Source organism: Camarhynchus parvulus, chromosome 1 (assembly GCF_901933205.1).
Source record: "Camarhynchus parvulus chromosome 1, STF_HiC, whole genome shotgun sequence".
In the NCBI taxonomy this organism is placed as follows: Eukaryota; Metazoa; Chordata; class Aves; order Passeriformes; family Thraupidae; genus Camarhynchus; species Camarhynchus parvulus.
The window spans coordinates 69823077-69954146 of NC_044571.1; the positions used below are offsets into that span (position 1 = coordinate 69823077).

A 131070-nucleotide genomic window follows, 5' to 3' on the forward strand; every position below is an offset into this window, starting at 1 on the left:
GTGAACTAAGACTCCAGACTCTAATAGCTGCACTGCAGCAAAATGTCTCCAAGGCAGGTCTGGAAACATTATGGTGTCTATATATCACACCCAACTGATTTCAACTTGTCTGTGAGCATGGTGATATCCCATTTTAAAAAATCAACCCTGGTACATGACACTCAGGCTTGAAAATCTTGGATTTTGCTATCAGTAATCACAAAACAATGCTCATTTCTACAGCATATGACAAGAAATAGTTGCTGTCTTTGGTACATACTGAACAAAGACTGGCTTTTAAATGGAGACTACAGCAGCTGTGGATGTTTGTTTAGCTGAAGCCACCTTCATTTACCTGCCTTTTGAGAAGACAGTATTGTCACAACAGTTGTGTCATGTCATAAACTCAACTTCAAAACAACAACAATTGTAATCCATGGGAAGCACCTGATACTTTCAGGAAAACACAAAATTGTGTCAAAGCACATCAAAGTAAAGTATGCTGTACAACAAGAAAGATGTCAAAGTAATATCAATATAGACAACTAAGAAGGTGAAAGATTAAATGCAGCAAACATTATTGCCAGCTTTTGGAAATAACTGCAGAATATCCAGGTGACTGAAAAAAATTAATTGGGACACTGGGAAAAGAACAAATTAGCTCACCAGGTATGAGCAAGGGAACTAACTAAAGCTAACAAGACTGAATAATACAGCTTGAAGGTGTACTTCATAGAATTTATACAACAGAGCTGATTTTGGGATATCTTCAGGTAGACCATTATCCAGTCTATATCTTAAAGAACATCCTTTATTTCCTTGATTTTTCCCACAGGTTTGTCCCCACCTCTGATGCTAAAGATTCTTTTATCATGAGCTCTGAATCAACTACTTAAGCCTCTAAAGAGCTCCACTCAGACCAGAGCCTGAAAAAAAACTATAGTACCTTAGCAGTACCAATGGCAAAGCTCCTCCAAAATCACAGAGCTATTTGTATTTCCTCATCTCTTAAGCTGTCAGTGAATGGGATACTTGCACTAAAAATTATGAAGCAGAATTCTCAGTTAAGACTTTAACAGGTAAGCTACTTCCCTAAACCTTTGTTTTTGTGGTTATAACTTGAAAATAAATATGTTCCAAAGCTCTAGAAAGGCTTTTTAGTGGCTATGAAGACAATAAAGTGATACCTGCAGTTGGCATACTGAGGAGAAAAAGGAATGCCTTCACTGAGTGAAACAGCCCCATGCCACCTGCACAAGCCACCTACACCCCACAAGCAGCAGCATTGCACAGGATGCTCCTGAAGGGCATCTTTGATTTCGTTAAATTTGAAGGGAATTCAACCTGTGTGCTCCAAGACCAATTTTTGATGTGAACCAAAGCATGCTAAAGGGGCAATTGCACTAAAATATCACTGGCATATTGCCTGTGGGCACCAGCCTGCTCCGCTGGGTTCAGGAGATGAGCAGCAAGTTAATGCTTCTGGCAGGACTTGAAAACAGGTTTAGTAAGGCTCTTTGGGATTTCTAATGTAAGTTCAATACCCAGAGGGAAAGATCAGGCCTTCAGGTGTTTTACTGTAGCGAGCTGCTGTTGAGTTCTGAGTGCCAAGGTAGTCACAGAAGACTTCAGCAATATCTTTGAAACTAGAAATCAGTCCCCTTCAAGTTTTCTACAGAGACTGAAAGTTTCATAAATTATCTGAGGTGAAAAATTTCAAAAAATTAAGATGGAGACAAGATTGTGAGATTGAAGCACATAGGCATACAAAATATCATGAAAACTGAGGAAACCATTGCAAGGGCTCACTTTCTCACTATAAAATGCAGTAGAACTTGGAGGACTGAAATCTTTGGCTGAAGGATACATACACAGTGAAGACCAGAGGTGCAAAAAACCATGAGTGACCTGGCTTGAACTTTGAATCTCAAAAAGGAAATCAGCAATACAGAACAGAAACGTCTCCAGTAACAGTAGGTCTGACAATCTTCTCAGCCCACATCTGTTTCCTGCTGTTTTGCTGTTTCTGTTTTGGCACTGAAGCATTCCAACTGCCCAAACAATTGTTTTGTGCAGGTACAATCTAGACACAAACAGGGTTATAAACATTTTGGGGTTTTGTCATTTGGTTGCTTCTAAGAATGAAGATTTGCAAAGACTAGTCCATGTCCAAACAGGTAGCACATAGAGCACAAAAGACAGCAAGTTACACACAGAGCAATATCACATCAGTCCCTCTTGTCTGCCTTGTCCTGTACAGTTTCCTGTACCAGGACCGATACCCCACATGCTCCCTGTGCAGCAGGATCAGACCAGTACATTTATGCAGTGGTTACCAGCAGAGATTCTGAGAGCTGTCCATCTGTCCTGTGAGGAGGAGAGACCCATCCATCAGTTCAGAACCATTGAGCAGGGGACAATCATGCTGGCCCCAGGCTTGCTTATCCTCTTCTCTCCTCTGGGCAGCACATGGTCTTGGTCAGTAAGACTCTCCCACTGCTAGAAAACAAGAAAACAAGATGACCTGATAGAGGGAAAGTTAGCGTCATTTGAAAACTGATAATTAATTGGCAATTATGATTTTAATCACCATTTTATCGACACTTTTCCTTTGAGTCTTTGAGTCTGCAGTTCTCTGAGACACTGTGTTTTCAGCACATGTTTTCAGATACAAACATCACTCTCCTACCATGGCTAACTTGAATGTACCTTAGCAACATGGCCAAAAATGAGAAGCCCCAGGCACAGAGACAAGTTACCAGGCAGTGACAAGTCACTTTATGTCAGCTACCCTGCAATGGCTATCTGCACTGATGCTATTCAATGTCTGCAAGGAAAGACTTGTGGCTGTGATTTGCTTCTGCCACAGACTGTGTGCACAGTTGCAGCACATCAGCTGATAGGAGGTCATTTCTTTCCCACTTTCATCCTGCCTGTGCTGCCTGTAGTATTTTGGTGGCTGATTTGACAGGCCTGTGCAGACACAGGCTGTGGATGGCTGGAAGCTTGTTTCTATAATTTCCCACTTCGCTCCTGTTTGAAGGACAGCCTGGCAGAGTGTATACACAGGCATGGGTCTGGCAGAGGGCCCAGGGAAGCACCATGGAGTGGGAAGAAAACACTGGCTATGAATTAGCGGTTGGGCAGAGGTAGGGAAGAAGAGGGCATAGAGAGAAATTATGCAGATGCTGTGGAGCAAGGAAAACGAGGGTTCAGAGAGGATGGAAGATAACAGCTGATAGTGTGATTGTGGTTCTGAGGGCATTTACTCAAAAAAAAGGAAAAAGGTGTCATGCCAAGCTGGATCCTCACCTCACTCCCTACAAAAGCATAAAGATATTAGGAAGAGAGAAAAACAAAACCTCTTTGTTCTCTTTCTGTTTTCTTCTTTTTCTCTGAAGGCTGGTACAGTACAATAGGAAATTTAGAAGCACACTGAAAAGAGATTTCAGCAAAGTGCCTTCTCTGAGAGCAACCTGTGAACTAACTTCAAGACTGAATTTCAAAAATATTTTACCGCTATACCTCTTTTTACACCAAAGGCATCCTACAACTACTCAGAGTTTCAAATCAGCTTATTTCAAAGCTTACAGTATTACCTTTTTACAGTTCCCATTTGAGCCTAGTTAATGTTTGCAATAATAAGAAAATAAATTGTTTCAGCGAGAAAATAGCTACTGCAGATATTTGCTTGCATTGTAAAAATGATTGGGTCAAAGAACAACTTCCCCAGAGGAAAAAAAATAAAGAGATCCAAATAAAACCAGAGACGTAAACAGAAACATGCATCACATCTCTATCCTGGCAACCAGCAGGAGGGTTCAACAAATCTGCACCAAATGACATCCAGCTCAAGGTCCAGCATTTTGCCTTTATTATTTAGCTTTTTTGATTAAAGCATCGGAGTTTTTTCACTGCCATGTTTTCAGTGCTTGAGACATACCTTTCACAAATTAAAATGTCCTTTATTCTTAAAAATGCTGGGGTTTGATTGCTGGCAGGCCACATGTATTTCAACAGAAAAACTGGCACTCTTTTCTCACTCAAGTTGAGTATATAAAACAGCATAGATCAAACCAAGCAAAGTCCCATGGGAACAATAGACAGGGAAACACACACGCTCCAGAATTTCCTGGATTATTTATAAATTATGATGACTTTAAATAGGTGGTTTTCTGTAGCAGCTCATGGATCCTCTGTATACCTGAGATTCATGTTGTTTTCTTTTTTTTCTCCCATTTTATCTCCTGGGTTTCTTAAAATATAAATCAGATATTTCTGCTTGTTTGCATTCCCTCCCCAAACACCAACAAAATTTCTGGAATTGGCACTAGGACTCTGGATGCATAAAGAAGCAACTTTTCAAATTAAACCATGCACAATTTAATTTCTCTTGGGGTCTTCATAACCACAATATCTTTCAAACATAAGGTACAAAGCTTAATTTCAAAAAAAGAAGAAAAAAGGCTTCAATTTGTACACGTCTACCTTATTCCCCTGCTAAAGACAAGATCTCAAATTCTCAAAGCAACAAAGGTAGAGGCAGCTATTTAGTCATCTGAATTTGTTTATCATCATTGTTTACTATTTATATCCCAGTGGCATTGTATTGTACACAGTGCAGTATAGATGAAGACAGTCCTCTGCATCACACAGCTTACAGAGACAACAGTAGCTAATAAGAAAAAGGAAGAGCAGGATGGTCTCAATCTCTCAGCCTTTGGTGTTCATCACCTTTAAAAGAATGGCATTTGTGCTCAGAATTCTTGGTCATATGTCTACCATGGGAAAAAAGTGATAGTAAAATATTTAAGTAGCTAGACACATTTACAGACTTCAATGGAGACATAATTTCAGCATTTCTAGCTTCCCTGTTGTATGTGGAAAACACAGAGCATTAGTTACCAATGTGGGCTGCAAGTTTGTGGGAATCCTAAAGGCTGAAAGACAGCAGAAAAATAAGCCAACCACAATTTATTACTAAATAAACTAGAAAGTACCTTGTATTATGAAGGCTGTTCTCACAAACTTTAGATGTACAAGTCATGATTTCAAATATTTGAGGTTGCAGGCTTTGCCCCTGCATTTGTTACTGCTGCCTGTGAGTAGAGCAGCAGTCTCATCATTAGCACCGTTTTATGTTATTCTGCAAGATGTCAAGAGCTGTATTCTTAAAACCTGCAGATCTGAAAGTATGAATCAGCAAAATTCTCACCTTTTTCTTTTACTGTTAGAGAATGGCTAAACAAACCACAAGTGTAATCCAAAAAAAAAGAGACTATAAACATTCAGTTGAACTGGTTGGTTTCTGCTTTATGGGCTCTTACGTTCTGCCCCCAGCAGCGGGAAGATCAGATATGGTATAGATAAAAAAATTTATTTGCAAAAATAATTCACAGTTCATTTTTGGAGGGAATAATTTGTTTCTTACCCCTCAGGAAGTTTCACTTGGTTGCTTAAACAAAAGAGGAACAATTCTGCTGGATATAGGAGAAGGATCTTATGTTTTTTCATAAACCCCTTTTCTGATCCCTTTTCCCTTTTTACCTTTGCTATGTATCACTCTGTCTTGTGGGCTGCTATTTAGTTAAGAGAAGATAGATATACTTTCCTGCAGAACGCATTACTATGAGGAAAAGTCACATAAACACTAACTGTGTGGAAGAGAGGACTGAAGAAAAGCAACTCAGAGTCAAGCTGTGTAATGAATCTCCATGGGAAACACATGTAATTAATTAAACATTGAAAGAGAAGACTAAAAGCTGCCAGCTGTGTCATCAAGTAACAATAAAAAAACAATAAAAGAATAAAAAAAGATCCAAGAGGCCAACTCACCAACTCGGTGAGTGAGGGCAGCTTCTCTGTTGTTCAGCTAAACCAGAGATTACTTTCACTGCTACCCTAATACATCTCAAGAATTTGCAGGATAAAATCTGCTCAAAAGCTTAATTCCCCCTCCTGTCAGGACTTTCTCAGATTCTGCCTTTCATATGTGAACTGGTTCCTCCCTCACCAAGCCATTGTGGCCTTAAATGCCTCCAGACTCCGCTCTCTTATGTATTCTAGATGAGCATACCTAGTAAACAGATACATGAGCCAAACTAATGATCAGGTTTATAAAAACCTGCTGCACTGTCATCTCCCCCCTTCTCACACATACCACCTGTTCTCCAGCTTATCTGGTTTGGAGTGTTTTTTCCCCCATCCATCTGTTATACCTTCCACTGTCTTCACTGCTAAGCCCTGTGCTGCATCATTTTATAGTAAGCGGCACAAAATTATATTTGCCAGCACTGAGCTATTAATTAAGTTAGCAGTAGTGGGATAATAACAAGACCTTGGCTCAGTACAATTTTCACCTGAACCAGCTGAACACATTTACCTAAAGGAAAAACAGGCCACTCTTCAAGCATTTTATGTATTCACAACCTTTATTCATGGTACAATTAACCATTTCTACCATTACAGACAGTGCTGGACAGAAATGGTTAATTTTATTTCAACAGCACTCTGTCTTTTCTGAAATGAGCAGTAATGCACTGTCCTCTTAGTAGGGAACAGCAGACAGGCTTACTTTTGCTCTGTAGTGGCAACAGCTCGCTGCAATGCTGCAATAAGCATGCTGTGACAACCAGTAATGACACCAGCCAGAAGACATCTGAAAAATACTGCAGTAATGTTGAAGTGAACTCTGCAATTTATTTAACTCTGCAATTTCTTTACAGAGAACCTGGCATTGAACCCAGGCTGGCTGCTGGCTAAGAGCAGGACCCTGTGCAGCTGCACAGGGCTGGACTGGGACAGTGACCACTTGGGTGTGCAAAGAATTGTGTGGAAAGACTGGAGGTTTTGGTTCCTTCTCTAGAAAGCAGAAGACTGTCCCTTGCACACCACACATGATATATGCTTGCACAGATATGTACTAAAATATGTATGCATAAAGTAACCTGCCTTACTCCATCTCTCCCAGTCAAGAGAGATGGAGAATATGTGTTCATCACACAGCCAAGGTACCAAGTAAGCAAGTGGAGTTTTTGTAACCCTCCTCTTTTACCTAAAAATGCTTAAGCTATGCATATCTTCTTTGTTTTATACCTCCATGCTACATTTGCAGGGAGGAATTTCTCCTTCCCTGTGTCTGGACATCTTGATTTATGGAGGAACTAACCATTTTTCTTAACTCTGACCTTAATTCTAAAGCAATCTGACTGTTTGAACAGGGGTTGGAAAAGGCTAACAAGGAAAACACAGCAGCTTTATAGAATCTGTGTCCATCCAAACATTTCACTCAGCACTGGCTGTTGTCACAGCCAAGTAAATCCCAGTTACCTACTCCCTTACCAGCTCAAGAATGCATCCTACAAAAGATGTATAATCAGGAAAATAACAAACTCCCCATCCATGCACTCTGTACATACCCATCCAAGGCACTGAATCCCAACAACCTTAAAGTTAAAAAACTACTTCTTGATTTCTGGGTTTGATATCTCAGGCTTCTTCATCAGGAACCTGCTCAAATTATATAAACAGAGAGAATAAAACAAAGGGCCTCCAGACTCCAAAGACTGGTTGAATTCTCCCTTATAGCAATTTTGTGATCCATGTTTACATTTTTCATACAGAGCTACTGGCATTTTTGGAAGTTCAGTTTATATCTTGACAGCTCCAGCTGTCAGGTCAATGCTACAGACCAAGAGAATCTGAGAGGGTCAGGGCCTTGTCTCAAAGTCTTGGTTGTTTCAAAAAGTCTGTAGCCAGTTATACAGAAATAGAATTCTCCCTTCATGAAACACAGCAGTACAGACCATTTCCTCTTAATTAGTGAGGACATACAGATTTTTGACACTTTCTTTCTCACATATTCCATCCTGTTTGTATCAGAGATTTCTGTTACTTTTCACAGGGCTCTCACTCTAGCTTTTCAGACTTCTTTCATCTTTCATTCTCATTGTAGAGACAGAAGAGCAGATTGCTCCATAGGAAAATGCACGTGAAATAAAATGTGCTTTCCCTGAGGCACACAGCCTGCTCCATGGCGAAAAAAGCTAAATGCCTCTGCACTGCCAATAGGTGCCTAATACAAAAGAAGGTATGCAAAAGAAAAGTAACCTGCTCTACAAACTACTGGCACAGATGCAAGTACTACTCTGTGCAGGTATCCAAAGTGCAACACTAGAGTCAAATACATATCTGCCTGCAGCTCTGCCAGAGTTACAACAGCAATGCTTTTGTCTCCTCTGCTTTCCTTAATTAGTGTCACATCCATTACTGAGCTGCAGCAAAACTGACATTTCGGGAAACAATGTCTGGCTCTTGCTAATCAGAAGGAGAGCTGTAAATCTCACAAGGAGAGTGGTTTTAATTTGTGCCTATGGGATTCTGATATTGAAATACTGGCCTTAAATATCTGCTCCGTGGGGAGTTACTGCTGCACATTAATTCTGAACTTACCAGTTGCTGAGCTGCAATAAGAACAAAAAAAGAGTGATGAGTGACATAACACTAAGTGACATAGCACCAGCAATGCTGTAGCAAATGCAGGAGTGCACTCACCCATGAAGCACACCACACCAATATTCACCCCTACACACAGCCCGTACTATCCACTTGGGGAAGGAACCAGCTTCAGACAGCCCAGCTTCACCAGACATCCACTCCTACATACACAGAGAGATAGTTACATGGAACAGCAACACAGCCCATCAGAGACACCTGGGATGTCACCATCCAAAGTGCCACTTCATGCCTTATTTTCTTTCTTTGCCTATAATGACTCATACTGGGACATTTCATTGAGTCATCTTCCATGCAGCCTGTTACAAAAAAAAAACCAAAAACAAAGGTCACATTAACTTAGGAAAGTTTTCTGAAGTGCCTCTCTCCAGCTTAACACATTTTTTGATTATGCAGCTTCCTATTGTTTTTGTGAGGTGACATGAGATCATCATGATTCATTCAAGTTCTCCATGTTTCACTACATTTACTGCTGGAAATGGCACTCCAGAATGCAGATGCTCTTCAAATTCCACAGTCAATAGAAAAACTTCTGCACCATATTTAGAAAGTCTCAAATCTCTCTTTGCTGTGGCCCTTCATGGAGGAATTTTTCCCAGGGATGGCTGTAAAATGGATTGCTGCTTATTTTTTAAGGTGCAGTAAGACAGTTTAAGGGTCTCTCAATTCTTTAGAAATCTTGGTAATATACATACCATTACATTTTTGCTTTTAAATAACCCTGTAAAAATATGTAAAAATTCAGATTTCCCATATTTTATATGCAAAATCTTTCTAATACCAAGTGGTAGCAAAAATATATTTGGTAAATGCAAAACTAAAAGGAAGTGCCAATCGGATGGAGACAGAAGCTCTCTTTTTTGCATTAGATAAATATTTATATTCATATAAGCTTCAATTATGATTCATAAATATCTCAGAATTATTAGCATCCTTGTGGCAGCTTCCTGAGGCTTGGTAATGCTGCCATGTCTGCTTCAGAGAGGAGAAGCTGAAACACTGAGGTTCATCTCATAGAACTTCTAGTTTCTTAATCTGAATTATTAACCTGAGTTCCTCTCATCACAAAGCAAAAGAGAAGCAATCACTTTCAGAGTGACTGGTCCTTCCTAAAGTAAGCCAATCGAAATTACACTCAGACAATATCTCACCCTAAACTATATACATGGAGAAACTGGAGGGCTAGAGGATACAAGACACTAATTCTGTTCCTGTGCATAGGGACTTTGTTAACAAAGAAATCATGCAGCAAAACATTCTTTTGACTTCATATTTCTCAAAAGTCAAGCCCACATCTTAACTATTGAGTAACATAAAATAGTGGACAAGACAATAAAATAAGCATTTTCTAAAATTCTTCTTTGATGGATTTGATGCAATAAGGAAATTACAAGATTAGTTTAACCTATCAATAATTCTATAATACAGCTATTACAGATGCAGACCAAAGTAGCTTGTTAGAAAATTCTTTATAGGTACAATGATATATGAAAAAAAAAGTATGTATGAGAATGGTAAATCTAGTGACAGGGCTGAATACTACAAACAACTCAAAATTGCATGCAACAAGTCATCAAACACATAGATGGATCATGCAGTTGTTTTTTCTTTTGAATCCACTAGAACAGGAAATTAAGCAGTGAGGTCAAAAACCAGTCTGGATTTCTGGACTAAACTGTACCAACTAATCAACTAAAAATACAGATTTAAGGAACCATCTTGTTCATTTGTCAAACATAATTTTATTTGTTTTTCTTTACTTTGTTTCTATTTCCTTGAAATATTACTTGTCACAAACCTTTCCTGGAGCTTTGGCATGAAATATGTCAGCTTTCAAGTAATACAAGGGCAGGAGAAATGAGCTAGCATCCAAATAGAAAGGAGAATGAAGCCACAAGAGCATAGTTGAGTTTTAAGTGTGTTACAGTCATCTTATAAAATTCTCATCAGTTTGGCTAGTTGCACTGTAGTTTTTTCCCAAGATTTCTTTTCCAGAAGAAATGAAGTGTGATACTGTGGGTTGTGTTCAAAGTCAACTGCTATCGCTGATTTCAGTAGAACTGTTTGGAGTGTAAAGCTAAGTGCAGAATTGTAGTCCATCTTGTACAGCTAAATGAAAACAAGTGTTTAGAGCAGACAGAAAAAGGGTGGCCAAACCATAGGTCTATTCAAACTAGTATTAAATGTATTCCACATTTTGGAAGCTGAGCCACAGCCAAAGTGTTTTGGGTTTTACATAGTGAGTGATTCTATTTATTTCACTTTTACAATTATTTGACAATAACCAAGGTAATCAATTATGAATTTCAGGCAAAGTTCTGGTTTCTGCTGGACTTGTTTTTGTATGCTGTGGTACAGCTGAGAAACACAATGAGGAATACGCCTTTTTCTTTACCAAACCTGGCTGGTTTTCAACATTTGTATTAATTCTGAAACCGATTCAGATTGACTCACTTCTAATGAGCCTGCTCCTATGTCTACAATTTTAAAGAGGAACCAAAATTCTTTAAAATAAATGTATTCCAAACCTTGCTTACTCTGGTGACCAGGGTTTATATAGTGCACAGGCAAGGAAATGTCAAAGCACTGAAATAAAAGACCAAAGAAGTCAGTCTGTAGAACGGATGCACAACTACAACATAGCAGCTACAGAATCATAAAAAAGAGGGGAAAAAGGCATTGCAGAGTGTTCCTATGGTTTAGACAAGCTGTTCCAGGCAGCTTGTCAATACACTGGCTGTAATATCTTGTGCGCTCTTTCTACGTGATGGAAAGGCACACATGAATATTTAGGTCAAATAAATAATACATATCTCAGAAATAGTACAAACCAGTGGGTGTGTCCTTGGAGGTTTCAGTGGACAACATTTGTATCTTGAAAACAGATGCAAGTGTGCTTTGACCTTTTATATCAATATGTGCTGGTTTGGGCCTGGGGTAGAGGTAATTACCTCCACAGTAGCTGGTGCTGGGCTGTATTTTGGATTTGTGCTGTAATAACATGTGGATGTTTTGGTTGCTGCTGAGCAGGGCTTACACAGGGTCAAGGCCTTTTCTGCCTCTCATCCCACCCCACCAGTGACTGGGCTGAGGATGCACATGGAGCTGGGAGGGGACACAGCAGGGACAGCTGACGCCAGCTGACCAACGGGATATCTCAGCATACAAACCAGAGGGAAAGTTAGCTGGAAAGGAGGCTGCTGCTCAGGGACTGTCTGGGCACTGGTCATTGTTTTTTATTTGCATCACTTATCTCTCCAGGATTTTATTAATCTCTTTTTTATTATCTTCTTTTTCATTACATGTTATCAATATTAATATTATTATTTGATTTTATTTCAATTATTAAGCCATTCTTATCTCAGTCCAGATGTTTTCTCACTTTTCAATTCTCCTCCCCACCATCCTTCTGGCAAGGGTGGGGATTGAGGGACCAGCTGTGTGGTGCTTACTTGCCAGCTGGGGTTAAACAACAACACAAGAGCACTGGTGATTTATATAATGTTCCTATTTTTTTTAAATATATCCATATCCAGAAGGAGCAAAACAAAACAAAACCAAAATAAACAAAACAACAACAACAAAAAAAAAAAAACTAACCAAAAAAAAACTGAAAAAAAAATTTAAAAAGAGAAAAAAAAAACAAACAGGAAAATAAAAATCAAGGAAACACATTCCAGGCATAAATGAAAATATACTGGGTCAGTTACTGGTCACTAGATAGTTTTGTCTCATAAATAGGTCTCTTACCTACTCTTGTCTAGATACTGAGTAGTCCAGAATTTTCCTCTTTCACTGGCCACAGGTTTGAATTCTGAAATATAGACTAACATTAGGACTATAAGATTAATCACTTATAGAAGGGTACACAAAAGCATGACAAATTAGAAATCAAAATGCAGACAGAGAGGTGAAACTCTCCAGCAGTCTGAGACTAACAACTGTGCATTCCAGCTTCTATTATAATCTGTATTTATTTTTTCTTTACATCATATCACACATTTTCCTATTCATTATCCACCAGCTACTATCAGGGATGACCATGTGTTCTCTAACTCACTGCTTTGCTTAATAATGCACTTGCTATGTCTTCTTGTCTTACTTACTACACTTGTCACATTTCCAAACACCCATTTCAAGCAGCTAATTACAGTCATAATTGGGGCACTTTCAGACCAGCATACATGCCTCGTGTTTGCCAGATGGTGGATCCAGATCTCCCTGTCTTGTGTGTACTCAGCAAACAGATATAACCACAACCCAACATTTTGGAAATCTGTTTTAGATCAATGTTGCATCAGTATGTCACTGAGAACTGACTTGGCCTATATCTATAGAAGGTAGTTCTGCTTAACCTGTTTCATACTGAATTTCCCCAAGAGCTGCTCTGAAACTAAAAGACTTTTAACAAAATATTACAAAGATTCTAACCCCCAAATGGTGTCATCTCCTGCAGCTTGCCTATCTGAATTTTAAGAGTGCTACGACAATCAAGGGCAAAAACGACTTCAAGGTCCTGTCATTGGATGCACCACTCAGGATCTAACACATCTTCAGCTCAGAGTATCACAGCTTTTGTACTCGCAGCTTGTCCTGCTCAGCACACAATAATAATGCAATGACAAGCTAATATCAAGCTGACAACCAATAGCCATAGAATTAATTAAAAACATCTAAGAAGAAGAAATATTTAAGCTAGAATGCTTACAGTTCATGGCTTGGAGCATTTCTGCCACAGGAACTTTCCAGTTGCAAGGATGTAAGCACAGGTATATTTACTTTTTCCTACAATAGCCACCACACAAGAATTTAGAAACTTCTCATGTTACAGTTGGTCAGCATTTTACTCCTTCATCTGGCCACTTAGCTGCCTTCTGTCCTGTTCTGTGCGCTATAAACCATCCCTGTGCCACAGAGCTTTAGGAAGAAAGATGGAAAGAAGAAATGTACCAGTCACTTTACCCATAAATAAGGACAGAGTATTGTTATAGCTTCTGGTCAGGCCATTTCTGCAGTGGTTATTGTCCTCCTGGAAACAGCTGAAACGAGAAGGATTACAGCAGCCTTTGTGGCAAGACTGTTAAAAATAGAGCTAAACAAAGCAATAAAGATACAAATAGCAAGGCTAGATTCTTCAGTGCTGGGAATGAGTTTGCTACAGTGTTAAGCTATGACTATGCACTAATTTTACACAAAGGCACTGGAACAGCATTACTTTAGATTCAGAAGTGGTGCTTTCCTCAGGGAAGGCTCCCAGGAGAACCACTTCCAATGATTTTTGTCCCACCCCCCTTTCCTCTCAACCCTGTGAAGAAGTGCTGTATTTCCACCCCTGCCAGAGAGAGAAAAATGAGAGAAAAATCATTCTACCAGGCTTGAAATCCCCAAATGCTTTTAGTGGTTGTAATTTCCCCAGTGAGCAATTTTTAGCAGAATGAGCAGATAAAATTACACTGCAAACCATCAGACTGAAGGATAGAATCTTCATCATAATCAGGCATCATTCTAGCAACCGTTTCATCTCAGGAATTCCTTGCATATTCATCCCTCTTAAAGGCAAGGGGACAGAGGTCTCTGAATAGATGCTGTACTCAGGAGTTCCTCCTACATTTTATTGCAATAGAAACAGTGGTTGTATTTACAGGGCCTGTATTTGCTGTTCCAGGAGGGTAATCCAAGGCAGCCCAGTGTTCCCAGTGTACAGTAGCTGTACAGTTGCACTGTTTGCACCATCACTGCACCAGCCCTGGGTTCCTGACCAGGACTGTGGGATTATTAAATACCAGTCAGGCACTGAACCCAAATATGTACAGGTGACATCGAGCAGTTACAGATTTTCAATCATGTAAATGAAATCATGATGAACCACCAGCTCTGTCCATCACACTTTTCCTCCTGGCCCTCAATCTGTCCTTCAAGTACCTTTTTTTAATTTCATACAACTGTTGTGAAAAATGATGGCTCTTATAAATCTTCACAGGTTCAGATACTTAATCACACGCTCCTGCATCTATGACCAGGGTAGCAGCCCTATAGCAGACCTGGATTTATAACGCCACATTTCAGTTATCAGCTCTATGGTCACTTATTTTACCATTCCTCTTTCCTTCACAGTTTCTAAATGTCAGATGTATAAAATATTTGACATTTGGGGAAATACCAGCATTATAACAAATATGACAATATGCTAATTTTCAGACAATACATGCTAGTAAGCATGTAGTTTCCAAGACTTAATTTCAACCCTAGTATGCATATTTTAAAATTACCAATTTTAAAATTTAAATTAGAACAATTGCTAATATAAAAATTAATTATAAGCATGATCACTGAACCAAAAATAGGAGTGAGTTATAATTAGCATGCCAGCATATAAATGCCACAGTAGGAACTGATACTGGTTACAAATAATTGATTTGTGAATAGATATGTTCTTTGTGAACTTGAGAAATCTGTAACTCAGAATTATTCTCATTACAGAAACTGGTCATCTTAGGTGAAAGTACTTCTATGGATGAATGATCCATGAAGATCAATCACTTTTATGGCCACAGAAAGAAGTTGTTCCGGGTCATTGTCCAGATAGTAAAATATTAGAAGCCTGTGATCCAGTTTATAATTCATGATAGGCTATAGTTAGGCCTACAGATATTAAAAAACCCTTTCTTCTCCTGAAACAGAAATTGTTCTAGAGACCTCTGCAGTTTTCAGAGTTTAAACACCCAGTTCAATGATTCTGTTAATATGTGTCTATAAATTACAAAATTTTTTAAGAAATTGTTTATTCATATTTCAGATGGGTATCCCAAAAGAAAACAAACCTAACTCTTAAAATTTCAGTATTGCTGTATTGTCCAAAAAGTACAATAGTAACTTTATTCTGTCACTATTTGTTTAACAGAAGAGTGGGAGTGAATGTAAGATGAGTTAATAGGAAGCACAGGCTCTAATTTTTACCACAGCTTTGTTTAGAAAGGGAATTCTGAAAGTAATCAAAAAGAAGCCCATGTGCTGATGTTTTATTATCTGTCACTGGGATCATGGCCTGCTGTCTAATATCCAGCACCAGCAATAATAGTAATAATAGTTTTTTTCTATGTATGAATTTGGTCTGTATTAGTCAAATGGGAAGATGCTGCCTAGACAGAGCAGTAGCAAAAGCAGTCAAAGGAGCAGGAGGATTCTGAAGAGGCTATTTCTTTAGATAGCAAATAAATTAATTGAAAAATACAGAAAAGGCTCATTAAATACCTGTTTTATACAAAATAAGAACACTTTTAGAAACAAGATACACAGAAGTAAAATGTAACAAGTATACCCAGCTACTTACATGACACAGAGCACGCACAGCACAAAGATCAAATAAAACTCAGAAATCATTGAGATTCCGAACATTTAGGACCAAAGTGTATCTTTGAATCAACAAGTCTGACCTCCCTAAGAGCACATCTAATAATTTTTACATTTGAATTAATCACTCAACAGCTTAAACAGTCATTTGAAAGGGGATAATGAGGTGGTGACAAAGATGTTTTACAGGACACACATGCCAAGTGTCAAAGGAAGTGATCAATAGCTAGCAGAGGATGGCTCTAGAAGCTCATTACAGGTGGTGAACACATCTCAATACTAAATTTAATGTTTCTTGAAGGGCATTGGAAGTATATACTTGAATATACTTGAATATATATTTGAATATAACTTCATATTTGAAGTTTGAGAGGCCACAGTCAATGGAAAGTTGTTAAGAGAGGATTAAATTGTTAAAAGCGCTGCTCTAGGTAAGTGACTTCTGCAAGCAGCATGTTGGATAGATATCAGCTGGAGAAGGCTCCATTTGTTGAGGTTGGATAGAATAATGATGAGGGACTGGACAAGACTTATCACCATGCAGGGGGTCAAGAAAGGCAGTGTCATAAACTAAAGGACATAGCTTGAGTCTGAATGCAAAGAGACAGGGCTGAGTTGGAGAATAACCTAAGAAAAATAAGTAGGGTGGTGACCACTGACCAAGGGGCAGGAAATTACTTGGAAAGTCAGGTAAAGAGGTGAGACAAGCCATGCCACTCTAGGGAACTTCCATAACATGACTAAATGTGTTCCCTTTCAATAAAGCGGGGTGAATAGCTTCCACTCCTGTCCGGAATGCTTTCTTTCACTCATTAAGGAATACACACACACACACACACACACACGTATTTCCTTTTTCTGAAGATGACTGGATGAAAGAAACCCAATTTTTAACTTGTCTTTGTTGTGATGTCTTGATAGAAAACTTAGAAGCAGTTCTGCTACTGCTGCTCTATAGACATGGTCATATGTGGTACCCATTGTTAATATTTAAGATTTGAGAGGTCTGGCTAAGAAGTTTATAGTAACTAAAAGAATATTCCTTTCAAGTAAAAACTAACAGTGATGGTTTCCAGCTCCCCACTTTTTCACATCATTAACTATGATCACAGATAATTAAACTTCTGTCTGACCTGTCCTAAATTGCACTTGCGTTACTACACACTTGGATTCTCCAGATGTCGGACACTGGTATTTACAAACAAACAATTCAGAAAGGTGCTGTCATTCAGAGTGGAACTGCAAGCCTTTTCTTTTGGTGTTCAACCTAACTTTTAATTGATTACACAGATTGGAGTGAAGCATCATGTCTATGGAGGTGATAATTCTGTGAAAGACATGTTGGATCTACAAAGAATTTCTGACATTTTCTGCTTTGACACAGAAGAGGAAGTCAAACTCTTCCATTCAGTGGATTTTGCCACCAGCCAAGCTCACAGCTAAACCCCTCTCACTGAACATCCCACATAGTACAAAGCAATAATCAGACAATGAAGCTAATGTTTCTGCAGGAGGAATGCATGTTGCTGGACATGTAGGGGTCTACATCCAGCCTCCTCACACAGCTAACATTTCCCATGTCATGCACAGTAACACATCTGGCTTTAATAATTTTTAATGACATTTGTGAGCTTGATAACATATCTTTAAGCCTTATTACCACAGTTTCCACCAAGGTGCAAGCATGAACATTCAAATAATCATTTATATGTCTCAACAATATTGTCACTTACCCTTCAGAGAACTATCTATTATAACTGGAAAGGCTTTTCAGAATACTCCCAGAAATACTCTCCGTGCTTTTAAGAGCCATGATGCCCATTATCTCCTTATAAAATAAGCAGAATAATCAACATGCCTCAAATAATTTTCCACTTTGGGATACTACTTTGCTGGCCAACAGAGCAACCAAATATAGCTGCAAGCCAGCCTTTCTATTTAAGCATGGTCAATATAGGGGGTTTTAGCACTAACTTTTTCCAGGACAACATATACCTTTTAATATCTCTAATATGCTGCCTTGTTTTCTCTTCCCTGATGTCCTCTGTGGTCTTTTGAAGAACTCCAAGTACTCTGTGGGGCTCTAAAGAAGCTCAGTGCTTCTCACTCATTCATCTCATGCTTTATGCCCAGTGAGTAAATGAAGACAGTAATGAAAACCTTTTTTGTCCATGTAATAAAAAACTAGCAAAAAGCAGCTTATAAAAGTGCACTTTCTTCAGTTCCAGAATAATCTACCCATGATAAATCACCACACCTCCCCCACCGCCCCCCCAAAAAAAAAAAAAAAAGAGAGAAGGAAGTTATTTAAAGTATGTAAGAGAAGGAGAAAAACAGTTTGTTGTGTTAAAGGGAGCAGGAAAGAGACATTAGATACCAAGAAAAACATGAGATATATTTGCAGGGAAACATGCCCCCAAGACAGACAATTCTTTGGACCGTAAATACTCAGCCATTTATCAGACATGGGCAAAGAGCCCATCAGGACAGGACAACTCCTCAGAGCAGCCCAGGCTACTGAGAACCCAAGGGAAAAGGGTTTGTTTTCAAACATCTCAGACCATTAGAGTACAATGTTCTTTCATCTGAAGAGAACAAACGGTGAGTTATAAGAAATTTCTCCTTGCTATAATGGCCCACAAAAAGGAAAAAAATGAAATTACTACTAATTCACTCTCATTTCTCAGTACTTTTCAAAACACACTGGCCTGGGCTGCACAAAGTTTTCAAATATTGATTTTATCAGTTCCCTGTCCAGAAGAAATAATTATTCCCCTGCTTCTGATCATGATTCTCCTTTTAACACAGCAGCCCTCTGTCACAGCTCTGCATAGGGAACTTTTCTACAACCATCTACTTCCCATTCATAGTCAAAGCTGTCCCATACTTGGTACTCTATTATGTAGGAATGACTAAATCATTTTTTTTTCTTAGAAATACAGTTATGTTTATAGCTGTATATATTAAAAAATAAATTGCCTGAACAAGCTGTGTGACAAGCTCCCCCCTCACCCCGAATCCTCTGCTGTCTTCTTCGTTTACCACGATGTCCACCTGTCTTTATAACCTGTCCATTCTTTCCCTGTTCTGTGGGTTATGGAGTAAGTGCAAGTCTGGCACAGGCTCTGTTGGAAGCTGGTGTTTTTTAAGAGGTTGTAAGAAAACAGGTATTAATATCCTTCACAAGAATTTTAATGAAAATTGGCACTTCTGTTATAATGGCATATGATAAGACAAGTGCCTTTCAAAAATCTGTTGCATCTGTGGATGAACAAAATATGTCTTCCCATTGTAATAATATCTGTGTGACAAGACTTATTTTCTTTTAAATTGATATAAATTGGCAAGTATTATTTTATGCTCCACTCTCTTTCTTTCCTTTGGAAATGGGCAAAGACTGATTTAGAATAAACTCAAAATATTCTCTATATAACCCCTACTTTAGTTATGCTCCTAATTGTTCCCAACTTACCAGCAATTCAGAAAAATAAGTGAAGATTTCAACACTTGATTCACTTGGGAGGGAAAAAAAGAGAAAGTTAAAATAAAAAAACAAAGGTTAAATGGGCTGTGTGGTGCCCAGGGTATGCTGGTTCAAAGATTGTGAAAAATCAGTAATAACTGCACAGTTCTGTGCATGGGAAGAATTTGGTTCATTACATGGTCTGAGTGTCTAAATGACATTCATGTAACACTAAAGATTAAATCAATGTGAAGATGAAGTCTCCTGAAAGGAAATTCTAACAAAAGCCATTTCTACAATGCATACAGGCTGCTCTCATATATTTAGGGTTTTCACACTTCTTTTGTACAGCAAACCATCACTATCTGCAAGAGTTGCAACCAGAATATAAACTTCCTTTTCTTAATTTTATTCAAGTTCCTGTAAGACTACAAATGGGGAAAAATAAAATCCAAAGGAAAAATAATTCCAGGTAATGAGGACTCACACTTGAGTAGGTGCTCCTTCAGGGTGGTTTTGATTATATGGATGAAAGACTAGGAGTCAAAACACAGAGATTAAGAATAGAGAGAGGGTGCTTAGGAAGGAATAAGGGAGGCATAGGACCCTGTTGGATTTCCTGAAAGGAGGCCTGCTAGATGGTAGAGACACAGATGAAAAATATGTCAATGTGTTATTTCAGGGTGATTTTTCTATTTGAATTGTACTGTTTCATTTCTGTGGATAACTTTATAATTTATTGGCTGGTAACTCAGGATGCATACCAAAGCTTGATGCTCCTACTGTTCAGACCAGGAAGGCAATGGAGCAGACGGCATTTTTCATCCCTCAGCTGTATGAAGTGGCTCCCCATCCATGGCACATGGGGTCCTGGAAGCAGACCTGCCCCTCAGGACATGGCTGGGCCATGACCCTGGAGAGGAGATTGCCATGTATTGCCAGTCACAGATACCTGAAGGAAAGAAGGGCATGTCCCTGAATTCACACCCAAACCTCCTGGACACAGCAGGTCACTGCCTGCCTGAAGAGTGAGAAACTTCCAGACTGTGACCAAGACAGAAAAGAGCACGAGACTCCACAGGTATATTACCCCACAGAGGCATATATATTCCTCAGGATATGCCATTATTATGCAAAGTCTTGTTGTGTTACCTGAGCTGGGCCAGAGTATCTTTGTACGTCACCATGGCAGTCACAGCGTCAGACACAGATCCCAGGATCCTGGGTCCAAAGCCAGCACAGCCCGACCTCTGCTTCCAGTTCCAGCACCAGGCTGTTCTGTGCCAGCTTGAGGGTCAGCAAACATCCCTATCAGCAGGTTCATGGGAGACAGAAATAAACAGCAAGGTAGTGGTACAAAAGCTCTTTAGCTATGACCTATCGCTAATTTTTGCATCTGGTAATCTTCATATTGCTGAAAGAGAGATTTTTCACTAAGTGACAAGTGTTCTGTTTCACTGGGTGAAATCCATGCCAATGCCATTTGCCCTAATGACAACAGTCCGACATCTCAGGAAAAAGTGACAAACTGGCAATATCCTGCAATACAGGATACAAACATTAGCTTGTTTATAATGTGTTATAATTGGAATGGAAATCATTCACAAATTAAATAAGTGAATAAACACAGCTCTCCAAAGTCCTAAATTAAAATACTCAATTGAAACACTTGTCTTTGCCATTTGTGAAACAAATGTTAAAACATTTGAAGAAAAGCTTCTGCATTTTTATTGCAACTGCTCTAAATGGAAGAGTGACAGATGATGAAACACACCAAACATACTCAGTCCAGATCACAGGAAAGTATTTGTCACACTGTCACATAAGAAATCACTGCATAAAACAAGAAGACAATGATCAGCAGCAAGGTGATATCCATTTTTAGTCCTTGTTATAAAGCAAGAGGGGCACCAGAAATATGAATGAATCATCTTGAGTCATCCAGCAAAGTTTCACAAGGCTTAGCACAGTGACTGAAGTTGATCTGAATGAAGGATGGCACCATGCAGACTTGCTGAGTCCATAACTCAACATGGGAGAAGGAAATCTTCTGTCCAGCTTCCAATCATTCCCCAGGGCCTGATTTTCTGGAGGGTTTTAGGTGTATAGTGGTGTAAATGAGGACAAAGTATGTTTTCCTAAAATTTCCCAGGCTCCTCTGTAGACCAACTTATCCCACTGTTTTGACATGCCCCGGAGGACACACTTCTCTCCACTAGCTGTACAGAGGACCTTGGGAGACTATTTTCTGTGCAGAAACCATCCTTATCTGACATTTAAAGCTGTTCGGTGTGGCTCCTCTGACCTAGTGGCCTATATCCAAGTTTAGTTCCAACTTACTCCAAGTCCCACTGGCCTGCCTGCACTTCTCAATACCTAACACCTAACACCATATTTACCTAACGCATGTAAATATGCCTATGTATGCCTAATGTCACCATCCAAAGATGGCAGGCAACCCCATGCCCATGCTACCCCAGCAGACTCCCTGTACAGGCAGAAGCTCCTGCTCTAGACCAGACACTGTGCATCACTCTTTTAAATCTTCTAAACCATACTTTCATTTTCATGTGGTTGTAGACCACAGAATCAAAGAAATGGTTGAGGCCCCAGGGTGCCTCTGGGGGTGCTCTGGTCCAGCCCCACTTCTCAAAGTAGGATCAGTTAGAGGAGGTCATTCAGGACCTATTGGAAAGGGGGTCATTGCCAGGTGGGGGTCGGCCTCTTCTCCCAGGTGACAAGGATGAGAGGACATAGTCTTAACCTGTGCCGGGGGAGGCTTAGGTTGGACATGAAAAGGAATTTCTTCAGATAAAGAGTGATTTAACATTGGAATGGGCTGCCCAGGGAGGCGGCAGCATCACCATCCCTGGTGCGGTTTAAGGAAAGACTGCCTGTGGCACTCAGTGCCATGGTCTGGTTGACATGGTGGTGTCATGGGTTGAACTCAATGATCTCAGAGGTTTTTCCAACCTAATTGATTCTAGCATTCTATGATTCATTTTCAAATGGTTGTAGAGCAGAGGATCACAGCAAGGTTAGGCTCCAGGGGGCCTCTGGAGATGGTCTGCTCCAGCCCCACTGCTCAAAGCACCGCCAATTAGAACAGGTCATTCAGGACTGCAGAATCAGAACTCTAAAATGGGTTGGGCTGGAAGGAACTTTAAAGATCATCTAGTTTCAAATGTCCTGCCATGGGAAGGGGCGCCACCCACAAGATCAGGTCACCCAGGACCCTACCCAGCCTCGAACACTACCAGGGATGGCGATGTCATCAGCTTTCGAGTTACCTCCAGAGGCGGGGACACCACAACCTCTCTAGGCAAACCCGTGCCGCCGGCACTTGACCAGCCCCACAGTACGGGGATAATTTTCATTTAAATCATTTCAGGCGGCTCCTGCGGCAAGGGAAAAGCCGTGGGTGGCCAGGGGCCGCAGGGCCGGGCGCGGCGGTCCCTCGAGGGCGGAGGAGGAGCGGGCCGGGGGCGTCCGCCCCCTTTTCCCCCCATCACCGCCTCCCACGCGCGCACCTGCGCAGGCGCGCGGGCACGAGGCGCGCCCCCGCCCCCTCACTCCCTCACTCGCAGCCAGGCGCACGCACACGCCCTGCGCGCGCGCGCGCGGGGGGCGCACCTGCGCTGCGCCCTCAGCTCCCCCCTCCCCGTCCCCCCCCCCGCCGCGCGCGGCGCCGGCCCCGCTGGCGCCTGGAAGGGACCGCGGCGACCCCTCCGTGCCTCCTCCTCCTCCTCCTTCCTTCATCCATCCTTCCTCCGAGCCGCCGGGGGACAGCCCAGGTGATCCGCCGCTGGGGGTGCGTGGGGGATCTGTCTGTCTGTGTGTGTGTGTGGTGTCCGCGTCGAGTTTGTAAGTTCTGGAGGATATCGCCCTGCTCTCCCCCCAGCCCAGGCGGGGTTTCCTCACTGGGGGTCGGTGAAAGATATTCCGCCTGCCCTGCTCCTTCCCCATCCTGTCCGCTCCCTCCGTGCCCGATAGAGCCCGCGCTGGAATCATCAGCGGCTGCAGGCTGGCGGGGTTTGCACCTCCCGCAGCCCCCACCCCGAATTGCGGCGCTTAGAGCGGGCTTTGCCTGCTCTATGGGTTGCCTCCCGTGCCTCCCTCCCTGTGCAGGTTGCCCTAAGGAGCCCTCAACCTCCCTGCTTCGGTACCTTGGAGGATAATCTCGGGCAGTTTTAAATAGCCTCCCCCCTCCCCCGCTTTTTTTGTTTTTATTTTCTATTGTCACATTTATGTAACAAGTGCCTGCCCGCACATCAGGCTGGTGTTGCTGTCTAGGGCGTTGCATGCTCCGGGGCGGGGGGCGATGTATCCAGTGCTGTGGCTGAACATTAAAAACAATGTCTTTCTGTTGAAGAAGACAGGGGTTAAAATGAATGAAGATCTGAAGGTTAATTTGAGCTGGCTGCCTCAGGATCATGTAGAAGCCAGCTCTACAGAGAATGCCTCAGCTGCAGGCTCCTCCCTGGTTCCTGCCGTAGACCCTGAGCCAGAGCTTTTGGTAAACCCCTGGGACATTGTCTTGTGTACTTCAGGGACCCTTATCTCCTGCGAAAATGCCATTGTGGTTCTGATCATTTTCCATAATCCCAGTCTTCGCGCCCCCATGTTCCTCCTGATAGGCAGCCTGGCGCTGGCAGATCTCTTAGCAGGCATTGGATTGATCATCAATTTTGTTTTTGCCTACCTTCTGCAGTCAGAAGCTACGAAACTGGTTACGATTGGACTGATTGTTGCCTCTTTCTCAGCATCTGTTGGCAGCTTGCTGGCTATCACTGTTGATCGTTACCTCTCCCTGTATTATGCTCTGACTTACAATTCAGAGAGGACTGTCACTTTTACCTATGTCATGCTCATATTGCTCTGGGGAGCATCTATCTGTATTGGACTGCTGCCTGTGATGGGCTGGAACTGCCTCAGAGATGAATCCACCTGCAGTGTTATCAGACCACTCACTAAAAATAATGCAGCTGTCCTTTCGGTCTCTTTCTTGCTTATGTTTGCCCTCATGCTGCAGCTCTACATTCAGATCTGTAAAATCGTGATGCGCCATGCCCATCAGATTGCCTTGCAACACCATTTCCTGGCCACTTCCCACTATGTGACCACCCGAAAAGGAGTGTCTACTTTGGCCATTATTTTGGGGACCTTTGCAGCTTGCTGGATGCCTTTTACGCTCTATTCTTTAATAGCAGATTACACCTATCCTTCTATATACACCTATGCCACCCTCCTGCCAGCCACCTACAATTCCATCATCAATCCTGTAATATATGCTTTTAGAAACCAGGAGATACAGAAAGCACTTTGGCTCGTCTGTTGTGGCTGTATTCCTTCTAACCTGTCTCAGAGGGCAAGATCACCCAGTGATGTCTGATTGGCAGCCACGAGGACGCTCCTTAACATGTTACTTTCCAGACATTCTGTCTTTGGTTTAGATGCATTCATTAAATGGTGTGTGATGGGTTCACATAGAAACCGCAGGATGGACTGACCTTTTTGTAAACAGAAAACCCCAGCGACCGAAATCAATCGAGTGGTTTAAGGAAGATTTCCAAAATCAAAATAATCAGTGTTCTTAACAGATTTATAATGTTGCTCAGGGTCTTTTTGTCATATTACCCAGACTTTGCGATGTTTGCCATGATTTTACATTAAGTTTTCTAATTAAAATTAGATTGAAACAACATACTTTAAAATTGTTTATGTGATTGAGTTTAGTCATACTGCATGTTACAATCTGTTGTTTGGGTATTTTTTTCCTCTTTAATTTTTTTAAAACAGAAAAAATAACCCCAAACCAAGTCCTGTTAACCCCATCTGTATAACATCAGAATACTCTTCAAAATAATGGCCAATTGTACTGATTTATATGGAATTTATTGTAATAATATCAGTGAAACGAATCGAAGTGAGAAAGTACTTGTGCTGCTTTTTATTTTACATCTCAGCATGAACTAGGTTGACAGTTGTTTTCAAGAGTTACCTGTTCTCTCATGTGTTCTGGCTGGATGTTAAAGCAAGAGATATGTGTTGATTTCCTTTTCAAAAATCAGACATACGTTTTTACTTGCATGTGGGACATCGGAGCTATGCTGTTGATTTTAAAACTGACGAGGGTATCTTTGAAATTGATGAAACAATATGGCCTCTTTCAGCTATGCATTTGTAATAGATTGAAAACTAGGTTTCTCAGACAAGTTTATCTTTTCAGAACAGTATGAGAAATGTTTCATAAAACAATCTATAGATTGCTCACAGCACTTACTTAGCACAAATGGTTCCCCTACATTTTTTACCAAGTCAATACTATTACCATTTGTTTTCGCTGTTCTCCAATGTAATTTTAAATACCAACATTTATAAATTCTCAAAGCATATCTGGTTCATAATTGTATGCAAACAGGACTGCAAGATGAAACAGTGTTTTCTCCTTTTCTGGCAGTTTCATTCTTTGCACTGTACACATGTCAGGTCATTTCATTATAGAACTTCATTATAGTTCTGGTCTAGAAAGCAGAGCTTCCTCTCGTGGATGGTTAAATTTCAAACTGCTTCTAACCTTCCACTGAAGCCACATTAAAATGCACTAGAAATAAAGCATTGTTTTCTGATTTGAAGACTACTTGATTGTCAGAGAGAAAATCTTCCTGGCACTTGTCTTCATGAAACTTACAGTGTACCCTTATGTCAGCGCATGGGAGTTTAGAGTACCGCTCCCATTAGTGTTGGTGGGAGCTCAAAGTGTTCATGCCCTGGCATCAGCAGGAGGTTATGCTCCCTCAAATGTCAAAGTCAGCATATTGTATTGTTGCTTCAGTACCTTCCATTTAAAACCAAAAAAAAAAATCCAAAACTCAGTTGTAAAAATAGCAATATTTACAGTTCGATGAAAAAATATACCTGTGTAGTAGAGTTAGTAGAGACAACTGCGCTGCTGGTCTGGACTTTTCCAAATGGAATCTGTCCTTTCCACATGGACGTTTGGATGACTGTAGCTTTTTGTGGCAAAGTTTCTGTGATGTTAAGAATCATATGCTATACACAAAGCTGAATCTCAAATGTGAGTAGTCTGTAAACAAGGCTCTGTAGAGATTTTTATGAGCAATAATTAATTTTAGTTGCAATGCTGGGTTTAAATTCCATTATTTATTTGGTTCAACCTTCATGATATTTGGTTCTTACTTGGTAATCTGATTAGTTTAATAATAATTGCATGGCATGACCCAGTAGAGCTGTGAATTTGAAGCTCCCCTGGCTTCCCTGTGATTTACAGATGCTCAGCAAGTTAAGACTATGACCTCTGCTCAGTGTAGGGTATCGGTATTCTTTATCTACTTATGAATGTTACTGAAACTCTAGTCATTGAATTTTCTTACAATTTTTGTATAAGAAATACTCATTTCATAAATATCCATGATACATACGTGTGCAGTTTTGCAAGTATGCAAACTATGGGGAAATAATGGCAGTAAAAGTCATGAGATGAATAATGTAGAGAGGCTGAATATGTAGGATGGCACTTTAAAAAAAAAAAGTTAAAGTCATGCAAACTTTGCTCCCCCTGCTTTTTCCCTTGTTTGTTCTTCTGTATCAAATTGCTAAAAGTGTGATGAAGATGAGCAGCTACAACTGTGACCAAAATTCAGTCCTGAGGGCAACTGTTGTTTTCCTTATGCAGATGTGTTCTCATGCTCTTGGATAACCTCATAGGCATTAGTGCTTTTCTCTAGGCAACACCTGTGTGGTAGGGAAGCCAGAGAAAAACAGCACAGAGGGAGATAATGTCATTCCCTCTTCTCATGTGGTTTCACCTCATGTCCTTGTCATCTTCCTCACTCCATAGACTGCTCAATTCTGCAGAGGCTCTCCAGTGTGCCGGGGGAGCCGACCTCTTCCTTGTGCCAGAGCAGAGAGAGTTGTAATTGGAAGCTTCTCTCCTGAGGAGCAGCACAAGTCAAACAGAGGAAAGAAGGATTAATTATAGCAATCCCACAAAGCTGGCTCATAGGGATGTGATTTGCCCTCGTTTGATGAGTTGTGCATGGTTACCTTCCACCACAAACAGATGAGAAATGATTCTGCCTCCAAAGATACTGCTGTGACCTCCAGTAAAGATTTTGCCTCTTCCAGAAATATGTTCCAAAACTGAGGCTGTGCAGCATAGGCCAGAAAATCCTACTGAGCACAGGTTTGCCTGCAGCTGTCAGGCCAAACTTTCCTATAGTCTGCAGCACCGGGATGGGTGCTACATAACCCACCTCTGAATGAGCTCTGGGAAATGGGGGCAGAGCTGTGGGTGCATAGCTGCCTACCTCACACACACAGAATTGTTTGACAGACAGCCGCCTTTCTTCAGACCCTGCAGAGCTAAGCAGCTCTCTGCTGTCCCCTCAGAATGACAGTGGAGGCCCCTGTGCTGTGTGGTGAGGTGCCAGTATCCATCCAAGGTCCTCCTGGAACTGGCAGAAATCCAGCCCACTTGCAATTTCTGATATTTTGTTGTCTTATCAAACAACAACAGTGCATAAGACTAGGGGGGTTAGGTTCACCATTCTGTGTACAGTGAAATACCTTTCGTATCTCCATTGTAATGATAAAAGGTGGTTTTTTCCTTAAGATATAATTTAGTTTAAAGAATTGAAGTCCATATTTATTTATTAACACACTTGACCCAAAGTTAGTAACAGGCTGTATCCTGATGGGAAAAATTTATTGTGGTCAGTTTTTTCCATACATTCGCCCTCAAAGCTTAGGAGAAGATTTTTTATATAGTCTTCTTTTTTTTTCTTTTTTATTCCTCTTTTTCCTAACCATTTCCCCCAATAGTAGTATTTCAGCAATAAGGAGAAATATGTTTTTAGCACAAGAGCAATAAAATCCTCCATCATGTGGATACTATAAACTGCTGAGTAAACTCAGAGCAATAGAGAGGAAGCAATATATACTTTAGACAAAAAAAGTAACTTGCATAAGGACTTTTAGTAAGCATAAGTCTTCCTTTGTTAAGCAGATCCTATCAGACCAATGTAAGACATTATTTCTGGTTGATTTGTTTTATAATCATTGAATTCCTGAATAGAATTACATAGCAATAACATTTTACCTAAATTCTTGGATCCTGAATTTGTGCTATTTGCTGGAAGAATTATGTACTGCATTGGGGAGTTTTATTCTTTTCATTGTTTGGCGTTTAGTTGTACAGCATTCTGTGGATAAATTAATAGTGTTCAAGATTTCCAGTTGTAACTTGATCCCAAAAATACCTGAATTGGTCATGCTCATCAGGGTGACTGAGAAGTGGTGCTAGCCTGTTCTGCAGACAGCTTGATTATGATACCAGTGAAGAAAACCCCTGCGAATACCCTCTCTTTGGAAGCAAGCTCTAAGGACTGATATTGCTTCCATATCTTCCTACCATGGACACTCAGTGACATAAGCAGTTGCATCCATCCTTTAGTGTTCAGGGACCAGCCTTGAGGCATCTTGGAGTCGCTGAAACTCCTCCATGGACAGCAGTGAACTTTGGCAGAGACCAGTGCTCCTGCTGTCCCCAAAGAGCTATTATTCCCTTGCCTTGTTTTCTTAGGGATTTTTTAGCTTTTAAAAATAAAATAGATGTGACTTCATTTCCCCAAGGTGATAAGCAACCTTATAAGCAAGTGTGCCTGGAAGTTGGGATAAAATAGCATTGCTACAAATCAAGCCCATGAAGCATAACTACACACTCATTACTTAAAAAGAAAAAAGTGATTCTGTAACATTCAGAACAATGTTTCCAAAATGTTGGCCCTGACTTTTATGACGATAAACTATGTAGGGTCTGCTTTTTCTATGTATAATAAATAAATAAAAATAAGAATTGGACAGAGCAGTTGCTATTTAAAAACCCAGCAGCAATCCTGTCACTTTATCTGAGGTACTGAATGGTTCTAGATTGGCTTAGTGGTAGTCCAGAGATGTTCTCTGGAGAAAAAATAAGATCTCTCAGTCTCTGAAAGGAAGGAACTATAAGGGAGTGGTGTAATTTATATCTCATGAATAAGCAATAGGTCAGGAAAGATAAATTAGGCACATGTATCTCCCTCATCTGTCAGTAAAAGAATGATGGTACTCCCAATAAACTTGAAAGGTCTCCTGACTGGAAATACTTTTTTGGTGCAAGAGGAAATTACCCCTTAAAACTTGGTGCTGCTGTCTTCTTCAGTTCAAGAAAATGCAGTTCCTTATAATGGATCAGAAATCTGAATGAACTGCTAGGATACCTACTTTCATATTAAGTGGATGATGAAAGATGAGAGATGGAAGTCTTTATAGCTTGGTGAATCAGCCAGAATCAATCATTCGGCGCTTGAGCTTGGCTGGGAAGGATGCTTGAATAAATGCACCCCCTGTAGGAAGGGTGTTTAGAACTGTCCATTTGGAACCTTACCCCAGGAACACAGAGCCCCCAGGAGGGCCCCTGGGGCTGTGGTGCAGCAGTCCTGTGTCCCTGTGGCTGGCAGTATGGCTGCCCCTAGTGAGTGCTGTTCAGACAGCAGAGAGGAGATATGATCAGAAGTGAGGTATCCCTTCCTTGAAAATGTTGCCCCATATTTTATTCTGATTATTAGTTGTCTTGTTGGCACAGTCTTGGGTGGCCCCACTTGAAATCAGAAGAGGGTTTTGTGGAAAAATATTGAAAATTCAAAGTAGGACCACCAGAAGATTATTTTACAGTAAGTCATTATGTATTTCTCTTCCTTTTGGGGAGCAGCTAAGCCTTTAACTTTGTAGTAAATGTTTCTTTGAAAACAGCACGCCTTTGCTCTAAAAAAGTCCATGCTGTGGTTTATTCACAAAATTGTTGTGATCTTTTAAGCCCCACAAGAAGAAAGAGTTGCACATTTCACTGTTGTACAAACTTCTTATACAAGGGAAGGGAAAAATCCAAACTTGAATGTAGGTTAGATGAAACCATATTGCAGTTAATTAGTGTGTCACTGCTGTGATGCAGGCTAATTCAGTGCTCCTTGGAAAGGATTGGGGAGATTTTTTTTTTTTTTTTTTTTTTTTTTTACTATTTTAACTGATGGCCATAGGATTACAGGTTGGGTTACTTTTCTTTTTCTCCTTCACCTCCACACCACCCCAGCCCCCAGCAGTAAGATGTCTGGTAGTCCTTTTTGTTTCAAGGCAAACATTGGTTGCAGTTGGACTTAATGATCCTAAAGGTTTTTTTCAACCTAAATGATTCTGTGATTCCAAATACCTGCCTCTCATAAGTACAGTGGTGCATTCCTAGGTAAAAACTGATTTACAAAGTTTTTAATAGTTTGTTATAACCCTTTCAAACATATCAGCAGCCCTTCTTCATTGAACCACTTCAGTGAGCATTTCCCTTACACAGGAAGTGTCTGATTCACCTGTGGGGAGGGAAAGCAAGTGTACTGGTATTGGTAATACTCTTTTTGCTCTAACCACTTGATCCCAACCATATGATCTACCATGATGCCTGAGCCCAGGCCTAGTCCCAGTTTCTCAAGGAAAAAATAAGCCAATACCAACTGTACATGCTGAAGACTGCATCCTGCAATGATTTACCTTAGAAAATGGAAGGGGCTTTCCCTTTTAATAAATAGATGCCAACAAAACAGATTGTTTTTAAAATTTTTTCTTTTAAGTGTAAACTCATTCTTAAAAGGAAATACCTATGTTGAAGTTGAACATACTAGTTATATTACATGCTGAATAGAGAACCAGTTTCTTAAGAGTATTTCACTGTGCCATTAACTTGATTAAGTATGATGAGCTATCATTTTTAAATAGCATAATTACATACCTAAATATTATATATATATATATACATAATTATTACAATTATTTAATTTAGATCCTATATGTATGACATGCCATATATCATGCTCTATACCTTCACTGTGGACTTCTTTGCTCAGCAGTTTCTTATGATCAAAGAAAAATATTGCCCAATTTGTATGAGTCTTGCAAATACTGAAAAATTCAGCAGTAATTGATATATCAGCAAACAAACACAGGCAAGAGGTTTTGGAAGGGAAGAAAATTCTCATGTCTTTAATTTGGACAAATCCCACTGCCATCTTTGAGATTACAAGAATGTTTTCCATGACCACAGATGGTACAGAATGCAGGAAGGGTACTTGCATGAGCCTATGGTACTCACAAGCAAGGGCCTGTAAAGCAGTTATAACTCTTTCCACACACTGTTCCCTTTTCTCTCTTGCTCTTTTTCTGTCTTCCATAGGTGCTTTGGTAACAGGACTGCACAAATCCTGATTCCACACAGTCGTGGGACGCAGATGGACATTTTGCACTGGCTGATGTTAACCTAGGGAATGTTATAATACCTAAAAGAATTTATGCATTCATTTTTAAAGTGAACATAAAATACATATATGCTTCAGGGGTTTTCTGGGAAAAGGCCTAGGACCTCTAAGATTTAGAGCCAAGGTACAGAGTTCTAATGCATTGATTACTTATGGTCACCATAGAATTTTCCTCTTAGACTTCAGTGTTCACTAAGATTAAACCAATCAAAATAATGAGGAATTTGGCTTCCCCTGCTTTCAGGGGAGAGATATTTTATAGTATGCAAATAAAAGCAGCATGACCCGGCCCTTTCAAAATTGAAATACCCACATCCAGAAAAGGACAAAAGGGTTGTGTCCCCATGGAGTGTGGGCAGTTGTGTCCCATCCGTGGGTTTTTGTGTTGCCAGTCTTTGGTTGCCCTCTGACAATGTAGTCCCTCAATAAATGCTCAACACTCAGTCCACCTTGTGGTGCCTCTGCCTCAGAGGGCCCAGGAGAAAAGAGCACAGAGGTGAGGCTTTTCTGATGGGTTTGGAAGGGAGCTCTGCTCTCAGCACAGAGCTTTCTTAAGACGTGATAGAAAACAGGGAGCCTTCTCCTATCACATTCCAGCCAAATCTTTCCTTTTGTATAGCCCTCTCAATGTAAGCAGAGACTTTCCCTGGTCCAGGAGGAGGAGGGAGAGTGGTTGCTGGGAGTTAGCACGCTCCAGCACACAGCTTATTACACAGCAGCTCTCCCAGAGCTGAGCAGCTGAAGGTACAGTAATCTGGTGCTGAACTGAGGCTGGTCCCTCTAGGAGGAAAATGCACTTTTCCAGAATGCAGGAACAGTGTGTGTGATTTGTGCCAAAAGTGTGGAATGAGTATTGCAGCTGAAGAGGCAGGTAAATTGCCTGGATTACACAAACAGCAAAATAGTCAGGCAGTCTCTAGGCTTACTTGCATGTGCTCAAATATATTTTTTGTTGAAGCTGATAGCAGTCCCATATACGTATGGAGAAGAAGAATATGGACTTTCCTGTTGGGCCTCAGCCAGAGGCAACCAAAGGAAATGGGCGTTCTTGGTTTTGTCATTGTTTCCGGAGAGAGACACCTCTGTCCATTTTGATGTCTATAGCTTTTTACTCTCTGGGGCTAAAGCCCTCCTTTGGTTGGTCTGAGCTTTACTGTCATAGCCAAAATCTACAAAAGTTGATGGTAAATGTGTTTACAAATGGAATTTCATAGGATAAGTGCTATAAGTGTGCCTCTGAAGTAAAGCTGTAAACTCTGTCTTTAATTTCAGGCCATGAAATTTGGAATTCCTGGGCTAGTAGTAAATCTAAAAAATTACAAGTGGTTCTAACTAGACCCCCACATTTTTTGTTGCCAAATGCAATTAAAAATAACCTGTAGTTTACCATGTTCATGTCATCGAATCCTCAGAGAGAACTTTTCCTAGGAAACATTGTACATTCCAGGTAGACACCTGATACTACTGACTGCAGTGTAGTTCCATGCTGAATTCTAAAAGCTTTAGCAAAAACCTCTGCATGGAGGATAGTTCTCATGCTGTACATCTCACTAGGAGCCAGGTGGATTGAAATCCTGCATGTTGTGCTTTTCATATGAGAACCAGTTACTGGTTTCATACATAAAGGCCTGTGGTAATTTTTGATACTAATTTAGGTTTTTGTTGTTTTTTTTTTAAATTTAACTGTGGTTGAAGTTTGAACCATGGCTTGACAGTGTATGAAGTGATTTTTAAAGGAAGTGAAACATCTTTGCCTCAGTTTCCCTTAAGCTTAAAGCTTTGAATTGCAACTACAGAGCTTCTTGTTGTATACAAGATAGTCATTTAATGCACTTTATTTAAAAAAGGCACAAATTATTTTCTTTATAAAATGTTACAATTGCACTATGCTGTAAGAATTGGTTATTAAATATAAACTGTACAGTTTTGTAGTCAACATTGTGTTTAGTCATAAATGATTGAAACAATTACATGTTTCAGTTAAATGTTAATTTTATATGTGGTGTGTGTAGCCATAAATAAATTTTCCTTTTTAAAAAAAGAATGGTTGTTCGTTTCATTTCTTTGAATTCCCATTCTGTTTCAAATAACAAAATTATATCCTTCTATAAGCAAAAGGATGACAGATGACACTGACTAAACTTGGGGGATTAAATTCAGATGTGCAAACTTTAGTTGAATTTCTGTAGATCCCTTGCATTTACAACACTGCAGAAGAACATACCAGGCACTACAGACAAAAACTCGGAGCTGACAGGAGTTCTTGAACGTAGAGTTTCAAGAAGCCAGAATAACCTTCCATGGCTATCTTTCTGATTCAAGTTAATTTGTCTATACTGTGCTCTCTTCTGACACACTGCCTTTTATTATCACTGTACACACTCTGTTTTGGGGAACAAAATGCACTATGGATTATAAGAGGGTCTACATTTGGTCGTGCTAAATGGGTCTAAATATTTGTGTTAGCAGTCGCTAACTGGAGAGGAGAGGTAAAAGTTACTATGGAAGTAAGAAACTGTGTTAACCTAGATTTTTTTTTAGAAGTTTGGTCCTAATCCTTGAATTAACTGAAAAATCAGATGCATGATCACAGTTCTGTATTTCCAATTTGACTGTTTTAGACAGGCTAAAACAAAATGGTGGACTGTCTCCTCTTCCAAATTAATTTTTTATATAAAATGTACAACTTAATTCCTCTGAATAGTTCTCTTGCACACCCATCTTATTTCCCAGGCACATAAATTGATGGAATGAGTTACATCTCTAACCATAGGAGTGACTGTTGTACACCATAGCCATTGAAATGTGGCTTCTGAAGGAAATAGGACAGCGACTGACAGATATCCAGGAGGAGATCTTGGGGGTGTTTACTTCTGCCAGATACAGCTGTCCTCTCCACCTCTTACATCAGCATTAGGCACCACCTGTTTTGTTCAGAGAAGAAGAAACTGCTATCATGGTGCAGGAATAGAGACCCAGTTTGTTTCTCTGAGGTTAAACTATATCCAAAAGGACTGCAGCACAGTGGATACCAGGATGTATTTCATAAAGGTAACGGAATTATGAATAATGGGTATGCAACTTATGTGGCCAGTAATAAATGGCCACTCTACTTATAAGGATGAAACAGTTGAAAGCTGTCAAGACATGGAATAATTTCCATGCTACAGTAAGCAAAACAAAGTTTCGTTGTTCCTTCGTTGTATGAGGCCCACAAGTGGAAATTAAGAAGTGTAGTTTCTGTGTTCTTTAGTTGAGGGATCCTTGAGTGCATCATTCCAGGTGTGCATTCCTGTTCTTAGGCTCATTTAAGTGTCTGTAAGTCACACCAGAGAAGAGCTGCTGAGTTGGATGGACTTTTGGACACGGTGCAGCACATCTTACCTTCTTACTAAATTCTTATGAATTGTCTTAGTTACAGCAGGATGTCAGAGAGTGTCTACTAGCTCACCACTGTCCTATACCATGAATCTTTGATATCCATGCAAAGCGTGAGGCCAGTGCAGTTAATGGAGATTTTACATTTATTGCTGAAAATGTAATAGGAGAAATCATCAATCTGGCATGTATGACAAAGACAACTCCATTTGCAGATATTTTAAAAATCCTCCATTTTAAAGTTATTTTGAAATTATCTATAATCATACACATCCAAGTATTTTTTTCTCTAAAATTGCTTTTAAAATTAGCAGCTCAAATCTAATTTTTCTTTTCAGTTTTTTTTTAATTGAAATGTCATCCTCATAACAAAAATACTCCATGGGGTTGGTACTAGTTTGCATTCCTCTAATGTGGATGTGAGCTGAGCAACCTCACTGCTGTACAGCACATTACAGCCAACATTTGGTTGCTGTATGCAGATCAGCTCTTACCTGAGCACATTCTGCTTGTGAATTTTATTGGGATTTTCTTTCATATCTGTAAAAGCCTTTCATCCCCGTATTTTGCACTAATTGTGAAGCTGGTGGCCCTCCAATGCAGACATTCTTTATCTGACAACAAAAGATATTTTAATGTAACCAGGACACTGCCTTCCCACCAGTGGCCTAGCAGAGTTGTTTTCACCTTCATTTTTATCATGATGTATGGCATTTAAATGGTGCTTGACTGAAAGCCTATATAAACACATTTTCTAAGATACATTGAGTTTGCTATCATCATCATTTTGAGCTGTCAAGCTCAAAAACACACAATTTCCAGAACAAGGATCAACACATTCCAAATCATTCAGCTTACAAGGGGAATACAGAGGATATGGCAAACTAAAGTGGGAGAGAGCCCTCAGAACTCCAGTTTCAGGCATTAGACAGGTCTAAATGGCAGCAGAAGATTCCAAAATCTCAAACTAACCTCAAGATTTCCTTCACTCCCCTGGCTATTACTACTTTTTCACCTTTGCATGAGGGATGACAAAGAGGGGGCTGGTTCTTGCTCCCCCTACCCCTGCCCCTCACATGGCATCAGTTGCTGCAGCCTCCAGTTCCACTTTTGTTTTTTCCAAGAGCTGTAATTCCTTAGTGGTGCCACTGGTGATGCAGCGCAAGGACTGACATGGAAATTACTGTTAACATGGCAAACCATGAATCTGCAAGGGCATGAGGCTGGAGAAGGAAGTATTTGCTATTTGCCCGTTTAGCCCAACCAAAAAACCACTCCCTGACATCCAGGCAGGTCAGACAGCCCCACTGCTTTCAGTGCTTTTCCCACTGGCCCTGGCCTAGAGGCAGGGCCTGTTGGGGTGGAGGGGCTGGTCCTTGCCCAGCCTGCAGACACTCCCTTTGCTCTACTGCTCTGCAGATTCCCTGCCTGGCAAAGTAGGATATGTTACACTGAGCTAGGGCCACATGGCAGCAGCTCCCTTGGTGCTTTGGATCTTTCTGCGGCTTTGTTTCTTGCTCAGATGGGCTCCAGGAGTTATTGTCAATGCTGGATTCCTGATGCCTTCACAGCTTTTTGTGGGAACTAATAAAACAGATCTGGTTTTTGTTGTTTAATTAACCAGCCTATATTAGTGTCCCTGGAGCTCTCTGTGTTGAGGTTGGTTTTGGTTTGGGTTTTTATCCTCTCCTAGGAAGATGTCACAGAAAAATGGGGGGGTTTCTTAATATTCAGTCCATTTCGTTCATCACGCTTTTTCTGGAAAATGTTTGTTTGCCTTCCACCCAGGCACAGCTTGTGCACAGCCTTTACAAAAACACACTCAGCCTTGCCAATAGATGAGTGTGGTGTTAGATCTGCAGAGCCCTGTGTCTGCCATCACAGGGTCGTTCAGGCTGGCTCCCCTTCAGCAGCTGCGTGTCAGCTGCGGAATCGCGCTCAGAAGCCACCCCCTTCCCCAGGAGCAGCAGCAGCGACCTGCCTTTGCTAAAATCAGGCGTTTCTGCTGGCAGAAGGGGCAGCCAAGAGAGTGTTCCTTGGTGTGCTGTTTGCTGCTGCTGTGGTCACCGCATCCCTGGGGTCTGGGGAGGGTGGGTGTGAGGGACAGACAGCACCAGGCAGTGCTCAGGGAGGCTGATTTCCTTCCCTGGGGATCCCAGGTTGTGAGCAGGTGTATGAACAGACACTTACCCGTCCAGGGTATGTTTGCTGCTCAGCCATCCATGGTGCATGTTCCCTCCAAGATTCACCTGGCTGGCTGGGTGCTGATAGACACCAGCCCTGCCCTGTGGACATGCAGTGAGGCTGTGCTGTAGGAGTGTGTGCACTGCAGACCCACAACAGCTTGTTGGCTTCCCGCTCCTATCAGTTCAATGTATTTCCTTGCCTTACCAAGGAATGTTATATTCTTCTTCAGAGATGAGATAACGCATTCCTCAGAGCTCAGTAGTTTCCCTTCAGTGTTTTTCTGCTTCTCCGTGATTCTATTAGAGGCTGTTTTAGTGAGCAGTCGTTGATCACACACATCTGTCTCCAGAGATCTAAACAGCAGAATCTCCCTAATTTCCTCTGCTTCACAAAATGATGCAATGTTCTATTAAAGACAAGTTAAAAACAGAACAAAATGCTGCTCTATGTCCCTTTCAATCACCTCACCTTCAGCAGTCATTTGCAAAAAGACTGTTCCTTTTTTCCTCTGCTTAGAAGTTATTTTTTATACCATTTAAATGACAGCTTAATCATATGATAAAAGGACTTCCCCGAGCACAGGTCTTCCCCTTGTGTCAAAATATCAGTGGATTCCATATTTAACAACAGACACAGCTGCATTGCAGCCGTAGGTAAAGTTTCTCCTGTGAATAGCTTGCCTGATATTACGTCGCTGTGGAGAGTGCTTCCTGTTGGAAAGCTGTTCAGAGACAAAAGTCAGCAGGGCTCCAGCCCCCATAGTGGAAATCAGCAGCAAAAATCCTGAGCAGCACCTAAGTGTAAAGATGTCAGTGTTCCTGGAAAGGTGGGCCATGTATAGATTAATTGAGACCTTTTATGATAAAGTAGCAATATTGTTTTGAAAGATACAGAAGGCTTGACAAACGCCCATAAAGTGCCTCACAACAGATGGCAACTTGAGCACAAAGAGGTCATATCAAGCATGTGGCAAACACAAATATCTGCTGCTCTTCCTTCTTGCTTCCCTAAGTGTTTGCTGTGAGAATGTGGCAGATAAGACTAGTGCTCTCTGTCACTGTGCATTTGTGGGATTAATGTCTCAAAGAAATATTACTGTGAATTTAACATTTACTTTAAAGTTCTGAACAATTTCCACTCCTCAACTAGGCTACATCACATTACATCACCTGTATGACTCCCTCTCAGTAGCTGATATCATCTGGAAGAGTGCACCACCACACAGCAGTTGTAAAGCTTAACATAATATTGCCTTGTTTCAGGCTTAGAGTGTAAAACAGGCTGGCATCAGCCTTCTGCTGATGCAGAAGCAAATAGCAGTGGAAAAAAGAGATGGCAATTTGAAAGGCTTCCAGTAATGGGGCAAGGGAGAGATAGGGATGCTTCACAGATTCTGTAGAGCTTTGGACACTGTGCCTCCCCTTGCATACTGCAGACATGCCTCCAGTCAGCCAGGGAAAACCCAAGGGGAGAGACAGCAACTGAGAGTTTCTGGGCAGTGCATCAGGTTAGAACCTATGAGGCCTAAGGTTTATTTGACCCATTAAAAGTTACTAAAAGCCTCGCTTCCAAGAGGGTTTTACCAGATGCTTTTCTTTCCTGGTGAAGCTGGAGCCCTAGAGATATTTTGCAACCAGCATCCATTGGTTCAGCTGCAGCAGACGTACAATTTCCTGCAGAAAGGTCACAGGCCATTTGCAGCTTTCCGAGTCAAAAGTAGTCCTTGAAACTCCATCTAAAAACCACCTGGCAGCAGTTGTCAAGCACTGTAATTGCCCCTGTGTTGTAGCAGCGGACTGTGAGAACCAGAACTCGAAACAAAATCCTGCCCAGGAGAGATTATGGGTTTGTTACTGATGGTAAAAGCAGAGCAAATGTGTGAGTGGAAGAGCAGGATGTTGCTTTTGAGTGCACAGCATCACGGCTGGGATACGGTGTTCCAGAAATAAGTGGGGTAATGAGCTGGTGCTATGTGAGAGCTCATCTTATCTACAGTAAGCATTGTAAAAGAATTCAGGAAGCAATGCAGAAACTTCTTGATAGCTCTGCTTACCCTCTGTTTCAGCATCAGGAGAAAGAGAGGTCTGGGTAGCTGGTGAGGTATAGAGATGGTATTTCAGATCACTGCGAGACAAAAAAAGGTTGGAAGCCAGCAGGGTAACTGAGAGGGATGCAGCTTGGACCAGTCTGGAGGAAAGGATTTTAATGTTGATGCCTGAGTTTTGATATGAAATCAAATTTAGTAGATGAAATCACTAGAGAGGACCTGATGGGAAGCTCTGACATTTATGTAAAACATACAGACATCTGTCCTTTAACCTACAAAGGCTTTATAATACCTAAATTGTCATCAAGATAACAGAGGTCAGACTGCTCAACAAATTGACATCATCTTGTGCTGCATTTGGGTGTTAAAACGTTTGTTTTATAAACAGACACCCCTACAGGTAAGTCAGAGGTAGCACAACAGCCTGTGAGGAGACGCTGGGGGAGCTTGGCCTGTTCAGCCTGGAGAAGATCTGGCTTCACAAGCACCCAGAAAAGCTTGTGGGGGTATTATCAAGGCAACAGATTTCGGATCTTCACATCATGCATGCTGAGAAGTGAAACAGTGAGGAGGAGACTGGACATAAAGAGAAACTATTTCCCCATCCTGACAGGAGGCAGTGGCACAGGTTGGCCAGAGAGGTGGTGCAACTCTCTTGGAGATTTTCAAGACTCCACTGGATAAAACTTTGTGCAACCTGGTCTGACCCTGCTTTGAGACAGAGGTTGGACCAGAGACCTCCTGAGGTTCCTGCCAACCTGAACTATCCTGTGGTTCTCATGGACAGTGACTGTCCATACCATGATCTGGAAGGCTTGGACCTTGACCATTATCATAGAATCCTAGAATGTTAAGGGTTGGAATGGACCTTAAAGATGATCCAGTCCCAACTTCTTGCCATGGGCAGAGACACCTCCCACCAGACCAGGCTGCTCAAGGCCTTATCCAGCCTGGCCTTGAACACTGCCAGGATTGGGACATTCACAGCTTCTCTGGGCAACCTGTTCCAGTGTCTCACCACCCCCACAGTGAAAAATTTCTCCCTAATATCTAACCTAAATTTCCCATCTTTCAATTTGTACCTGTCACTCCTTGTCTTATTTTTAGGTCATAACAAGGAGGCAGATAGAGATCAAGCCTCGGAAGATACTCCCTAGGAAATGGGGGATCTCCATCTGCTGAAATGCAGATCAGCTACCGAAATGGCTTGAGCCAAGCACAAACTACTGGATGTAGTATAAGAATAAATGACTGACAAATTAAAAGAGCCTACCAAATACTGGTGGTCTGGCTCAAAGATCTAGTTGACATTCCTGGAGTTAAACAACAGGAATCAATGACCATGGCCCCAGCAGAGGCATTGACACAGCCTCCACAAGTTACATATTGGATCTTTCTCCTCTGCCTCTTGGTATCTGATGCCTTGAACAGTAACAAACATCTTTGGTGCCTTCCAAAGGGGATGGGCAGAGAAAGAGCGGGCCTCCAGCCATTTTTTTTTCACTTTTGACACTATGCCCTTCATAATTTTAAGGATTTCCCCTATTATTCATAACATTGAGTGCTCACAGAAGGTAACATATTTTAAAATTTCAGACATTACAAAAATCTGCCTTGGGGCATGAGCACTTGGAAATAAAATTAATTAAAATTATACCAAGATCTTCATTGGCCCACAGTGGGTTTATGTTATATCAGAGACAGTATTTAAAAGAAAAAGTTAACACTTGTGTGTCAGTCTACTCAACAGTTAAACCAGAACAACAGAAAGATCAGAGTTACAGCATGAGGCAGCATTAGCATTTGGATTCTGAGTGGGAAAAATTTCCTAATACCATTAAAAGCATGTTCTTTGTCAAACCAAAGAGCTCACAGTCACTCAACTCCAGCCCAAGTTGTAGGCACAATTCAAGTTTGCAGGGCCATATCATCTGGAAGAGTTAAAGCAGAACCTTCTCTCTGCAAGGTACCTGGCACAACATACCTTGGTCTTCACCTTAGAATCACAAATAACCTGTGTTTAGTGCACATAAAAAAATACAACTATCAATCACAATTATGAGTTCACTATGATTTATTTATCTACTTGAAATAATTTGAGGGTATCAGTCTAGTTGGTGGTGACTGATCCATTATTTCTTTGATGTTTGACTCTTATTTACAGACTGGAAAAGGACCAAGAGCACAAAAGTAACTTAAAGATGTCCTGTCCTCCATAGGACTGAGGTACAAGAAAAACCTTGCACAATTTCTGGATGGAGTGAGCCTTCCAGTCACCAGGACTACCAATGCTGAAGTCACAAGGGGAAAAAAAAGGAAGGAAAAAAATCCTACCTCTGCCAGCATTACTAATAAAGTACTAATGGTTATGACATGAACATTTTCTCTGGTAGCTGGTGCATTGGTAAATTAATATATATTCCTTAATACTATTTTCCATATGATTATGTCTGGCATTATCTCTCTAGATATAATACAATCTTGCTGCTATAACAGAATAAAGTACTACACATCCACAGTTTATAGAACTACCTGTTCCCTGCTCTGTCTTTACAGTGGCCCAAACCACCTGAGTAAGTGAAGTAACAGCTCATTTGTCAGTGTCCCAACCGCCTGTAAAAACCCCTTGCTAGGAATCCTGGTCAGGCTGCTTTTAGGCTTTGGTCATGTTGAAAAGATTCATTGAAAGTCTTGAATCTGCAACAGGAACTTTTTCCTGACTCATATTGCATGAATGTCTCCATATCAGCCATCTGGAGCAATTACAATGGGCCCACCACCATCCTGCTCACCTGGCAGCTTCCATCTCCATCAGCCACAGAGAGAAACACGTCCCCAGTTCATTTGTAGTTGGTCAAGTACTAACTCCTGAGTGGCATTCAGGGAGCCCACCCTGAAACAGAGCAGAAGGTGCGCTACAAATCCTCAGCAGCTCAGCCTTGGAGGGTGTGAGGCTGCCAGGGAGAGTCATCACTTAGCCTGAGGATGAGGGAAGATGGGGAAAGGCTTGTCTTTAGGAGAATGTGGGTTATAAACTGTGCCAGGTTTCACCCTAAAAGAAAAACATTATTTCCTAACTTTTCATATACGGGGGAAAAAACATACCCACGCAGAACAGGCTAAAAAAAATGTCCCTCCTTGCCATTGAAACCTGGTCTCGCTGGCCTGGTTTACTCTACTGACCACCAAAGGCCACCAAACCTCATTGCTTTGGGTGGGAGGGAAGTTCTCAGGAAGGTGTAGAAGAAAGTGAGACTTGGGGGACACATGCTTGCATCATTCCCTGAACACTTGTGGAAATGAGGGTGTGTGACAATCCCTTCCACATGGAGTGTATTCTGCAATGGAGACTAACAAGAGAGAGATCATGAAGCTCCAGATGTACCAAAAATAATAATGTCACACATTTACACCCATCCTTAAGGCAAAGCCTGTCCATTACCACTCTGCTCCCTGACAGGAGAAGGAGCAGCTGAGTAGAGTTCCTGGGGGAACCTGCTTGGCATTGTTGTTTTCCCAAGTGGGGTCTGAGCAACAAAATGAAGTGGAGCTTACACAGCCCAGCAGAGCTGCACACCAGCAGTGCAGGGGACCTGCCCCCCACCTCTGCTACAGCACAAAATCGTGCCTGAGCCCTGCCAAAAAGCTGATCTGAGGTGCACCAGAGCACATTCTCACTTGAAAGACAAAGAAACTGAAATAAACAAAGGAAGAAGTTTTGTCTTTATGAGTACAACTCCCAGGGCAGCAGGGCTTTCCCTCAGCTCTATATAACCAATAAAATGGAATTACAGAAACCACATTACTAAAATTTTCTTAGGCCCATGCATATTCCTGCAAGCATTAGGAGCAGGTTAAAACCAGAGCAGCTAGCAACAGTGCTATCTCATCCAAAAGATTTGCCTACCAATGAGAGACTGCTTGTGTAATGCTCTGCCAAGGAGAAGCCAAGCCCCAGGAGCTGAAGGATCCCAAAACTGCTGCAGGGCAGCCCTGGGGTGAGCAGCAGGGCAGAGGGGCCTGGCCAAAGCCCAGGGGGATGTGCAGGACAAGCTGCAGTGCCACCTCCCTTTTGATCCTGTTATTTTTTTCCCTGCCCCATTCTAGCAGGTATTCTCTTCTCCCTTTCTGCTTCCTTTCTGCCTCCTGCCAAAGTAGTTCAGGAATTAGCAGGGGATGCTCTTTGGCCTCCTTGTCATTACATTTAATTAGAAGACACCCTCATTTGCTTTGCTTTTGCTCTCCTACCTGGCAGAGTAATTTGCATTTCACAGGCCATTCTTGAGTCTTGTTCTTCCTCTGCCTGAAGTGAGCAGCACAGAGGGTCACACTGAGAGGCTTAGCAGCAGCAGCTGTGGCACAGCCAGAGCCGACAGCTGAAAGAACACCTGGGATGCCTACAGGACTGGTTAAAAATTAATGAAAAGGAGAAAATGCTGAACATGCAGCAGGCCTGGGGTGTCTAAGGTCAGTGCAGACACAGAGAGCATCACAACTAGTTGGCACACAGAGAGCAAATTGAGCCCTAAGCACCTCTCCAACACAGAGTGATAAGAAATTCATAGCAGTTGTATGATCTATGCCCTCTGCATGTGCCTGGAATATCTGGGCAGCCAATATAGCTCTGGAATGCCCATCTCCTCTTTGAATGGCTCCACAGGGAGGCAGCAGTTCTGTTTCCAGGCCCCTTTGTTGTCAAGCTGTGCCAGAGTGCCAGAGCTGCTACCAAGAGCAGTAACTCACACCACATCCAGTGCTGAGTCACTTTTTTGGCTTCATTGCATAATTTGCATCAGCAGTATCATAACAAACCATCTGCTTTCAGAGCCCAGACATCTTTGCAACACCATGCCCCACACCATAAGTTAGTAATACAGCAACTCTTATGGGTGCCCAGATGAAGATAAACACTTCCATAATGTATGAAATAAATCTGATCTTTCAGGAACAGTCACCTTCTCAGTGGATGCTAAGAGCTTTTCAGATCTCTGCTATAACAGTACGGATTACACTGAACCATTGCAGATTGCTCTTGACTTTGCTTTTGTTCCAGCTGTGCTTCCATGGCTGAAGCTTCCAGCCTTCAATCCTTACAAGTGAAATTTGAAACTTTGGATGTGCATAAGCTTTTCCTCAGGTCCACTCTTAAACTGGCCTGGAATTATTAAAAATACTTGTGGGCCAGGAAAAATATGTATGCTGCTACATCAAATCCTAAAAGAGATTCACTGCTGAGGAGGCAATCTAGGAAGAGAATGATGAGAAGAATCCTGTCTGCTCTATTTCTTGCCACCTGTTCACATGAGGCTTTTTTAGTCTGGTTCACTTAAAGAAACAGCAGTCATCTGGCAGAGCTGAAATGCAAACAGAAATCAAAATGCCAGCCCTGGAATTTGTTTTGCCTAGAGATCTACAGAAATAGGAAAATGTGATAACTGTACAATTCACAAATTCTAGGCATTTCAATAGAATTATCTATAAGCCACGTTAATTACCTTGAAAGAAATAATTCAGAATCTGCTCTCTTTCCTAGAAAACATCAATAGGTTTAAAAAACTTGCAGTATCTAAAGTTTTCCTCAATATTTTTTGCCTAGATAGGGCACAACCAAAGAAATCAAATTAATCCCTCATGACAGCATGGGAAATAAGAAATTCATAGTAGATACAGGCTTTAAATGCTGCAGTAGAGACGCAGTTTTACAGAGGAAAAATTATCTGTCTGTACATGGTTTTGCTGTACACACAAAAGCAGCTGCATTTCAGAAGGTTAATAATCAAATAGGCTCTGCACTTTAATTTCTTATCCCCAAGAAATTCTGAGAATACCTCAGTCTGAAGAAGTCACAGTTTTGGTAAACTACTTAGAAGTCATTACATGTTCTCTGGAAAAGCTAATTTTTCAAGCTATTAAATCAGCCCATCTGAAAAGCCACCTATTTTCCTCCCACACCCACAATTTTGTTATCCTCCTCTCCCTACTTCAGTCCTTGTGCATCTGCTGGTTCTTCTTGCACCTTGGTAAGCACAGAAAAATTAAGACAGACCTAACTTGGTTGTGCAAGCTGATTAAAACCAGAGGAGAAGAGGTGATGTAAAGAACCTGAATAAAGTTAATCTTGGACTAATGGTTGTATTCATCATACAGAAGAAGAGAGAGCATTTGCAGGGGGAGGTGAAGGGGGTGAAAGAAAAATAGTACAACTTGGAGAAGCTGCAGAGAAACAGCCAGGGATTATCAATACTCCAGCACATCATGTTCACTGTGCTCTGCTACTGTGAATTACAACACAAGGTTTTATGTACCAACCATGGCCATTCAGTCAATTTAAATTGTATTTCCTGTTGTGACATGCCTTTGAAAAAAGACATTGTTCTGACTGAAATGTTTACTTTCACTCTCATTTCTCCCATCTACTCACAGCCAAAGCAAATCACAGCAAAATAGAGCCTTCAGAATGGCTGAGGCAGATTGTTATATGGCTCCAGTCAGCTCAAAGGAAAGAACAAAAAAATATCAAGTGGCAGCAATGCCTTTCCAAGACACAGCAGAGATGGATGCTGGACTGGCAATCACGCCATTGCTGTAGGAATGCACTGGCAACACGTTCTTTGCAGAAAAGGCTGGGGTTAATCTGAATCCACTCCCTGCTTGATATCAGTGCAGTGTTAAACTGAGTACAGCTTGGTCCATAGCAAATGGGTGGGCTTTGAATCAGGAAAAAGTCAGGGTTCCTGTTCAGATAATGTGGCTGCCCACCAACTACCCCTCAAATTCAGGTTAGACAGCAGGGACCACCTTTTCTTTCTGTGTTTATACACCACCTGTATTGCAAGCTTCTGGCCATAACCTCAAACAGTAACACAATGGCAAAGACTGCAACACATTTCTCATTCTGAAAGAACAAAAACCCCATCTGGAAACAGCAGATATATAAAATTTATTAAGAGAGGATAAAATGATAAAACCTTTTATGCTATTAGTACTATTGACTTGTAATCTCTTGATGCAGTTTAGATATTATGGAATTTCAGACTTAATATTCTACCCAGAGGATGATATAAAAGCCATTATTGATTTCCACTCCCTGTAAGCAGACTTCATCTCTATGTAAATTAAAGATTGTATAATATATTTCACAATATGTCATTCAAGGGTTGATCAATTCTCATACCAGCAGGCAAGTTCCAGGTAATAACCAGTGAACACCCAGTTCTTTCTTCTTTCTAACATCCAGTGAAATCTGGTTAGGCCTTTGCCCATTAACACTCACATCTACAGGCACATCATCAAACACCATAAGGAAATTTGGGATGAATTTCTTGTGAGAGGAGTGGTGTACACAGCAGTGCTGCAAAAAGCATCGCTCACCATCATTGTCCTGAGGGAATAATTACCCCTTTTCTATTCACCTGAGGAGGACAGGGGAAGATAGCAATGTCTTCCACCTACCAACTACTCAAATCCTTCAGATATTTGGAGAACTTCCAGAAGAGGGAAAGTAAAGCAGCAGCATCCACATGGTAAGGTCTCCCACCCAGCACCCCAGCCAGCTTCTCCCCTAACACACACTGGGAGCAGGGAACACAAGCCAAAAGCTCTCCCAGTACCACAGCAAGGTGTTTCCTATGTGCTTGTCCCTTAGTGACCAGGAAGCATTTCTTTTCTCCTCCTCAGAGCAATTGAGACTGTGATCTCAATCATTTGGCAGCAGAAAGCTTAACCCCACCATGAATGTCCTTGGCATACACTGGGAGGAAAAAAAATGTTATTGTAGGCATTGGGGGCCACATCAAACATGGAGCAGCTTGGTTTGACCCTGTTGCAGGCAGGATGCTGCACAGGAGAGCTCCTGAGGCATCGTCCTGCCTGACCTACCCTGTGATCCTATGAAAGAGCACTGGAAAGGCTTTCTACGAAGAGTGGCTTCCACCACACAAAGCAGCAGCACTGGAGTCTAAGGAAACAGCAGTAGCTCTTGTTGCTGAACATACTTCCCTTCCTGCTAGGGGATGGGTTTCAAATCACCTCCCCATCCAAACCTGTGCTTGCACACAACAGAATGTGGGGAAACTTAAGTCTGCCAAAACCCCGTTCTGACCCTCCAGTCCTTTTCTAAAAGGCAGCCACAAAACTCTCACTTCCTTGAAAAACAAATTAGCAAGACCCCCAGATTATTTCTCATTAGGCTGCAGATAAGGCTTTAGAAAACCTTGCTGGGTGGTGAAATTCAAAGCACATCACCCAGCAAAGCTGGAGAATAATCAAGGTTTTCTAGTTTTGTATTAGGCTCAGCTCCAGCCATTGGAAGTCTGATGATGAAACTTGCTGTGCAACTAATTTTTTCTTTAGTGATTTCTATTACCTTGTCACTCAGAAGCTGAACAGCACATCCACTTCTAATCACATATCATTTTCCCTGTAAAAAGAGAGACTCATGATTTTTAACTCGAGCATTGCATTTACAGCAACACAGTTGCTGAGCTGATGGGGAGCTGAGCATTGATGGGCAGCGTCTGTGGGCTCAAGCACACAGCTGAAAGCAATGGGCACAAAAGGACACACAAGAGGATCCCTCTGAACATCCCTCTTTCACTGTGACCCTGACTGGGCACTAGCACAGCTTACCCAGAGATGCTGTGGAGTCTCACTCCTCGGAGACAATCCAAAGCCATCTGGCCATGGTCCTGGGCAAACAGCTCTAGGTCATCCTGCTTCAGCAGGAGGCTGGAGCACGTGACCTCCAGAGATTCCTTCTCACCTCAACCCCCCTGTGATTCTGGGAATGAAAAGTTTAAAACATCCAGCATAAAGCAATTCATATCCCTCTCCCAAGTTCCTTGGAGGCCTCCTCTTCATCACCTCACAACCAGGGCAGGCTCAGGAGACTTGTGAAGACATTTACAGGTGGGAGCTCAGCCAAGGTGCAGTAAGGTCCTCAGCTGTCAGACCTTGTCACTTCAGTGCTTTTAGCTCCATGGCAGTTTTACATTTCAGAGCACTTTGTTCCAAGTTTGTCAAGGACTGAGACTCTGAGTCTCCAGCTTTCAGCACAGTTGCACATGCACAGAGATTTTGCTGTACCTCCACTTTTACCACACTACCACTCAATAACTGGGAGAGGAACGTCTCTCTCTCTCTCTCTCTCTCTAACTCGAACTTCTTCATCTTCTTTCTGTCTTCATACGGCTAGATTTTAATTGGAACAAACTCTTATGATTGCCCCGTTTGTCCACTGGAGGTCAGTCTCTTGCTACAGAAAGACTGTCCCTCTTACCTGGTGGGTCTGCAGGGCACAGAAATCTTGCAGCAGCACCTTTTCCCGTCACTGGATTTTAAGCCTTGTGGTACAAGATGAGGAGGGAAGCCTAGTGCAGTCCATAATGGAAGGTTGCTCCTGGCATGGCCTTTCCTAGTCAAAGTGACACAAAGAATTGCAGGAAGCTCAAACGTAGTGTTTTCCCAGCTATTGAGTAGGTTCAATCCAAAAGCTGCAAGTGTCCTCCTGCAATTCCCCCGCCACCACTGCAGCATTGCAGGAGCCAAGTGCCAGACTCCTCCCTTGGGTAAAAAAGCATCTCGTTGGGCAGGGAATTTGTAACTGATGAATGAGCAGCTTGAAACATTTTCACGCTTTCTGCATTACCTGGCTTTGTATGTAAATCAAACACTAAAGTGTAATTACCAGCCAACAGATTTGTACTATCTAGTAAATCCTCCTTGGCTCGTGTGCCAGGATGAGCTCCAGAGAAGGCGGCTGTTTCGGCTGCTGCTCAGGCTGCGTGGGAGAGGTGCTGCACCACGCTGCTTTCAGCAACACCCGCTCATTAGCAAGGCTTCCTCAGCTACTGCCAACACTTTGCCAGACACTCAGCACAAAGACAGGGGTGTTTGCCTCTCCCAGGCTGAGCAACAGATGATGTTGAAGGATGGCAACAGCAGCGACCGGGAGCCAGGGAGTGTGGCAAGGAAGGGTGAACAGCCACTAGAACGGGGCTGTTTGGCAATCACACACGGAGCACAGGCACTGGGTCCATACCAGTACTTTAGCTTGGATCAGAAGCACTTGGGAAGCAAATCTGCTCACTCCACCTCTCCATGCTGTAATTCCCATCATGGAACAGCACGTGAATTCGATTCCTGCCTGATGCAGGCAGGCACAATACCTGCTCTCTCTACAGCCCCAGGCATTTAGCTTGCATGAAGCAGAACTGAAGGCCAGCGCCTGCCGTGCCCTGGTCTGTAGACTGGCTCCCTTTGAGCCCCACTCTGAGTCACCTGGACATGATCTCACTGGCCAGCTGGCATCAGGGCTGTCTAGGCTGCAGTTTCAGGCATTAAGACTGATGAGATGAGACAGTCCCCATGCTGTGGATTGCAAGACCTGGAACTTTCAAGCTCTACTTTATTTTCTTTAATGCCATGCTAAGAAATTAATGGTGCCTGCTGTATCTTCAGTTCTGTCCTGCCAAGATCGCTGATGTTCTCAGAGGAAAATTTTGTTCTTTCCATCCCACTAGCTCTCCATTTCATTCCATACATGCTTCCTAAGGCAACAACATTTTTCTGCACCCTTTCTATAGCACTGATACCCCTGTTAGCATTCAAGCAGCTGGGTGAGAATAAATGGTTGCTGTCCAAACCCTGAAAGAAGCAATACCTGCAGCAGGCTGGTAATTGCAGCACTTGTGCAAAGCTCACATCTGGAAGCCTTAAAACAGAGCAGCACTTTAGAGTTGTGCTTTATCCACACATTCTTTTTATATATCCTACCACCCTGAGTATAGTATGTTTTGCTTTCTGAGCAGAACACATTACCAGTTCACTAGACTACTTGAGCAATTTTTGTATTCATGAATTTTAAAAAAGACCTATTTACTATTTAAAATGTCAGCTTAAGTCTATTCATCCTAATCAGGTACCGAGGCCAGCAGCACTGCCAGTGCCATTTGTACCCTCATGTCTCATCTGATCAGTGAAGGAAATAAAAGCTGAGGCAGGCAGATGGCTGAATCGAAGAGAAAGGTCATTGCATACTGCAGCTGATAAGGTGAAGAGAATAAAATGGGGAAGGTGATCTTCAGGGAAAAGGTTAAAATGTAGCCTCACCATTTGGAGGCTTCTGTATGGAGATAAAACAAATACAAAGAGAAGTATCATCAATTTCACCAAAGCACTTTCTCCTATTGTTTAGAATAGAAAAAAATTCCGGACCTTTTTCTTCTTCCCCACCTCTGTCATAAAAATCTTTATTTTTCTACCTCCCATTTAAGAGACAGAAGAATGCCACAGATCTGTGCTGTTATTCTTCCCATGTAAGTGAGGTGTCCATGCTTAGATGCTTTTTTACTTGGCTAAAACAGTAAATAAGCAGCAATGTTATAGACAACTCCCACATCTCTTCTCAAATTATTCTAGCTGTTGGCAGCTGCCTCACCATTTGGTGTATTTTAACTAGGTTTGAAAATCCCTAAAGTAAGGATTTACTATCTCTTTCAGTAAAGTATGAAGTAAATCTATCAAGCCATAAAAATTATTCACATAAATTCTAGAAGCATAGCAAATAATATATGACAGGAGGAGCACCACAGGAGAGGGATGGAGCATCCTTTACTTAAAAGCCTGTGGTAGACCTAAATTCAGTTTTCTAAGCAGACCATGTCAACTTATAAAGATGGCTCTTGAAAAACTTTAAAAGCATTGGTTGTCATGATAGTCACTGGGGGTTTTGAAGAGAGTACAGGAGATGATCAAAAATGGGATACTCTTTAAGGAAAGCACTTGGCTGATGGCAGTTGGTTGGGTACTGATGCCTTAAGTTTTAGCTTTCATACTCTCCAAATTCTGTACTGCATTAGTACATAACTCTGAACTTCATATAAAGTGTTAGCAAGTTCTCCTCACAGTTTAGTCAAACAAAACAATCCTTTTCCAGCTCAAGAACCAAGGACACCATTGCAGCTTCAGGCCCAAAAAGTATAAACAACAGTGAATTGAGGAGAGCAATCTGGGAGGATGGGACTTCATAACCTGAAGCTGTAATTGGACAATTAACCCAAATATGTAAATGGACCAAAACTTACAAAAGTGTGAAGATTCATGACTGGTCATCCATCTTGGGTCCATTGTGGTTGCAGCCACGGCCAGGCTCTTGTACTGTCCAAGGGGCATCCTTTGAAGGCCTTTTAATAAATAGCTACTTTATTCCTTTAACACTGTCTAGCCTATGTTCCATGTCAGCCTCTCAAGGCATCAGTAAAAGGCAGCAATCTTGCTTATCCTTCTGTAAACATTTGTGAAATGTCACAGTGGTGCTTTGCATCGCTTATGCCAAATCAGTGACTGGTACTGGGAGGAGCAGTGAGCCAGCAGGATCCAGGTATTTTAATGCCCAATGCCCCAAGGAACTGCAGACATTTATAACTAATCAAGCTCACATTGCAGCACAGCACTGCACACATCATAGATCTTAACAGTCTCTATACATCTTAACAGTCTCAACACAGTCAGATTAAATATTCTGATGAACCTATACAAAAGTTCTTTACAGCAATACAAAAACTTTACCATCTGCTGCAAGCAAAGCTTCTAAACCTTTGTTACAGCAAAATGTGCCATAAATACAAATTACGTAGAAATAAATTTGTGGGGAAACTTTAACAGCCATCCTTGAAAGCATTACTTTGGTTGTCATTCTGAGCATAAGAAGCAAACATCATTCTTCCTCAAAGACAGAAATAATGATTACAACATAATGGCAACCACAAGCAGTGTACCCAGCTGTGTGAAGGCAGCCTAAGAGCTTTAGGAAGCATACTAAATTGGAATGAAACACAAACAGAAGAGATAAACAAACCACTGCCTGTGATGCCTTGTGAAGGCTGACCTAGAACTGAGGCTAGATGGAGTTAAGCATAAAGTAGGTATTTATTAAAAGGCCTCAATGCATACAGCATGGGCAGTAGGAGAGCCCAGCCAAGATGAACCCAAAACAGTCACAAAATGGACAACTGGTCACGGGATCTCTCACTTTTGTAAGTTCTGGTCCATTAGCAAATTGTCCAATTATAACTTTAGGTTATGAAGTCCCACCCTTCTTGTTTTTCTTTCTTCAGTCCACATTGTTTATGGTTTTGAGCCTGAGATTTGGATCAGTTGTCCTTGGTCTCAAGGTAGGAATGGAATTGTTTTGTCTACCTACTCTGTGAAGAGAGCTTACCATCCCCTAATATGAAGCACATAACTACACACTAAAGCAGTAAAGAATATGAAAAATATAAAAGCTAAAATCTAAGGCATCACAGGTGCCTGAAAACACTTCAAAACCAGACCAGAGAAAATAAATAAGCATGAGTGCCTCAAGTGAGGCTAAGGTGAGGCCTCACATGGTTGGGATAAGCAGCAACTTTAGAAATGCTTAGCTTAGTGATAAAGTGACTCTGTGATAAACAATGCTACTACCATCATCCTCCTCTGTGAAGAGGAAAAGTGCCCTGAAGCAGCACCCCTTTTAACACCCACTTGTACCAGCACACTCACAGAACAAGGATCCACCCAAGGGAAAGACACCATGGCCAACCAACCAAACCCCAGGTCCTGGTGAAACAGGGAAAGGGAATATCCTTGGCTGGTACTGTGCAAACCATCTACTGAAAAGCAGGAGGACAAGACTCACAAGCAGAGGAGGCAGAGGGACAGGCTGCAGGTGACAGCCCATGCTGGCCTGTGGAGTTCAGGAGAGCAAGGGCACTGCCACCATGGCTGGTGACTGCATCCAGTTTGTGAAGTGACAGGCCATGGTGGGCATGGGCTGTTCAGAAAGTAGAGAAGGTGACTGCTAAGGGACTAGAAAGTTAAACTAAGTAGAGAAATCAAACATTAACAGCAGGATGACTCGGGAAAACTTGACTAAAAATTTATCAGCACTGGCAGATACCAAGAGAGCACCTGATTTCCAGGAGGAGAGGAAAGAGATGAGTTCTGCAACCCCCCTCACTGTAGTTGGCAGGACTTCTGTTTAGAGTTGCTGCCCCAGACACAGAGGACAGGCTGTCCAGTATTAACTGGCATTAGGGTAACTCAGGCAGATTCCTAGGCCCCTCTTCCCTCCTCTACCCTACACCTGACTGGCAACAAGTGACTGCTGAACAAAGCAGTTTTCACGTGGTGCCACAGCACAGAGTGATTGAAATGCCAAGTGACTCAGAAAGGTAACAGCTTAAGACAAGCTGCTGAGGCATCTCAGAACAGCGGCCCTCAGCTCTGATCTCCAAATCATTCTGCACATAACCCCTTGACAAGAGGAAAGCACAGAACTCCACCCTACTCTGGCTAATCAGATAAGAAGTTCTCTATTTATCTGCAGCAGAAGGAATAATCTCCAAGAGACTACTATATTTAGCTAAGATTCTTAGGGACAACTTGTCTTCTTATGTAGCTCAAAAGCTCAGCCCAGCACAAATCTGAAAGTACTTTCCTGTTGTAGGAGTGCACATCTATATCACCCACAGATGAGAACACATTGCTCCAGAGAAACCTACACAGACTTGACAGCACATGAAAAGAGATTGTTTCCCTGTTAGTAGAGAAAGTGAGATTTGAAATTCCATCTCCCTGCTTTATACCTAAAGGACTTCTTTTTCTCAGGGTTCTTGTTCTTCCTCTTCATCTTTTTAACAAAAGATGGGCAATTGGGAACCCACAGTCCTCCTGGAGTAGCCTAACTTCTTTTAAAATCCAAGGAAACTAGGAAGGGTGTTCAGCGATAAGCTCAAATCTCTCATGACTGTTCTGGAGCAGACACCAGGACCTGAGGGATTCTAGCAGGGATCATAATTTATTTTTATTCCCTATGTATCACCCTCAGTGTTTTAGTACCTGAATGCAGATCTGCCTCAATATGCTAAAAATCCTTGTACTTGAGTTCATGTATGTATGGACTCACTCTTAGCAGGAATGCTTCAGACTCAGAAGCAAAAATCCACACCCCCACAGGGCAAGCACTTTTTCCCAAAGCAGACTATAGCAGGCTGAATTTCTGTGTAGTTTTTTGGAAGGATAAAATGTGTAATATCACCTTAAAGAAAATTCACTGTAAAAATCAGTCTCTGGATAAGCTGTTCTAATATTTATTTTTCTTGGCTAGGAAGTAATACCTCAGCTCAAAATTTAATTTGTACAACTTCAGCTTCCAGCCATAGGATTCTAATGAAGTCTTCATTATTATCAGGTTTACACTCAGTTCAGTTCACAGTGAGATTTTAAGCATTTTTAGAAATCACATCTTTGCTGTACCCTTAGGTATGTTGTTTCAAGGGGAAAAGAACACTTCATTATTAAAACAGTGTCCAGCACAGGAGAACAGCTGAAAAATACATCAAGCACCAATTTCCTAAGGAGACATTTCCCTTCCTCCCAACTCCATCTGCATACTGCAAATGAGCTCAATTTGGAGCTTGTTCTCAACACCACGCACCCCCTATTACAATAAAGGTGTTTTTCTTCTCCATTCATCTTGCTAAAGAGAAATCTCAAATACCCAAAAATCCAGTTCAGTTTAGTTCCATGAAAGTTCTTTAAAATTCAAAGAGCAACCACAAAAGCTGTAGAAGCAGCATACTGAGTGACCATCAGTCCTAACTCCAACCAAGCTACAACAAAAGTTGTACAGTTATAAATGCTTTACTAAGAGAACCTTTGAACCAAAAAATTTCAAGCTTGCATATTCAGTTTCTATTTGGCGTCTAAGAATTCTGGTCTAAATTATTTGAATTAAGTTAAAATCAAAAAGTGGGAAATTTGAGAGAAGAAAGAACTGAGAGCCAGAGGGACTGGGGTTTTCAGTTGAACAGAATAAAGATTAATTTATTTTCCCAAGAAACAACCGTGTCTAAGATGCATAAACAAACCTGTTTAATTTACAATTAACCTACTAAATTACACAATTGGTTTATATAAGTTCTTCCCAGTAGGATGAAAAGCCTCTCCTGGCTTTAATCTGATTACAATTAAAAGATTAAAGTATTTTTCTAGAAGGCCTACTTGGGTTTATATTTTAAAGTATTGTGCTGGGTGCCACAAACCTACAAAGACAACTTCTTACTAAAAAAGTGGGCAAGAAGATTTGCTGATGTAACTTGTATTTTCTGCCTTGTTCCTTCTGGAAGCAAAGCTGGCATTTAACACATTTCACTGGAAAAAAAATCCCTAAAGCTACCTGTAGGGAAATTCATACCTGCTTAGACCAGCCAGGAACTTGGAGCTTGAATCAAGGCTGCAAAAGAACCAAGTATGGATGTTAGCAGGAGCAGCAGTACCTCAAGGGAATCTGTTTTGTAGACTCCATCCTTCATCCCAGGAACATCATGCCCTGGGACCAGAGACAGCATTTGGAAGTCTTAGGTTTTCACTTCTATTATCGCTAAGTTAAAATAAAGATTAACAGCAAAATCTTACTAATCTAAGGAAAGAAACACAGGCTCAAAAGTGAGATTTTATTCATATTTGTTACTTATGCACAACCCAAAGTATGATAAAACTGATAAAAACAGCCTAGAATAGTGTTTACATCACTAAATTCAATTCACATTTCATCCATAAAATACCAAAAGGAAAATTGACAACATTGCAGGTTCAGAAAAACAGGTTGGCTACTATGACTGAAAAATCTACACTACCTTCACTGGTCACAACTGATTGCTTGTTTAATGCTTATTATTTAAAATAAGCAAAAATTACAAAATTTCAGACACACCCAAATTCTGTGCTCATAAAATATATCTTCTGTCATATCAAATTTCAATAGATTGGAAAGAATTTTCTGCTGAGACATTTCATTTCAGCATGTATCAAAAGAACGTCAAGAGTGCTCTCACCACCTATGCAGTGATGTAACACTGAGGTCCCAGTTGCACCTTCAAGCTACCTCTCCAAAGAATCATTTTGCAGGCCACTGTGCAAGCACACCATGGTAAGAACAAGCCATGTCCCACACGGTGATGAAAGCCACCATCAGGCTACAGCCTAAAGTCTGTCCTCCCCTGGTAGACACACAGACCTCAGACTCCAGGACACAAAATAAAGCACACTTCAGCTCTGCATTTTAAGGCAAGGACAAAACCAGCTCCAACTGGGACAGAGATCAGCAAGTACCTTCAGCTGCCCCTGGTTACCAAGAGCTGTGGTTGCTCACCACTATGCAGAGATTGGTCATACTGTGTCATACTTGGTGTGATAAATTTTAACACCAGCCCTGAGGCAGCATGTTATCCCTCTACCATAAAGGCAGCCACCATGGATGGCAATATCATATGCAGATTATACAGCAATGCAGTAGCCAACAGTTTGCATGCAAACATCGTGTTAGACTGTTACATTCTCAGGACTAAAACTGTTAATGGTGTAAACACAGGTTAGATAATCACCTTCAATTTCTCTTTTTATTTTACATACTTCTTTTAAGAACAGATGGGGGTGCCTCACAGGACAAAGGAGGTTTACCAAATGTTAGACCTGGAATTACAGAGACTTCTGTTACAAAGATTAAAACTGTAATCTGGTAAGGAAAGAAATCTTCCCCTGCTATGAATAAAATTTAAAAGCCTCATTAGGCAGAGCAGCAGCCTGACTCTTGGTCCAGAAAAAAAACAAACAACCAAAAAAAAACCCAAACAAAACAAACCATTTTAATACCATATGGCTGACAAAAAAGAAAAACAAGGAAAACACAGACAGTCAAAGCAGGCTTTATGGCAGCAACTATGCCTAGGAAAGGACCAAGAAAGTGAGTGTATATGTATATATGGCATAGTACCTCAACAGCCATCAAAACTGCCCTAACTGCCCTTGTTTTATCCATGGGATGGACTGGGAAAGAAATACATTCAAAGTAAGAGTTCTGAGTCAATGTGCTACACAACTACACATGTACAAATCAACAACAACAGAACTTATTTACACACATTTATACCTACAGGCATAAAGACCAAGTTTAATACTTGTGAAATAGATCTGATTGCTAGATCCAGACTCTTCCAATCTTTAGCAATAACAGTAGCATTTCTGCACTGCAACAGCCACAGGGTTTCCATCAGGACTATCCTGCATCCAATTGATCTTATATTAAGGCTGAAAAGCTCCACAGGTATTTTCATTTCCATTTATAACACAGACATGCATCTGCTACCCAGCAGAGACCCTCCCAACACTCTTCCCAACAAGCAGCCAGCAACTTAGAGCTGGTACTGTTACAGACATATCTGTCTGCTCACCAAATGTTCTTTTTTGATCATGTTGGGTCATTCTTCAAAGTATACATTTCATCATCTGCTACATTTTTAGATAAAAAGGAAGATAATATAAAATCAATTCTGTATGCATAAAAACTTAAGCCCAGATGTGGTTAAAAATAGACTAAGGTGGGCATAATTAGTACCTAATAAAAAAGCTAAAAGTCATATTTATGGAACTCAACACTTCACTCAGCCATACAGTTAGCTGCCCTCAAAGACTAACAACCAGACCAATTCACAAGTATCTAAGTTGCTTACATAATTAAAAGAATAAGATGTAAAGTCAAAAAAATATATTTTATCCCTTCAAGAACAGGAAAGTAAAATAAAATGCTGGTTCTGTAACAGTGCAACAACTGCATCATATTTTGCACGCAGCACAAGAGTTGCTACATTTAGTGGCACTTAAGTAGTATGCAGTAAATACTGAAAGTAAGACAAGTTTCTGATCTGCATAAGCATAATCACATCATTATTACCAGAGTTGCTAAGCTACAGCATTCTGAATAATACCAATTCAATTTTAGCACTTCCCTCACTAGCCTTAATACATGTCAACGTCCTGCTTTACATCTTGCTAACAAAGCAATCACTGAAGCCAAGTATTTAATGCAGTTGCCAGCAGGCTTGGGCCACATTCAGTCTGACCAGTCGTTCTCATCAAACTCGGAGTCGTCGTCGGAGTCACTGTACTCCACGGCGCTGCGCCGCGACAGGATGGTGGCCACGTCATTGCCAACGGGCTCGCGCTTCGCCTCCTGCTCACGCTGCTCCTGCACCTTCTTCAGCTGAATTCCTGCAGAGACAATCATGCTCAGATAAAGCTTTCCAGGCAAGAGATTTCCTATTTGACACTTTTGTGGGTGAGCTTGTCATAGTCTTAGAAAATACTCAGGAAAAAAAGAAAGCAAGCATTGAGAGAAGAGAGCCTCCTTGAGCAAGGAAGAGGGAAAGACAAAAAGAGCAGATTGGAAACAACTCTAAGAGACTGAATGCTTCTGGACTTCTAAAACTGTCAACAATATGTTGAAGCTAAATATTCAAGACTGTACAGGTCATTTTGATCTGAAGAGGAAAGTTTTCAAAACTGTATTTGGAAATACTGTTAGACCTACAGTTCTATTATAAGTGAGGTCAGGAAGAGCTGTAAGTCACTGGTTAAAAAAATCAGTGGGCCGAAGCCTGGTGTTGGGCAATTCAGTTCTTCTAAACAGAAGCAAAAATCCATGTACAGGTACTGGCGCTTCACATAATAAACACAAGTGCTGCGTTCATTAGATTATGTCCACACAAACACTAGAACACGCTTGACAAAGCTGTGCAGCTTTAGGTGCTAGAAAATGATCCAACCTCATGGCTGACAAATGTCGGAACAGGTGTGTGGTACCTGTGGTTAATGAAATCTTCCCAGCTGGGAAAAGAAGCCATAAACTCATTTCAGTGGAAAACACTGTGCTCCCACTGAAAAGAAGGAATACCTAAAACCCAGTGTGCACTTACCCATCCTGATGGCAGCCAGCAGATCGCTCCGTGCATCGCTCATTGGTGCCTGCTTCGCCTCCGACGCCGGAGGAGCGTGCATGGGGGAGGAAGACAGGGATGCACCTGCAGCAGGAGGGCCTGGAGGGGGAGGAGGTGGGCCGGGAGGAGGAGGAGCAGTGACAACAAGCCCACCAGCAGGAGGAGGATGAGTAGCTGCATATGTAGAGCCAGTCACCAGTCCGGAATGGGAAGGTGCCACGGGAAGCTGAAGAGGACTGACAAATGCAGTTTGTGCTGAAGGAATCATAGGAGGGGGAGGAGGAGGGGGAGGACCTGTAGGATTGTAATAATCCACCATCTGAGCTGGGAGCATCCTATATAAAACAGAACAAAAACATTTAATGCATTCAAAGTTAGAACTTACAAAATTATTGCCGCTTAAACTGCACTCATCCAACCTCAGGTAAAACAAAAACCAAAAGCATTTTAAACTGGTAATTTAAATATGCAAGTGATTATACATGTAAGAATTGCCAAATATTGCTAATATATTGAGATTTAAGACAAATATTGAAGTTAAAAGCAATGTCCTTTCAGCACTCTACAAAGCAAGCTTCTTTATCTTAATTTTCCTGCCCAGTTAAGTATGAAGCTGCACTTCTTATTAAACATCTACTCTGTGGGACTGCAAAGTGCAAAGTCCTTGAAGAAGAAGTGACCAAGAAAACTGCAGACTACACCCTTCAATTCCATAGAAGGTCAAGAGGTAACAGAGGACACAGACATGGAGAAAAATGGAAAGTATGAAAGGAAAGATTTACCCAAAGGTATCTCATGTGCTTCTTCTGTCAAATTTATCCGTTTAAATACCATTTAATTAAACTGATACATTTGATTGATTCTTTAAATAGGAGGCAAAGGGAAGAGCTCATTTCTTTGTTAAAATGCCATTGAAAGAAATCTTAATCAGAAAAAAAAGAGATTTTATAAGAGTTATGAAGTAGGTAAAGAACTAGATACAGGAGACAGGAGCTGAAGCAAAGAGACTGATGACATTGAGTGACACATGCCAGTGTATGACAACTGCAACAGCCCAACAATGGTCATGGACCTGAGGGCTAAGCACAGGGATGTCTCACACACTGGAAACAACAGAGAAAGGGCAGTCTGGAGCAGTCCCTCCTAACTGAGTCATCTGCAGCACGATAGCCATGAATCAGGCAAAGGCTATCCCAGGATGCATCAAGCAAGGATGACAAACCTTGGCTTGCATAGTAAAAAACAACACAGGCAAGAATGACTATAACTTTCCTGGGGTTACAACTTGAAAGCTTAAGCTATTTACACAAAAGAACAGACAGAGACACAGACTTATTAGAAAACAGATGTTTTCTTGCTACAGGAGAACAAGAACTCTGGAGCAAGCCTTCCTCCAGAATGCATTCAGGCAAAATATCAGGCATTTGATAAATCTCTGTCTTGAATTAAAAAGTGGCATTCCTCCTGTGGCAGGATGGAATTTGTGTCTGAGGAGGCCCCATCAAATTCTGTCCAAGCTTCTCTAAAAAGGCCTTTCAGGGATTTCAGGGGTGCAGCAAACACTGGTAGATGAATCACAATCAAAAATGCTCTTTCTGCACATTTCCTGAAGTTTAAAATGTTATCCAAAATAACCTGAAACTACTTTCAAATTTAAAGGAAAATTATCCCTTCTTCAATATTGTATTAGGCACCCTTAATATTTTACAATCATACTGACTTCACCAATACACACTTCATTTAATACAAGTCTGGTTATTTCTGCTTTCACTATTTCTTCACTTAAATTCAGTTCATACATAGAAATGATACCAATTTTCTTCTGTCCTCCCCAAGGAGGTAACTAATGTATTTGGGGTCTTTTTCTTTGATGCATCGCACGTTATGATGGTTACAAAAAACACGCATTCCTCTGTTTTTGCCAAGAATCCACTAGAATAAATCAGACTTACCCATATTCTGCTGGTACCACAGGTACTGAGCTGTGCTGGCCATCTGAAGGCTGGGGTGGAGGTGGAGGTGGTTGCTGAGGTCTGTTTAAAGTGGCGTGTCGTACCGTGGTGGAGGGCGGTCTGTACTCATGCTCGTGGCTTTGGGATGCTGCCATGTACTGTGGACCATCTCCTGCTCCATAGGAAGGCATTGCTATCTGCTGATGGAGGGAATGATTCAGAGTAGCAGGATAAGAATAATCTGTAACATCGGATGCATGGGACCTACAATTAAAGTAAATTGATGCAGAAGAACAGATTATGTGAGTGTAACAGGGCATTACCTAAATAACTGACAAAACAAGCAAAAAGGAACACAATCAGCATTATTTCTCTTGCAAGAGGATTCCTCGATTTATCAGTTATCACTCCCTTTTAAGTCCAGAGAAAGCACAAGAATTTTAGTAGCCATAATGAAGCTTATGGTTTTTGCCAATGATTTTGACAGTCCATTGTTTGAAATGGCAATACTTACCAGCCTGCCTCAAGTTAACAGTGGCAGCAGAAAAAGAAAAGCAACACTACAAGCACTTGCAATTATGTAGAAGAACATATTTTACCAATGCAGAGAAAACCAATTTTGAAAGTTAGAAAATGCTTTTTGTTTGCACAATTAATTTCGTTGGAAAGGCTTAAAGAAACTGGGAAATGTAAGTATTAGTTGAGCAGAGAGTTCATAAAGATACAAAGTCTAGGATGTTCTGTCAAATAAGCCCAAGAGAGGGAGCAAAAGGATCTTTTCATCCCATTACTGTGAAGACTTGTTTTAGTAATGAACAATGGTGCAGCCTGGCTTTTAGTGAACACAGTGAACTGATGCACTTATCTGTGAGACTGGAAGCAAGGTAAGCAACAAAAAGCCAGGGCTTTGAGCAAAACAAAATAACAAACCCTTTGGGCATTTTGTCCTCTTTCATGCTTCCTGCCTGTTCCATTTTCTTTGCGTCACTCATGAACTCAATGCCCATTTTCCTTCTCTCCCACTCTTCTTTTCTTGTTCTTACTTTTCTCACATTAATTTGCTGGTTTCTGTTTGGATTCAGCTTATGTTTCTCCCTCTAAAGTACAATAAGTATAACAACAAATATATTGTAAATTGCCACAGTCCAAACACCAGGATGTCAACATTTAATGCTTAAGTCTTAAAAGTAGCAAACGAGAAGATATGCGACCAATTTTTTTTTTATTTTAGGACTAGAAAAAAAAAGACAGCATAACCAAGTACACTTATTTGGGATCTGACTTACAGAACCCTGCTCATGCAGTGGCTGGCAGCATGAAAATGTCTCTCAAACCAGTACATATTTCTATATGTATGGGTTTTTTAGTGCTTAAGACAAGGTAAAAAAATAGAAAGCCCTCTCTCCACCTCACATTCTCAGAATTAATGCTTCATGGACGTAAAACATATTTCAGGATTCAATCTCAGATATTTGATTCACTGAAATGTGAAATCCTCCATAATTTATAAAATATAAAAGGCATATGTAAGTACAAGGTATCTATCACACAAACAACATCAAAACAGATGCATCCTACAATTTTTGCTTAGAAAAATACCACAGATTGCAAATACCACATATCTGCAAACAACCAAATACATGTTGACATTGCTGGGAGATAAAAACAAATCACTTCAATACGATAATTTAAACTCAGGAATCCTGGAAGCAAGGTGATAAATCTGAAAAAAAAAGACTCAAAAAGTGTGAAACAGAACTCCTGATGAAAAAATCCACAGCTTTTGCTAGATCAACCTATGTAAAGCTTTGTCAGTCTCCAGTGTTTCATTAAGACTAATAGGAGAAAGTTTTGCATTAGAAACTGAAAAATAAAACTAAACAAACAACAGCTTCTAGACAGTGAGGGAGTCTGAATACATTACTGAAAGACCAATAGCAATATCAAATACTATGTTTCAATTAAAAGTTCATTACTTTGCACAAAGACCACAACATTGCAACGTTCTGAGCAGATTTTTTTTCATTTAAATTAATCTCCACTGTACAGTGGACTAAAGGTATCATTTTACACTCTTGCAGTGGTAGCTGCTTCCTCAACCTAACCATTCAACAATTTAAACACTTTTTCCAGTGGACCCTCTTTATTTCTACACTTATTGCTAGTACTTAATCACAACAGACAAAGGAAACAAAGTAAGTGGCAAAATGCTCTGGTGAGACCAGCTTAGTGCAAAAACTAAGACTTCAATGCACATCAGGTAGCTCCCACTGAGCTCAAAGGGAATCTCAGTCTCAATGAAGATGAATTCTGCTGCATTATCTCTAAGTAGACATTTTTGTTATTTCAAGCAGTAACATCTCATCTGGTTTTGTAGCTTGGTTTTTTACTAATACAACATCAAGAAGCTGAACTTTTCTCCCCCGAAGTATTCCTTACAGGCAAAAGTATTCTTGACTGAGTAGATCACAGAAAAATATTTATTAAGCTACCAGCAGGGCACCAAACAACAGACTAGACACTAAGGAAAAGCTACTGATATTATCTAGTAGAGGCTTAAATGCTTTGTAACTACAGCTACTGAAGATGAAATACAAAGCATGCAGCAAACACTTCTTTCTCTGCAGCACATAACATTAAGACGACAAAATGCTCATGTGAAGCTGAGGAAGAAAAAAATCATTACAGAATCTATTATTTCATTTACGCTTAAAAATAAATTTGAAAAGAATGTTTTAAACATGCATTGGACGTTTTGTCTAACTATTCCCATCCTGCAAAAACACCTAATTCTACTCAGAATTGCTGAACATACAACTGTGGTATAACAAACAGCTTTGCTGTAAACAGACCTAGTATCTGGGGACAGTGATCCCTCGGATGATGCTCCATGGTATACACTTTGAGACAACCTGTTGTCAGGTCTAAGCTCTTTGTCATATGCCATCATATTCCACTCCTGGCGTCTGTTCCTGGCTTTTCTAACCTTTTTCACCTCACGGGTGGTGCCATCTATACGCTTTTGCTCCTAATGTCCAAACAAAAGAAATAAAGCATGCAAAGAGAGAGAGAAAAGGAAAGGAAAAAAGCTGGTTAAAATGCAGTTAGAGTGCATGAAAATAAGACCAGACTTACAGATGAAGCCAAGTCTTCATAAAATTTCTCTGCACTAAAATAACCTCATTAGTAGCAGGACTTTTGATCTGCCTTTGTTCTGTAAGGATGCATGTGCTACTGTGATGCCAATCTCCTGGTTTTCCTAATACAGAAATGGGCCCAATTTTAAAAGCCAGAAAGTTGAACCCCTTCTGACATCATGTCTTTTATTTAGACCACCCTGAAACAATTGTAATTTTCATCTCCTGAAAATCAAACTTCTGGGAATGTTAAATAAGCTCAGGGCTATTCTAGTTATTCATTATGGTCACAATCAAATGGGCCATGGGAAGTATGGAGAAATTGGACACACTTTCCTATTCCATAGTCTACGTGAAATTATTTTTGTTTGCTTTAACTTCCTCTCCCTTCTTAGATCTAATTACCTACTGAAATTCCTCCTAGTTTCTCCTCATCATTCATATAAAAATGAATTACATTAATTCTCTCTGCAGTGAGTCAGCAATACTCAGGCCAGCAGTATATTACAGCTTGATAGGTTCATGACAAACTTGGCTGCTTTTATCTTTCAATAAATACAACATCAGGCTCAACCAATGTCAGTATTTATCATACCTATTTATCTTTACCTCACTGATAGCAAGATGTCCTAATATTGGGACCCAATGCTTTCACACCTTGGAAATGTTGTACTCACCTACTTCTGATTACTCAGTATGAATATAAAACTCATACTGGTGCTTCTGCACAAAAAAATGAACAAGATTGCTCAATTCAGACTGAGAAGGGTCTGCTACTCCTTTTCTCAGTATTCATGAGAGCATAGGGGTATTTTTTCAATCAGCTCTAGATCCTACACCTTAGAATACATGTCTGATCTATTAGTAGGTTGGTGTTAGGCTTTTGGCTGCTAGAAAAATAGTTTCTCAGAAAATAATTATATTGCTATTCTGAGAATGCAGTCAGTGAATTGTACTGAGAGAAAAGCTTGGTCAAATTCTGGTAGGCAAGCCTTTTACTGGGGAATTTAGACCCATAAAATAAGGGATAATAGTTGGAAAGCCAGTTTAACAAAAAACCCATCACAGATGAACACAGGTTTTTATTCCAACTGTCAAACAGCACTGAGTAAATAATTCTGAAATAATGTGTTTGGCATTACATATCTAACAAAAAACTAACAAATGGCTTCCTTGTCCTTTTTTTTGGATCTCTCGCTCATTTATGCATATTTGCATGAAGGACCTGCTGACCCTCTTAACATTTAGAATGTCAGAAAAGACTTCTTGAAGTTCAACACCCAAATGTTTTGACAGCTCTTGCTTATTTCTACAGTAAACAGATTTTTGGTCTAATTTATGTTTAATAACAATGACCATCTCGGTTCTTAATCAGTTCTCCCAAAATATTTTTCCTCCAAAAACCTTTTTTAGAATCACACCCTTTTTATGTCTGATAATCACTTTTTCACATCAAATTTTGCCAACAGAGGATTTGGAGCAGAAAGGACTCAGATTTGGTCATGCTTTATTTTAAATATATATAGCTTTGCTAATTGCCATGGTTGAATATATGCTTGTTAAAAGCTTCTCATCTGTCTTTTTCAATTACTTGCTGCAAATATTTTGGGTTTTTTAAAATTTTCGACTTTTATCCTGATTCCTGAGTCATGTTATATTTCAAAAGAAAGCTCAAGTAAGCATTTTCACTGAAAACACTTCATTTTGTCTTCTTTCAGAACAACAATTTTGTCATCTGGGGGTCACAACTATGTATTTCTTGCAAGATTCTAAGTAAAATAAATATTCACCTTTTGACAAATACATGATGCTACCAGGAAGACAATCATTTTGATACAATTCCTGTACAATCGTGACTGCTTACATGACTGCTTACAGTTACTGCTTATTATTTAGAAGTTTAGTTTTAAAGAGATCAGCTTTTTTTATATAAAAAAAGTTTATAAAAAGTTTTCAAAATTTTAAAAAGTTTAAAAATGTTTATACATGTGGATGTATAAACAACAAAAAATAAGCACAAAGTTTAGCTGCCTTTAATTGGATCAGATTTCAGCTGGACAGGTTGTTCCAGATCAGCATCTGTAAGCATGCTAATGAATAAATACACTTGAATCCTTTCTACTCAAGCAGTACTAAACCCTACTGGTAGTGATATTTTGATTAAATATTATATCAATACATCTCTAAAACATTAAATGTCTTCCAAAACAGTGGGGCAGCCCTATTCCTAGCAGTTGACAAAGCTACATGTACCGCTAAGAGTAGTTTTAAGCTGTTTCAGTAGCAGTTTCATTCCCTTGACAATGGTGACAGCTCTAGCTTTACGACACAGGGCAAAGATGACAGAGTTGTAGGGGAGCTAAAGCCTTTCTAGATAATTACAGCTGGAAATATTTCTCAGAAAATTAAAGCAATATTAAAAGGAGTTACTTTTTCAAACTAACTGTAATAGAAGCTGTGGCAGACAAGTGGGTGGTGTAGATTAAGCCAGAAAACAAGTCATTCATGTTGGCAGGAAATTATTTCAGCGAACACAAAACATATTAGAGCCTTCAAACAGGGTTGAGTTAATTGTAAGTTTGATATTTGCATCAAGAACTGGCAAACGATATTTCAAGCACCTTAATAAATAATTAAGAGCTAGTAATAAAAAGCAGCTTCAGCAAGTATTTGTAATACTTTCAAAAAACTGGAAGCATGAGCCTAGAGTATTTTCCTGACCACAAATTTATAAAATCCTATCAAAACACAAGTCATCAAGAATGATTTCTGAAACATAAGCTTTCCAATATTAGAAATTTTTACTTGCTTGAATAGCTAATTATTCCCAGATAAAAAGCCAGCACAATAAAGAGCAAATGGGAACAGTTTAATCACAACTGCCCTACCTACAGCCATTCAATTTAGAATACTACTGGTACATACCAAGTCAAAACTACACTGAACTCTCAGACACCGATCTACAGAAAGTTAAAAATAGACTACACAGATTTTAAACTTAAAGAATTAAAATTACATTTTTCTTTGGAAAAAGATTGCCTGAAAGAGTCAAATCAGAGGGAGCCTGTCAGATATTCTCAATTAAACTGTATAAAGAAACAAAAAGCATTATATTTAAGGCAAGAAAATTAAGCAGCTCATAAACCTCCTGCTGCAACAGCTCAAGCACTTAGGGCAAATTATCAAAATAATACTGGAAAATTGATTCTCTGGTGCAGGGACTACTCTCAGATTTCACTGAGCACCTAAAAATTGAGGCTAAAAACTAGCTGTACTTGCTCAGCTGACTAGGATGGCATTTGGGTGTCTACCTTGTACTTTGTTAAACAATACACATTTATTTCATCTGCACAGTTTCTCAACTATCAAGTTTTGTGCTTCTGTAGACCACAAACCAAGTAAAGAATTCTCATTTAATAAATAGAAAATTTAAGTTCAGCTATCAAATTGTCAATAAATGCTCTGGATTCATTCCTGGTTACTGCTACCATAAGGACAAGAATAAAAGAAAAAGAACATTTGGTTCAGCAACCTGTGGAACAAAGTGTGCCTGGGACACATCTCACCCAAACCATCCTGCTCTCCAAAGGACACGGATCATGAAATGCATGAAAATCATCTTCTGGAAAGCTAAACCTGAGATTTCTTCCCATCACAAAGTCAACTTCATCCATGGAAACTCAAGTCTATGCTGCTTTCTTCTTAGTTGGACTTGGCATATATTTAATCAAATCAAATAGTACTTCAGTAGAATTTATCAAGTGGTAATTCTGTGATGTATGGCTATAATACTACGTGACTGGAATTGAGCATATTTGCATTTGCAGACTGTAATAAGACAATTAAAATCTACAGAAAATATACCACGGATGGAAATAAGCAGGATGTGTTGCCTAAGTTGAAGTCTAAAAGTAACTTATATATATAAAGTAGTTTTGTAGAAATTGTTCTAAAGGAATAAAGAATGCTCAAGTGATTTTTCAAATTCTTATAAAGGCATCTGTATTTTTTCCTTTAAAATCAGAATGGAAAGAATGGGACACTGGAATGGAAAAAACTCAAATTCCAACTCCTTTCCTCTCTCATTACAGTGTCTTTTTCTGGAGCATAACAGGGCCATTTTTCTGGGTACCAATAAACAGATACTGGCAAAGGATTCAAAACAGCATCTTGGAAGATAACCACAGCCCTCCTAAAATTCAATTTGCTGCCTTCTTAAAATAGACAAGATAAGCCATAAAAATGGAATGTACTGAATCTAAGCCACACAAGAAGAACAATCTTTCCATGCATACAAACTAAGTATGACCTGGAAATTTTTATGCCTGGACAAATGCACATAAAAACATAATAGCACAAATGTGCTATTATGTTTCTGTTTTTACCTTTTGTCTCCTCTTTTCTTTTCGCTTATCTTCAGTATCCTGTAACATTTTTTCTTTCCAAAGATCAAAAAAATAGGAAGGATCGGTATAGAACTTCAATCCATCTTTCTTATCATCCCTGGAAAAGCAGCAGAAGAAAAGCTAAAAATATGAACTAGTGTGTTTTAAATCAAAAAAAATTTACCTTTGATGATCATCCGAGCCTCAAGTTGATCAATAACAACCCTTACTAACTGGAGGTCCATAAACAAATACCACCACTGTCTGTAGTAGCAGCAAAAACACATCCCTTGGTCATAAATCCTACACATTCACCTGCCAGTTAAAAATTCTTATTCTTAAAAAAATACACTGCAAATACTGTGCTATACCATTCTTAAAAAAAAATTATTTATTGCAGATTGAGTTTTATCAATCTTGAAAAATCAAATCTCAATAATCAATTTAGCTTTTCCCCTCTGCTGTAATTATTCTCTGCATACTATTAGGAAATAAAGGGTAAAGTGTAAGAAGGTAAACAATCAATATTTCCCTACCTATAAGGTGAAAGAATATTTAGAGGTGGTGGTTTGTCACTTTGATTATAAATATCAGCCACCGGGTTCGGAATGCTGTTCTTTGAAACTACCTGCTGGTCTTGAACTGTTGAGCTCTTGAATGCTTTTTTCATGTTGATGTCCTGTAAAGACACTGTCAGAAACAGAAATACATTTATCATAGGCCTGAAAGGAATGAAAGTGCATACACAACATGCTTTTTTCACTAATTATATGAAATATCTTCAGCATGTTAACAGGAAGACAGGTTTTTCCTCAGTGGATAATCCTCTAACTAGGCACAAAGGCATGTAAGAATTACCATAATAAAACAGATTTAAGTCTCACTTGGTCCAGAACCTCACTTAAAATAATGGGGCCATGGACGGTATCTTGGAAAATGATGCAAGAATGCTGTCATGTGCAGATGTCCAACCATTTCCCCTTTTTATAAGATTTATCCTAGAGTTCTAACAGCAGAAAGACTGGCTTCAAGACTGAAACACAAGGTATGGTATTGCTCTGACACAGTGTGTTTTATAATTGCACATGGTATCTATACACATATTCCAGCCCATTCTAAGTATAATTAAATTACAGCTGCAACAACCTCCTCTGAGAGACAGAGTTCCTCTTATTTTACTCTCTTTCAACTCCTATGTCTTTCCATATAACTAAACACTCCTTGCTCTTATGTTTTGCTTATGTCTCTACAGAGAGAAATACTTGCACTCTTGTACTTTCATTTTATCTTTTCACATACACAGCTCTGGGGAAAATGACACCAGGCTTTTCATTCTTTCTTTTCAAATGAAAGTTTGAAGTTGGTTTTAATTGTTCCTGTCACTTTTATCAAGGCTTTCTTTCACTCTTAATACAAGTTTTCATGAAAAGCAGCAATCATTGTTAAAGAAGATCCAGTTAAAGGCCAATCACAATTTAAAAGTGACAGTAAGCTCTTGATATCATCTTTCACCCCTAAGCACCCTGAAATACAGGTTTAAGACTGAAGTTGAAGAGGATGTTGAAGTCTTCACTAGGTTGTCTGCAATGACACTGACCACTTCTGGATTCAATCCAAGTGTTTTATAAGAGGGTAAGCTGTAGGACTTGTGCAAACAAAATGCACCAGCTTAGTCTCCTTTTATTCCCATTGGTATTTCTTCTAATACTTCTTGCCCATTCATCCAATTTACTGAGTCTCAAGGACAAACTGTGAGAAAATTCACAAGGCAAATGAACAGTAATGGCCAAAAATGTAGTATACTGATGACCTGAAAAAAGACAAAGGGATGAAATTTTACACTGTTATTGTTTGTCATGATGGACACCAAATCGCACTCAGACTTCTCTGCCCAACTATTTTTGTTATCTGTGTTGAGGTCTTGCTTCTCACTCCAAGAATAACTTAGTTTCTTCTGTAACTTCTACAACAGCAAAAAAATTAAAAATTTATACAATGCAAATGTATAGCATTTGCAAATAGCAAAAAATTAAAAATAGAACATTTAATGTCTAATACTCATTCCCCCATTCACATTATCTGACGTATCAAAACATCATTTCTGAAAGTACTTTCTATTTAAATCTGCCTCTAAGTAAAAGGTATTTCAGACAGATTTTTTAGATGTATATATCTAAATTGTTTCATTCTTGTTTGATGGAAGACATTCAAAAAACCAAAAAAAACCCCACTATTTTTCTGGAAATTTTTAGAATAACTTATTTATATATTTTTGAAAACTTTACTGCAATTATTTTAAAATGTTTTTTCAACTGTAGATTTTTATATAAAAACATATTTTTATATACACTGTATTGGTTATAGCTAAGACTATAAGAAATCACTGATGCAATCAAATCTGAAGGGCTTTTTAAAACAACCTTGCAATTGACATTTCACTTAAATGCCGAAGCTATCCAGAAACATACTATTTCTGACAGTACAATGAATTATTATAAAGACTTCAACTTCTACAGTGAAACAGCTAATAAAATTTACTACTGACACTAAGGTGACAGCAGTTTGTATATACAGCTTATTAATATGAAGCATGATTAGCAATGCAAGAGTAAAAACTGCTGTCAATTTAAAATAAACAGTGATTAAATTCTCAGTCCATACACTAGTTTCCCCTTCCAAGACTGTTTTTAATTATCTTCCAAACTCTGAAAACTAGCTGGGTGCTACTGCATAACACTAATGAGACATTAATGAAGCATTAAAAAAAAAAGGAAAAAAAAAAAACAAAACCAACAAAACCAAGACAAGAATTGCCATTTCCAAAAGTTCAGTCTATTAATATCATCTGGTTTGCTCATACTACCAACACAATATGCCTCAAAAACTAAGCTGAATAGTGACCCCATAGGAGGTTAGTTTATGCTCCCACATAGCTCTTGACTCCTAAGACAGAAAAATGCAGTTGCTTGTACCAAAAAATCACAGGGGTTTGGTTTGGAGGGGTTCTTAAAGATTATCTCATTCCAATCTCCCTACCATGGACAAGGACACGTTTCACTCAACCAGGTCTTTTTGGAGATAGGGCATCTACAGTTTCTTTGGGCAACTGTGATAGTCTAAAAGTTGATATGTTCTAAAACCATAAAATGACAACACATAATGATTTCCAGACAGTAACCAGCTAAAAAAGGAAGGCTAAATATTACACCATTACACTGTTAAATATCAACACTAAAATTTAATATTGGCACTAATAATTGGCACTATAAATATATAAACTACAAAAATCTGGATGGCACATGAAATATATAAGCCATATAAATAGCACTATTAAATATATCACAAGTAGCATTAACTGAGTCAATATTACATTAGTGTACTGACATAAAAAGCTTTTTACATTTTAGTAAATGTCAGGAATCATCTAAACAGGAAGTACAGGCATTAGCTGGCTCAGACATGTATCATGGAGGCCAAGATGCACGTTAACAGCTTTTAAAGCTACACAAAGAAATGCTTTATCTACCCAAATAAGTGCTTTCAAATGATGTTACTTAAATCCTTTGTTTTTACAGTGTATTTATGAAGTGAATGACCAAGCTCATAAGCGGGAAATATTTTTAAAGGAAATACAGTTTCTAGTGAGTAGAATCCCCTAAAGATTTTCACCTGGTTGATCCAAACACAGTGCCTTGTTTAGAGACAGAGTATTATAAGATCTTTGATGACCACAGAACAGACTAGTGTACTAATGTAGTTTGTGATTACCCTACTCTAAAATTGATTGAGATACCCAGTCCAAACTTTTTCCAATATTCTGACTTACTCCTAGTAAGGGCCATACTTATTCATTTATGATTTACTACACTCAAAATCCCAAAGTTTTCTGCGTGAAAAAGGCAGCTTAATGGCTCCATTTCTACACGGGCTTCTTGACTCAAGAATACTTTCACTCGCTATGCTAAAGTGATTATTCCCAGCTTGCCTTACTGAGACAACAAGATGAAATATCGTTACAGGATTACTTTGAAAAGACAGAGGTTATTGTGCAATTAAATACTGTGCTCTTGTCAACATCACTTCTGGCTCAATGCTTTCAGGCAATTACCTACCCTCTTCCACTGTTGAATCCAGCTGGGTGACTTTGACAGCAAGGCGATCAATTCTGTCTTGGAGGGAATTTGCTCTGATGTAGAAGCTGTTGGCCTCATTAAACAATTCACCAAATATGTCTTCAGCATGTTTGCCTGTGTAAGAAAATAGACAAGGAAATCCCTTTGCTAGTGGCTTACAAAACACAACACAAATGGCTTCAATATCATGAAGTATAATAAAGCACAGTAGCTGTAGGATTAGAACAGCACAGTTTGTCATTCAGCAAAATTCAGGGCAACAGATTTGCACAAAAAAGTCAAAATATACCATAAATTCTGCCTGAAGTCTATTCTCCTGGACATCCTGGTTAGCAGTCTTCTTAAAAACACAGGGAGACTTACAAATTATAATCCTTATGTAGCTGAGCTAGTGCCAACTGACAGACAACTGAGGATTTAAACCTGCCTCTGTGATGAAAAGGCCTGAAGTTACTGCAGCCAATAAAAGCTTCTGAAGTAGATTTTGAAACTAAAATCTTGCAATTCATAGTAGCACAGGCCAACATCAAAATTAAAATGGCATTAAACAGATAAGAACAGCAGCCCACTTACCTCTACAAATGCCAACTGCAAACGCTGCTGTCCCTGGAGTCATTTGAGAGAGGGTCAGAGGCCACTGACCACATTTACCCATGGCCACACTGGACTTGGTGCATGACCTTTTCAGCCTCCTTTCCACCTGCTCTATGTTCTCAATCACTCTGACAGTGGACAATGCAGTGCAGATCACCAAATCACTGAATCAATTCAGTTGGAAAAGACCTCTGAGATCACTGAGTCCAACCTATGTTCAAACACCATCATGTCAACTAGACCATGACACCAAGTGCTACATCCAGTCTTTCCTTAAACACCTCCAGGGGATGGTGACTCCATAATCTCCTGGGCAGCCTATTCCAATTTCTAATCACACTTTCTGTGAAGAAATTCCTCCTCATGTCCAGCCTAAATCTCTCCTGAAGCAGCTTAAGACTTTGTCCTGTCATCCTGTCACTTGTCACCTGGGAGAAGAGGCCAACCCCCACCTGCCTACACTCTCCTTTCAGGCACTTGTAGGGAGCAGTAAGGTCCCCCCAAGCCTCTTTTTCTCAAGGCAAAACACCCCCAGCTACCACAGCTGCTCCTAAGACTTGTGCTTCAGATCCTTAACCAGCTTTGTTGTTCTTCCCTGAATCCACTCCAGCATCTCAATCTCCTTCCTGAACTGAGGGGCCCAGAACTGGACACCACACTCAAAGTGTGGTCTTACCAGTGCCTAGTACAGATTTGCAGCCTCAAGCCCTTCCCTGAGAGTGCTACAGTGGACAGAAGGTGCCACATGATAAACCAAATCCCTCCTTGATGCATAGATCATTGTGCATGGCCATTCCTCTCCTAGTCCTCTCACAGGACTAGGCATACTCATCCACAGTTTGACTCTCTTTTTGCCCCACTCCACAATTCTCATCCACTCCAGATCAGTGGTTACAGATCCCCAGTTTAATAGTTTGCCTGCCCCAGAACTTCCCCTACAAATTTCAGATTCCACCCAAACTCATTGCTCCCACTCACTGAACTGATGGTCCCTCCTACCCAGGTACTGCTATTTCATTTAAGGTGTCTCCCTCTACAATTTCTGCAGCCCAAACCCCTCAAGAAATCCTTGTAGGAAGAAAAGTCCTGCCTCCTGCACTTAACCTTGCTTTTCAAACAAAAACAAACTTGAAAACCCTAGTTCTGAATTAAGCTCATCTTGTTACTACCTGCATCAAGAAGAGTCTGAAGAGCAAAAATGGAAGGGGGCAAAGTAAAACTATCTAATTAGTTGGAAGAATATGGAATATGCATTAATCACCTAAATGACAGGGACTTCCAAAACAGCCATTATTGACATTTTAAGTTGGTCCAATAACCAACCTCAATACTTCACAAAGAAAAGTAAAAATAGAATGAAAATTCCAGTTAAGATCCCATTCTGTGAACATCTGGAGATAACCCTGTATAAAAAAATGGCCACACTTAGGAAGTCAACAGGACAATCTGGCCTTTTCTTGGTCACTTACCTGGGGGGCAGGAAACAACAAGTAGACTCACACATTATCTGAAAACACTGTGAAAAAACGTGATTGCCACTGAATGAAGGGCTTTACCAGTAATAGTTTTTACTTGTACGTGTACGATCTGCCAATAACTAACCCAAAATGTTAAGATATGTCAGGGTATGCAAGCTGTGCTTAATGTATATATGTGGAAGGTGAATAAGAAAGGTATGCTATCTACCTGCTCCTAATCTCCTCCCCCTCCAAAACAGAAGTCACACACAAGCACAGAATAACTGAAGTTCAAAATCATCTGGTCCAATTCCAGGCTCAGAGCACAATGAGACAGGACTCTGACCAGCTGGGTTTTGAACACTTGCAAGGATGGCGGCTCCACAACTCCTCTGGGCTACTCGTGCCAGGGTTCAACTGTCAGCACACTAGAAGTGTTCTCTAAGTGTTCCCAGCAGCTAGTTGAAATTTACTTATAATCCCCACTTGATTTAGTTGCTCCAAATGAAGATGTTATTCCAAGCTATGGAAAAAATAAGCTTTTCAACTCTTCAGCTAAATAAAGCAGTTATTACATTCTTCAGCCACCAGTATTCAGAGCTCAATGAATTTTTATGGATGTTAGTTTATGTTAATATAGTGAAATCAGCCTGCTGAGAGAGGACTACCACATCCTAGGATTAACCATATTACCCCTAGAGAAGTCAAGGAGATGGATGTTTGTCAGTTATCTTTCAGAAGGCAAAGTGGGAGCATACTTCTTTTAATACTTGATTTTTTCTCAACACTTGCTAGCCCAGAACATGTGAAAGACAGATTGTCAATCTCCTGTCTGTGAAAACAGTGACATTGCAAAGCAGTATTGGACATGCTGTTGTGATTAACATGATGCAGTAAGTTTTAGAAATAAAATAATATTTCATGTGTTTTCTACATTGCCACTGTTTAAATTAGATCTTTAATAAAACAGAAACAAACTGGAAAAAAGCACATGTCTTTAAATTTGAGACCTGACTTTGGTACTGTAAGACAATAATTTAAAAATAATAGGTGATGCCCAACATGTGGCCAACCTATACATTAATTCAAAAACCCATCTAAGAAATTATGCAGTCTTTCCTTTTAATGTTCCCTTACCGAAGATAGTGATTCCACCCACCCATTTGTAACTGCATTGACTAGAAACATTAGAATCATACTTTACCCTCCTCTTTTTTTAAAGATGCAAAAGTGGTAGGCTGTTACTGACTAGGTCTTGATTCCCATCTCCTTTCTTACAGTACCTCTAGCATGATACTTAATGGCAAAAAACCAGCCTTTCCAACTCAGCCTGGTTCAACAGTACTACAGAGAGATGTAGTGTGCTCAGGCCTGCACAAAAAGTAGTGAAACTGAGCCAATGGCCAACCTACCCAAGAAAATACTAGGAGGCAAGTTGGGGAATGTTGTTCTCTGCATGAAAAAAATGGTCTTCCAAGTATCCACAGATTACACTTCCTCCATGCTCCTTAGAGGTACAGGCTGCAAATGCTCCCTGTCCTCCCCCTCCAGAAGATTCTCTCCTCCCAAGTGGCCGTGAACCCCCTAGACAAGATTCTGCCTTACATAAAAGTGCACAGTTTCATAGAGAATGCTGCTCACTCTGCCTGTGCACTGAGCCAGCTGGCTGGAAATGAACCCAAATCTGAAAACATAATACAGAAAAAGCTCTCCTGAGAGCACATTCCCTTTGGATAGGAACTTGTTCACATCTCCCAAAAAGAGCAGAGGCAGAAGCAAGCCAAGTTTGCACACAACAGTACAGACCTGCCAGTTTTTAAAATCCACACTGAATTCACAGTGCAACACTAAAAAAACAGTGTGACTGCAAGATACACCTGAACTTGCTTGCTCTATGCCTCAAGCTGTGAGAACACCAAACAGCTCTGATGCAGTCAGCAGGACATACTACTTCAGCTCCAGCACAGCATTTTTCTGTGATCATTTCCTTGCTCCCAGTTGGCTCAAAAGACAGGCAAAGCAAATGCTGTCTGCAGAAAAAAACCCTCAGCAAACATGACATATTTCACACCGTGCATGAGAATGGTGGTACATTTCACTTGTTAAATACCACATATTCATCTGTTAAGACTAAGGACACATCATTATTTGCATAGATCTTTAACTTGACACTAACAGAACTTTAGGGGCTGTCTACAAAGACTTCAGATGACCCTAGAAATTCACTAAGGGAAAACTGCTGGATATGAAGATAAGCAGCCAGTTCCTCAGCAACAGTCATAAGAGGATCTAAATACACTGTGTAACAGATTGGCCCCAAGACCAAATCTGGATAAATGAAAGCTGTACACATTCCTAGCAAGTAAGACAAGTAAAAAGTGTATTATCCACACTTGAACAATCATAGCACAACACCAAAATGAGGTCTTATCATTCAAAATGAGGTCTCCTTCAGTATAATTAGAACATTAGCCATTCTCACTTTTCTGAAACTTAAGGATGGCACTACTGAGCAACTGTCTGAGAAAATAGAAGATGAAACTCAATGACAATGCAAACACAAAGTAACTCTAAATAACATTAGACATTAAATAGTCAGCTGTTCAAGAAAGATAGAGGATCACTTGCAAGCTTATCTGAAAATAATAATTAAATGCTCAGCAAGACTCAAAATTCTACAAATTCCCAGGGCAATAATGATAAAACAGAAGTCTGTTTTGAATACAATCTGAAGTCCTTAACACTCCACCTTAAAAAAATCACAACATACCCTAACTTACATATCCTAAGCAGAAATAACAGTGATCAGAAATACATAATGGTTTCTATTCAAAAAGATCACTTACAGATCAGGACACTTCAACCTGGGAAAGATATCGTCAGGAGAACAGGATGAAGACTTAACAAAATCAGAAATTATTATGGAAATGCACAAGATGAAAGCACCTTTCATTATTTTTCATCAGACTGAAATGAGAAGGTATCAAAAGGAAGAAACAGGTCAACTTCTATTGTGGGACATTCTGCCAAAGGTCATTGGTCAAGAAGAAGGTGTAATCCCTATTTCAACAGATCTAAGCAATACCACAGATGATAGTTTTACAAATGCTCATTGCATAGGATGATTCAGATGGACCTCCAGCTCCGAAAAATCCCTAAATCCCTGACAATTGAAAAGAGGAAATGCTGTGTCTCTTGTCCTCTTTCTCTAAGCAAAGGCTTTTTCCTGTCATCATGAACTGCACAGCAGTGGGCCCCATAGTCTGAGCTCCATACAGACTCTCAGTTTGAAAACCACGTCCATTTACAAAGAGAAGCAACTGATGAAGCAGTAATTTCTTTTCTAGGAGCAGCGTTATCAGCACAAACAACAGCTGCTGATTGTTAAAGACTGTCTGAAAAACATCTCTTATCCCTTTCATCAAAAATATTGTTCATCTTGCAAACACTCCAGTCATGCTTCTAGAATTGCTAGTGGTGGTGTCACCTGACAGGTGTGGTGTGTAGGCTATTCTGTACAGAGCTGATGTTAGCCTGCTTCAACAGTAGCCTGCTCAGCAAATGACATCCTTTCAATGTGCTTAATTTCATTCATATGAATTGAGCACACATATATATAAGAGAGAAGGCTTAAGAAATACTAGCACACTACGAAAAACTAAAATTTCAGTCAAATGTGTCATTTGATGCCAAGAGGCAGAAGAGTTTGCTGGCTCAGTCCTGTAGAACTCAAGTGCTGGTCTTGTTTCTTGCACTAATTTCTCTCACCTTAGAAAAATTTCTGGTCTATGCTCTGGTCTTTTGGTTGGGGCTTTTCTTGGTAGTGGTTTTTTTTCCTGCTTGATTGGTTTTTTTTGTTCATTTGGTTTTTGGAGTGGGTTTGGGGGTGGGGGGAGGGTTGGGTTTTTAATAAACTTCAAAATAAAGAAGAGCATAAAGGCAATTATTATTACAGCATATTATTACAATACATAAATGGTAATGTCCCATACCATACTTTTGCTGTTTAAAACAATCCATCTCAAAGCTTTTCATCATGAATCAAATACTTGCAGGAAGTTACAGATACTTACTTAAGCTGCTTAGCTGGCGTATGATAGCAGCAAGGGTGCTATTTGTTACACATTCCAGTTCACTTGTAATTCCCTCTGGCAGAGCTCCTCGGCAGAGATGCCGTGGTTCAATGTTCCTTTTCACCAAAGGCATGGCTCACAATCTGGAATTTACAAACAAATACATATGACATTTACAAAAATGAAATTAAGAGCTCTTAATCAGTGTAGCACACATTCAGGCTTTTTTTCTCCAAAAAGTACTTCACCTTTCTTCTTTTAAAGCCTTGCTTCAGCCTTCCCACTGTAAGATACTGTACAATTCCTACCAGGGTAATGGAGTTGTCCACTCCTGCCAGAATATGACAAGAGCATGCAGAGCAGCAGAGAGTAAAGGCAATATAGGTGATGTAGGCTTTTTGCCTTAGATTTGGTGTAAGATTTACTGTATGCACAGACTTGTGCTGCAGTTCCAGAATCACTGGACTTGAGTGCACATTTGCATTTAGAAAAAACTGGCAGTCCCCACAGGAATGGCAGGAAAGGTCACTGTCTGGAGCAGGCTGGCATCCAGCCTTGGCAAGCTGGCCACCAACAGACCGAGCAAGCACTACAGCCCCCAATGACATCAGACACCGACCTACCCCAGCCCTGACAGTTTTCAGTAAAAATGATAAATTCATCTGACACCTAAGGGCAAGTGCCTCTCAGAATTAAGCTGCATGAGGAAGAAGATGGTTTTCCACAGGGTGAGCTGTATGGCATTCTGAATGGGATAAGGGCATTCACCGAACAGCTTTTGAGAACATGCCAGATGCAGGAAGACATTTATCTGAGAAAACTAAGGTTGTCAGACCTGGTTTTCTTGGAAAAATGAAATAAATGAGGATGGTGTCTTGGTTCCAGCCCAGACCAAGGGGAGGGTCCAAGACATTGCACTATTTGATACCATCTCACATGATTGCCAGGGGCAGAGAAAAGGGATTCCTCTCTCATTTCCAAGAAACAGTGCATTCCTCTACAGCCAGGAACAACCTGGCTTCTGTCAAGTCAGGCTCTGCTTTTTTTGAGCATTTTTGCACATGAATCATTCCCTCTTTTTATATACTTATTAATATCGTTGCTGCTAGTTTGTTTTCAGATCTCATTGCTGTTTCCAGTGAATTGTTCTTATCTCAGGCTGTGATCTTTGCCTTTTGTGCATCCAGTTCTCCTCTCTGGCCACCCTGGGGCAGAAGAGGGGGAGAAGCGGAGCAAGAGAGTGAGTCTGGTTTGGAAAGTCTCGGTGGGAGAGCTAAAGTGTGGAGTACCATTCCTAAACCACAACAGATGGGGAAAACAAACACAAAAAAGAGATCTCGAAGCATCACAAAAGGGCACAATGGCATAGAAAACACTGTCCTGCAGAGAGCAGCTTTGAGAGCAAGGATGCCCAAGTGAGACAGAATTCTCCCAAGAGGGAAGTGATATAAGACAAAAACATCTAAAGCAGTTTTCTTTAAAACTATAGTCAATTCAATGTCCACGTACTACTCATGAATAATATTCTGTTTAAAACAATGTGGCATGGAAATTTTCTGGAACAAGAAGTTACATTATTACCAAGGACATAGTTCATTGGGAAAGACTTAGCTGAAAATTTCTTTTTTACTGTACTAAAGCAATTAAAATAGCCTTTCCATTTCTCTAATTAAAATCACATTAGTAAATTAAAAAATCCTTTTGCCTTTCAAATGTTGCACAATAATTTCTGTAATTACTTCCGCCTGAAAATTTGAAATATTTTATTCCCAAGAACATTTCTAAAAGCTTAACAGCCTTAATGAACAAAAAGAAACTATTTAACTGTAAGACTATTTCATAACAAGTCAGGAAGGAACAAACTCATGACTTGTAAGCAGCAGTCTTGAATTATATTGTACGTCTTTCTTAATATGAGACAATTTGAATATGTCAGAATTTTAGCTGAGTTTGCTAAATTTTACACAGCACATCAGAGGTAACAGAGGAACAATTTCTGTATTTGATAAAAAAACCTTCCTGTTTCTGTTCTATGTTTTTGTATTCCGCTACAAACATATATATTTCAAAATACTACTTCATACCCATTGCAGACACTTTGCTGAACTTGATCAAAAATAAGTCAAAACTGGAAATTCACTATTACTGAAGAGCAACATCTAGCACCAACACTCTGCAAACAGGCTAGTGCATTGGAGCTACAAAATAGGAATAATTATGAGGAATTCTTCCACTCTAATGTAAATGCTACAGTGAAAATGCATTTCATATAAACATAATTTGTAAGAAATAAATCAAAAAGGAGCACAAATTAGTGCTAAATTAATTATATGATGAGGCCTGTTTTTCCCATGGCTTTCTGTCTAGCACTCTCAGAGCTGCCCCCTGCCCTTACCTTTTGCAGTTCACCCACCTCCCTCACTAGCCCACACAGCACTCTGGGCCCAGCTGGGAGCTGGCTGAGCACTGCCCAGCTAATCGTCTCCACCTCTTGAAACACCTACCATATGAGCACAATCAGAATGCCTTCCACCAGGAGCTCTTATTTAAGTCCCTTCTCCACAAAATGTTCTTTTTTGCCTGTAAAAGCTAATTTAAAGAAAACATACAACTGCAGTTTGAGCTTTTTGTTTTCTTGTCACTTACTGATGAAACGGTCCAGTGTGTTCAAGAGCTACCAGGAGAGTGACAGACCAACACAAGAAATCCCATTTCTCTAAAGAGCAGGCTAAAGCACACACCAGGGCTGAGGGTAGGGGAAAATAAACAACTTTCATATTTGAATGCATGATTTAAATTATTATGTAGCAATCTCATTTCAGTTTGAAGTTTAATTCCAAAAGATAAACTGAACACCAATGAGTAAATATATGCAACAAATTAAGCAATACGCTACCTGCTCTTAATCAGAGGGAAAAAAAAAAAACTCTGCAACTGCAATAAATTTCTTCTAACTTAAACCGTTTACCTAACTGAATTAAACACTACAGACCTATTTAGATATTAACCCATTACTAAGTAAAAAGCTTGTGTCCTTACTACTAAAGCACAACCACCTTTTTCTTCACCACACACAATTCAGATTAACTTAATCCTTTTTAAGGAAAATGCATGAGAAGTGAGGCTAAATTCATTTCAAAATCTATGCAGCAAGAAGTCAGACGAGGAATCAAGACAAAACAGGCCTCTGAATTGCAGGGTCTTCATGAGATACAACCAGACTGAAGGGAATGTGTTACCAGGAGCAGAAACCAAGAATTTGCAATGGCAATTCCACTGCCTTCCACATTCATCTTCCACCTGTTTTGAGTCACACTCAGTCCCAGTTTCTTTCTAGACAAGAAATACACTGTGATGCCACTATATTAAATGCACTGGAATTTAGAAATCATATTCAATTTTGCAGAACAGAGGTTTAATAACTTCCCTTCTGCCATGGTTTAACCCTAGCAAGAGCCAAGCCCCCCAGAGAGTTGCTCTCTCTGTCCCTCACCAGCTGGATTAGGGAGAGAATCAAGAGAAAAGATAGAAAACTCATAGGCTGAGATAAAGACAGTTTAATAGGGACAGCAAAAGCTGCCCACACAAGAAAAGCACACCAAGGAATTAATTCACTGCTTCCCACAGGCAGGCAGGTGTTCAGCCATCTCCAGAAGAGCAGGGCTCCATCACACAATGGTGACTTGGGAAGTCAAAGTACTGCACCATAACCTCAAACATCCCCCCTTCTTCTCCTCACTTTATACACTGAGCATGATGTCACACGGTCTGGAATACTCCCATGGTCATTTTGGGTCACCTGTCCCAGCTGTGTCTCTTCCCAAATCTCCCAAACACCACAGTATTCTCCTTGACAATGTCAAAGTACAATAAGCAGAAAAGGCTGTGGCTCTGTGTAAGCCCTGCTGAGCAACAGCACCTCTAATTTAACAACCCTGGGTTCAGCACAAATCTGACACACAGCTCCCTACTAGCCCCCGTGACAAAAAGTAACTCTACCCCAGCCAAAACGAGAACACCTTCCATCCACAAATAACTGAAAAATCTAATGCAAATAAACTAATATTTTCAAAAATTATGTCAGTGCAGTAGATTGGCCCCCATGCTAAATCGGTAATTTTTTTCCTCATTTTACCTCATTTTCATTTTACATTGAAACCATTTTACATTCATTTACCTCATTTTCATTTTACAATGAAACCAAAGACTTATAATTTGGATAAAGGGGTTCATCTCCACTGTGAAGCCACCTACACCCAACAGCTGCCTTTAAGCCATCAGCTGCATCAAGCACAAGAGAGGAAGACTCTAGAAAGATGCTATATTGCACATATACAACTGGCTGAAGTGGAAATGTATGACACATTAGTGTCAGACCAGAAAAATCTGAGTAGTCAAAAGAGGAGAGAAGAAAACTAAGAGGGTGAGAGGTCGCTTAACATCTCATTAAACCCATGAGTGCCTCACTGGACATGGATCAGATTCGACATCTGGCTGGACTGAACTCTGACTGCAGTACAAACGGACACTGCTCTCCAAACCCTCCAGGCATCAGCAACTCGATTTCCACACACATTCTGAAAGGACAGGACATCAAAAGCTTGAATTAGCTTAGATCAACCCTTTAAAATTCAGATTTTGCATGCTTCCTCGGTATTCTCACCTCCCTTTCTCTTCTTTCTCTCTTCCCCTCCCATAAAAACTTGCATAACAACTCCGCAACAACTTGCCTTTTGTCTTAAAATTAGAAGGCACTTATCCCAGTACTCATTGCTGTAGAGGCAAGTGTGCTATGGAAAGACTTAATCAAAGCATTTTTGCTTTTCTTTGCATGCTTCCCCCGCAGCCACAGAAGTACCACTCCAGGTCAACTCAGACTGCCTTCCCCTGGACAGCAGCTGCTAAACTGCTTGCAATAGGTCTGACACTGCCTTGGCAAGTCAGATTCTTAAAAAATCATGTAGAGAGCAGATGTACAGTAACAAACTTGAAAGATGACAAACACCATGTGCAATCTTTCCAAACAACAGCAGAGCACAGCTATTACAAGAAACAAGATGAATTTTTCAAATATTTGAGCTGCTGGCAAAAACCTGAAGTACCAGCTGTTCCCCAAACCTGCCTTTTGTCCTTTCACATTCCCAAAAAGGCACTGCAATTTACATGAGTGCTAAGAATAATGTACCTGAATTCCATAGTTCTTTATTTTAAGTTCTTTACATATTCACTAATGCCACAAAACAAATTCCAATTCTTTAAACAGCCTCCCTGCTTGTGAATGTTTACTTATTACATTTTCTCAAAGACACTGTTCAATCCCTTTCTTAAACTCTTCAGAGATTTCTTCTTATATCCTCTAGTAAAATATGACAAAGCTGAACATTTTACATGAAAAAGAGCTTACTATACATCAATTCCAAATTCTCCCTGAATATAGTCTATTTTTTTCAGAGAGCTTTGGAGCTTTCCATTGATCAATCTCCCAGCTCTCTATACATACCATAATTCTCTTTCTACGGAGAAGAAAACTGAGACAGACTGAATACACAGCTTGCCATGAGTAATGTACCAGATGGGATTCCATTCAGAATTAAGCACCTAAATTTGTATGACTACATATATATGAGCTCAGCAGAAGCCCAGAGAGCAACCAAATCCCTGCATCTCTTGACTCATACAAGAATGGCATGGTGTGCTCAAACACCTCATGTGTAAGCTCTGATAGACACTCACCTAAATTTCAGTGTCTAAATCCACAACTGCATTTCACCTCATCAAAACCAGAGAAATACTGTTGGATTTCTCACATCAAGCCATACAATCAAGTATGTAATATTAATCACAGTCTCCACGCCTAGGACATTTCAACATTTAGAACCTTTACAGTTAAGTTTTCCCATATCTGATGTCCTAACAGTCAATTCAACACACACTTTCCATCTGCCCATTTTCCTGTTCAAGTTTGTAATTCTAGATAGCCTGCCATCACCCACCTTCAAGATTCATGTTTGTGCTAAACTGGAATTAGAAGAGAAAGCAGAAAGGTGAAATACCCCAAGCACCAGCTTTCAAGATGCTCTCCCATGTCCATTTTTCCCCCCCATGGAGGTGCCATTATCACAGATCTCCATGTCCTCCAAAGGCTCTTCATCCTTCACGAGATGAAAGAAAATGGCTACATGGAGAAAAAGCACTGCTATTCCTCCTATCCTAATGGAAGGAAAGGAATAAATATGTCTTAAATGCATGCTCCTTTCTGGTTTTTCTTTATCCTAAGTGACCGAGAACCTGATGTTTGTGAACCTTTCCTACTTGTCATCTCTGAATGTCATTTACTACCTGAACACTAATGACAAGTTAAAAACAAATCATAACTAGCATATATTCTGGAAATTATTGAATTCAAGATTCATCTGATGTCCTTCTTCTGTACAGTTAAAAGTTTTGTGCTTTTTTTCCTTTTTTTTTAAACTGGCTTCATTCTAACAAGAATGTGAATCCATATTTTGTATACTGCAAAATAATACAGAATATTTAGCCATCAGTTATTGTCTCACAGTGCTCTGTAATAGCACAGAATTATTTTTTATCAAAAGGCATCCAAACAAGACAAATTTTTAATAGTCTCTTCTAGCTATTCGAATTCTATCAAGTATGCAATTCCTCTCCCAGCCACATTACCATGTAATTAGTATCAAAACAAAATATTGTTTTATTAAACCACAATCATGCTTTAAGTACCAAGTACTTTACTTTTATTAGAGCTAACCCAATGTAAGGGAAATTGTACTTTTTAGTTAATATATATATTTTTTCACATAATTTTTAATGCAACTCTCTTGATTTTGATAGGAGTTTGGAGATGTAAGGGCAGACTTTTGATATAACTATGCACAAAATCTAATAGAATTCTATTTCCTAAGGATAATTAAAAATCAAGAACATTTCTTATCCACAACAAACCACATCTTTCAACAATAAAGTGAAATGCCTAGAAAATGTCCTCCTCGCTAGAAGTTAATATATAGCCATTCTGTCACCATTGCTTCCACAGATCTTCCTCCTGATTGCCAGGTCTGAGTGAAAGGGATGAGAGTCAAGGCTGGAATGAAAGCAGGTTTTTCCTCTCCGTATCAGACAACCGCGTCTCATCTTCCTCTCACATCATACCAATCTAAGTACTAGCAATGATGAAAAGGGCAAAGGAATTCCTAAAGCTATTTTGTTTCTTTAATAGAGCTCTTCAATGTCTGTTGCAATGAACTGTTTCTGAAGGTTCACCAACTTGGACGGTTGTTTTGTCTTCTTTTTTTTATTTGTCAGAGTTTTTATCTGTGCTGAGATCTTCAGGGCAGATTTTATGGTCCAGTGATATTATGAAGGAAATCAAGGCATTAAGTAATGACAAGAGAAAGGACAACAGGAGAAGGGATGGTAATTAGTTTTGCTTATCTGCAATCTAAAATTGTATGGATGTACATTTTCTTAGTCATCCCTTCATATCTCCAAAAGACTAGTAAGAAGGAGAACAATAGCTACCTCTATTAACAGAGTGGGCCTGGAACACAAAAGTTTGCAGAACCGTTAAAAGGTGAACACTTTAATTCAGGAATTTCCATTAATTAAAAAGTTGGGAGAGAAAAAAGTGAATAGGTCTTCACAGTAGTGAACATTTATGGTACTTTACATTTAGTTCTCAATATTCCAGATTGACTATAAACATGCATAGAAAAGATAACATTCACAAATGCAGGAAAAGAGGCCCTGAGGATGATTCACCCTAAAATTAAGTAGCTGTTCTTTCCTTGACACTATAGACTGTAATACAAAAGGCTTTAAAATAATATCAACAACTATGATGTCAGAAATTTACTTATTTTCTCTACAGCTTTCAGGATGAGTATTTTGGGGTCTTCTCCCCTTTGTTCTACAGCCCCATGTTTGCATTACCTGCCCACTGTAGCTCAAGATGATTTTTGGGCACCTGCCATTCTTTGATAGTGTCAAAAGTCTCATCAACTTATGCTTAAATACTTGTGTCTACAGTTTACTGCCAAGAGTCCCCCAGTGAAGAAAAGAAGACTGAGGGACCACTTCAAAGTTATTGCACTAACTTTTTCCTCTCAATAGAACTGTAATATTTCAAAGCCACAATCCCAAGAATAATTTTTCCCATTCACAATACTTTTCACAGCAGTTTCTAAGAAAATAAAAAGCTTATCATCAGGAAGTACAGTCAGATTATGATGAAGTTCCATCTCCTGCTCAAAAATAAGGGATCACATACATCTCAACCAATTAAATGGCTTCATCGTTGTTCAAGGAAGAAATAAAGGTATTTCTCACTCTCTGCTAATGAAGCCACTTAACTAAAGGTTAACACTGGTTTATCTCAATTTCCAAGTAGGCAACTTTTCAAGCCCAACTGCAACATACCTATACAGGAATACAGAATGTATCTCCTGTATTAAGTTCTCACTGTTCAAATTAATGGACTTTGTCATTTATATTCACAGCATTTTTTTCCACTGCCCAATATGCAAAAATCTTTGCCAGTAAATTGTATTAGATTTTTTAACTCCTGTTCCCTAAATCTTTATACTTTTTAAACATATCTTATCATTTTCATAAAAATACAGGAAAAGCATATACACAGTATATTTGTCATGCTGAAGTATTTTTTTAACACTAATATTTACTTAATTCCATCACCCCATTTCTATTTCTTCACAGAATAAGCTTTCCCCAGAACATCTATGTATATCCCTTAACTAGTTTTACGCTCTCTTATTTTCTCATGCTTATCTTTACCCTGAAAATGGAGATCTGAAACCTGATATCTTGAATTGTGTCCCTTTCTTCTGATTATCTTCTCCCTTTAGAACAGCTTATGGCACTGCAGTAGTAGTTTCAGACTTTAAGCACCTAGTTTTCAAATAACCTTTCTGAATCTGATTTCAAATTTCCATTCCTTAAAATTCTTTTCTTTGAAGGAAACACAAAACTATGCAAGAAATACACTGTGGTACCACTGAACTTTTGTGTTAAGCTTTGAAATCCAATTTCTCCTTTACTAACACATTTTAGTCTTCCTTGACACCCAGTGCTACTCAGATTTCTATTCAGAAACAGATTTGCTTACCTGAAATCTAACAGAAGTTCAAAGAGTGCATAATACAATAGCTTGCTGTGCACTGAATCCAATCACTCTGCCAGCATCAGATCCACCCACCCTTTTCTACTCATTCTGTTTCAGAATGCAGATGATCCAGGGCACCTTCACACATGACTAAAGTCCTTCTCTTCTAAACCACAAGCTGTCCTTTCTCCAACCAAAATTTTGTTCATTAAGCCAGAACACGCATGCTTTATCTCAAAAGATGTAAGGCTAAAGGGTACTAAAGAAATCCAACTGAGTAAACTGAAAGATATCCAAAAATGGTATACTTGTTTCTACAAAAAAGAAAAAATTCAGGGTAAAAAAAATAAAGTTAATTAAGAGCATGAACTGAAAAAACATGCACAGAAGTTTCTTCCCAAGCAAGTGAATGTGAATCTGTTTTAACAGAATGCTATTCCCTGACACTGTGCTTAATGGTAAAAGGTGGCCAGCCACATCAATACAGCTGAATGGGAAAAAAGTTGGTTTCTGCCTGTATGGGTCTAAGTCCAGCCTGACTACCCATTAAATTTATTAATTGTTCTATATAAATCACATTTTCTCTTCTGCCTTCTTTCCATAGCCACGTGAATGATCTTAGCACACAGGGAGTCATGAGACATCCCATTGTTTCTTTCTGCTGAACAAACAGTGACCAGTTTAAAGTATCAACAAAAGATGCCGACATGTTAATCTTGTTCTTAGCGTGATGGCTGCTCATCCTGCTCCTAGTCCCTTCCAGATGGCTCCGTGTGAAAGAGATGGTGGGATGGGGAACAAGGAATATTCCATGCTGTTCTGAACATCTGTTCCACTGCATTCATACATTTAAAAAAAACAATAAAAACCTTACCGCCACTATCAATTTTACAATTTCAATCTAACACTGCTAGACTAACACCAAATACAGTGTAAATGTTATGCATGCACTTAAGAAAGGAAAAAACCTCTTTTCAAATCACGTAAGAGCATTTGTTTCGTTTTTGCTGTCTTAAGAACAGACTTGTTTCAATCACAAAGTACTTATGCTGCACTGAAAACATGGTTTTCTTTCATATGGCCTTTCTGTATTATACCCCAAGAATTTATTATCATCCCTTCTCCTACTCAAGCAAACAGAATTGAACTGAGTCACCATTTGTTTCCCTTTGGTTTTATTATTTGTCTTTACAGTAAAGATGCACACTATGCATTTGTTGGAGCTTGTTTAAATTTCATTTGTCCAGTTTGGTACAGCACCTAAAAAATACTTTGCTTGTGCATATAAAGAAATAGTGATAGCCTTTTGTTTTTTAAGCATGGTTGAAAGAAATGAAAATATAAATACCTTACTACACTATACTGTCTACCTCTCAAGTGGCATTTACCCTTTAAAAATACCACCTCTCTTCAGAAGAAGCACCCAGACAGAGCTAGGAGAAACTCAGAACAGAAAGAGGAGGAAGCAGTGCTTTGTCCTACAGCACAGGAAAGAAGACTTAGATTGATCATCCCCCCCTTTTGTATCATCTTGACATGTGCGAGCCATACGGCTGCTGAATTATTCAGCTCTTTGTACTTGGAATACCTAATGATTACATGTATGAAAATTTAGAAGTACTGAAACACTGACTGGAAGAGCAGCAGATTGTAAAATCTAATTTTGTTTTGACCTTTAGTACCCTACATGGTAACATTCAGTAAGAAGTGTAAACCAGATGAAGTCAAAAGGAAAATCACAAAGCAGCAGAGAGCTGGTTATACCACCAAGCTAATTAGGTCAGGAACAGCCCTCCACTAGCAGGTCGAAATGCTTCCAGATGTCATCTGGAAACAGGCTTGGATCTTAATCAGATGTGAACAGAGTTTGCTATGCAGACAGAGCCACACAGTTCTCACTTTCCACAGCAAAACTCAGCAGCCCAGACAGCTGAGAAAATGTCTACAGGCCACTGTCTCAAAACTCAGAAGTATTCCCATGAACCAGCTAAGATTAATTAAGCCTTAAAAGTAAATCATGGTGCAAGTAACTTGCTGTGTACTCCAACACAAGTCATTCCCACCTGTTTAGTACCTGTCAATTTTTCTAGCATAGTAATACCATAAAGCAATTATAATAATTTTTTAAAAATTAAAATATGACAAAACCAAGAGAACTGCTATTGAATAAACATTAGTATGTAATTAACAATTAACCATACCAGGATATTTTCCACCTGAAGGAAATTTTTTTGTTCTCTACCCACCTACTGCAGTCCAAAAAGCATCATTACAAGTACATTCCTTCTTCAGCCATCTGACAATTAAAATAAGACAAAGCACAGCTTTTCATGTCCCAATTTAGGATACACCACTGAGAAGTTACTGCAAGTATGACTCTTTCAATAGTCTCTTGAATGATGGCATTAAACACCTTGCAGTGCTTACTTTAAGCCTGTTTTGGTTATCTGATGCACATTCTTTTAAGAGTTTAGTTATATACAGTTGCATTCTATCTACACTACAGAAATGGAAAAATTCTGTGACAAGAACCATTATCCTATAATTTCTTTACACTGTTTCAGACCATTTGATGCTGGAAGAACTCAGAATATTGAAACAACTGTAAACAAGCCTTTTCTTAGTGTTTCAGACTACAATAATGTACAAATAACTCCTGCAGACCATTTAAAGTACATTTGTCCCAGCCTTCCTCCTTCATAAATAGCAAGGGTTATCAGAAGCAAATGCCTTGATTATATAAAGAAAACCTAAGTTGCAGCTAGGCTGGCTGACTTACATTGATCCCATTTAACAGAGCCTTACTGGATTTAAAGTGCTCGAAATAACTGTCTGGGTCACAGCCCATGTGATAAAGGCCACCTGGTGAGGCCTCAGGAGCCCTCCTGCAGGGACAACATGCCATTCAGATCCTCCAATGACCTCAAGCTAAACCAGAAGCACATTCAGTAATTTGTTTCTCAGAACTCCAATTAACCTTAAATTGGAAGGGAAAGTAAAAAAGGGATCAAGGATTGAATTTTTTGTCAAATAATATCAATTTTATGGCAATACACAGCGTTCCCCATTTCCCATATCTAATACACACCATGAAAAACCTTTTAAAACAGGATCTTTCTGGGAAAAAAAAAATCTGTTCTTAAACTGTTTTTACTCCCAGCAGTTGATCTAAAATGTCACATGGAAGTGTTACATTTTCACATAATTCAGTTAATCCAAAATTTAAAATGTCACAGAGAAGTGTTAAATTTTATCACAATTCTTTTCTGTACAAGAAACCCTCTGGATGTCATACATGTATATACACACGAGCACACTTTGTGTACATTTATGTTCTATATATACACACGCAATTTATACACATTTATTATAAATATGACACACAGAGAAGATGGAAGACACCAATAATGTAGGTCAAACAGCAAAAGAAAAAGCACTTAAGATTAATGTTGAATTGCCACGATACTTTCTCCACCTCTACTCCCAGTTCTCACCAGGCAGGAAAGAGACTTTACCACTGGGAAACACCAGCAGTGATACTTTTTCTATGGCATCACACTATGATCACAATCCTTAAAATACTTTGCAGTTAAAGCAACTTCAATATCCATCTGAAGAGCCACACAACAGCAGCACAAATTTCCTAGTATGTGTCAGGAAACACATGGACAGCCCATGAAGATTTAAAGTATTACAAAATAAAGCAACATCCCTGGAGCTCCTCAAAGTGAAGCTTTACACCCACACCATAAATTTTCCTGATTTTGACACTCCTACCAACACTTGACTTTACCAGAAACCTGGAAATGACAACTAAACTATGTGAGGGAAAACCAGATTTATTTTGGGTGCTTTCATGGAAAAACCAAACTAAATATTTTGTGTCTGGATCCAACAGCTGAGTCTAAGTGAATTGAAAATTCCCAACTATTTTTATGCTGAGCCAAGTGTGCCATCTGTTCCCACAAAGTCCATCTTCTGGTAACTACTGTACTACAGCATTATCACAAAGTGCCATGTGATCGAGGACTGGTGTAGAAATCAAGAAAGATACTATGAGTGACAGAAAGCAACACTCAAGACAGTTGTAAAAATAAAAATAAAAACCAAAGAAAAACAGCACACAAAAAAAAAAAACAACCCACCACCCCCAAAAAAATCACCACAAAGCTCAAGCAGCCTTATCAAGGTCCCCTGTTAATACAGCTTTTTGTGTTGTGGTTATTTCACTCTGGTGCCTAAGGAAGGCTGAGCTCTGGTCAGAGACTTTCCCAGGCTGGGGACACGTTTTATGTCTTTCCTATATGATCTTTCGTATGTGATCTGCCTGTGCACAGTAACCTGAGCACTAAGGATGCTATTTCCCTCTCCCAGCTAATCTTCCTCACTCTCCTCCACATAGTTAACATCTTCAAGTTAATCACAGAATCCATTCCTGCTTGACACATGAGAAATAAGCAATGTGTAAATTTTCAGTTCATAAAATGAAACAGTAACAAATGACAGCAGAACATCCAGTTATCAGCAGTACAGGAGCTCCCTGTACCCCAACAACTGAATCACAAGTGAGTAACACGGGGTCCAGCAGAAATCAAGACAGATTGTACTCCTCTTTCCTGCCCTTATCGATACTGAAGGCATTTTTTCAAACCTAATTTACACAGACAAGTATCCATTTGTACCTCTTACCAGAAACAGAATACTAAGAGAAATAAAACCACAGTAAAAAACTTAAATCTAAACACACTTGATGTATTTGCTATTGATCTGTAAGGCACACTGAGATTGTAAGCAGGTACAAAACATCACATCCTCTCTTGGTGTTTCTGCCTCTTTATGACAGATCTTTTCTCCTGCTAGGATCACAAATTTAGATGTCAAGGTTCTGCCCACCATTACCTTCTTAATAATTCAACATATAATGTTGGCCTCAGATTTTTCTTTCTCTGCTGTTTTGAGGTTATAGTAGCATTTTGTGTTGGAGTTTTGTGGGGTTTTTGGCTTTTTTTTTGTTGTTGTTGTCGTTGGAGTTTTCTTTGGGGGTTCTTAAAGCTCAAATCAGTGTCAGGCAGTACTACAAGTAACATACTTTGATACAGTACACTGACAAACAAAACCTCATTTTCAGCATTAAAGAGATTTCCTCCTTACACATACAGTAACTCCCACTGTGAGACAAATAAGCTACTGGAAAACCATAGTGAGTCTCAGACAGAATTCAGCAGTTAGTCTTGTGTAAAAATCCCCTTTCAACACTTGAAGACTGGAAAGAAAGTTGTGCTCCATGAAATCTGGCATTGTATCAACACATCTCCATGGAGCTGGCAGGACAGAAGTGGTCCAGAAACCAGCTTCAATGAAAAAAAGCATTCTTACCATGTACAAATAATTACTAAGTAGAGGCTTAAGCAACTTTTTCTCCTAGCTAAAAATCATCAAATCACAGCTAAGATTACTGGGGACACAAAGGTTATCAATGACAACACTAAATTATTTAAATCTATTTTATCCCTATATTTCAAATTAGTGCATTAAAATACCCCTTGTGGAACCTTTTGTCTGTCTTTCTTCAAGACATATATATATACGACTTGAAAATGTAAACTTAGCTTTATAAGGAACTATGAAATTTCAGAACCTAACACTGAGTACTTAAAAGCATCACACTGATTTATAGCTATGTCTGTAATTCTCTTCTTTTAGTCAATGCCAAGTGTGGGTGAATGCTAAGTGTGAGCTTGGAGGAAAACAGTCTTACATAGAATAATAAAAGCACAAACCATCAAAATACATGGGAGTCCACAATAAAGAAGAGCATGAGCCATTGGGTTTTTCACGTGCGAGCCTCTGGGGATGTTCAAAGACTTCAGAGACTGCGTTAGCAAGTTGTGTGGTACAATAGGAGCATAAGCATCTTTAGAGCTGCATAGCTGCTGGTGATCATTCCAAGTCCATCCTGCATACACTCTTTTTTGTAGGGAAACAGAAATATTTGTTCCAAGCTAGTGCTCTCCCACTCTCCCAGTCCTTGGACCATCAGATGCTGACACTGTCCCATATGCCCATACAGATGTTTTGGTTTCACACTCATCTGAAAGAGTTCATATAGTTCACATCTGGGAAATTTGCATCATAAATATAGTTCTGGATCCAAACCAAATCTACAGCATAGTACATCCTACAATGTTGTTTCAGCATGCTTTAATTTGCTATATAAAGGCTGAAAAAGAGTAGTTTTATTTTGTTTTCATTTTCTCAGGATAAGATGTAAGAAGACAGGCAAATACAGGTTAGAAAGAAAGAGAATCATCTAAGGGCTGAAAATATGTCACAGTATTTTTTAATTATGCTTCCTTCCAATACTTACAAATGAACATTCCATGGAAAAGGGAGGAATAAAACAAAAATATGTACAGGAGTCAGAGTTACCTTGATCCTCTCACTCCCTATAATGCACACAGACTCCCAATCCTTTGGGAAGGACCTCATCTTCCTTACTAACTGTCAGTCAAACACACAGCAAAATCCTGGCAATAGAGCCAACTAAAACCCACTGAAAGAGGAACAGACTGCCTAAACCTAGCAATGCTGCAACTGCCAAGGAGCATCCCAAGCCTATTACAGTAAGGTTACTCAATACCTGTACACCCTGACATTAAATTTACTCTCCAAACATGAGAAAGGCAAGAAGCAGCGTCTCATTTATACTGCTGAGAGGCACTAGAGCTACTTGTGCACTGGTCACCATCATCAAGGCCTGTAGAAGGATCGGAAATTGGACGTCGACCACATCAATACTTAGCAACAAATGTTTCAACTACAAGATGAGTTTTGCTTCCTTCTCAGAAGCAACACCCAGTCATTGCCTTAAGATGTGCTCCACTTAAAGTTGTGCTTTTTAAGACAGCTGTAAGCCAACTGCTCCTTGATTTAATTACATGGATTCCTTTTCCCATTCCTGTTTCAACATTTGTGCTATTATAGCTGCTGGTCCTGGCTGAGCTGCTTCTCGTGCTGTAATCAGATTGGAAGTCAGCAAAAATCTAATCCAGGGGAAAGAAGTCGAAGCAGTTTATGGAATTACTACCCTTATATCTGAGAGCATGGAAGTGATAGTGAAACTACTCAATCTGCTTCAGGACAAAAGAAAAAAAAAACAAAAGAAAAAAAACCAAAACAATTCAAGCTGAACTTCCATTTCATACATAGTTACAGTGTTCAGTTGTGTAGGTGAACAGCAAGCTAAACACAAGTGACTAGACTGAAAGACTAGCAACTGCTTCCTACAAGAAATGGCACCAATATTGTCACATTAAAAGAATTTTCCTTGAGTCAGAATATGCTGAGTTGGAAAGGACCTGTGACGATAGTCCAGTCCAGCTCCTGACCATACAGGGCAACCCCAAAGTTAATCCAGGTACTTAAAAGTGTTGTGCAAATGCTTCTTGAACTCTAACAGGTTTGGGGTCCCAACCACTTTCCTGCAGAGCTGCTTCCAGTGCTTGACCACAACTCTCAGCGAACAACTTTTCCCTAACATCCAATCTAGACTTCCCTGATGCAGCTTTATGTCATTCCCTTGTGTCTTGTCGCTGGACACCTGACACAGGCTGGATCAGCACCTCCCATTCCAACTCCCTCACAAGAAGCTGTAGACAGAATATGGTACCCTCTTCCCAAAGATTACACATAGTACCCTCAGCTGCTCCTCAGAAGTCATTCTCTCTAGTCCCAGTCCATTTTACTAGTAGGAACAAAAACCAATGACACTAAAGAGCTCAGAACTTTTGCAATTTTCAGGAACTTTCTACTGACACATTTCCCAAAAATCACGTAGGCGTCCCAGCAAACTCTGAGTAGGTCAACAAAAAATTTACTGAACAGACGAAAAGCAGATATCCCACATGTGCATTACAAATTCTGCTTATCATGTTAGCCATGTAAGTCATTTATGTCTGTATCCTTTCCATCTCTTTCTGAAAAACATGCTTTTAGTGAATGCTAACCTGGTATGCATTGATTTCTGTGGTTTGTTTATAAAAAGAAACAAGCAGCATATACTTATAAATATTTAGGACCAAATTTATTTTTAAAGAATGAAATATTAAATATGTACTTTTTAAAATAAATACACAGTACTCTGAAACAGAAGCGTGGATAACAACTCAAGACAAAAATTACTATCCTCTTCTCAGGGACAAGAAGTCACTTATCTGATGAAAGGTACCATCCCATCTCAAGAAAAGTAGATGCCCTTAGCTCATGGTAAATTGTGAAGGTCCCTTTTTTCTTTCCAAGAGACTAAGGTAGAATCAAGGACAAACCATTTAAAAAAATGAAGGAACCATTCCCTCTATTTTTCAATCTAAAATCCAAATTTAATCCAAATTGATCTTGTAATTCATAGAGAACAGAATATTTCTTTAGCTGTTTACCATTAATCACTAGTCATAAAATGCAAACAGGCAGACTGCATGTTGAACTGATCACATTCATATTTCCCAATTGCATCTATCAACATCCCACAGCCAAACACCTGAAGCCATTCAGTTTCATACTGATGATAAGATGCCCTGCTCATATTTTAGCGCCACAGTCCAACCTTCTCCTCCTTTATAGGAGTCCTACTGCTAGTGTTTTATCTCCTCCTTCACATCCAGCACCACTGCTTTGTGCATATTCACCACTTCAGTTGCCGACACAGCAACCAAGATTTGTGTCCTTCACATGCCCTACAGCCGCTTTCCTCTCCTCACCTGGACTCTGCTCTCCACACCTCACTTCTGCAATGCCATGTCTCACTGCTTCTTTGGAAGCTGCCAGCTGGTCCAACAAGAGTTGGAGGTATTGGTAGCTAAGAGGAGAGATATAAACAAATTCTTTTGACTAGCAGTGCCAAACAACAAGACAGGAGGCAATGGGCAGAAAGTGATGCACAGGAAGTTTCACCTGAACATGAAGAAGGACTTTTTAGTGTGCAGTGATTGCACACTGGAGCAGGCTGCCCAGAGAGGGTGTGGAGTCTCCCTCACTGGAGATGTTCAAGAACCATCTGGACACAACCCTGTGCCATGTGCTCTGGGATGACCTTGCTTGAACAGGGAGGTTGGACCAGATGCCCCACTGTGGTCCCATCCAACCTGACCCATTCCATGAAATACACAAACTAAATAATAAATGAGTGTTAATGTTTTATTTACAAGTAAAGTATAACACTGCAATGAGTATTGATGAAGTATGCTTTAACTTTATTTCTGAATTTAAAAAAGAAAGGGCATCCATCTAGATCCCAATGATCACAGCAGTCTATTGTAAACTTAAAGCAGTTGGAAATCAATTGGGGCACCTATTTCCAAAGAAAGAGAAACACAACTGATGTTTTTCACCCCTCCAGTTCCACAATGGTTAGTAGTGAACTTTGCCATGAGTTTGCCTCAAAATATTTTGCATACTGGATTAAAACACTTTCAGTATTTGCCATCATTAAATTGCTTTGAACAAAAAGACTTCCTAGATGTTCATCCTTAACACTAGTAAGTCGATTTTGAACCTAACCATGTTGAAGTGAAAACAATGGGGGGAGTGGGAATTAAATCCTGCCATGTAAATATTCAGGAAGCTCTTGTTTTTCTTTACATACACAACAGAAACAAAGAACGATGCTGAATTCTGAAGTGAACCTACTCTAAACTTGCCTCCCTCGCAGCAGTGCTGTTGCTATTATATTGGTGATAAAATCTTCTCCTGTGAAATGTAATTATTAGTTTAAAACCCACTGAGCTCATGAGATCCCCCAATCCAAGAGGAATAGATTTCTTAACTAAAGCTGTGACCAGCTGGCTGCTAAACAGAAAAAGGACTGCTATTGCCATCTCTGTGATGAGGCTCCAGGGGCAATGCTATGGTTGTTGGCACCCTTCCTGAAGTTGAGAATCACATCAAACCAAGCAAAACCCTTTGTGACTGGAGACCAGTTTGTTTTTATGGACTAAAAGGGTGACTGTAGGCACAAACACATTGACTCCAGCTCTCAAAGACTGTAATTTAAAGTTATCTGTGATTACATAGATCTTCCATACACCCCACAAAATTATGAGACAAACCTATCAATACTTACATTGCTCTTAACTACACTTTAAAATAATCAGTGTAATCTACATAGACTACAAGCACGTATGGAAAAAATCAAGCCATTAGAGACTAATCTACACACAGTTCAAGAAGTAATTTAACTACATCAGTTAAATTTAGAAGCTGATTTATTTAATCATTGCACAGGCAACCAAGATTTAAACCTCATCTTCAAGCAGATCCCTGTGCACTAGCTGCATAATTCAGAGGGAAGTTATTATGATGCCAATCACAGAAAAGTTCAGAGAAGAGGCCAATGACTGCATTTATTTGCAGAAATGAAAATTTCCCAGTCTCAGACAGTGATAACAAAGAATATTTCTATATGTGATGAGCATGCTAAGGCTCTCACAGTGCAGACACCAGCTTGAATACACAAAGAGAAGAAATTTGCTAACATCAAACCCATTTTGCCAGGCTGCAATTTAATCCAACTCCATGCAGTCAAGCCCAAAATGTAAGTAAGTGCATACTGAAAAGAGTTTAACCCCAGATAGGCAAGAGCGAAGCCGAAATATTCAGCCTCTTGTAACATCAAAATCAGATAGAAAACAGGAAAAGGCTCATCAAAAATGCATGTACCTGAAGATGGAAACCTGTGATCACTTCTCTACCATGTTTTAAGTTAGTCCCTCCCAAAACTAGTTCCACCTCATTTTGGCTTTACTGTTTGCAGGGCAAGAATTCTGCAAAACTTCGGCTTCTGTCATAGGTCTTTTTCCACCCCTGGGAGACCACTGGAAAAACACTGTCCTGCTACTCCCCCCATCCACCGCTACACAATTAGTGATCCGCAGTTTCTGGCTGGTCAAGTAGTCCAAAAACCCTCCACCATTCTCCAGAGACATTTCTCTCCTACCCAACCTACTTTTCACACTCAGTCTGCCCCATTCTGAAAAGCTTCTTTCTTTCAAGGGACTCTTCTTAATGGTTTGTTTTAAATCAAACATTTAAGTTACTAAATAATTCTATAATTAAGCAGCCATGAAGGTTAAAGGATACAGATTACACGACTGAAAAGTCAGACAGCACAGGCAAAAGTCTTGGCACATAAATTTGATTTAACCCTGGCTGAAAATATCCAAGCTGCTTTCCCAATAAAAGTATTTCTAAAGACTGGAGTATTATCCACACCACAATCACAAACATAATTTTAACATCATTTTTCAAAGCATGTAACTGAATACACAGTATTTTTATCTGCCAAAATAAGTGTAAAGGTGTATTTCTTAGAATTGCTTGTATGCGATGACAAAAGAATTCTTCTGGTAGTCTACTGAATTGACAGCAGGGGCTAGTAAGCATCAGAGGCTGTTTTCAAGCCCTGCATCTGGTATTTCATTTCTCACTGCACGCTCTCTAACTTTCTTTGTGGAAGACACTTTTGTACTGTAGTGTTGTAGGTTTAATATAATATTTAATCTAGTGTTTTTATCAACCTGACAACTTTTGGGGGCATTTACATTGGCAAAACACAGTAGGAAATCCAGAGAAGCAAGACAAGGCACAACTATAATCCAAGTGACAAAATGAGTGACTTAATTTCAAATTCAAATACCTTAATACACATGCAGGTGAATTAAGCTGTTGAAATTTTTTATTGACTTGAAAGTGAAATTCTTTGAATAGAAATTTAAAAAGAAAATACATTACATTATTTTAAGCACAATTTTCTCATTTTATTGATCAGGTAGTTTCCAAATTGTATGTCCAATCCAAATGTTTGTGATACATGAATGATCAATGTTCAATCAAAAATTGGAATTTGTTCACTAGAATTAGGTTTTAATATTTTTTTTAAAATACTTAAAGGTTGATATTTTCAAGTATGTTCATTGTCTTTATACACCTATCAGTTACATTAAATTCCAGACTAGTTAAACACTTGACACTTCATTTAAACTCTACGTGAAAACTGGGCTTAAACTGCACAAAGAAACAGAAAATACTTCATAAAACTACACTGAGAATGAACAGCAAATAACTCAAAATAATTTTTGAAGTTTTATTAATAAATATAACGGAGGTAAAATATTTCAAAACCAAGGTTCTTATTCCTGTAGTAACTAATTTCTATAGTTCCCCATAAATAAAAGTGATGATGTTCCCATGCAGCATGAAACACAACTGAAATGTAACAGTGCTGTAACATTCACTGCTTCATTAAATAAAAAGCAATATGCTAATCTAATAATCTAGTAGTGAAGTATATTTTCAATTTTGACTATGCCCGTTTGGTTTACTCCTTTTTTTTTTCACAGACCACTTACTTTCCCTGACACACTTCCTCCACTTTTGACATTTACAGCAAGAGATCTTCTTTTCCAAACAATTTCAATATATAACCATTGATTTAGCTTTCCATTTAATGGGCAATGCAAGAGAGCTAAGGGGGGAAGAGTGGATTTTCTTTCACCCTTCTCCTTCAAAAGCTGTTACCATAACTCTCCACTCCAGTGTGCACCATATTGCTTCCTTATTCCTCCATTCCTCAACACAGTTTTCTACTTGAAATTGTGAATGCACACATTTTCCAGAATTCTTCTTTTTCTTAACTTAAAGTACAATGTCTTTGAGAACCTATATGCTGAAAAGCATCTGGAGTATCATCAAACATATCCTCAGAACTCAAAACTGAAATAAGCATAAGTGAATTTCAGCTGAGTGGGAAAGTGTGGCAAAGGATCATAGGCAGGGTTATAGACAGAGCCGGCTCTAGGACACAGGAGAACAGGACACTCTCCTAAAGCACTGCTGCTTATTTTACTGTTCTCAGAGACCTTGAAGCAAGGCTGGCCATGGTTTCTGACAAAGGCAGCACTGTGGTGTGCAATGCAGGAAGTCTCTCCTACAGGTAGCTAACACTACTTTTAACTTCATCCTCTCAGAAGGAAGAACAACAAATCTGCTCTTCAGCTTTTCCTCTGCTCAAAAACTGTCTCTCTCCCACTGCAGACACCAACAAGCTGCAGCTCCCTGCAAATACACACATGCACAAAACTATCAGCTTTACTTACTGTAACAAAATTGTCTGCACCTTGCCAGCAGTCCACCATTAGCACCCCCAGGTGTGTCCCACCTCTTATGTCACACAGTGAGAGAAGTGCTACTCTTCAGCAATGCAGAGGGACTTGGAACGGTTGGATGGATGGGCAGAATCTAATGGGATGAAGTTCAATAAGTCCAAGTGCCAAGTCCTGCACTTTGGCCACAATAACCCCCTGCAACGTTATAGGCTGGGGACGGTGTGGCTGGACAGTGCTCAGGTGGAAAGGGACCTGGGGGTGCTGGTTGACAGCCGGCTGAACATGAGCCAGCAGTGTGCCCAGGTGGCCAAGAAGGCCAACGGCATCCTGGCCAGTATCAGGAATGGTGCGACCAGCAGGAGCAGGGAGGTCATTCTTCCCCTGTACTCAGCACTGGTGAGGCCACACCTTGAGTATTGTGTCCAATTCTGGGCCCCTCAGTTTAGGAAGGACGTTGAGATGCTTGAGCGGGTCCAAAGAAGAGCAATGAGGCTGGTGAGGGGCTTGGAACACAAGCCGTATGAAGAACGACTGAGGGAGCTGGGGTTGTTCAGCCTGGAGAAAAGGAGACTCAGAGGTGACCTTATCACTCTCTTCAACTTCCGGAGGGGTGGCTGTGGTGACCTGGGCATCGCTCTCTTTCTCCGGGCAACAGCAGACAGAACAAGAGGACACAGTCTCAAACTGCACCAAGGGAGATACAGACTAGAATTAAGGAGGAAGTTTTTCACAGAAAGAGTGATCAAATACTGGAATCATCTACCCAGGGAGGTGGTGGAGTCACCATCCCTCGATGTGTTTAAAAAAAGACTGGATCTGGCACTTGGTGCCATGATCTAGTTGAGGTGTTAGATGATGGGTTGGACTCGATGATCTTAAAGGTCTCTTCCAACCTAGAAATTCTGTGATTCTGTGATTCTGTAACAGATAATCCTTATCTAAATGTCCCTGGTGTTGAGTGTGGCAGTAAGACAGACTGGAGGCAGGGAAATATTCCCCCACACAGCTAGTTTAATATCAATAAATAAAAATCTTTTATTATCCGTTGCACTTTGATGCCAACAAACATTCAACTTCAGCAGATTTAGTTTAAATCTCTTAGACAATACATCAACAAAGTACAGATTATACAGGGTAAAAGTAATTAACAGATGCAAATTTATAAATCCAGTAGCTCATGAACAACTATGAATAAAGTGAATTTATTTCAGTTTCTACACAATAAGATTAGTATTTAAATGCTACCAGTCTCCTGTGTGAACAATGCTTTTGACATTTGTTTCAGGGCCTAAAACAGCACATCTTCAATATCACAAAAATATAAACCTCCTTCCCAAGGGTAACTCAAACCCTTCTGGAAAAGTTTCTAAATTCATCACTGGTCTTCAGTTTGAGGGACTTATCACAGTCATCCAAGCTATTTGTAATAGATTCACACAAATGCAAAGTGACAAGGAACATTCAGCAAGAGCTCTCTTGAACAACTTACCATTTAAAAAGGAGTGTGGAATATCCGTCCTGTGTATGCCTTTGAGAAGACAGCTGTTCTCTAACTTCCTGGCACACTCAGGTGGCTTTTTCTGCAAACAAAGACAAATCTAACTTAGTCTTTCAGTAACAGAATAATTAAAAATATGCATTAAAACTGGGGCTCAGTTTAGTAATCAGCTAAAAAAAGCTTCGTAAAATATACATGAGTAGAATCCAGACAGTTTTAACCATTTTGTGCTAAATATTTCATGATACACCTTAATTTTTTTCAAGGTAACAAAATAGCTTGTGTTATTTTATAATCAATTTTTAAATAGAAATATCAGCAGAGAAAGTAACATTTACCCACTTGAAGATTGCAGCGATGGAAAAATGATGTAACAGCCTACAGTAATGCACAATAAAACAGCAGTCTTAAATCCCTCTGAGATCCTTCACAGCAAATTAAATATTACTGAACAGAAACCCACTAAAACCGACTAAAAAAAATGAGAATCTCTTGCAAAAATTAAGTAGTGAGATGTTTCCATGAAAATATTACAGTTCTTAGCATCAAGAGAACCCTGTGACTTATAGATTAGCATTTAGTCATACACTAAATTTTTATAAATTATGGGGTTTTGCAGTTAAGATATAAATGCCCTTTCTGCAAGAACTATATAAAAATGATCTCTAAAACAGATCACTTGCTTAGAGGAGGGTGATACTATTACCAGAATTTAAAAGAGGTGCTTCAATGCTTTCTTTTTTCCTAAATATTTTAGACAATTAAAATTTACAAGAGGAAAAAATTTTTTTATCTCAAGGACACAATTATAAACCGTGATGTGTAAGAAAGAAAAAGCATCTAGAAGAGCAAAACACTGTTTAAGTCACCACACAGATTTCCACCACAAAGGCAACATAGCAGTGTCCTGCTTGGTCACTGTCACCACCTGCCTTGCTCACATTCCTTCATTCTCCCTGAGAATACCACAACTTTAAGGTGCCCAGACCTTGATTCCACTAACCACTGGTGCAGTAACCACCTATTCCAAATAAAATATTGTCCTCCAGTTAACTTGCTCACAAAATCTACCAGTTGGCCAAGGTCTTGGTCCTCACTTAAGTGTTTATGTGCTTAGAGAAAAATTAAAGAGACACATTATAAAGGCTCACATGCACACAATTCATTCACGTTCTCACTACCAGGACAGATGTACTATATGGGGAAAGCTATTTGCCTAAGTTAACATAAGACGTGGACCTGCTGAAGGGATTCCAGGAGGGTCACAATGATTATTAGAGGGGCTAGAGCACCTTGTCCTATGAAGACAAGATCCTGGACAAGAGAAGGCTCCAGGGAGATCTTACAGCAACTTCCAGTACCAAGAGGAGACCAACAAGAGAGCTAGAGATGGACTTTTCACAAGGACTTGTAATGAAAAGACAAGAGGGAATGGCTTTAAACTGAAAGAGGGTATGTTTAGGTTGTATATCGGAAAGAAATTCCTCACTGTGAGGGTAGTGAGACTGGAATGGATTGCCCAGAGAAATTATGGAAGTGTTCAAGGGCAGCTTGGATAGGGCTTTGAGCAGCCTGGCCTAGCGGAAAATGTTCTGCCCATGGCAATGGCATTGGAACCAGATGCTCTTTATGATTCCTTCCAACCCAAGCCATTCTGTGATTCTGTAAGTGACTTCAACCAGCAGTGATTTAAGTATGCCTGTGGCTCAGGAAAGAGTAAATCTGCTTTAGAGCAAACAGCACTACATTAACAACACTACAGAACAGACATCATAGAGCACTTGTCGTACAAGGTGACTGGAACTTTATATAGATCTTAAACCCTCCAGTACTACGAGGCTGTCTGAGAATGTATTTACACATTACGATATCCTCAGCAGCAAAGGCACTTCAGGAAGTTCTAAGTTCCCCACATAAGTGACACGTTTTTGTCCACATGCTGCAGTTTACTTCCATCATTTACATTTACACACTGTCTGCAGTGCTGCACTACATAAATAGGATCCCTGAATCCATTTTGTGATGAAAGAACTCCTCACTCAGATCAACAATACAGAACCTATAAAGGGATGGAAAGAAAGCTGAGAACTACCATGCCGTGAAGACAAATCTCAGCTTTCAGAGTGAAAATCAAATCAACTATCTTGATGTGTATTTCAGTATAAATCCTTACCTGGCTAAATAAAAACATCAAGACGTGGTCAATGTCAAGTAGTTTTAGATCTTTATTTTTGCAATCAGATTTTTGATTATTTTTTTTAGTAGAATATTGAAAAAGGCCCAGGATAAGCCAAAGTGTTGGACTCTCTATGTGTTCCACATTTAAGATACATAGCTATGATGAAAACACAAGATACAGGAAGGAAAATATGTTTTGGTGCACCACTAACAGTCCAGCAATACCTATGTACTGCCCAACTGTGAAAATACACACATTCCCTTTTGAATGGATTCTTTCTTTCCCATGAAATCCCCAAGAGGCAAAAAAAGGAAAACAATAAAAGCATTATAACAAGATTCTTACTTATTATCAAGAACATCACTGACTCCTCTGCCAAGTGCCCCGTTTGACACATTCACTGACTAAATTACAGAAAGTACTAAACAGTTTCAACAGGACAAGAATTTAGACATGCAGAATGGGTAACACTGACTTCTGGTAAGAAATTTATATCCAGCTGAATTTTGTTTTAAAGCTTTCTAAACAAAACTCCTAGAAATGAGGATATTATAGGCAAGCAATTTGAAGAACAAGCTATATGGCACACAGAGGATTACTTCAGAAATCCACAGGGAAAAAAAATAAAGGATTTAATGCAAGACATAACTTTTACACAGATTGAGGATTAAAAGTATCCAAATGGCAGGTCATCATGAAAATGGTCAAAAAAGGATTTTATTTTGAAGTCTGCTTTCTGGGGTAGGGGGAGGGTTTTTAAAATATGTTTTCATATATGGAGACCCAAAGCTTACCACTGTAGCTTGAATTCAAGTAACTGCATTACCAATGCATACACACAAAAAAGGAAGTGGTTTAAAACTTCAATACTGGTTTGCCTTGTTAAATTTGTGCATGTATTCAATCTTAAAAGTATGAAATTCAATCTTAGAAACTACTGTAACTCTGCAACACATATTTGGAAAACCCAGACAGGTTCTGAAGCCTTCAAAGAGTAGAACCGCACATCAGTTAGTGGTTAGGTCCCCCTTGATCTTATGTACTTCTACAGTGGGATGGGGGCTTTTCTGTAAAAGAGCCATACGATCAGTTACTTAAAACTGAGGGGCCTCTCAGGAGCACATCTTAAGCAGCCTTCCTAAGACTGATCAAGACAACTCAGAAGTTTCTTACCTTTAAACTAGACTATCTTTAAATCTCTAAACTAGATTGTTCCATATCCCAGTCTTAAATTCGAGCACAGAACAGGAGCAGCATAAAGACATGGCAACTCATGTTTTCCAGGTGGTCTTTAATTAAAGATTCACTCGCTGTTGTCTAATCAATGAGCCTCTGCAGCATCCAGAAATGCAAAATTACTTGGAATAAACACTCTACTTGGAGTACAGAGAGCAATCTGCCCTTTGACAAGCCCTCAAGGGATACCTTCCCACTCTGCATCTCCTTGAGAACCACTCTGACAGTCAGACTTAGTCACCACACCCAGCATGTCCTTTGACACAAATTCCTCCCAAGGAACAAACAAGTTCAAGTTCTTGAAATTTTTCTTCAGAGCACAGGCAGATAAAGTAAAAAAATCCAACCTGTGTGGAGTACTGGATGTCTCTTTTATTCCATTTCACTCACTGGATTATGGTACAAATATTCACTAATTGACTGAGTATAGCAGTCCTTCAGTACTGGACAGAGGAAACCCTTCTAAACAGCAGGTTTGCAAAATCCAAAACATCCTGTGGAATTTATCTGAGGTTAAACACTTGATCTTCAGAGATTTTGCAATCTACAAAAGCCAGCCCATCAAGCCTACAAGCAACAGCAGTGGCTTGTCAGACATTCTTTGCTGGTAGGAAGCAAGACCATCCCTACATCTATCACCTCTTTGATGCCTCAACAAGAGGTCTGCCCAGGACTACACTCTCTTCTATGGCACTGACTCTTTACTGCAAATTAAGCCAAACAAAGATTATACCACAAATTACTAGTAGCAACTACAAGAGACCGGAAGATGCTCTCTTGTCTTTGATCCAAAAAGAGAGGATTCTTCCACCACCAGGAAAGACAAAAGGCCAATACCTCTAAAAAGGAACAGATTTCAGATGGGATATCAATATCAAAATGTTTTCAAACACTTGAAAAGGTTTCCTGGGAGCATTCACCATCCCTAAATTCTCCACAGATAACAACCCTAATATCACAGTACAAGTCTTCTGTACTGTCAGCCTGCTCCATCTCCCAATACAGCCCTACACTCTTCTCCAGAAAGTCAGAGTACACATCTTTACAGAATAGCAAAGAGCTCCCTCCTAACTCCACTCCTGGCCTGCAAAGATGTCTCCCTAATGCTTCACAAAAGGAATGCTGATGCCTTTACTCAAGTGGATCCCTACTGTCATGTAACAACTCTAAAAATGGGTCATCCTCAGAAGACAGCATCTCTAATTCCAGTTGTTACCCACCCAGCATTACATAGCACAGTTTTTCAATTACTAATATTTAAGAATATGTTTCTTGAAATAGAAAGGTCCCTTAAATTGTACTTTTTGGAGCATTCAACCTCACTTCTTGTTGTAAGCAGGCACTGCTAAAAAGCATGAACATCTAGACAGATGCTTTATCTAAATACTCCAGACAGAAAACCTGTGGGTTCATTAGGGGATTAGTCCAAGGCTAGGTGATGTGACTTTCAAGTTAAATGCTTCATTAAAGTACCTGAATTTGGAGATAAAATCAATCCAAAAATATTGTCAGGTCATTAACAGCCAACATTCAAATCAAATAACAGATTTCACCTTGTGCTGAACAAAACTTAGTATTTTCTTCACTCATACATCTCCAGAAATAGTAGAGGCTCATGTAGGTTGTACTCTACAGTTTCATAATGCTAGAGAGAAGTGGCAGAGTAAGGGAAGCAGGAATCAGCACAGGCCACAGAACCCTGCTGAAAAGCATTAACCAAAAATACCATATATACACACACATAAACCACAAATGAGACACCTCAAGATGGAGAAATGAAATCTAGTAGGTTTCAAAATGTCCAGGAAAAAAAGAGAAATTAAACAGAACTGATGTGGTTTTTAAAAAGCGGAAAAACACGACACCAATAAAGAAGCGCCACAGGGAAGGAGGTAGCACCAGGTCCTGCTAAACAACTCAACAATGCTGTAGCTGACAGCCAACTTCAATTCCATGGAATCAGAATTATGCAGATGGTCACAGCCTGGATCAAGCAAGCAGCTGCTCTCTCTAGCACACCCCATTCAGGGCCAAAACATATTTTTACATCTGCATCTAGCTGAAAGCGGGAACTCGCATCACTCCACGGCTAATTTCCCCACAGCTTGGTGGTGAAAGAGAAATGAAAAAACATAAGAGCACTCAGATTTAATGTTTGGAGAACGGAAGGCACATCCTTCACCCTAGCAGACAGAATAACACTTTGTGATCTAGAGCTGGGTAGATACATGGAAAAAAATTCACCTTAACTGTTATTATGTCCTCCTAAGAGGCCACATCCTTTGTTAAAAAACCACAACTGAGGTATGAAGCTTGCTTCCATTGGGAACTGCTTTATGATCCCATAAAAAGGCTTTTTAAAGTATATAAATAGCAAGAGATCTAAAACAAAACATTGGACTTGTGGGAAATGGATGATTAAGTGACTGCTAGGAGTGAATTAAAAACAATGTCGGTCAGTGGTTTTTTTTCCATTACAGAATGGCTTAGATTGGAAGTGACTTTAATTATCATCTTGTTCCAAACCCCCTGCCATGGGCAGACACCATCCACTATCCCAACTGCTCAGAGCCACCTGGCTTTGAACACTTACAGGGATGGGGAATCCAAACACCTCTGGGCAACTTGTTCCAGTGCCTCACCACCCTCTGAGTAAAGAACCTCTTCCTATCTACTCTCTTTCAGTTTAAAGCCATTGCCTCTTGTCCTGTCACAAAATGCCTTCTCTTCCTCAGTCTGAACAGCTGCAGCTCTCTGAGCCTGTGTTCACAGGAGATGTGGTACAGCCCTCTGATTATTTTCATGGCCTTCCTCTGGACTTGCTCCAACATGTCCACATCCTTCTTAGGTTGGGGGCCTCAGAGCTGGATGCAGCACTGCAGGTGGGATCTCACAAGAGCAAAGCAGAAGTTGAAAATCACCTCCCTCAACCTGCTGATCAGGTTGCTTCAGTCACCATACTGATGGACCTGGGGCTGCCCACTCCCAAGATGGAAGACCGTGAGTGTGGGAACAGTGAGTTTCCATTTATGAACAATGAAATTCTAAGGGATCAGCTGAATATTTCCAATTCCATGGGGAATGATGTGATTCACCCCAGAGTTCTGAAGGAGCCAGTGGATGCTTCAGCAGCACCCCCCTGTCCATCATCTATCAAAAGTCTTCACAGTCAAGAGAGGTCCCTGCTGGTCCAGATCTTGTTTTACTCCAATTTACAAGGAGGGTATGAAGGAAGATCCAAGAAACTACAAGCCTGTTAACGTAGCCTCAGCTCTTGGAAAAATCATAGAAGAAAAGATTATACTGGGTAACACTGAAAGGCATTTAAAGACTAATGCAATTATCAGGCAGAGTCAATATGCGTTCACAAAAGGAAAGTCATAACTAATAAACTAATCTGATAACCTTTTCTGATAAGGTCATAGATCTAACGAAGGGAAGGCAGTAGATGCCTTTTTCTGGGTTTTTAGGAAAGCTTTTGATACTGTCACAACATCCCTCTGGACAAGTTGTCCAGCTGCAGGACAAGTGGGTTCATGGCATGCTGGGTGAAGGACTGGCTGAAGGGCAGAGCTCAAAGGGCTGTAAAGTGAAGGGGGTACAGCTGGTGACCGGTCCCCAGCAGCGCTCCTCCGGGGTCAGCTCCAGGGCCAGTCCCGTTCCTGTACTTCCCAATGATCTGGATGCAGGAGTGCAGTGCACCTTTACTGAGTTTGCTGCTGATACCAAACTGGGAGGTGCTTTTGGCTTTCCTGAGGAACAGGGGGCTTTGCAGAGGGGGATCTACATAGATTGGAACACTGGGCTATGATTTATAGCATGAAATTGAACAAGTCCAAATGCTGGATTGTGCACCTAGGACAAAGTAGTGCCAGACACAAGCAGAAACTGGGAGAGGGATCTGGAGTACATGGTGGGCAGAAGCACAGTCAGAATCAGCAGTGAGCCCTGGCAGACAAGAGGGCAAACCTCATCCCAGGATGCATCAAACAGCATCACCAGCCAGGTAAAAGAGGAGATTGTCCTGCTGCATTCAGTGTTGCTGTGGCCTCTCCTCAAGGACTGTCTACTGCTCTTGGCTGCACAATTTATGAAGGCTGTGGAGGTGCTTGAATGTGTCTAGAGAGGCTCAACAAAGCTGGAGAAGGGCCTGTAAGGAAAAGTCCTGTAATGAGTGGCTGAGGACTTGGGGTTTGTCTAGCTTGGACAAACAGAGGCTGAGTGGTGACCTTACTGCTCTCCACAGCTTCCCAAGGAAGGGATGTGAAAAGAGAAGTATTGAGCTCTGCTCCTTGGGCCCCAGTGACAGGATACATGGGAATGGTTCAAAGCTGCTCCAGGTGAGGTTCAGGCAGGACAGTAGGAAGTGTTTCATCACCAAGGGAGGGGTCACACTCTCAAACAGGCTTTCTAGAGAGGTGGTTGATGCCTCAACCCCTGACAGTGTTTAAGAGGCATTTGAACAACATCCCTAAGAACGTGATTTAACTTTTGGTCAGCCCTGAAGCAGTCAGACAGCTGGACTGGACAACGGCTGTAGGTGCCTTCCAACTGGAATACTGTTATCCTAAACATCTCTCTCATATGCACATACTCGTGTATGCATGTAGCTCCTGCTGTAGTTATTTCATTTATAAAGCCTTGTGTACCTACAGATACAGATTTCTCTATATACATAAAACCATTATGTTTTATCACTAGGAAGATATTTGTGAAATGTGTGGGGTTTTCCCCCAGTTTTAGTCTCAAAAACCATATAAATTGTTTTCACACAGATGGAGGTATCATACAGATTAATCACTAAAGAGCCACCATTTAGAAAATTAAAACTCAGCGCAATTCAACAGTTAATGACTCCTTACAGCTGACCTATGGGGTTCAATCAAGGACATTATCATGTAAAGAAATATGGTGGGTGAGAAGGGAGGGACAGAAATGAAAGCTTTTTAACAGGTGAAACTTATGTATTGAATTATTCCTTATTTCATCCCAGCTGGAAAGCTGTTCTTGAAAAAGACTGGCATACTTTAGCATTAGCTACATGGTTCAGGTCTATCCCAGTTTCTCTAGGGTTTTTTTCCCTCCCTCCTCCTGTTTTTAAAGGGCCAGATGCAACAGACAGTTGTGTTCGTTTCCTTTGGGTCTTTTTTGTTATAAACATTTTTATTTATAAGCCAGTTAAACTAAAGCAGTTTTGCATGGATCTCTGACCTCAAATCTCACTCAATGTAGAGGAGCTTAGCAGTTTAGGAAGATCAAACAAATCACCAGAAATCCAGAAGTATGTGAAATAAAGTCCACTTTTTCTTTTGAAAAGAAGGCTGAAGTGGCTTAAAACAATGCCTGCTGTTACCATGGGATTTTTATAGTTTTAATTAAGACCTGTTTTCATAAAAAGGAATTTTAAAATACTTTTTTAATATGGGTAATGAAAAATATCTACTTCATTATCCTAATCACATAACCCATCCAGGTCATCTACTGCCTTACCATCAGATTCAACACCATGCAGTTGATACTAACTAAAGAGACTAATTTTACCTGTTCCCACTACATATTCCCATAAATTCAATATATCTTATCCTTCGGATTGCTTCACTATGACATTCACAGCCATGTTTAGTATTTTCTACTGGGGGGGAGGAAAAAGAAGCAGTCAGCTGCCACAAATGCAGCATCTTATAAAGTAATTTCCATTAAGAAATTTAGAAACAATAACTAAGATATGATGTGACCACAAAGAAAATCTAAATTACTTAATACATACAATAAATATATCTCAGATATCTCCATAACAATGTGATTGCAGGTAAATTATCCTGTTCTGGATAGGTTTCTTGTCTGCATCCCTTCCTCAATCTTCCAACAACCAGAAAATATCCATTTCAATTCTGCCTTCCTCTATTAACATTTTGAAAACTATAAATAATTTAGATTTTCAATAATTAAATACAGATATACATCATGTAAGATTCAAAGTATCTTGACTTTCGGGAAAAAAATAAACATTTAATGTGGCAACTAGTTGCTGAAAGACTGGGCTGCTGAAAGATATGGGCTGCCAATAAACATGCAAGAATTTTTTTTCATTTGAAGAGCAGCTATTCTGTTTAACCCTATGTAGGCAGGAGTGGAGGCAGAGGATGTCACAGGAAAGAAGGGATGCCATGTCCCAGGGCAATGCCATGCCTGCCCAGGCAGCAGCTGACAGCTCCACAGCAATGTGTGACTTACATTTGGAAATGGAAGCAATGACATTCTGGATATTACTGATCACTTCATTCTGGGATGGGAAGAGAGAAAAGACAGCAGGAAACCCGGCACAGCTTCAAATCCACCTCTTCCCAACTCCATATAAAATGCAGAAACCACACAATGCTTTGAAGAGTAACAACTCCACTTCCCAGAGGGCAGGACCAGAGCTGCACAGCTGTGACACATGGCTTCCTCTTTCCCTCTTTATTTAACAGCTGCTTGGTGCTGGCCAGAGAGCAGTAGAGGAATAAAATACAACCAGACAGGGAGGCTCAATTAAAACTACTGATATGCCATGCATGAAGCTTTTGTTCAAAGAGCACCAGCACATGCACTGCAGATGGGTGGAAGGCTGCAGGTAAAGCCACAGCAGATGCAGAACTTGATGCCTTTACTCTTTCACCACACCTGACCTCGGTTTTAAATGCTCGTGTAGCTCTTCAGACGCGACCTCTATGACCAGCAAGTGCTCAGCAGGTGTAAGCTCCACAAGCATTTGAGCTGACCAGTCATGTCATTACAGGTTATGAAACCTCTGGCAAATTCTGCACCAAGTACAATGAGCTAAAACAGATAATCCAAGAAGACATGGAACCTTGTTTGTTTGGAGGTTTTTGTTGATGTCTGGGGTTTATTGTTTGTTTTTTTTCAAAGCCTCCTTAATAAAGTACCACTTAAAACTATCATCTGATCCCAAATAATACAGTGTTTCCTTCTGCACAGTGCAGATGAATACTGGCTTTGTTAGTTTAGAAAACCATGCTGCAGATTATCATGGGAATCACACTTTTTTTAAAGAGGTAAGTGCCCCCAACACTTTCAAGATCCAATGTTTTCACAATTACCTCATTTTTAAGCATAACAACAGTATAGAGATATTTTGCCCTCGAAAAATATATTTATTCAGGAGTAGCTTATTACCAAGTAAACATGTAAATAAGTCTGTTGTGCTACAAAAGTACTACTTATGGGCCAGCTGTTCCATAGGTCATGTTCTCTTATATGCAGAATCACCAAAAGTTGTTTCAAGCCTACAAAACAAATCATACTGCTTAAGGTTCCCACTTTGGCGAAGTTTGTTCTTCTTTTAGCACCCAATAACAATCTGGTTTAAATCATCAATTCTATATGCTTTGAACAAGAAAAGAGGATGAACACTTGATTACACACCTGCAGAAATGAGCAAAAAAGTATGGAAGGCGTATTTTAAAGAACACTACTAATATAATGCAAATTAACTAATCCACAGTGGAATTCAATTATTTCTACAGTCTTATCTTCCTACAGTTACATTTATTTTAGTATTTTGTTCAAAGCGGATTTAGAAGCCTCAAAAATACACTTCTGACAAAAGAACACTTGTCCTTCAAGCTTCATATTTCAGACAAGCTTTTGTTTGAAGGTTTCCCCTATATTTTAGCTCTAAAATATCAGGTTAAACATCTTCAAGAGATTATAACAATGTTCAGTAATCCTCAATTAAATTCACTAGTTTTATTCCTCTAGATTCAACACCCATACTTCTCACCCTCACAGTTCAATCACCCTGATGTTTCCCACCCAGTGCTAAAACACATCATTTTTCTCATTTCTTAGCCTATCCCTGTAACTCAGTGAACCTACACAAACTTATTTGAGTACCCAGATGGCTCTATGCTGCATTCATTGTTCTGTGATGAGGCATGAAGTAAGTTATCTTTGACCAACAAATCAAAGCTGTTCATTATTTAGACTATCATCCCTTAGGTTCACAAAACCTAATTCAGTATACTTTCTAATGCTTCATATTCAAAAGCATTAACAGCAATAATTCCACCAGGATGAATAATAGTGGGGATACTCAAACTACAGATTTAGAGTCACAGGTCTTACATTTAACATCGCCATTACCAAAAGTATAAAATAAGGCTGCATTTTTTTATAACTGAGCCTCAAGAATTAAGTTTGCTTTAAAAAACTTGATTATTACAGGCTGCCTATGTGCTTCTCTAACTTCCTCAGCTCACTTGGCTGAGAAACACACTTGCCAAGCTTGGATTAGCATTTCGGGGCTAACTGTGCTTGTTGTTTCAACCTTGACAACCAACTTTATGGACACACTATTATATTTAAGCTTCCAGAAGCATTTAACATTTGATTCTGCTGAAAATATAGTTCTACTATATGTTTTGAAAATAAAATCACTTTTTCCTCTTTTTGAAGCCTATGATGATGCCAAACATATGCTTGTTTTCCAAACAACAACTGTTTAAAAGAAAGAAAACTCTTTCTGATGTTCCTGCCAAAACCAACATTCTGTGGCTTAAAGAAATCTGATAGTAAGCAGTTCACTCAGCTAAGGGAAGAAGGATTTACATTTGGCAAGGATTTACACTTCATGTCTTGCATCTACTTCCCTCCATTTTAAATTTTTTTCAGGGATGCACGTGGCAGCTGGGAAGGGTTTTTGTTGTGGTTTTTGCTGGGGTTTGGTTTTTTTTACATCTCCAAGTATTTCACTCTCTAAAAATAAGGCATCAGTGGGTTTTACTAGAAATGACACAAAGCAGAAGTTCATCATAACGTTTGTCTTTTTTACAGGGATTACTAGGATATAGGAGTGACTTTCAAAGGGAAGTAAAAGACTTCAGAAAAAATGCATCAGCGAGAGTTTGCAGCAAGAGGAAGTGGAACAGAAAATGCAAATGAGGAAGTGGCACACAAAACATTTAACAGCTTCATTTTAAAGCATGAAATGGGGAGAGAAGGCAATCAATTTGGGATTTCAGCAGTCATTGTCACAGGCAGCAGTAATACATACTACATACCCAGTAAAGGTGGTAATTTCACTGCTGCCTCAATAGTTTCAGATTAAGAGATGAAACGGCTAACAGAAAGATGCAGATTTGACTATATACTATATAAGATTTATCTCTGTACATTTCAGAAAGCCAGAGGTTTAAGATGTCTACTACAATATTTGACTCTGTCCTTCGTTAATAATGCACAGAAATAGTAACTGGACCAATTTACTAAATAATGTAAAATATTTCGTCCATTCCAAGCAGCTAAGACAACAGAAGTTCTGAAATATTCCCCAACGGTGGAGTATCACCTCCCTCTCCCCAGTTTTTGCAAGTAGAATTCTAAATCCCGTTGAACAGAACCTTGCCATCACCCTCCAAGACAGAGAAATTACAGAAGATTGCTAAACCTGCTCCAGCATCAAGCCAACTAGTCAGACAGTGCTTCAGCCAGCTGTGTGACCAAGCATCACAGCAAGCTGCAGATCCAAGGCCCTCAGAATTGTTAGTACAGCAACCAGAACAACACTTCGCCAAGCACACACCTTCTCCAGTAAGATGGCAAGTATTCTAGGAAAAAAATCAGAATCCCAATGATGTTACATTAGTATTTCAGATGCAGCTATTTTGGGATGATAAAAATCCTTAAGGCTAAAAACTTAACCACTTATTAGTCCACCAACATGGAAGCTTCTCTTGTCATTACCAGTGCATATCCAGTACAGAAATTCAGCAACTAGACATGAAGGTCTGTCTTTACAGCAAGAATAGCTTGAGCTATAACGAGGTGTATCTCCTGATGTTCACTATGTGCTTGTGTGGAGCTACCCACCCTGAATCAAAGGATACCTGAAATTTCAGCACAGTCTACAAGAGCATGAGCAGCGCTTGATGACTGCTACAGTGAACATGTACAAGACCTGTAGGATTGGAAGGGAAAGCTTCAAGAGAAGCAAGCTGGCTGAGCAGAAGGAGACAAGATCTCCTCCATCTAGGGGACAAAAAAAAGAAGCTGCTGAAATGCTAGTTCCTGGTTCCTTCTGCCAAAAGAAGAATGGATAGAAAGCACATGGCTTGCACATCTGCTTGTCTAGCAATGCAAATACCCTTCTCCTACTATTCAGTTAAATAATCTGATACTGTAACCAAACCACTAGTATAACTGTACCAAGACATCCTCTTTAAATACGACTTAAGATTTAACCGCAGCTCCACTCCAGCTCAAGCTGGCATGCAGAGGTGAGAAGAAACTTCAATATTCCATGTGCAAAAAACATTGATACAAGAGTGTCTTCAAATTCAGCATGAAATCAAAGGCTTCACTTCAAGTGATGTATTCTTGTCCATGTTTGCAGCTGTTTAAGCATTCAAAGCAGCAGCCAAGCTTTATAAAGAAAAACACTACTTTCCCAGGAAATAACTCTGCAGTAAATCTGTGCTGATATAAGTTCCAGAGAATTTCAACATTCTATAGAAAACTGATCAGCAAGACCTAACTGCTACAGAAAAACAAACTAAAAAGCCACATTGCCACTAAAGCCCCCCTTTTAATTCACAAGTTCAAACTTCATTTATCCATTCATATGTAATGAGGCAGAAGAACTTCTCGAAGAAGTGTTTCCAAAGGCTGTTTGAAGTCTCAAAATAAAACAAGCTTTGCAGGCCTTGTCTTCTAGCACATTAGTCTCCACAGCTGCCTGTTGCTCTGTTACAACAACACCAAGTCCATAGTAAATGAATGGCTTTCCTCAGCATCACTTGATACTGACCTTTTCAACTATGGGATTTCAAAACCAACATCAAGAAATCAATTCCAACATTCACTGGATACTACTAACATGTTTTGATGTATTATGCATCACCCATTACATACACAAGCTCTCCAACTATTACTTGGAGAGCTTGTGTATGTACCGATACTTCACAGATTGCCACTGTGAATATGCCCAAGAAATCTGGGATCCATCAGCTGAAGTACTGAATAACAATTTCAATTTCTCTGCTTCTAAAATATACACTTGAAAGTGTAAGAGTAAATCAGTTCAAGCATGTGAGTGGCACGAGTATAATGACTACTCAAAACCAATATATTTATTAAAATGTGGCATACTATGCTTTACACTCAGGAGAAACACATGCTCTCCCCTATCACTGAATTTGGCTACTAAATCTCTGTTAGAATAAAGAGATTATATTTGTTAGATAGGAAGGGGCTCCAAGAATCTTGAAGGATTAACTAAAATTCTGCTGAATTGAGAGGTCCACCGAAAAAAAAATCCCCATACATTCTGGGTCATTTCTAGACACAGAAAACACCACCAGTTCAACAGCAGAATATTTCAGTATGTGAAAGGAAAAACTAATTCACAGCATGTTGAAATTCCAGACACCTATAAATCCTTAACACAAATAAAAACCAGCAAATCCAACAAATATTTACCATACTTAGAAGCCTTCAAAATAATTCTCCAGCTACCACCCCTGCCAAAAATGAAGAAATCAAAGATAAGCTCCAAGTTTGCAGCTTAAATCAGCACAAAGGCTGCCATTTTGATCTCCAGCTGTTTGTACAAATTTCTTAACATCTTCCTAAGCATTTTGATTCTTCTTGTGGCAGAAGAAATTACATCCATCAGTAGCTAAAAATATTTCAGTTATTTGAATTTTCAGAAGAGGGGTGAAACTGTGCTTTACCAGTTACGAAAAGAACCCAATGCAACATTTCAACAACTTTTATCAAAGGTTGGCTTGGATCTAAATAATAGTTAAATGTGAAGGAAAACATTTGGTTAAACTGTAACAAATAATTCTGGTGTAACTTGAGATTATTGTCATTTTTACCTCTAAAGGCAGACTAAGTTCTCAGGAGAGAATGTAAGTGCTGTGGCAGCTCTGCTACAGAGCTAAGGCTCGAGATGCTTCAATTTAATTCTCAGTTGAGACACTAATTTTTCTTAGATTACAGGTATTCTGTATGTGAGCCTTCCATATGGAGAAGTTAATAGTCACCCTCTACCTCCACCTTTCCTTTTAAGAGAATAAGCAGTGACAGCCTGCGATTCATCATACTCCTTGTACAGGGAAGCTTCCAAAGGCAAAGTACAGCAATATCCTACACTGGAAGACATTTGTAATCTGATCCTATCAATGATCTCCATCTACTGCATGCCATTAAGATTAGAGTACTAAGAAATTAGCCTGACAAGACCAATTGCTCCCCATCAGTACTGTATACTAATGTATTTCTGCTATGGAGATAATTAAGAAAACTTAGTATCATAACCCACTGGGCACACACAGCCTGATCAGTAACTTACACCAGCAGTGTAATTCATGTGATACACTGCCTGTGCTCAGGATCCTATGCAAGCAAAAATGAAATAAAAACAAGTCAAAAGTAATGACCAGAACTTGTCTAATAATTTTAGCTGGAGCCACACATGAACCAGGAAGTCATAACACATCCCATTCGAATTGAAAAGTCCAAGAAGAGTTGTATTATACAAGATTCCAGTGCAGTTACAAGACAACATTAAGTACACATCAGCTAAAGACGGGCCTGCAAGAGCAGACTGAAATTACCTGCAGCAGTATTTTTTGCTCCTTCCTCACGCAAAGCAGTCAAGAGAACTCTGGAAGAGAGTGCTCTGAGACTGCTCAAAAGAACAAAGAGTACACTAATATATGACTGCTCATGCAGGAAGTTTAATCAAAAAACAAAGACTTGCAAAGGCATGAAAGCTAATTCATGCCCAGGTCACACTGATACAGTGATGGAAACATTCAATCACTATCAGCTCTTCTGGAATTCTTCACCAAAGTATCTGCTCTGGTTTGGTTAGCTTTCCAGAAACCCTGTCCTTCTCATCACTGTGTAAGACACTTCAAAACACTCTATCATCTGTCAGATGATGGTTTTTCTTTCTCTTTCCTCCACACAGCAATACTGCCCACAGACAGTGCTATTCTTGTTTCAGAAAAGTAAATGGCACGTACCTTCTTAAGAATAAAGTAAATAAGCCTGAGCTAAAGTAGGCACACTAAAGAGGAGCTGACATACAAGGAGTTTACATTGCTACTCATAAAATCATGATCCCTTGAGGCATGTTTTACAGATAAGGCATATACTGAAAAACAAAACAGGTTTATGCTGTTATTAACTATGAAATGTCACATGTGTTATACCATATAAATCAAACATGAAGCCACAGTAACTTATTCCTGCTATGAAAGTACCTTTTTAAAGCACAAGCAATTCTATTTCTGGCATGTAAAGTAATTTTTAATACTTCCATGGACAAATAGGAAGATTAACAAAGACTATTCAATTTCTGTAACTATTGAGTATAATCAAGATCATTGTTTGAGTATCTGATAAAAAAATGTTTTCTATTTTCTCTTTATTTGAGGAAAACAGCCATGGAAAATGAGAAGAGGACTGGCTCAATTATACATTATTTCATGTACAACAAAACCTCTGTGTTCACTGCCTAATAACTCCATTCAGACTGCCGCTAGCTATATAAACACAAAACTAACCTTCCAGCAAGGGACAGAAAAAGTTTGCTTTGCACAACTCATCCCCAGAATTCAGCTGGAAACAAATCAAGTTTCCACATCACTTAAGGGAAACATAGTATGGTCCTAGTCTCAAATGAATAGCTACAGATAAAACATCCTAATTCTTAGTAAGAATGACTTGGGGCCCTTGGGCAGATAACTGTCCTTCTATCTTAGCATATTTTCTTCTGATGAGAACTTAAAAGGCAAAAAGCTGTAGCATAACAACTGACAAAGCTCAGTTCCACTGCTCAAACACAGAGTTTAATCTTCAGTCACTGAAGTTCGCAAGCACTGTAACCAGTAACTTTCACAGATTTCCAGCTTGAGCACTAGTGCAGCATAATTATTTTGTATCATGTCAGCCTTTATATATCAGGGGCCCCACAACTTTGCATCTGAACTACAGAGTGCTGTAGTGTGGGACAGCCTACTGCAGGATAAGAACTGCAGCCTTATTCCATTACTTCATTCCTCTCCTCAAGTACACTCGATATTAGTTTATGGAAAATACTGTATCAGCCAAAGTCAAAACAACAGTCTGTCTCCACTAAATGTAATATTTTTTGATTCCCTATGTCAAGTTTTAAAAAGAAGGCCAGTCTTACATGATAGGCAAGAAAAAACAACCTCCTCATCCCCAGATTTAAAGTTTCTTAAAGTTCCTGGCTGCTTTCATAATTTGCCCCATCTTTTTCTAATAGGAATACTGTCCCCTCATTCGCTGCAGTTTACAAAAGAGGCACAAAGAACTACAGCTTTTTCCTATTCCTGCAAAAACATCACACACACTACACCATTTGTGCTTTGAAGTGTCTTCTATCAAGGAATCTCACAACTGTATCCAATCACTCAAGTACTGGCCCCACTTCACAGATTACTGCTCAACCTAAAACTATCAGCCCTTCTGTTATCTGCAGCGAATACTGAACTATATCAGAAAGAAAGAGAATAAACAAAGCATTTTTAACTGCTTTTAGGTCAGTGTTAGACATTGAGCAATTGAGATAAATCCCTGTCTTCACACGCCTGCACTCACTCAGACTCCAGGCTTCTTCTCAGCAACACATTTACTTAAGAGCCAAGCAGAAAAAAAAGAAAAATTAACAACAAAAAAAAACCAAACGTGGTGGGGCGGGGAAGGGTTTAAAAGTTCCCGAGCTGTCAAGGACTCCCAGAGCTCTTCAAAGCCAAAGACGATTATTTCTTAAATACTTGAAGAGCGTCGGACACCAGAAAGCCTCGGCGGTGCCGGGGGCCGCTCTCGGGGGGCGAACACGAGCGGGGAACGAGCTCCCCCCGGGCGGGCGGGCGGCTCCCGGGAATGGAAGCCGTGCTCCCGCTGCCCGAGCGGAGCGCCGCGGGGAACACGGGAACACTCCGGGGAGCCGTCCCTGACCCCACGCACGGAGAGCTCCGAAGCCTCCCCCGGCGAGCGCGGGGGAAGGGGAGCGCGCCCCGCGGCTCCGGGGACCGGCGAGGGGCCGAGGCCAGCGGAGGACTCGGAACAAAGCTGAGGCGAGAGGGCCCGAGGACGGGCAGCTCAGCCCGGGCCAGCGGAGCACAGCCAGCAGCTCAGCTCCCGAGCGACCCACCGGCGCCCCCGCCGCGGCCGGGAGGAGAAAGGGGCTCCCGCAGGGCAGCGCCGGGATTATCCCCGCGGGCTGGAGACCGCTAAAAAGCGGCTGCTCCCCCTCTGCGCGCCTCGCAGGCGGGGAAAGGACCCTCTGAGCGCGGCCGCCCGCCTTCCTGCCCTCCCTGCACCGTGGCTACGAGGGGCTGGAGCGGAGCCCCGCACCCACCTGGCGCCGCGCTCCGTCCCATCCCGCTCCAGCCGCCGCCGTTCCAGCGCTCGACCGCCGCCGCCTTCGCGGGCTAAGCCGCCACCGCCCCGCCCCCTCAGCCGCGGGCCCCGCCCCCTCGCCACCCTTATGAATCCTGCGCGAGGGGCGGGGCAGAGCGCACCAATGGGAAGCAGGCCCCGGCGGCGCTGAGCGCTGATCGGCGTGGGGAGCGGCCAATGAGAGCGCCGAGGGGGCGGTGTCAGCTGTCAATCAGCGGCCCCTACCTGGAGCTAGCGAGCGGTCGGGAGCGAGGGATGGTGATTCCGTCCCTGCTCCCTCCATGCTTTCATCTCTCTCCCAGCTGGCGGGCCCATACCCGGTGCTTCGACCTCTGCCCTGCCCGGTCTGGGTCCCGCCTGGCCCCGTGAGGCCCCCCAAGCACCCAGGGTGTGGCGGCTGCCCTGGGGCTCCCTGACGCGCCCCTCGGGAGCAGCCGCCTCTCCCCTCAGTGCCCAAGCCGCCTCTTCCCCGGCCGGTCCCGGCTGCGGGACAGCAGTGCCCAGTCCCTCGCAGTCCCCGAGGCCATCTGGCGCCTCCCTCACGTCGCCCGCGGCGTCGGTGCTGTCACCCATCCACCGCCCCGGCCCCTTTTCTGCCCGCAAGAGGCCTCTGCGGCGCTTCTGCCCTCGTTCCCGACTGCCACAAGCACACCCACCCCCGCTGCCCTTTTCTTGCCCTTGCGACCCAATTCCTGCTGAATCCAGCTCCTGGGCATCCGGGCCCCCAAGAGATCCATGTTTATCCTGACGGGCTCTCTCCCCCTGGGCAGGTGCATTGCGGGGCTGCAGCTGCCGGCCGAGCCCCAGCGATGTGCCCCTTCCAGCTGTGCCTGAGCTGCCGGCCTTTGTGGCTAACCCTGCGGCGGGGGCTTTTGTTGCGCGCCTCAAAGCCTTTAGGAAAAAAGTAGGTGGGAGTGTATCACGTGAATCAGATTTAGAGGGGCAGGGTGTGTAGAACAACTGCTAAATTTATTTTAGTGGCCCGGGCGGCTTCAATAACTAATGACAACTAACAGGACACTCAACACCAGCTGCTGTGCCCTGTTCAGCAGGCTGCCCAGATCGATGGAGTCCGTGCTTGGCTTTTATATGGGACAAAGAGGTCAGGAAGGCCCCCATGATCATGGAATAATGCTCTACAGAAGGGGAGCAGGCAGTGATGGGCAGCAGCACCGATCTAACCAGCTCAGCAGCCTGCCCTCATCCGTGGGGGCTCGGGCTGCTCGTCTGCAGACACTTGGACCCCGAGGGGCCGTGAGGCCGTGGTGCCTCAGGCTGTGGAAAGCTGAAGGGGCAGCCACTCTCTCTCAAGTCATATTGAATAAATACTATTTAGTCAATAAAAATAATCGCAGCTGAAAGTAGAGTTTTTTTAAACACCATCTCCAGTCAATTAGCAACTAAAAGTTTACTGAACTCGACCCAGTTGAACCACTTCAGTTACCCATATCTTGCCTTACAGCAAAGTTGCAGGCTCACAAGCACCTCGTTTTCACCAAAAAAACCCACAAAAACTCAGTATGTGGGATTCCTATAATTCCCACAAAAAATTATTTGCATTTTAGGTACTTGTGTCGGTCATGGTAAGAAGCAACAGCTGAGAACCACTGCTGTAATCACTCCAGATTACACAGCAAAAAGCAGCAAGCCAGCTTTGAACTGCTGATGGTGACAGTTTTATGATCACTAGCAAAGTAAACAGAAAAGAAGTCTTTAAGTAACATAACTCTAAAAGAAGGAAGCAGCAACCTTTTTACTCAGCATAAGGGCTTAGTGGGACAAAAATCCTAAGAGCAAAATAGTCTCAAGGTTTTCAGAAAAATTAATTCTTTATCCAAAAAAAGAGTATTTTTCCTGAAACACATATGCAGCAAGTGGAAACTCTTCAAAGACTGTAAAACACAACAGAAGGAAAATTACTTGCTATTGTTACAATACAGCTGCACTCTTGCTCATTCAGTGGTCCTTTTTTCATGCTGAAAATGGGATCTTGAGGTTTTAAAAATATTAATTTCAAACAGACCTATCTCTACCAGTACTTTTTTTCTGCTCCATCAATACAAGTAAGTAGCTTGTGTGATGCAAGGTATTAATTAACATTTATTTCGTTCCAGCTGCTTCCCAGTCTCCTAGATTATTTCTTAGCTTTCATTTTTCTCCTCTGTATTCATGACATTTTTAATGCCATTTCTAATAACATCTAGATCTTGTAAGAAAGGAGCTCAGGCACAGCTTTATTACTGCAGCTTTGACCTTGCTTTTGAATTTGCAAATAAGGCAAATCTGCCAAACAATTTGTGTTGAATTGGTATTGAGCTTTCATTAAGAGAAAAAGAAAGGTGGTTAAATTAAATGCAAAGAATAATTGAATCAGCATTTGTATGAACCAATATTATTTTTAAGTTAAATCATCCATCAGAAAAGCCCTCTGAATGCAGTAAATAGATGTTTGGACTGGCACACCAAGAGATATCCAGGATTGATCTTCTATTAATTTCACTTGAAGGAAGAACCAGACTTTAGAGGGTAATGAAAAGGGAGGGCAATTGGGGACTGAAACCAAGATGAGTTAGTGGAAGTGAGCATGACATTTTCTTAATGTCTGCATATAATATCACTGGTGTAGATCAAATTTATAAGGACCTCATCTTCTTGAATAGTTAATTTCACACACACAAAAAAAAGATACAGCATAAGAAGAAACAATATTTTGAAAGGCTGCTATACAGCTTGTTGTTTCCTGCTGGAGAGGATATTTCATGATATGAAAACCTTTTTGTCTTTCAGGAAACACAAAATTGCTGAATAATGTTAAAATAAATAGTGTTGTGCAAATGATTTACAATGCCTCCGATAATCATTACAGCATCTCTGATTATTAATGGTACATTGATAGGCCCCTGCAGAGTTTCTTGCTGAATCAGCTTTTGAAATAAATTGCTTTCCCTCCATCCACAGCCGCACCCCAGAGAAAGGGGAACCATGTCTTGACTGAAGTAATTGATTTAGGATAGCCAGCAGATACAGACACTGCATAACCTAAGATGCTCCATGAATTACTACGTCTCTGTGAAGGGAGTTTATTTTCCTTTATCACAAAACTGTTTAGCCTTGATAAAGCTGCATATGTATTTCTCATACTATTCATATTTTCAGTGGTATTGATATTACCATATGACTCATATTTTTCAGGAATACTTTCCTGACACTATTAATTACTTTGCTCTTTCTTTATTGTTTTCCTTCTACTATCCCTGGATTGCTGGAATACTGAAAGACTAACAAAGAATATGAAACCAAGATACAAGTAGATCCTCAGAGGAAACATTCAACATAAGTTCAAAGAGTCACTGTGTAATCAATCTTGAGAAAAAAAAATGCAGGGCAGCAAGAACAAAAGGAAGCCTAATAACTTTTCAAGACAGCTACTTTCATCAACTAAACAGGAGTTGTAATTCTGCCAATTAATAGTGAGGTCCATTAACTGTAAGTCATAAAAACTATTTGCTATGCAAAGCACTCGTTTTTCTTTGATGGCCCTGACATTTTGGGAGGGCAGTGTAGCAGGATATCCTATGAAGCAAGGACTGGTGATCTATAGCAGGAATGGACAGACTCTCTCAATGGTTTTACAGCATTGCCAGTTGAACAAGCTCCCTTTATAAAAATAAACACAGGAAAGACATGATGCCAAGTTCCCTGAGAGATTAAAAAATTATATGCAGAAAGCTGTATTTAGTAGTGCACTGTTGATTTAGTGTGGCACAGTTAGGACTAATGGGATGAAACTAAAAATTGGGAACCAGGGTGAATATGAAGGGGAAGGGGAAGGGGAAGGGGAAGGGGAAGGGGAAGGGGAAGGGGAAGGGGAAGGGGAAGGGGAAGGGGAAGGGAAGGGAAGGGAAGGGAAGGGAAGGGAAGGGAAGGGAAGGGAAGGGAAGGGAAGGGAAGGGAAGGGAAGGGAAGGGAAGGGAAGGGAAGGGAAGGGAAGGGAAGGGAAGGGAAGGGAAGGGAAGGGAAGGGAAGGGAAGGGAAGGTCACAAGGAAAGTTGGGATTCTGCAAACAGGACAGTATGAAATGTTTCAAAGAGTACTGTAACAAACACTTTTCCATCAGCTAAAGATGAGCTCTTTGTTTTTTCTCCTGGCTGGATTCACTATAGCTTTTTACAAACCCAGCAGTCCTTTCCTAAACTTCTGTGCTTCCTTGTGTTATGGCCACCAACCATAACAGGGGTGTAATGTCAGAAGAAATCTTTTATATAGGTAAAAATGGGCTTTCTTGGAGACAAATAAAAGGGTAAGGAATAACAACATATTGTTCAGTGTTAAAGGATTCATGCAGTGTTCTGGGAAGTCCCTAGCTGCTTTCTCACTCTACTAAGCTCATAAACAGACATGGATATTGAAAGATTCATGATAACTATGTTGGATTGCTCCCAGCCTGATGTCCAATAGTTACTGGTAGCCTCACTCCATCTGATTTGTCTGACCCTCTTGTCTCTCCCAAGGGTAAAGTTTACCAACAGAGATTGCAACCATCCATTTCCCACTGACTTTCAGCAAGAGGTTATCATCTAGGTCCCTTAGGGCCCCTTAGAAATCTCTCTTCTCATCCATAGAAAAGACTGAGTGCCTCAATGTTGTACTCCATTACCGTCTCTGACTTTGGGAAAGTCATGGGGACAATAAGCTATCTGAACAAGTGGCTTTGGCTTATATTTGAATCCCTGTGATTTGCCTTAGATATGATAGTGCTTTGAATGACACATGGATGCCCAAAACTGCAGAGCCAAACCCAAGCTTGTTCCAAATCTTGGAATGTCCCAGCAGCATCCCACTTCTTTGGACAGACATCAGCTGTAGTCTAGTATGTGAGGTAAGGTGAGGGAGGAATAATGAAGGAGATGGCTGTCATGAAAGGATGAGTTATGTTCAATTATTTTTCTTTTTTTTTATTCAATTTTAAAAATCATAGTAGGTGCCAATAAAAAATATGCTCCTGTCATATCCTGGAATTGTTAGCAGGAATATTATATAGCAAACAAACATGAGGAGTACAGTAAAAATGGATAAAAATAGAAAAAACATAAAATCCATCCCTTTCAAGCATACATACCTCATGGGGTGTCATGGAGGCACCCTGATTACTGATCTCAGTGTCTGCCTCACAAGTATCAGCTTCTTTTTATTTATGCACTGCCATGTAGATGGCAGGGATCAAATGACTATGTGTACAAGGATGCACAACAGTGAGTACAAAATGCTTCTGAACTTTCCCTGGCCCACTGTACACAGCTTCCTCTTAGGAGTGCTGTGACAAGTGAGCTGTTATATCCTCTTATGTGACAGAGGAGTGACACAAGGCCAATGAGACCTGTCTCCCTCCAGCAGCTTGACCAAGGAGTTTATTTCCAATTGAGACATGACTCTCCAACTCCCTGTCCCCAGCTTCTAGACAGAGTTGGATCACCAGTTAGGCTTGCCCAGTTGACTTGGCATCTGATGTCCCAGAGTGGAAAAAGCTGAGATGTAAAGGATTAAGATGTGAAGGTAGAGGTAAAAATTTGAGACCCCCAGAAGAAAATTAAACATATGAATCACAGAGGTGAGATGGAGTTTTACTGAGACCACCTTTCAAAAATGTATGTAAATTAACTGCAAATAGAAAAGTTAACCCTAGAATTAAATCATGAGAGTAGTGATAGAGACATGGAAAATGGGGCCAAAATGGCAGAAAGAGTTATCTGAATCTACCTTCCTGTGCCAAGCCTGCTAAAATGAGAGCAGTATGGTATGGACTGATGTCTGCTTTATTATTTTAAGATATTTAATCTAAAGCAGAGAATTTCACCATGTCCCCATGTATTCTTGCCTAGTTTCTATTGTCAAAAACTTTTTGCTAATATCTAATGTAACTCTTCCATGATGTAATTTTAGCCCATTCTTTTCTCTTGATATCCACAATGGATAGAGAGAACAGATGATAATCTGTGATTATTTGAAAGCTTCTCAGTCTCTCCAGTTATTAATTCAATAAAGTAAAGCCTTAGCTCTTTCTTTCTTGCCTCGTTGAACATGTTCTCTAATTCTCTGGTCATTTTCCTTTCTTTCTTTTGAATTGCCTCCGCATATGCTGAAGTTCACTGCCCAGAACTAGACACGCAGCTCTCAACAGCAAAGCCTCATGTTTGCTTTTACTGTAATAGTATGACACTGTTGATACATATACCACTTGTGAATCACTGCAACCTCAACATCTTTTTCAGCAAAGTTGCTGCCTAGTCAGCTGTTTCCCATTCTGTGTTAATGCACTTGATTTTTCCAGATTAAGTGCAGACCTTGCGTTCTCCTCTTTGAAGTAAGTTCATCCTAGTTTTTTTGGCCAGCTGTCCCATTTGTCAGGATGACTTTAATTGCTACTCCACCAGCTTTCTGACATCTGCAAGTGTGCTAAACATACTTTCTACTTCATCATCCAGGTCCCTGAAGTAAATACAAAACATTACCAAACTCAGGACATATCCCTGGAGAGTCTCAGGCAACAGTTTTTTACTGTAGTAGTGAACCTTTGTGAACTATTGCCTGATTACTGCTTTCCAAACAATCTTCTCCAGATTCTTAAAATAACGTCTAGCAATGTTAAAAGCCTCTCTCTATACCAATGTTTTACAGGGAGCTGAAGTTAAGAATTTCCTTAAAATTCATGAGTATATTAAATGTGATTGCTTATTTCTTGTTTCTATTATGGAACATTTAGTATTTTTGTGAGAGAGACAAAACCATATTTCAGAATAGACAGTGAAAGCTGGGCACTTTGCATACCAGGCAGAGAAAAGTTGGATTTTCACTCAAAGAAAGTCCTTAGATTTTGAGCACCAGTAAGTAATTTGTATGTGAGTGTTTGCTCACATGACTGAGGGTCCACATCACTATAATCGATCTTGGAAATGACAATTTTCTTTTTAATGAAGTTTTGGAATTATGTATTTATTAGTTTCCTTTTTTTGAAGCTTATCCTTTATTGTCCTTAACTACATAGCTTCAGCATGTGAATTCTCTAGCTTTTATTCTTTTTGGCTAGAGCTAATACAATTTTGCTACATTTTAGACTCAAAAGCAAGGGAAATCATGCTCCTCCTCAAAGCACAATGCACATGTCTTTATGCAAAGTCAAAAAGCAATCGCCATGATGTGTTTCCATCTTGCACATTATGTCCTAAGCCTCCTGTTGTCTCCAATTAGAGTTGTGTACCCATGAAGCATGAAGCACAAGTCCCTTCAGATATCAGTCATGAGCTCAGTTCTGCAAGGCTCCCTTGCCCTGTTATCGTAGGCCCTTCTGCCTGAGCTACATGGGACTTTCAAAGTTCCACCTGCACTTTCTGCATCAGCACACTCATTTCTTTGCAAGATGAAACCTGATATGAAAAGAGCATGAAAAGTATCACTTTCTGTGGCTCTTACATCTGCCTGAAAGCTGCACGGATGTCTGGGGCCTTCAGGGGACATGCCTAGGCTCTCCTTTCTCATATGCAATTCATATTGTATTCACACGTGCCCCAGTGCACAGTCAAATCTCATCTGAGCACATGCAAACTGGAATAGGCAAGAGGCTCTGGCTGCACTCTGCATGCTCGCTGTGTCAAAAGGAACAGGAGTCCTTACTCCCAATGGTAATTAAGCCTTGCTGGGAAATCAAGCGTATGTCATGTAGAATAGGCTGCCTCTTCTGTTTTCTTTCACTCCCTCCCCCTCTCAACCCCATTTTGGATAGGAAGGAAAAAAAAAATTGAATGGGGAGGAGGTTTTAAGTAATTCTTAACAGCAGTTTTTCAGTTGTAGGGAAATATGTTGTTTGGATAACAGCATTACAAAAGGAATTCTTAACTGACACTGGAAGGAAATAACAGCAACCACAGCAAGACAGAACAAAAACCTGTCAGAATAAAGAAATCTTGGTCAACCCACAGAGAGGGCTATTGGGAGGCTCTGTTGCAGAAAGAGAATAGGAGAGCCTTTATGCAATGTAGGTGCTCAGGGAGGCGAGACAGCAAGGAGAAATAGAGGCTATTTGCTCGTTCAGTTTTAGCTGGAATGGGAGATGGCTGTCTTTCCTATCATACATCAAACCGAGCTCCAGAACTCTGCAACAAAAACAGTTCAATACAGACTGTCTGCAGTCATGTCTTTTTTATTCTCCTTTTTCAACCAGTGCTGCATGGGAAACCACATCTCACACATGCTCCCCCAGCTGAAAAAAAAAAGAAAGTCAGTTTAGAAACAACTGTCATTACATAGCATATTTTCCTCATTATAAGGCACTCAAAGAACAAGAAAAAGCCATCTGCTGTAACTTGGCTGTCCTTTCCGTTTTAGGTTAATCCACATTTCTAGCTTTTTCATCTTCATTGCCAATTAAATCTTTCTCAAAAAAAAAAAAAAGATGGTTTTACAATTTGTATTTAAACTTTCTTATTCAATTCCAGTTCTTTTTTCAGAGTATCAGACAAAATCATCATAGAAAATAGTTCTGCCTAAACTTTGAACGTGTAAGTGATCTTCCATTTTTAGGCAGATCTCTGGGGAAAAGGACTTAAGATCCCAGGGGATTAATAGTCCCAGCTTTGAGCTAGATGCTAAAGTATAATGACATCATAGCATACCTTGAGTGTTAAATACTTCCTTGTACTGAGTTCTTGTGTGGAGCATTCTGTTCACTTCCACTTTACATTTCTAGGAGGTTGCTAGAAGAAGCTGTTGTACTGTGCTTTGTACAATCAGAGAATTGCACCATGTCCTGTCTCTTGGGGAGGCGTTTGATTTTTGTTCTGCCTAGTTCTATCTATTGTGCCTTAATCTAATACAAAAGTATCTCTGTGGAGAGCAGAATGATGGGAAATGCTTGCCCTCAAGTTCTAATGCTGTCTCTCCTATTTCAGTCTTGTTAATGAACAGCAAAACAATACAACAAACCGACAAGTCTGAGCTTCTCTTTGGTATCACAGCAGGCACATGGAATGGCTTCTCCCAGGCATACTGATTGCTTTTACCACATTTATAGTGCTCTAATAAATGCTGCTTGGAGCTGCTCCAGGCAATTGTAATTAATTCTCAGTGGGATGCTCATAGTGGTCACCCCGGATCAGAAAGGTCAGGACTTTGTCTGTGCCTTTACAGCATCTGTAAAAATTAAATACCCACTTTCCCCAAAGGTCATCACAAGCCAAATACACAAAACGATCAATCTCAATCAGTTTCTTGTTCCCTGCTGTTTCTCATTATTTCTGCAGATATCCTAAAAATTAAAAGTAAACACACAAACAAATCAAGGCAGAAGGCGTTTTCAGTGTTCATCTAATCCTCTCTCCTATGCAAGCAACTGATGAAGATACAGCCAGGGAAAGTGAGAGAGCTCCCCGAGAGTGTGGGGAGCCGATTCACCTATGGGGACTCTGGCTTTAATTAATCTCCCTGCCTTCTTAGGGTGGCTAAAAGAGGAAAATCCAGGCTGGAAAACATCTGTTGCACCGCGAGGCAGCAGCAGCTCAAGGTAGAAGCTTACGGAACCTGAAGGAAAAATGCTTCCCGTGCTGCAGGC

General features: G+C 40.3%; 2 protein-coding genes across 4 annotated transcripts; one reads left to right on the forward strand and one right to left on the reverse strand.

The window, feature by feature from the left end:
- Positions 1–23082: 23082 nt before the first annotated feature.
- GPR12 (G protein-coupled receptor 12) lies at positions 23083–25893 on the forward strand. 2 transcript variants are annotated; one of them, XM_030953341.1, is made up of 2 exons: positions 23083–23117; positions 23679–25893. In XM_030953341.1, exon 2 carries the CDS (start codon positions 23694–23696, stop codon positions 24696–24698), a length of 1005 nt encoding a protein of 334 aa, XP_030809201.1. In that variant the 5' UTR covers positions 23083–23117; positions 23679–23693; the 3' UTR covers positions 24699–25893. The 2 variants fall into 2 exon arrangements, with proteins under 2 accessions (XP_030809201.1, XP_030809209.1); XM_030953349.1 differs by having other exon boundaries at positions 23101–23117; positions 23682–25893.
- Positions 25894–55348: 29455 nt separating this feature from the next.
- Positions 55349–121519, reverse strand: WASF3 (WASP family member 3). Of its 2 annotated transcripts, none has more exons than XM_030946037.1 (10): positions 121429–121519; positions 102605–102695; positions 78820–78962; positions 72675–72809; positions 69099–69252; positions 68563–68680; positions 61971–62137; positions 61041–61304; positions 59068–59423; positions 55349–58363 (listed from the first exon to the last, which is right to left on the reverse strand). In XM_030946037.1, the coding sequence occupies exons 3-10, from the start codon at positions 78950–78952 to the stop codon at positions 58206–58208; spliced, it is 1485 nt and encodes a 494-aa protein (XP_030801897.1). In that variant the 5' UTR covers positions 78953–78962; positions 102605–102695; positions 121429–121519; the 3' UTR covers positions 55349–58205. The 2 variants fall into 2 exon arrangements, with proteins under 2 accessions (XP_030801897.1, XP_030801889.1); XM_030946029.1 differs by lacking the exon at positions 61971–62137 and adding an exon at positions 63893–64068.
- Positions 121520–131070: the final 9551 nt, after the last annotated feature.

Coding starts and splice junctions, on each gene's coding strand:
- GPR12 (XM_030953341.1), top strand. CDS start 23,694: ATGAATGAAGATCTGAAGGTTAATTTGAGCTGGCTGCCTCAGGATCAT.
- WASF3 (XM_030946029.1), bottom strand. CDS start 78,952: ATGCCTTTGGTGAAAAGGAACATTGAACCACGGCATCTCTGCCGAGGA. Junction 69,253..72,674: donor GGATTCAACAGTGGAAGAGG/GTAGGTAATTGC, acceptor TGTTTCTGACAG/TGTCTTTACAGGACATCAAC. Junction 59,424..61,040: donor GTGGTACCAGCAGAATATGG/GTAAGTCTGATT, acceptor TGTTTTATATAG/GATGCTCCCAGCTCAGATGG.